This window comes from Oncorhynchus clarkii, chromosome 6 (assembly GCF_045791955.1).
Source record: "Oncorhynchus clarkii lewisi isolate Uvic-CL-2024 chromosome 6, UVic_Ocla_1.0, whole genome shotgun sequence".
Taxonomy (NCBI): Eukaryota; Metazoa; Chordata; class Actinopteri; order Salmoniformes; family Salmonidae; genus Oncorhynchus; species Oncorhynchus clarkii.
In genome coordinates this window covers 34,802,799-34,946,977 of record NC_092152.1, presented here as the reverse complement: position 1 = coordinate 34,946,977, position 144,179 = coordinate 34,802,799, and the positions used below count along the sequence as shown (strand labels likewise).

General features: G+C 40.8%; 1 protein-coding gene across 2 annotated transcripts; it reads left to right on the top strand.

The window, feature by feature from the left end:
- Window positions 1-36,552: 36,552 nt before the first annotated feature.
- On the top strand, window positions 36,553-125,543 carry LOC139412048 (polypeptide N-acetylgalactosaminyltransferase 9). Of its 2 annotated transcripts, none has more exons than XM_071158836.1 (11): window positions 36,553-37,598; window positions 49,058-49,241; window positions 55,766-55,932; window positions 60,139-60,313; window positions 68,761-68,958; window positions 73,090-73,207; window positions 102,516-102,701; window positions 104,395-104,532; window positions 111,829-111,924; window positions 123,970-124,137; window positions 124,527-125,543. In XM_071158836.1, exons 1-11 carry the CDS (start codon window positions 37,358-37,360, stop codon window positions 124,671-124,673), a joined length of 1,818 nt encoding a protein of 605 aa, XP_071014937.1. In that variant the 5' UTR covers window positions 36,553-37,357; the 3' UTR covers window positions 124,674-125,543. The 2 variants fall into 2 exon arrangements, with proteins under 2 accessions (XP_071014937.1, XP_071014938.1); XM_071158837.1 differs by lacking the exon at window positions 36,553-37,598 and adding an exon at window positions 48,398-48,903.
- The last annotated feature ends 18,636 nt before the right edge of the window (window positions 125,544-144,179 follow it).

Here is a 144,179-nt window from a genome sequence, read left to right as displayed (position 1 = left end):
CCTATATTTTGATTTAATTTATTTTTAATCCCAGCCCCCGTCCCCGTAGGAGGCCTTTTACCTTTTGGTAGGCCGTCATTGTAAATAACAATTTGTTTTTAACCGACTTGCCTAGTTAAATAAAGGTTAAAAAAAAAATCCTTTTTTTTTATTTTTTTAAACAATCGCTTCCCACACACAGCCTAGCATTCTTTATAAGAGTTGAATCTCATTATGTGCTCAATTGATCAGTGGATCCATTTTCTCTGAGTCTTCATCAGGTGCTAATTAAACGACACCTATAAAACGGGCCAGATTACTGGTCCTGGAGCACCCTGCCAAGAGCCCCCACTGACCAACACTCAGGGTTGGGGAGTAACGGATTACATGTAAATCAGTCACTGTAATCAGTTAAGTTACCAGCAAAAATATTATAATCAGATTACAGATACTTTTGAAAAACCTAGATGTTTATTTCGAGGATTACTTTTAAATTTAGAGAGGTTTGCGAAAATAAATCTTTGACACTTCTGTGTTTTCTCAATGACATTCAAATCGGCATTGAAAAAAGGTACACGTTTAAGTTTGTTCCACCTGAGCGAGTCTGACCAGAAATCAGAGACTACTATGATGATCGGGAAAAGAGCAGGAATAGACTTTTGTAGGCTACAGTCCAAGCTATGTCTTCCAATGGTACGACTGCTGTTGCCATCCAAAGATTATCCAACTTGAATAAACGCTTGGAGGTAGGAATGGCGGCAGTGGTGTAGTCCACGGCAATACGGATATAACAATACTTATTATTGTTATCTACATAGTGCATAGATGTGAATCGTGCTACTGCTCTCTCATTTAGCTATTTGTGCCTTACGGATTGTGGTTGTTATGGCTGGCTGTTCACAAATCTAAATGTGTTTTTGAAGCCAATAATGCCTGAATTCAAGAAGTTTAACCTGCCTATCAATCATTGTTTTTGAAACCAGTAGACAGTGAAAAATGCGCTCTTACAACAGATGCACAGTGTGGATCCCAGCCTATGGAATAAAAGTGGGCTAATTCATGCTGATATTTTTTCTATAATCCATAGTCCTAATGGACACATGTCCAAACTTTTGATAGACTTAGGGGCAATCTGTAGTTGCTACATCCATTTCTGGATTTATAAATTATATATCCATTGATTCTTAAAGAATGTAACTTTTATAAATGCCACATGATCTTTGTTCAGCTTTTTACCAAAACAGAGGCGGGGCATCCGTTTTGTTAGTGTTTCATCTGTGGATTTGCCCTTTAAACAGCTGCATATTATCAAGATATGAAAGTGTCACGAACAAACAATTAAATAATAGGCCTCCAGCAAATGCAGCATACGGCATTCATTTTTCACATGTAAATCACACTTTTCGGTATAAGCATGCCATTCCATGAGCGCATCATTAGTTTTTCAACTCTAATCAATGAGCCCAATCTCCATAACAACAAAATCATAAACAACAGAGTAGGGCTGGCTAATAAGTCCTTAGTTTTGCGGTTATGCTCAGATAAAACAATTTGGCTAATCTTTATCCATATTTCCAAGTCATATTCTTGAAGATCAAGGGGTATAACATTTATTGGAATGACTGGAATTCTGATAGACTGGTTTTTAATGTAAAGATATCATTTAATTGTTTTATTGTATTTAGTAGAAAGCAATGGGTTAGAAGAAGCCAATATAACCAACCCATAAAGAAACATGTAACATCCATATATAGCCAGCTATGTAAACTTTAACATTGATTTATCCTGCAATGGATGTGGTTCAATTGGTAACATACATGTGTGTCTTCTTCTTATGCCTCTTAAGGGGAGAGTAAACTAAAAGTAACTGAATGTAATCAGATTACATTACTGAGTTTGGGCAATCTAAAAGTTACTTTACTGATTACAATTCTAGACAGGTAACTAGTAACTGATTACATTTAGAAAGTAACCTACCCAACCCTGTCAACACCCACCCAGCTCCATACTGACACTGACATATCTCCCCATTAAGAGATTCACAGTCTCACAGACAAATAAATGGACAGGGGGTGGATTGTCTGTTTTCACCAGCCAGCTAGGAAACATGTGCCTGCCTGCCCATCTGTCTATGTGTAAGATAGGCTGTCTGCATGTCTGCCGGTCTCCCTGTCTGCCTGTTTGCCTCCATGTCTCCCTGCCTGCCTATCTATCTGCCTGCCTGTTTGGCTGTTTGTCTGCCTGCCTGCCTACCTGCTTCTCCCTGTTTTCCTGCCTGCCTCCCTCCCTCCCTGGCTGCCTGCCTGCCTGCCTGCGTGGCTGTATGGTGCTGCAGGCTATGGCGCTAGTTATCTCATGCTGGGACTCCGGTTAGATCACACTCAGTGGAGGAGAGGTTCATTCATCAGGCCCCTGCAGTGGCTGAAACATACTCTCCCACAATTCATCATGGCATCCTGCTCAGTTACTGAGAAAGAATGCTCTCTAGTCTCTTCCCCCACTGGCAGACCTTGCTTCTTTCTCCATGTGACACAGACTTGATACTGAGACTACCTTGTCATACAAAGAACTCAGGAACTCAGGGGTCGAGCGCAACAAGGCGCAGAGGGTTCGCACACCACATCTCCACTCATAATTGTCATTCACGGCTGGGTTGGGAGGCCAGTGTTTTGGCATTTGCTGGGCTGGAGATGGAGCTGTGTACTTGCTATAAAGAGAAAGGCTTGGCATCACCGCATCACACTGGAGCCTCTGTGTGTATGTGTGTGTTTGTGTGGAGGGGGGGGGGGGGGGGGGAATTCACAGATTGATCTGTGGGAAATGCCACGCCTTCAGTTGCTTTCTCTCTGTACGCCCACCTGAGTAGCTGGAGAGATGTAGTGGAGGGACGCTCGAGACCGGCGAGAGGACAACTGTCTTTATTACAGTGACCCGGGGCCTGTGACCCCGATCCCCGACTCCTCCCCACTCCAGGCGAGTTTCTAAATTCCACCGACTCAGACTGACCCCATAGGGTAACACCACACAGATCGTATTTCTAGAGGCCAGACCAGAGAAAAGGGCAGTGCTGTGGCAATCACATCATAGTCAGAGTGCTGGGAGGGAGAGACTTGAGGTCCAGCGGCGCGTTTGAATTGCCAGACAGACAGTGACAAGAGTAGATGAGGTGCTGCGACCCTGTTTTGATGAGGGGAGATATGGGGCTTCCGTCAGCCTTTGTTGTAATTGATGCCCTTGGCTCACAGTTTTGTTGTGGAGTCCAACGAAACCACCGCCATTGCCCATCCGTGGCGCATTGTGGACAGTTGCTCCACAAGCCAGAAGAGAAGTGGGGAGATGCACTCACTGCTCTGTGACAGGATTGACAGAATAATAAAATTGCATCATGGCTGTGATAGAGGTTTGAAGGTGAGCTGTAATGAAGGAGAGGCCAGTTAATGCTGCCTTAACGATGTCGGTACACTTTATTGACCTACAGGGACATTAAGGAAGTGCACCTTTAATTAAAAGTGTTTTACAAGGGAAATAGGCCTGCAGAAAAATAACACTGTAGTCGTGTTCCTTACCAACTAACTTTGTTGTAAACAAATGTATATGTAGAAAACCAAAAGAACAAATGTGGCACGAAAGGGTCACAGTATGACTGAAAGATGATTTCAGTTATTTTATCCAAAACAAGAGGTGTTCGGTTCAGCATGGAGAATTTTTATTCAACAATGTTGTGGCTGCTGTGAGCTGCTATAAAACTTGCAATGAAACTTCAGAAAATGTAGAAATTATCCCATCATTCACCGAGAGGCATCAAGAAAGAAATGCTTACAACTGAGAAAAACAGACTGCCTTTCTCTCTATTTCTCTTGCTTTTCTCTGCCAGACATTTTAAACAAGCTCTGTTTGTTGTTTTCTGCAATTGGATATTTAGAGCATTACTAGTTTCTCCCAACATTCCCATAGGCTTAACTTAAAAACACAGCTTGCCCAATCCTTTGCTGCAAAACGGCTTTGAACATGAATGCTTACAGTTGCAAATGCCTAATAGTCTGCAATCTCTCTCTCTCACTCTCCAGGGACCAGAATTCAATGGCTTCTCAGCTCAGCCTGCACACTTCATTTACTAATGTTATACACCAAGGCTGACCCACTAACATTTTCATCTTCATCTTCACAAAGCCGTGCGAACACATCACCCCTTCTCTGCACCACCCTTCACTTGCTCCCTGTCAAATTCTGCGATACTGTTCCTACAAGATGCTGCTCCTCACCTCACCTATTTCCTATTTAGTGTGCTACTTTTGACCAGACCTCTAAAGTACACTATATAGGGAATAGGGTGCCATTTTGGACGCAGCCTAGGCCTAGATGTAACAGATTACCTTCACCATGTGCTGTGCCGAGCTGTACTGTGCCATCCCCTGCCTGTCCCTGGCCACCTGGCCTACTTCCCAGCCCACTGTTACACGCAAATTAAAGGCAAATTCAAATACACGCTAGTCTTTTTTTTTTACGAGCCATGGTGCTATTTATAAATCCATGGTTTACATTTTTTAAGATATGATCATGCATTTTGTGACCTTTCGAAGAGAAAAGATGCTATGCAGTTGCTGGGGGAAATTAAACACTATAAAAATTGAACTATACAGTAGTGATGTACTGTACTAGCATGAACCCTGGGTTTGTTGAATGCAAGCCAAACATATCCTACATGACCGCTATGAAGTAATACCATATTTATATACAGCTGGCCTATATCAATATGTCAGTATCCCATACCACACTGGTTGCTATAGGTCACATTATAATGTACTTACATTTATATTTGTCTATCACCCAGAACCGCTGAATAGAATGCTATTTCACATTGGCACCTTGCAGTAAGGCACATTTATTGAAAAGCAAATGTTCCGTAGGACAGAACTGTGCTTCAAGAAGAGAATCACTTTGGTGAAATGAGACCTTGACTGACCTGTCACACTAGTTTTTTTTTAATGGGACCTGTCTTGCCAAATAGTGTCCCCCAGCCAAATAGTGTCCCCCTCTACGTCACAATGGGATTCGATGAGTTCTAGCTTCTGTTGCTAGGGCTGTTGCTAGAACTTGCAAAATACTTACGGATTACATAATGAACCAAAGCATCTGTTGCTATGCTGGTTGCTTGACTCTATTTCATCTCATAGCGGTGTCATAAGGAAGGAGGATGCGGGCAGTTCTAGTTCTATTTCACCGCATAAACGCTTGCTCAGTCCGTGCAAAATTATTACCTCAAATTTGCTCTCCAAGGACGATGTTTTTGAAGGTGACAACCTGCTGCTTCAAAGGACCGAAATGGCTGGAAAGAGAAAACTCTTTCTTTACTATATATTTGTCTTTATATAAGTAAATATTGTTAAATAGGAATAAATAATTTAAGCTGTTTTAGACTGAAGTTGCTAGCTACTGTACTTATTTACGTCAGCCTGCCTAGCAGTGGTGTAAAGTACCTAAGTAAAAATACTTAAGTACTACTTAAGTTGTTTTTTTGGGGTATCTTTACTTTACTATTTATTTTTTTGACTACTTTTGCTTTTACTTCACTACATTCCTAAAAAAAAGATTGTACTTTTTACTCCATGCATTTTCCCTGACAAACAAAAGTACAAGTTACACTTTTTTTTGAATTTTTTTTAAATATATTTTTTTATTTATAATACAAAAATCCACTTACATTGTTACATCAAACATGCCTAACAAACCAAACACAGGTATTAACACTACTCAAACATACAATGATGATGATAATGATTCATGAAGATGTTATTCTTGTTGTTATTCACTAGGGTTAATGTTTTAATAAGATAATTACATTCAATCAGAAAAATGTGTAATTTTGGTATGGAATTTTGAATTTTTGTTTGTGTATAAAGTATTTGGCAACAATAATAAAAAAATTAACAATAATTTCAGTGGTTTTGTTATCATTGAAATAGTAACATTTTATAACTTTCATGTCAAAAATATAGGTAAATAAGTTCCCTGCAAGGTTTTCCCAAAATTCTGTCACAAATTTACATTCAAAGAACAAGTGAGATAGATTCTCACCTTCTTTTTCACAGTACTCGTTACACTTTGAATGCTTAGCAGGACAGGAAAATGGTCAAATTAATGCACTTATCAAGAGAACACGTGGGCATCCCTACTGCTTCTGGCCTGGCGGACGCTCTAAACACAAATTCATCTTTTGAAAAGCCCTTAGCTATCCGTACATTTTTAAAACAAGTAAATGGTGCCGTCTTTGCTTAATATAAGGAATTTTAAGGGATTCATATTTTAGCAATTACATTTACTTTTGATACTTAAGTATATTTTAAACCAAATACTTTTAGACTTTTACTCAAGTAATGTTAGTATTTTACTGGCTGACTTTCACTTTTACTTGACTAACTTTCTATTAATAAGGTATCTATACTTTTACTCAAGTATAACAACTAAGGGATACCATTGAAGTGCAAGCAACATGCAAATAGAAAGCTACAATAACAGTTACAGTAGATAGAAGAAGAAGAACGTTAAGGTAGCTAGCTAACGTTAGCTAAATAAAACTGTCTGGCTAGCTAGTTGGGTAGCTGGCTAGAATCTGTCTCACTTGTTCCTCCACTGCTGCCTAGTCAGCTAGCCAGCTACCCAACTAGCTAGCCAGACAGTTTTATTTAGCTAACGTTAGCTAGCTACTGTAACTGTTATTGTAGCTTTCTGTTTGCATGTAGCTTGCACTTCAATGGTATCCCTCGAGGAAATTTTATTTTATCTTTCCAACCAGGCGAAGTACTATGAAGACACCACTGATCTCGACAAGAGGTGCAACATTCTGAGAAATTCACAATTCAGGGTAACTTTGAGCAGTTAACTTCTATTAGATAACTGGACGGATTTGGCTATGTCCAACCATTTTCCATATAGCTAGTTGCTAGCTATATATATAGTTCAGCTGCTGATGGCTCATAATAATTTCAGTAATGGAGTGGTTTCCATGTGGTTGATACCATTCAATTGACTCCATTCCAGACATAGTTATGAGCCGTCCTCCCCTCAGCAGCCTTCACTGATATAGTTCTATGTCTGTCATATTGATAAGTTAAACCTGATCAATCAAATGGATAGGTGTAAGCAATTATGGTCATTCCAAATGCCCTTAACTAGGTGCATTCACCTGGGGGGGGGGGGGGGGGGGGGGGGAGTGAGGTGGGAAGGGAGTTTTTCCTAGCCACTGTGCTTCTACACCTGCATTGCTTGTTATTTGGGGTTTTAGGTTGGGTTTCTGTACAGCACCTTGCGATATCAGCTGATGTTTATTTACCCCTAGGAACAGTGGGTTAAACAGCCTGTTCAGGGGCAGAATGACAGATTTGTACCTTGTCAGCTCGGGGGTTTGAACTTGCAACCTTCCGGGTTACTAGTCCAATGCTCTAACCACCAGGCTACCCTGCCGCCACAATGTAAGAAGGGCTATATAAATACATTTGATTTGAAGTGATACGCAAACCTCCCACCCACAAAGCACCCACCTCCTCTATATTCCACACACCAGAATTCAGTATTTTAGTCTATGATTGCCATGTGAGTGTACAAAATATCTGTGAAAATAAATGAATGACACAACTGTACCAAAAACTATCAACGTTGGTGTATTAAAATCTTAAATATTGACAGGTTGGTTTTCAAAGCTATTTCACAAGGTGTTCATTATTGTAAGTTGTACGGTATCCTTTGATGGTATTTATTTGTTCCACATTATTTGTTGTTATATCCTAGGACCTACAATAGATGCATATATATATTCAACCACAAGGGTGTACCGATGAGCTATGCGAGATAGAATAAAAGGAATCATAATCGAGGGGCCGGTTCAAATAAAAACATGGCAGCCAGACAAGCCAGTGTATGAATCAAATGGATTTGCATATGAATGGAGTGGAAATTAGCTGACTTTGTGACCTGTAAGATAAGTAACTTTGAAGTGTCAAGCAGATTAGACATATTCTTTGACATTTCCGAAACGCAAAGTTTAAGGCATGGATTTAATTTTGTACTGTTAATAACAAGGTACGCAAAAGTAGTTTGAATTGATGTTTTCATTTTATTAGCTAAACAAAATTAGTTTAAATAGCGAAACTGTCATAGAAATCATCCTTGTTTGCATAGAGATTATGAAAAGTACGTAATTTCGGCTGTAATGATCTCCAAAAACGTAATCATTAGTTAACTACACTGTTGATATAGCAACGTTCGCTAATAGTTTATGAAATGCCCATTGAGACCCAGTGGGGGACACTATTTGGCCGCGGGACATTATTTGGCATGACAGGCCTCATTGTATTTGTCAAGGGTGTCTCTACATGTCAGGCCTGTTGTCTTTCATTTGGAGGGGATGGAGAGATGTGTACGTGTGTACGTGTGTATACGTGTGTGTACGCGTGCGCTCATGCGAGTGGTCGTGTTACTGCATTCAAGTGTTTGCGTGCATTCACTGCCAGACCCCTCCCTATTGAGAATGAAATGATTGGTCATGTCCAAAGTGTCTCTGTCACCTTAGTCGCACATCAGATATGACTTACCAATTCACACCATCCATACGCCTCTGGTGTTAACATGGCCGTTACAAATATGGAGAATGTAGCATAATGTGTGAAATATATGTCTGTCATTGTTATGAGTTATGAGAGAGTCTTGTCAAAAATAACAAATTGTTTTCGAAAACAGACATACTGAAAAACCGTATAGGGCTTTTATACCAGCAATGGGAAATTATAGATCATAATGTGTGGGGTGGTAATTGAGTGAAAGGTGAAGATACTATGAACCAACATGAATTGTTTGCTTCAAAGGGAAATATTTGTGAAAAAAATAATGTTCTAGTGTACGTATTGATTGGATATGCCTCGATTTTCCATTTCCTGCACTTTCTATGATTATCTCTGTGATTTATGGTGATTTAGGTCAGTGCTACACTCCCCTAGTATTGCACTTGAGGGTCTGAGTATTTCATTCTGACAGGAATACAAAATAAAAAATAAGAGTCAAATAAGTGTCTGGCCTTGCTGGTGTTTCTCCCTCTCCATCTTTCTCAATTAAGTTCAATTCTAAGGACTTTATTGGCATGAGAAACATATGTTTACATTGCCAAGCAGGTGAAATAGGTTAAATAAACAATCATAGAAACTGAACATTACAATCACAAATGTTCCAAAAGAATAGAGACATTTTAAATGTTATATTGGATACCAATAAATATAGATTGCATTTAAAATGGTGTTTGTGCTTCACTGGTTGCCCTTTTCATGTGGGAATAGCTCACAAATCTTGCTGCTGTGTTTCACCTAATAGATATGAGAGTTTATCAAAATTTGATTTGTTTTCAAATTCGTTTTGGGTCATTGTAATCTGAGGAAATATGTGTCTCTAATATGGACATACATTTGTCAGGAGGTCAAGAAGTACAGCTCAGTTTCCACCTAATTTTGTGGGCAGTGTGCACATAGCATGTCTTCCCTCGAGAGCCAGGTCTACATATGGTTGCCTCTCTCAATTGCAAGGCTATGCTCACGGAGTCTATGCATAGTCAAAAGCTTTCCTTCATTTTGGGTCAGTCACAGTGGTCAGGTATTCTGCCACTGTATTATGTTTAGGGCCAAATAGCATTCCACTTTGCTCTGTTTTTTGGTTAATTCTTTCAAATGTGTCAAGTAATTATATATTTGTTTTCTCATGACTTGGTTGGGTCTAATTGTGTTGTTGTCCTGGGGCTCTGTGGGGTCTGTGTTTGTGAACAGAGCCCCAGGACCAGCTTGCTGAAGGGACTCTTCTCTTGACTAATCTCTCTGTAGGTGATGGCTTTGTTATGGAAGGTTTGGGAATCACTTCATTTTAGGTGGTGGTAGAATTTAACAGCTCTTTTCTGGATTTGGATAATTAGCGGTACTATCCTAATTCTGTTTTTGCAGAATTCTGAATGTAGAGTCCCGATTTGGTGTTTGTCCTAATTTGTGAATTCTTGGTTGGTGAGTGGACCCCTGGGAAATGGGTTCTATAACTGATTCAAAGTATTTTTAGCCAGATCCTAATGTCAAATTTGATGTTCCTTTTGAAGATGTAAAAGGCCCCTCTTGCCTCTCAGATTGTTCACAGCTTCGTGGAAGGTATCTGTAGTGCTGATGTTTAGGCCGAGGTAGGTATAGTTTTTTGTGTGCTCTAGGGCATCAGTGTCTAGATGGAATCTATATTTGTGGTCCTGGCAACTGGCCTCTTTTGGAACATCATTATTTTTGTCTTACTGAGATTCACTGTCACGGCCCAGGTCTGTGCAAAAGATATAGGTGCTTCTGTAGGCCCTCCCTGGTTGGAGACAGCACTAGATCATCAGCAAAGAGTAGACATTTGACTTCTGTTTCTAGTAGGGTGAAGCCTGGTGCTGTGGACTGTTCTAGTGCCCTTGCCAATTAATTTGTATATACATCCCATTCTCACCCCACGACTCTGCGGAAATAAATATGTGTGTTTTTTGCTAATTTTAACTACACAATTTAAGTTTGTGTACACGTATTTTATAATGGTGCATGCTCTCTCTCTCTCTCTCTGTTTCTCTTTCTCGCACTCATTCTCTATTTCTATCACTCTTGCTCTCTCTCTCTTATTCCCTCCCTCCTTTTTTCTCTCTCTTTCTCCATCTCTCTCCCAGTGGGGTGAGACAGGGCAGTGGAGGGCCAGGCTAGTGGAGGGTCAGAGGGTGGTCTTGCTGTGCATGAGTTATGATCACACTGAGGTCCAAACAACTCCAGAAGCTACTGAGGCAGAAATAAAAGTCACACGTGATGTCTGCTCACAGGGTCCCTCCCACCGCCCCCAGCCAAGCCACGTCAGGAAGTCTAGAACACTGCTCCTCACTCAAATCTAATATATCTGACTGGGAGAGGAGGGTGAGAGGGGGAATAGACAAAAGAGATAGTGAAAAAGGGACAAGTGATAAAATAGGGGGAGAAAGATAGAGATACTGTGAGAGTGAGCAGAAGAGAGGGGACAGAGCAAAAGGAAGGACAGAGAATAGAGAAAGGTGGACTGAGAGAGATAAAGACAGACAGGAGGGAGCCACACAAAGAAAGATGGATGTAGAAATGGCGAAAGAGAGAGAGAGCTCCAATAGAACTGTTGATGGGCTTAGTATGTTTAATCTGTGACGCCTCCTACTGTGAACTAACTGTGATACGAGGTGATGCGTTAAATAAATGATGATGCTTCTGTCTTTGTAGTGGAGGAGAGGAACCACTGGATACTTCAGATCCCCGTTTACTGTCTGATAGAGAAGTCCAATGAATTACATAATTGTAGTCATTGTGAGGGTGACACCCTGAAGAACACAATGGTCGTACTGTTTTTAAATGCTGTTGGTGTTTATGCTGCTACCTCTTGGTCAGAGAACAGGATTTTAAAATAGGTTAATATCTTAATGGAACTCAACTGGATAAATGAAGGATACATAAAAAGGTGTTTAGTAGCATGCCGCCATTGCATTATTGTGGAGGCTCAATGTCACCTTGAGGCCCAGAGACCAAATGGGCTCTCTTCCATAGTGACCATCCCTTTAAATGTCTGTGGGAAAATCATCAAAAATAATCCCTAATGCCACCGAACGATTGCATCTGTGGCAACGATTGTTGTTGTAGAAGGTATGCCTAACGTGTACCTTGTAAGACCCATTATTTTAGAAAAGGTGATGAATCTTTTACGATTACTATAAATTAATGCAGTAAAACTGTGGTTATAGCCTGCTGTAATGGTGCTATAAATTGTGAGTGAGTTAGAGAGAGTGAGAGAGAGCCACTGAGGAGAGATGAGATGAGAGAGGCTCCTGAGAAACACAGCTGTAAGGAAGCAGCACATCTATTCTGCAGGAAAGGGTCTCGTGCCAATGACTATAGTCATTATACAATGCATATTATCCCAGGGAAACAACCACAGTGGTGGCTGCTGTGAATGCCTGTGCCTTAGGGGACCACTCAGAGCCTAATTTATGTTGTTGTCGTTGTTGTTGGAAATCAATAGGCTTCCATGGATGTTGAGCGCATCCCAAATGGCACCCTATTCCCTATATTGTGCTCTACTTTTGACCAGAGCCCTTTGGGCCTTGTCACTATTTAGGGCATAGGGTGTCATTTGGGATGAAGTCGTTGTTGTTTTCCTGTACTGTAAAAAATATATATGATTCAATGTACAATTATATGTACAATTATGAGGTAACCAGCTGCAATAGGATTCTGAGTTTGCAAAAAATTTGGGCATATACCTGAATCAATCACATTTATTTCTAAAGCCCTTCTTACATCAGCTAATGTCATGAAGTGCTGTACAGAAACCTAGCCTAAAACCCCAAACAGCAAGCAATGCAGGTGTAGAAGCACGCTGGCTAGGAAAAACTCCCTAGAAAGGCCAAAACCTAGGAAGAAACCTAGAGAGGAACCAGGCTATGAGGGGAGACCAGTCCTCTTCTGGCTGTGCCGGGTGGAGGTTATAACAGAACATGGCCAAGATGTTCAAATGTTCATAGATGACCAGCAGCGTCAAATAATAATAATCACAGTGGTTGTAGAGGGTGTAACAGGTCAGCACCTCAGGAGTAAATGTCAGTTGGCTTTTCATAGCCGATCATTCAGAGTATCTCCACCGCTCCTGTTGTCTCTAGAGAGTTGAAAACAGCAGGTGTGGGTGAACAGGTCAGGGTTCCATAGCCGAAGGCTGAACAGTTGAAACTGGAGCAGCAGCACGACCAGGTGGACTGAGGACAGCAAGTAGTCATCAGGTCAGGTAGTCATACATTTTCATGTTAAATTGTATGTTCGCTCAACTTAGAATTTTAGGTTGAGTGAACGTATAGGTAACTGCCAAAATAAAGGAAACACCTTCATAAAGTGTCTTAATAAGGCGTTGGGCCACCACGAGCCAGAACTGCTTCAGTGCACCGTGGCATAGATTCTACAAATGTCTGGAATTATATTGGAGGGATGCGACACCATTCTTCAATGAGTAATTCCATAATTTGGTATTTTGTTGATAGCGGTGGAAAACACTGTCTCAGGTGCCGCTCCAGAATCTCCCATAAGTGTTCAATTGGGTTTAGCTCTGGTGACTGAGACTGCCATGGGATATGATTTACAATGTTTTCATGCTCATCAAACCATTCAGTGACCACTCGTGCCCTGTGGATGGGGGCATTGTTACCCTATGGGGGCATAGCCATGGTAGCCCCCCAAAAATGGCCTGCCCAGCATGTATACATGCATGATGGGATGTTAATTGCTTAAATAACTGTGGAAGCACCTGCTTTCAATATACTTTGTATCCTTCAATTACTCAAGCTCTTCCATTATTTTGGCAGTTACCTGAATAATTCAATTTAAGAATTTATTCTACCTTACTTGCATATTTCCCAGTGTAAAATGTAAAAACACTTTTTTAGGGCCTAGTTACATCTACATCACATTATTCTGGCTTACAAAGTGATGTGTCATGAGGATATCCAACAATTGGAACTTAGACTCACCTACAACCTGCATTGCGAATAACTGCCAAGGTATAGAAGACTGATATTGCTTTCTACCTAAATCATATAAACTGGAACAGCCATTTCAGTAACAGGATGCGGAAGTCCAACTACTGATAGATTGGATTAGTTTAGAAAAATATGTTATTTATGTTTGTGTAGCATAACATTAATCAACTAATCAATGTACATGCAAAAACACAGGTATTGAAACCAACAATTTTGAAAATCAACCTGCAATAGAGCATACTGGGAAATATGACAATGACGGGCGTGGTTTTGAGTGCTTTTAAGCAAACCTACAGCTCTCTGAGCAGAATTTGTTGATTTGTGCTCAACATTTCAATCAAATCAAATGTAATTTGTCACATGCTTCGTAAACAACAAGTGTAGACTAACTGTGAAATGCTTACTTATGGGCCCTTCCCAACAATGCAGAGAGAAAAATAGAAACATAATAGAAAGATAATAATGCAAGGAATAAATACACAGTGAGTAACGATAACTTGGCTTTATAAAGGGGTACCAGTACTGAGTCAATGTGCAAGTGTACGAGGTAATTGAGGTAGATTTGTACATAGGTAGGAATAAAGTGACTTGGCAACAGGATAGTTAATAAATCGTAGCAGCAGCGTATGTGGCGAGTCAAAAGAGTTGGTGCAAGGGAGGTCAATGCAGATAGTCTGTGTAGCTATTTAGTTAACTATTTAGCATTCTTATGGCTTGCGGGTAGAAGCTGTTCAGGGTCTTGTTGGTTCCAGACTTAGTGCATCGGTACCGCTTGTGTGCGGTAGCAGAGAGAACAGTCTATGACTTGGATGGCTGGAGCAAAATTAATGATGGTGTTGGAGTCTTGCATGGCCACACAGTCATGGTGAACAGGGAGTACAGGAGGGGACTAAGCACGCACCCCTGAGGGGCCCCTGTGTTGAGGGTCAGCATGGCAGATGTGTTGTTGCCTACCCTTACCACCTTGGGCATAGTATATAGCTGAACCAACATATAGTGTTATCTTCCAAAGGCAAACATTCATTTGTAATTTGACTCAACAAGTTTTTATACAGTGGGGGAAAAAAAGTATTTAGTCAGCCACCAATTGTGCAAGTTCTCCCACTTAAAAAGATGAGAGAGGCCTGTAATTTTCATCATAGGTACACTTCAACTATGACAGACAAAATGATCCAGAAAATCACATTGTAGGATTTTTTATGAATTTATTTGCAAATTATGGTGGAAAATAAGTATTTGGTCACCTACAAACAAGCAAGATTTCTGGCTCTCACAGACCTGTAACTTTTTCTTTAAGAGGCTCCTCTGTCCTCCACTCATTACCTGTATTAATGGCACCTGTTTGAAGTTGTTATCAGTATAAAAGACACCTGTCCACAACCTCAAACAGTCACACTCCAAACTCCACTATGGCCAAGACCAAAGAGCTGTGAAAGGACACCAGAAACAAAATTGTAGACCTGCACCAGGCTGGGAAGACTGAATCTGCAATAGGTAAGCAGCTTGGTTTGAAGAAATCAACTGTAGGAGCAATTATTAGGAAATGGAAGACATACAAGACCACTGATAATCTTCCTCGATCTGGGGCTCCACGCAAGATCTTGTCCTTCTGAAGTCCATCCAACTCACAGGATAACGCTGATTAAGCAATTGTTTAAGTTGGCTTTTTTTTACAGTGTGAGTGTTAGGCTGTTGTGCCGTGGGGGGATCCATTACTAGCTTACAGTTCCAGAACCACCAGTTCCAGAACCATCATCTCATCGTTCTGAGTCTGTAACAGCAGAGAAGTAGGGGCCATATAGTAACATTAAAAACACTGTTGATTTTGATTGAACGACTGCACTCTTAAGTAGTGTAAATCTCTAACTGATTAGTAGGCCTATGTGTGGCTTGCCAGGCCAGGCTTGATCATATGGAGAGCAGAACAGATCTTGCCAAGGTACCACTCACTCTCTGTCGTCAGAGAGTGTTTCTGTCCTGGAAAGGTAATCTCATTGCCAGGGGTGTACCCATCACCTTGTTCTAGCTAATACAGTCTCTGTAACTACGGATCACCAGGCGACGGTGTGGACAGCAGATAAACACTGTCAGAATGTTTTCATGTGATAACAGCAAATAGGAATGGCAGGGAACATGTTGTTTTTTGCCCGGGCTCCACTGCGAATACCCATTTGCATGAAATGAATATGTGAATGGGGAAGAAAATGGCTGAGCACTCAAGTTAAACTAATTAGCAAGCCCAGCAGGGGCATTTGTTTCACAGCTATCAAGGAATTCTGCGCTGAGCTTTTCATTATGCATTCAATTCCAACACTCCCAGTCTCTATTTGGTTGGATAAAAAGCATTTAAGTACTAGAGATGGGGAGAAAAAGCAATGCTTGGAGCAATATGTTAAAAGTGGTTGATACATTTTAGAGGAGCCTTGCTTGTTTGTTTTTTATTTTGTCTAAAAGGACACATAATTCAGATGTCACTGACTGGGTGTTAATGTTACTTTGTTGGGATTGTTGCTTGGATTTTTGTCAATGGTGCTTTAATTCTCTGTAATTCATTTTTAAATAGTGGAATACTCAAACTAGGGCTGCACAACATGGCAGGTTCTTAACTCCATTACACAGCCCTAACTTAAATTCAATTATTCCTCAGTTATGACTTGCAAACAGGAATGCTTTCCTTTATCATGTCTTTTGTAGCATGTAAAATGAGCACAACTTAAACTCCCTGAACCACCCCAGGACCTTACCGTTTTAGCATAGTACTGTGTAGATGCAGAAGGGAAATTCCATGGTAACGACATTAAGCTGAGACTCTGATTTTTTCACTTTAAATGTGCACCGTAAATGAATAAATACATTTGCTGGAAAAACTGCAGATGCAAAGATTTGGTAACAGAATTATGGTAAAACTCAGTTTTATTCTGTTACCAAACATTGCATGTGCACAGTTATTCCTGTAAATGTGTTTTTGTAAAATGTTCAGTGGAAATTGTTAAAGGTTGTCCTTGTGCATAGAGTTCTATGGTTTGTAAAACTTTGAAATCATTTGTTTTTGCATTTTAAAGTAAAAAAATGTCTCAACTAAATTACACTATCACGGAATTATCCAGAACTACCATTAGCTGAGTCAGTCCTTCGATTGGTTTCTCTTTCTCTTCTCTCTGTATCATTGAGACTTGTAAATGCACTTAAAATGGGAATTGTCTTCCGAGCAATTCTCTAACGCATCATTTCTAAGAACCCTTAGCTGTGTGTTATTCACAATATACCCATGGGCTCTCATGCCTTATTGCTTACTTAACTAACCACACATTTTCAGTGTTTTACTTCAGTGACAAACAATGTCATAGTGAAATGATCCAAATAGTTTAAAGACCAGGAGATACACAAGTTAATCCAAAATTGATGAGCGGTTGACTCAACTTTCCAATACTAATGTCTTCCAGACAGTCGCAGTGCTGATTACAATATTCAGTATGATTGATCCCAGACTGAGCCTTGCTGATAGTGATGTCTCTCCTCTGCAGAAGTGTCAACAGCTCAATATACTGGTCATGTCCCAAATGGCACCCTATTCCCTATGAAGTGCACTACTTTTTACAAGTTAAAAATGTTCACTCTACATGGGTGTCTGGTTACTTAAGTATTCCTGTAAGGTGAATGACTTTGAAGCAGTACATCCATTTTGTAGAAAATCTAGCAATGTTTATAGCACACAAAACATAAAGCTAACCTGCCACTGGAAATACCACAGTGGAATTTTAAGAACCACAGTCAGTTAAGAACAAATTCTTATTTACAATGACGGCCTACCAAAAGGCAAAAAGGCCTCCTGCGGGGATGGGGGATGGAATAAAAATGTAAAAATGCAAAATACAAATGTAGGACAAAACACACATTATGACAAGAGAGAAAAACACAACGCTACATAAAGAGAGACCTAAGACAACAACATAGCAAGGCAGCAGCACATAACAAAACAGCATGGTAGCAGCACAACATGATTGCAACACAACATGGCAGCAACACAACATAGTAGCAGCACAAAACATGGTACAAACATTATTGGGCACAGACAACAGCACAAAGGGCAAGAAGTTAGAGACAACAATACATCACGCAATGCAGCCACAACTGTCAGTAAGAGTGTCCATGATTAAGTCTTTGAATGAAGAGATTGAGATAAAACTGTCCAGTTTGAGTGTTTGTTGCAGCTCGTTCCAGTCGCTAGCTGCATTGAACTGAAAAGACGAGTGACCCAGGGATGTGTGTGCTTTGGGGACATTTAACAGAATGTGACTGGCAGAACTGGTGTTGTGTGTGGAGGATGAGGGCTGCAGTAGGTATCTCAGACAGGGGGGAGTGAGGCCTAATAGGATTTTATAAATAAGCATTAACCAGTGGGTCTTGCTACGGGTATACAGAGATGACTAGTTTACAGAGGGGTATAGAGTGCAGTGATGTGTTCTGTAAGGAGAATTGGTGGCAAATCTGACGGCCGAATGGGAAAGAGAACCTAGCCGCTCGAGAGCACCCTTACCTGTCGATCTATAAATTACGTCTCTCTAATCCAGCATGGGTAGGATGGTCATCTGAATCAGGGTTAGTTTGGCAGCTGGGGTGAAAGAGGAGCAATTATGATAGAGGAAACCAAGCCTAGATTGAACTTTGTGATGGTATACAATGCCCTTTGTCCAGTGAGAGAAAAGAAAACAACATTGCAGGTTCTATATTTGTGATAAGGTCTAATTCTCCCTGCTTTTGTATTTACATTATGTAATCAGTTAATCAATGTTGCTCCAGCCACCAAGACATAACAGATTCCATGAAAAAAAGTTAATCTGCTTAAAAGAGACTCAAGGTTGTCACAGTGATAAAAAGCTGGTTAAATTCAATTGGATGAAATGAGTTGAGACAGTTAATACGAGAGCTGCTTGGCTGATGAAATGGATTCATTGTGACGGCTGCAGATAATAAGCTTTACTCAATCAGCTTGAGAGTGCATCCAACTGCCATTTCAATTGCTGCTACCTTGCAATACTGATTGAATAGAGCCCTTTGTGTCTATTGGGGACACATACTGTCAGGGAGAACAGCACTGTATTGTAGTGTTATCAAAAGAGACCGCCATAGAGCTGGGTGAGAACATTTGAATCTGTTACAATGAGAAAAATGAACAATTTAATGTGAAAGAAATCCTTCAACATCGGGGTTTCAAATACAAATGATTGTTATTATTGCGCAATACACAACCAATCCATTGAAAAGTTCCATTGTAATTTTCAATGAAAATGAATGGCTTGATAAACATATGGTAAACATCCTTGACAATATAGTAAGCACGTCCTCATTTCCCCATGTGAGACATGGTCCATGATCATCAATATCAACAATCCTTCAACAAATCACTTAACTGGCCCTAGATCGTTATTTTTTTGTGTTGATCTTGATCACCCTTTAGCTGTGTTGACGCTGAAATCTTTTTGGGGATCGTCATTTATAGGTCATTTTAACAGGAGGATTTCAGAAAACTGGCTTTTCTCACAAATTACAATTTTATGCTCCACTCTATGAAATCAGGATGTGCATATGGTAGCCTGCTTAATAGTAGTTATCTTTTATCTTGTACACAAGCCACTACAGATAATCTTTTTATGACCACATATGGTAATTGATTGGTTGGCACTGTCACAAGGTTATTACTTACCGTGATCACATTTTTTTTATCATGTTCATGTTACTAGAAAAGTTTTCTGCAATTCTCATTTCAATTCATATCCATTCACTTTATTGGAGAAAAAAAAATCAAATCAAACTCTCCAATGACTGTCAATGCAAAATCTTTCTGCCCCAAGCTCTAGTCTAGTAGTCACTAAAATGTAAATGAGGAATTCCTCAAACATAGCATTTGAGAAATGTTCATTTCAGAGACAGAGATTTCTTTTGGGGAAACATATAATGCGACTTCCACACAGTGAGACATTTTGCTCACATGGCCAACTGGAAAAAGTCTGTACATCAAAGAATACATATCTTAACATCATGCTTTTAAAATGTTCTATTTGCCTCAGGCAGAAGGAATTTTTCTACAATCATCTTCCAAATGCTTTGGGAGTCATGAAAACATCCTTTTACACAGTCAACAAATCCTTGACTGTGATGTCCTTCTGTTGTCTCATCTCAGGAGCTTTTAGGTTATTTGGGGATGTTATATGACAGCCTGGGTATGAGGTCTTATGAAGACTGGAATCCTTGTCATGTCATTATTGATCATGCAGCAATGAAAAAGAACATGGACAACTAATGCAATATCTGCTGTCCATCCAAAAGCAGCCAACTATTCCACTGACAAACCAGCAGCTAAACGGTTACCATACATAATTATTGTGAAATGCTACACCCAATGATATTGGGCAGTAAATGATTTAACTCCAAACATACAGTATTGGTATAGCCTATAGTGTCCTTACCATCCACCATCAGTGCTGGTTGTTGTAAAAAAAAGCCTTGAATCAAGTCAAGTCGCAGCAGAGGGGCGACATGTGAAACACAAACATTTACTCTGGGGGAGATCTCTGAATAATTACCTGTGTGTGTGTGTGTGTGTGTGTGTGTGTGTGTGTGTGTGTGTGTGTGTGTGTGTGTGTGTGTGTGTGTGTGTGTGTGTGTGTGTGTGTGTGTGTGTGTGTGGTTTCAAATGAAACAATTGAATAGTGGACAGATTAAAGGAATCCGTCCTCCAGCAACCATTAATCAAAGACATTCGAATTAACTTTCAATTGACTTTCTTACCTTTGGGGCTAAAATAGATGTCACACTGAAAAATGGGGTAAGCAAGCAATCTGTAATTCAAACTTGGTTAGTTTCTGTGCTCAGTCTGCTGGTAGGCCATTCAAAAATAACTTCTGAAAAATGCATTATCTAAAAGCCTGATGTCTATTAAATATGCCAAGTAGTTAGCATAATAGGCCATAAGCACAATTTACTTGTCACGCCTTGACCTTAGTTCCTTTTTTATGTCTCTATTTTGGTTTGGTCGGAGCGTGAGTTGGGGTGGGCATTCTATGTGGTTTTTCTATGTTTTCTTTTCTATGTGTTTGGCCTGGTATGGTTCCCAATCAGAGGCAGCTGTCTATCGTTGTCTCTGAGTACCATACTTAGGTAGCCGTTTCCCACCTGTTTGTGGGTAGTTGTTTCCTGTTTTGACCTTTCAGGACTGTTTCGATTTTAATTTCTTACATTCACTTTGTTAGTTTGTATTTTCATGTTCTAGTATAAATAATAATCATGGACACTCACCACGCTGCGTTTTGGTCCGATCCTCCCTACTCCTCATCCGATGAAGACGAAGATCGTTACATTACTATGTTTTTCTTGCCAATATTTGTATTTCTGCAGGCAATGGCAACACTTTACATCACATTGCTCCTATGTACCTGTATAGAAACACTATGCTTTACTTACTGTACTATAGTAAAAGCATTATGCATGTAAAGTGTTACTTATGTATTGACCATTGCTATCTACATCATATGGGCCCTTATATTGTATAGTATATTCTGCTTCCACACTTCTTAATTCCATTACCACATTTCTATTATACCACCTTTCTATTACCATCTTCCAGACACGACAGTGTCCTCCCAGGGGGTGAGGTGGTAAAACGGGGTGCAGAGAGAGAGTTCCAGTGGGAGAGGAGTAGTATTGAGCCCCTGTAGTCCCCCCATATGTCACCCCTCCTCTCAGTCGTCTGCCCACCGGCACCCTGCCTGTAGCCTTTTGCAGTCAACTTCTCTCTTTCTCCATCGCCACACAATCATTTTCTCTGGAATAACTTCCCACGTCTCTGTCTTTAATTACAATCACACAGACGAGGGCTTTAGCAAGGGGAGAAAGAGAGACGCACGCAGGTTTGATGTCGGCTGGCTCCTGTGCTGTGTCTCCATTTTTTTTTAAATGGCATTAATGCTGTCTGACTAATTCCCACAGTATATGTTTGTTCTCTGTTAAGTAAATAAGAACACATTCTTGCTGTTGTTGAAAGTATGTTACAAAGGCTTTTGATAGGAGAAATGCGGATGTGATTTGGCCTGACACAGTGGCTCCCCAATGCAATGTTCCAAATGTGGATTTTAGTCTGGCCATCTGGGCTGCTCTGACCTGTGGTGCCAATTCCCACTTTTGGTGGATTGATCTGGATGCATGCACTAGGTTATTCATAAATACACTCAGTAGCCTTGTTATTAGGTACACCCATCTAGTACTGGGTCGGACCCCCCTTTGCCCCCAGAACAGCCTGAATTCTTCGGGGAATGGAAACATTGCTCAATTGGTATCAAGGGACCTAACCGCCACAAGGCTGTACCGATGACACCAGGCAGGATGGGGTAATTGATTCATGCTGCTTACGCCAAATCCTGTCTCTGCCATAAGCATGATGCAACAGGAACTGGAATTTGTCGGACCAGGCAATGTTTCTCTACTCCTCAATTGTCGAGTGTTGGTGATCGCGTGCAATCTGGAGCAGCTTCTTGTTTTTAGCTGATAGGAGTGGAACCCGGTGTGGTATTCTGCTGCAATAGTCCTTCTGCGACAAGGACCAGCTAGCTGTTTGTTCCGAGATGCCATTTTGCACACCACGGTTGTACTGTGCTGTTACTTGCCTGTTTGTGACCCATCTGTTAGCATGCACAATTCTTGCCATTCTCCTTTGACCTCTCGTTGACGAGCTGTTTTCTCCAACAGGACGGTGACTGGATGTTTTTTGTTTGTCACACCATTCTTGGGAAAACCTGAGACACTGTCATGTGTGAAAAGCCCAGGATGCCAGCCGTTTCTGAGATACTGGAACCGGCGCACCTGGCACCGATGATCATGTCACGCTCAAAGTTACTTAGGCCACTCGTTGTGCCCATTCTTACGTTCAATCAAACAGTAACTGAATGCCTCGATGCCTGTCTGCCTGCTTTATTTAGCAAGCTACGGCCATAGAGTAAGACCTTTCTTCACACAGGAAGTGGCAAAGGACCTAATCTGGGCACTTGCCATCTGACGTCTGGACTAATGAAACTCTCTGTTGGCTGGGCTCCCCGCTTGTGCCATCAAACCCCTGCAACTTACCCAGATGCTGCAACCACACCTGGTGTTCAACCTTCCCAAGTTCTCCCATGTCACTCTGCTCCTCTGCACACTCCACTGGCTTCCAGTCAAAAGCTCTCATCCACAACAAGGCCATGGTGCTTGCCTATGGAGTAGCAAGAGGGAAATTCTCCTCCCTACTTTCAGGCTATGCTCAAACCCTACACCCCAACCTGAGCACTCCGTTCTGCCACTGCTGATCTCTTGGCCGTCTCACCCCTACGGTGGGTAGGCTCCCGCTCAGCCCAGTCAAAGCTATTCTCGGTCCCTGGACCCCAAAGGTGGGCCGAGCTTCTCCCTGACGCTAGGACAGCAGAGTCTCTGCCCATATTCTGAACATGTTTGTCTTTTCCTACGGGCACTGACTTTGCTGGAAAAATGTACTTACTACAACTGTGATATGTGTTTGTCGCACCTATCCATCTTACCAAGCTACATGACTCAAATGTAGAGACCTTAGCCACAAATACACACGCACCCTCACACCAACACACACACACACACACACACACACACACACTGCACAGTAGACCCACATGTGGAATGCACACAGTACATGTGGATGTTCATTCCAGCAGCCTGGCCAGGACGACTACAGTAAATTGTTAACCATAAGAAATAATGATCTTTCTATTTTAGCATTCAGACAGTAAATCATAAACCATAAGCTTTGGGAACGTTCACTGTCTCCAGCGACAAACCTACAGAGACCCAATCAATCTGCATACTTACAGGAACAGAGCTGGATCGTCAGTATAGAATAATGATTAGTGTGCACACAGGGATTTAAAACAACAATCTGTCTGGAATAATGATGAGGTAGTATGGATAGTCCATTTATCTTTGATTAGATTTTTGATGCAGTGATTCATTCCCTTGGCCAGCTGTTTCATTATTATTTCTAATTACCTGGACCGATCTCCTATCAACGCTCGCTACACTGGCGAAACGTAATTGCTTCTGCCATAAATCAAGAAACATTTCAGAGGAGTCTGGAGCGTTCCCACCCTAGTCAAATGGAAAAAGTCAGGTTTATGATTGTATTGAATTGTATTGATAAACCCCATAATTTCAGTTTGACATCATGTCCATACCTTTGAGCAGCTGTCCGAACAACCATCTCAGCTCAAGGCCAATGTGTTGTGTTGTTGTCAAACAGACAACCTCCCTCAAGAGTGTATGTTTGGTCGAACTTATAAAAAAAACAACTTGCATCTGAGACCAGAGTGGTTAAGAATGATGAATTATGGGTAGCGATAGACTAGTGTATGAAGCTCAGCGAGCACATTGTCTCTTAATGAGGCTTGTTGCTAATAAACACTCCGTCCCGTCGGCCGGCTCAGCTGCCTCCTTTCAGTGAGACTGCATTAGTCTGGGAAAAACAAAAGCACCATCAACCCATTTCAAACTTAACAGTCCACAGGGTTATTAATATTGTAATTGACGTTAAAGCATTAGGCAAATCAAAGTGGCTTGGGCGGGTCAAAATCAGCCAAGTTAAGGCAGATAGATCTGGGTTAGCCTGAGGTCAAAGTGATAATGTATGAACTTAGTACTGGCACACTCTCAGGGCAGGCACCACTGTACAGGAAGGTATGTTTAAACAAGACACAGTTTTTGCCTGTATACGTGTACATCTGAGAAAAGCACAGTAATTAACTCTGCATCCACTACCAGTTATTGTAATCCCAGACGCACATTGTTTTTTTTTTCTTCTGTATTGTGTTTGTTGCGTTCATATTCTGTACTCTGAAATGTAAACCTGTTGTGTTGGCACTTTTATTTTGCAGTTCAGAAATGATCATGCATTGACATGATGAACATGATGAAATGGTAATTACACAGTAATAACCCATGAATTCTTTGGTAGCAAAAAACATTAACCATATGCTAAAAGCAACAGTAGCCACAACTTTGTCTAATAGGTAAGGAAAAGTTGCATCAAAACCTCCATTACAAGTGGACAAAAGGCTGAACAGTGAAACCTCCTTTAACACCTTCTACCTGCTAAAGTAGTGCAATAAACTCTACATTTGGCCCTTGTCATCTGTTTCCTGAGAGTGGGTGTCTATTTGCACTCTGTCTGCTGTTTCCTTTGGTCTGGACATTTCTACAGTAGACTCACAGCGTGGATGTCCATGGTCGGTCTGACCTCTGGGTATTCTTGCATAATAGCATCTCTTCTGACCGCAGTACATCTCTAAAGGATTCAGCAGACTATGTATGTGTCCCAAATGACACCATTTCCCCTATATAGTGCACTACTTTTGATCAAGGCCCATGGGGCTCTGGTCAAAGGTAGTGCACTATGTAAGTAATAGGGGGCCATTTGGGATGTAAACAATGGCTGACTCCTGTGAACCACATGCGGACGGAGAGAGGCTACAGAGGATGAGAACGTTCTGCGCACTCATCTAAAAGCATCCGTTCAAGGTTGGGGAAACAAGTTGTGTAGACTAAATGGCTCACAGGAGTTTTCCTGACTAGGTGACTGACTAGTTACATGAAAAACTGCAGGCCCGTATTGAACATTTCTACTTAGGATATTGTATATATGCGGGACATTTCTTTAGCATACTAATACAAGGCACACATGCTCAATTACAGCGTATTAAAACATTCCAAATTGAGGCATTTCTTGTCAAATGTCAATTTGATTTGGGGCTCAACATAGAATATGAGGCTCCGTAGCCTCTCCTCTCCATCATGTCACTTTCATAGGTTTGATAGAGACGTGCAGAGACACTGTGAGGTGGATGAGTAAGGTGTGTCTGACAGCCTCCAAGGCTAATACGGCTAAAAGGCCTCAGAGCTAGTTTATGTCTGGCTAAGCTGTCTTGGGCTGCGTGCTGAATACACAAAACAGGAACCGGTCACATAGAAAGTTTAGGAGAGGAGGGGAAAGAAGGGGGAAGAATGAAGGTTGCACAATAATATACTATATTTATGTAAATTAGGTATTTCTGTTTTTCTATTTTTAATACATTTGGTAAAATTGTGTGTAGATTGCAGCAGCAGCAGTGATATTGGTATCATAATCGTAGTCATAATAGTAGTAGTAGTAATACTAATATTAATAGTATGAACAGCAGGGGACCAGTGGGCTACTGAATGAATTCCTCTGTTTCAGCAGCAGACTTCACTCTCCACAAACCAAATCAGCGTATTTTGTAATGTGATTCATATTCAGCAGGAAACCTCATTAAGTTCTGCAGATAAAGCCAATTATTCCAAATCTACTTGTCATGCAGAGCATAATATCTAAAGGGATAGATACATGTGTATGAATAACAGCCGAGGAGCCAACATGTTACCTAATGTGTTACCTCTTCTGAGCCTAGCAGGATAGACCATGGCCTATCATCATACAGTTGTGAAGTTCAATAGAGCAATGTCTTTCATTAACATTGAATGTCAAACAGTCCATATGTCCTGTTTTATCTCATAAGTTGAAAATGCACTATTCAGATTGGTTTCAACTAGAATGTCTTCAATTAAGTAAAACATATGCTGGGTTTAGGGGGAAAGGCTGTATGTACAAAGGATGTTGTCATTCTTCATTTGGAGATTGAAGAAAGTAATGGTGGGGCTAATGAGCACCCATATCAGTTTGATGTATTTTGGGGGCATTAAAATGCCATTAGCAATGTGGGAAAGTTTGAAATGAGAAAGATCTCCCTGATAAGTCTAACGCTGGCAACCAAGTTGTCCTGATAAAGCACAAGAACCACAGTTGTAAAATGAAGAATGCTAGTTCTTGAAGGCCTTGGTATCAGACTAGTTTCCTGAAGAAAAACATGGATTGGTAAAAAGAAAAGGTCTGCAGGGACTATCAACCTCTATCTGTAAAACGTTTATCTTAAAATGTCTCAAGAAATTTACTCTAGTGCGAGAAAACATTTATAAGCCTTGAGCTCTCCGTACCCCTACCATTCAATAAGCGTTTTACAGTTATAGCCCAATTCTAATTGTATTGGAAAGTCAAACAAATCAAAGAGCATAAATCTGCACTTGGCTCCTCTGAGGAGAAAGGCCAGGGAAGAAAATGTTTTGGAAGGCCCTTTTCTGGGTTACTCTAATCAAGAGAAAGTACACAGGGACTGGCTCTGTTGACTGTAATTTACTAGAATCGTGATTTATTTGGAACCACTGATCAGGCAGCAGTTGGTCTCTGGCAGGCAGGGTACACAGTGGTGAGCATAGATAAGAGCTTCAACTGGCAATTGGGTAGATGGAACCTCCATTCCGAGGACTGGGGGACTGATTTCTTGGAGGATTGTGTTCTTGAAATAGGAAACCTTTTAGCCATTGAAGTCAGAGGCTTGAAATCAAGGAATTTGTCTGGAAATGTTGTAAAAAAAATAATAAGTAAGGAAAGAAAATAGAACACCCTTTTTATAGGCTATTATCAAGGGTATTAAAACCTTACAGTATTTACAGTGCCTTATGAAAGTATGCATACCTCTTGACTTATTCCACATGGTGTTGTGTTACAGCCTGAATTCAGAATGGATTTTCTAACCCATCTACACACAATAGATACCCCATAATGAGTTTAAAAAAAATAATACAAATAGAATTCATTGCAAATTTATTGAAAATCAAATACAGAAATATCTCATTTACATAAGTATTCACAACTCTGTTTCATTACATGTTAGAATCACCTTTGGCAGCGATTACAGCTGTGAGTCTTTCTGGGTAAGTCTCTAAGAGCTTTGCACACCGGGATTGTACAACATTTGCCCATAATATATTTTTTTATTATTCAAGCTCAGTCAAATTGGTTGTTGATCATAGGTAGACAACCCTTTTCAAGTGCTGACAAATATTTTCAAGCAGATTTAAGTCAAAACTGTAACTCAACCACTCAGAAACGTACACTGTCTTCTTTGTAAGCAACTCCAGTGTAGATTTGGCCTAGTGTTATAGGTTATTGTCCTGCTGGAAGGTGAATTCATCTCCCATTGTCTGGTGGAAAGCAGACTGAACCTGGTTTTCCTTTAGGATATTGCCTGTGCTTAGCGCCATTCCTTTTATTTTTATCCCCAAAAACTTCAGAGTCCTTGCCAATGACAAGCATACCCATAACACGATGCAGCCACCACCATGCACTCTTACAAAAAATGGTTCCAAAAGGCTTCATTGGCTCTCCCTATAGGAAAAACTATTTTGGCTTTCATATAGAACACTTTGTGTAAAATGTTCTACATGGAACTCAAAAGGCTTATACAGTTTAAGTCTGAAGTTTATATACACTTAGGTTGGAGTCATTAAAACTCGTTTTTGAACCACTCCACAAATTTCTTGTTAACAAACTATCGTTTTGGCAAGTCGGTTAGGACATCTACTTAAGTAATTTTTCCAACAATTGTTTACAGACAGATTATTTCACTTATAATTCACTGTATCACAATTCCAGTGGGTCAGAAGTTAACACACACTAAGTTGAAAGTGCCTTTAAACAGCTTGGAAAATTCCAGAAAATGATGTCATGGCTTTAGAAGCTTCTGATAGGCTAATTGACATCATTTGAGTCAATTGGAGGTGTACCTGTAAATGTATTTCAAGGCCTACCTTCAAACTCAGTGCCTCTTTGCATCACATCATGGGAAAATCAAAAGAAATTAGCCAAGACCTCAGAACAAAAATGTAGACATCCACAAGTCTGGTTCATCCTTTGGAGCAATTTCCAAACGCCTGAAGGTACCACGTTCATCTATACAAACAATAGTACACAATAGTACATATAAACACCATGGGACCACGCAGCTGTCATACTGCTCGGGAAGGAGACGCGTTCTGTCCCCTAGAGATGAGCGTACTTTGGTGTAGAAAGTGCAAATCGATCCGAGAACAACAGCAAAGGACCTTATGAAGATGCTGGAGGTAACAGGTACAAAAGTATCTATATCCACAGTAAAATGAGTCCTATATCGACATAACCTGAAAGGCCGCTCAGCAAGGAAGAAGCCACTGCTCCAAAACCACCATAAAAAGTCAGACTATGGTTTGCAACTGTACACGGGGACAAAGACTGTACTTTTTGGAGAAATGTCCTCTGGTCTGATCAAACCTACAAACCTGACTCAGGTACACCAGCTCTGTCAGGAGGAATGGGCCAAAATTCACCCAAGTTATTGTGGGAAGCTTGTGGAAGGCTACCCGAAACGTTTGACTCAAGTGAAACAATTTAAAGGCAATGCTACCACATACTAATTGAGTGTACGTAAACTTCTGACCCACTGGGAATGTGATGACTTTAATTCTTAAATTAAAGTGGTGATCCTAACTGACCCAAGACAGGGAATTTTTACTTGGATTAAATGTCAGGAATTGTGAAAAACTGAGTTTAAATGTATTTGGCTAAGATGTATGTAAACTTCCGACTTCACCTGTCCCTGGAACCAAAAAGGGTTCTTCAAAGGGTTCTCCTATGGGGACACCCAAAGAACCCTTTTAGTTATAGATGGCACCTTTCTTTCTGAGAGTGTGTTAGAAAATATGAAGAGTGGTACTCAGTGATGTGTTGTATTTGCCCCAATTATAACACTTTGTATTCAGGACTAACATGACACAGGATAAGACCCAGATGCAGTCAGTTCAAGTCTCAGAAAACCGGGGGCAGGTAAACGGCACGTCCAGGGCAGGCAGAGGTCAGTTATCCAAGACAGCGTCAATAAGGGACAGAACGGCAGGCAGGTTCAGGGCAGGCAGAATGGTCAGAATCAGGAGGACTAGATAACATAAACTAGACATACTGGACAACAGGATAACTTGCTGGTAAGACTTGACAAGACAAACTGGCAACAGACCAACAGAAAATGCAGGTGTAAGTACACAGGAGATAATGGGGGAAAATGGGAGACACCTGGTGGGGGGTGGAGACAAGCACAAGACAGGTGAAACAGATCAGGGTGTGACAAGGACAAAAAGTAAATGTATTTTCCAGATTTTTTGCAGTATTACTTTAGTGCAATGGTCACCAACCTTTTCTGAGTCAAGATCACTTTCTGAGTCAAAATGCAAGCTGAGATCAACCACTCAGATTTTTTTTAAAACGTGACTTAAAAAAAACGTAAGCCTATGTAATATCAACCAATTAAAACAGCTCTATAGCAATGACGTTTGTGCAGTAGGCTATAGGCCCAATACATTACCACTGCATACTATTTTTTAATGGACAGGTGGCCTGCATCGGATGGTCAGTCTGAGGGGAGGGAGGGAGCAACCATGAGGCTGTCTTTGACCCGACTAACCGTCCCTCCGCTCTCCCTCCCTCCACTGAGTAAAGGGGACACAGTCTTCTAGCTGATGGTGAAACTCAAGTCACACTGCATTATTTCTGCTTCAAGTACCAATTCATGTTGTTACTCCTATGACCAGAGAAAGTGAAATATTCCTTGATATTATAAGACACAAAATGCTAAAAATAACAACAGAAGATTATCGGAACACTTTGCTATACTCATTCATTGCAGCTGGTTGTAGTGTGATTGGATTTAGGGAGAATGCACATTTTTTGGCTTCCAAAAGTATTGACAGTGCTGAATAACAACTTAAACATGAACTTACTAAAAAAAACAGCAGGTCTTTGCTGTATTCGTTGAGTCTCTCTAGTCATGGTTTTAAAAGTTTTGTAATCTCACATTATCAATTTTGCTGCACGTTCAAGGCTTCTTCTGGGCCTGCCGTGTAGGTAGAGTTCTACCTTCAAACACATGAAATGGTTCAAAATGGGAACACTTATGCCTTCCCAGCGCCAGGGCTGCTTAATCAAGTGCACCTACCGCCAACAACGCGAAACAAATAAAATCATTTGGAACGCAAGGCTTTGTTGTTGTTTTTTTTTACAGAGATGCTTGGTGATTAACTAGGAATGACTTGGAGATCGCTATCGACCGGTTGGTGACCACTGCTTTAGTGCCTTATTTCAAAGAGGATACATGTTTTGGAATATTTTTATTCTTTACAGGCTTCTTTCTTTTCACTCTGTCATTTAGGTTAATGTTGTGGAGTAACCTCAATGTTGTTGATCCATCCTCAGTTTTCTTCTATCACAGCCATTTAATAACTCTGTAACTGGTTTAAAATCACATTTGGCCTCATGGTGAAATCCATGAGCGGTTTCCTTCCTCTCCGTCAACTGAGTTAGGAGGAAGGTGTATTGATTCACCACCCAAAGTGTCATTAATAACTTCACCATGCTCAAAGGGATATTCAATGTCTGTTTTTTTTACCCATCTACAAATAGGTGCCCTTCTTTGTAAGGCATTAGAAAACTTCCTTGGTTTTGTCGTTGAATCTGTGCTTGAAATTCACTGCTTGACTAAGGGACCGTACAAATAATTGTTATGTGTAGGGTATAGAGATGAGGTAGTCATTTGAAAATCATGTTAAACACTTATTGCACACAGAGTTATTCCATGCAACTTATTATCTGACTTGTTACACAAAAGTTTACTCCTGAAATTATGTAGGCTTGCAATAGCAAAGGGCTTGAATACTTATTGAGACATTTCAGCTTTTAATTTTATATTACTTTGTAAAGCTTTCAAAAAACATAATTCCAATTTTGACATTATGGGGTATTATGTGTAGATCAGCAACACAACATCTACATTTAATCCATTTTAAATTCAGGCTGTAACACAACAAAATGTGGAAAAGTCAAGGCACTGTACATTATATTTTGCATTGGTAGGTGATGTCAAGCCCTGATCTGTTTCACCTGTCCTTGTGCTTGTCTCCACCCCCTCCGGGTGTCGCCTATCTTCCCCACTAATCCCGTGCCGGTTCGTCTTGTTTGTTTAAGTCAACCAGTGGTTTCTCAGCTCCTGTTTTCCTCTTTTTCTCATCCTCCTGGTTTTGACCCTTGCCTGTTCTGACTCTGAGCCCGCCTGCATGACCACTCTGGCTGACCCTGAGCCTGCCTACCATCCTGTACCTTTGCCCCTACTCTGGATTATCGACCACTGCCTGACCTGACCCTGGGCCTGCCTACTTCAACACAGTCTGCACTTGGGTCTGATAGGTGAAGTTGATAGACGTTTTTACGTCATAGGCTACTTACACCTGTGATACCTGTTTGCATTTTGTGTAGCCTAACTAAATTAAGATATCTCTAAAGAGGTTGACTTGAAATCAATCAGCAATCAATTAAATCATATACCAACAATAATTGATAAATAATTTTCTGGCTGTTGTTCTGAAGGGGAGTTGAAAAATGTATAGGTTATGGTATCTCAATCAACCTGACTATTTTGTGTGTGATTTATTCTGTTGGTGTTAGGATAATACAATCAATCTCGAAGTCAATGCCAGGTCAAACGTGTTTAATTCATTTGATATTAATTTTACCCTCTAGTATTGTCCTTAAAGGTTGTTTTTTTTATAGCTGGCTGAGACCTAGCAAAAATACGTTTGGGAATTATATATTTTTTACATCACAGAAGTCTTTGGGGTGAAAACAATATGTTTCAAAGACACTGTAGTGGCCATTAGGACTTGGTTGATAGTAAATAGGAAACATTTTACAATACAGTAAATGGGTCAGTAATTAAAAAATATAGTTAAAATGTGTATGCAAAATGTATATGTAAAATGTATGCATATGTAGCAAAAAAGTAGTAACAAAAACTGAAAGATACTTGCCCTGGCCATAGAGAGGCTTTTATTCTCTATTTTGGTTAGGCTAGGGTGGGCATTCTAGTTTCTTTATTTCTATGTTTTCTATTTCTTTGTTTTTGGCCGAGTGTGGTTCCCAATCAGAGGCAGCTGTCTATCGTTGTCTTTGATTGGGAATCATACTTAGGTAGCCTTTTCCCCACCTTTGTTTTGTGGGTAGTTGTTTTCTATATAGTTGATTTGCCTTACAGAATTGTTAGTTTTTTCTCTGTTATTTTGTTCGAGTGTTTTGAGTAATAAATAATCATGAACACTTACCACGCTGCGATTTGGTCCGATCCTCATTATCGCATTGGCCGGGCAAGAATGGGCATCCAGCCAGGACGGATGGTGCCGGCTCAGCGCTCCTGGCCTCCAGTGTGTCTCTTTGTCCCAGGATATCCTGCGCTGGCTCTGCGCACTGTGTCTCCGGTACATCTACACAGCCCAGTGTATCCTGTGCTAGCGCCCTGCATTTGCCGGGCGAAAGTAACCATCCAGCCAGGACGGGTTGTGCCAGCTCTACCCTTTAGACATCCAGTGCGCCTCCACGGCCCAGTGTATCTGGTGCTTGCTCCACGCACCAGGCTTCCAGTGCATCTCCCCAGTCCGGTGAGACTTGTTCCCGGTTCCACGTACCAGGCCTCCAGTATATCTCCCCAGCCTGGTAAGCCCTGTGGCATCTCCATGCACCATGCTTCCAGGACGTCTGCTTCCTGTTCCGGCTCCACGTAGGAAGCCTCCAGTGATGATCCATGGCACGAAGCCTCCAGTGATGATCCATGGCATGAAGCCTCCATTGATGATCCATGGCACGACACCTCCATTGATGATCCATGGCACAAAAAGCCTCCAGTGATGATCCATGGCACAAAGCCTCCAGTGATGATCCATGGCACAAAGCCTCCAGTGATGATCCATGGCACGAAGCCTCCATTGATGATCCATGGCACGACGCCTCCATTGATGATCCATGGCACAAAGCCTCCAGTGATGATCCATGGCACAAAGCCTCCAGTGATGATCCATGGCACAAAGCCTCCAGTGATGATCCATGGCACGGAGCCTCCAGTGATGATCCATGGCACGAAGCCTCCAGTGATGATCCGTGGCATGAAGCCTGCAGCGAGGATCCATGGCACGAAGCCTCCAGCGACGGTCCCCTGTCCGGAGCCTGCGGCTACGGTCCCCTGTCCAGAGCCTGCGGCTACGGTCCCCTGTTCGGCGCCTGTGGCAACGGTCCCCTGTTCGGCGCCTGTGGCAACGGTCCCCTGTCCGGCGCCTGTGGCAACGGTCCCCTGTCCGGCGCCTGTGGCAACGGTCCCCAGTCCGGAGCCTGCAGCGATGATCAGTGGTCTGGTTCCGCCGGCGATGATCTGCGGCTCAGATCAAAGCGAAGGGATCTGCGGGCGGAGGGGGGTCTACGTCCCGCAACGGAGCCGCCGCCGTGAAGAGATGCCCACCCGGACCCTCCCCTGTAGAGGAGTCCGCACCTTTGGTGGGGGGGGGGACATTTTGGTTAGGACAGGGTGTGACTAGGGTGGGTATTCTAGTTTCTTTATTTCTATGTTTTCTATTTCTTTGTTTTTGGCCGAGTGTGGTTCCCAATCAGAGGCAGCTGTCTATGATTGGGAATCATACTTTTCCCCACCTGTGTTTTGTGGGTAGTTGTTTTCTGTATAGTTGATTTGCCTTACAGAACTGTTCGTTTTTTTCTCTTTGTTATTCTGTTCAGTGTTTTGAGTAATAAATAATCATGAACACTTACCACGCTGCGCTTTGTTCCGATCCTCATTCTGACGAGAGACATGACATATATATATATATATATATACATATATGTATATATACACACATGTATATACATATACAGTGCCTTGCGAAAGTATTCGGCCCCCTTGAACTTTGCGACCTTTTGCCACATTTCAAGCTTCAAACATAAAGATATAAAACTGTATTTTTTTTGTGAAGAATCAACAACAAGTGGGACACAATCATGAAGTGGAACGACATTTATTGGATATTTCAAACTTTTTTAACAAATCAAAAACTGAAAAATTGGGCGTTCAAAATTATTCAGCCCCCTTAAGTTAATACTTTGTAGCGCCACCTTTTGCTGCGATTACAGCTGTAAGTCGCTTGGGGTATGTCTCTATCAGTTTTGCACATCGAGAGACTGAAATTATTTCCCATTCCTCCTTGCAAAACAGCTCGAGCTCAGTGAGGTTGGATGGAGAGCATTTGTGAACAGCAGTTTTCAGTTCTTTCTGCAGATTCTCGATTTGATTCAGGTCTGGACTTTGACTTGGCCATTCTAACACCTGGATATGTTTATTTTTGAACCATTCCATTGTAGATTTTGCTTTATGTTTTGGATCATTGTCTTGTTGGAAGACAAATCTCCGTCCCAATCTCAGGTCTTTTGCAGACTCCATCAGGTTTTCTTCCAGAATGGTCCTGTATTTGGCTCCATCCATCTTCCCATCAATTTTAACCATCTTCCCTGTCCCTGCTGAAGAAAAGTAGGCCCAAACCATGATGCTGCCACCACCATGTTTGACAGTGGGGATGGTGTGTTCAGCTGTGTTGCTTTTACGCCAAACATAACGTTTTGCATTGTTGCCAAAAAGTTCAATTTTGGTTTCATCTGACCAGAGCACCTTCTTCCACATGTTTGGTGTGTCTCCCAGGTGGCTTGTGGCAAACTTTAAACGACACTTTTTATGGATATCTTTAAGAAATGGCTTTCTTCTTGCCACTCTTCCATAAAGGCCAGATTTGTGCAATATACGACTGATTGTTGTCCTATGGACAGAGTCTCCCACCTCAGCTGTAGATCTCTGCAGTTCATCCAGAGTGATCATGGGCCTCTTGGCTGCATCTCTGATCAGTCTTCTCCTTGTATGAGCTGAAAGTTTAGAGGGACGGCCAGGTCTTGGTAGATTTGCAGTGGTCTGATACTCCTTCCATTTCAATATTATCGCTTGCACAGTGCTCCTTGGGATGTTTAAAGCTTGGGAAATCTTTTTGCATCCAAATCCGGCTTTAAACTTCTTCACAACAGTATCTCGGACCTGCCTGGTGTGTTCCTTGTTCTTCATGATGCTCTCTGCGCTTTTAACGGACCTCTGAGACTATCACAGTGCAGGTGCATTTATACGGAGACTTGATTACACACAGGTGGATTGTATTTATCATCATTAGTCTTTTAGGTCAACATTGGATCATTCAGAGATCCTCACTGAACCTCTGGAGAGAGTTTGCTGCACTGAAAGTAAAGGGGCTGAATAATTTTGCACGCCCAATTTTTCAGTTTTTGATTTGTTAAAAAAGTTTGAAATATCCAATAAATGTCGTTCCACTTCATGATTGTGTCCCACTTGTTGTTGATTCTTCACAAAAAAAATCTGTTTTATATCTTTATGTTTGAAGCCTGAAATGTGGCAAAAGGTCGCAAAGTTCAAGGGGGCCGAGTACTTTCGCAAGGCACTGTATAGTTAACGCATCCTGGTGTACATTACAGATAACATGTATTAACAAGCTCTTATTTAGCTCTTATTTAATGTGAAACATTATTACACTACTCTGAAAACTCACCAAACTATTCCTGAGATATTTGCATATTAGAAACAAGTGTGGTGGTAGTTGTGATGCTAGCCATTTTGAAGAACCAGAAAAAAAAATGTATCAAGGTGATAAAAGCCTCTCAAAGGTACAACACAGTGCCATGTAAAGGCCTTAGAGATATGAACCCAAAACGAATGTCCATTAGAAATGACAAAAATTAGGAGCAGATGTCCTCTGGAATGTGTTGGCAGACTGGACATAACTACTAATGCTGCAATGGGAAAAACAGTAGCTATGATACTTACAAGCTCATCAACTCGAGGTACAATAGTCAATACACATAGTGGACATAGCCTAGGGTTGCATAATATATTTTCTAATGACATATTATTGTTATCATGTTATGTTATTGTTATTAAGTGGCCGGATACAGTGCACCGTAAGAATTCAAAGAAAATAGCTTTTTATATTCATGTGTATTTTATCCCTGAGACAGCTCGTGAATATTCATGACTGTGCCGCTAAACGTCACAACGCAGTAGCGCTTTCCCTGCGCTCTTCCTCTGAGAGACGTCTGAACAGAGTGAGGGTGGGATGCAATACAGCATGCGAGAGCTGGCAACAGAGAATGGTTGGCTCGCTCACCATGCAGAGAGGCAGTGCGAGCATCGGAACCGTTTGACAGCATTTGAGGACAAACCCGTTCTGAACTTCTGTCACCACCTCAACGTTCTATTGCGACCAATGGTGGATTGATGGAAGAAACTCACTGCATAATTGAGGGAGGCATGTGCACGTTTCGAGATACATCCGAATCTATTTCAGGATCAGGCCGAATGCTGTGACCACAACGCCTTTGAGAGAGGAAATGTCTAAGCAGTGATATCGAATGCAGCTTCGCAAATATGGTATTATGCACTGTTAAGGATGGACGAGCTGATGTTGTCCTTGTGACTGAGATTTGACGACTTTCCACATTACAGTGCACGTAGATATGTCTTGCTACAATACATATGATATCCTATTTAAGACTTTGGTTCGTGTCTGACGTAATGTATTTATAGTGGACACCACAGAAGACATTTCTCTCCACCAGCAGTGAGTCTGTAAAGGTATAGGGGTACTGCGTTGATCTAAAGAGAAAACATTGTTTTGTCCAGCATGCTTGTCAACCTTCAACTTCTCCAGTACAGCATCTGGATACACAGTCTGGGAGACCATAAGCTTGAACAGTAGTAGCTCCACACCAGCCCTAGAGAAGCTGCCGCCGGTATCTCAGTGGTGCTGAAAAGACAGCTCCTCGTTTCAGGACTCCCAAAGTTGACTTCCACTGAAAGCGTCTGCTTTTCACTGCTACAGAGCCGAGAGTTAGCTAAATACTCTAAATGGATTATTATTTGGCTTGAAGGAGTAAGCCCGACTGTTCTCTTAGGTTACATGGCTGTGGCACGCAAAATAAAAACTTTGCTCACGGTTAACATTTTTGTTTTTGTGGGGATCATATTGTTCTCAGTGTACTGCAGAATACAAGACCGTTCTGAGGAACTCATTCAGATCGGCAGGATATCAGACCAGAGACTGAGAACCAGGAATGGAAAAGTGTCCAACTTAGTGGACAGGCAGTCTATACTTCAGAGGCTGGAACGGCTCGAGGACGTTGTCTACAACCAATTAAACGGTATGGAGTATACTTACTTAACAACATTCAGTATAGTCTTTACTCAAGTATGAGATCTTTTTTTAATTGTCAGTATTCATTTTGGAGACATATCTCTATAGTTATGTACATCCTGAGTTACTGTCATTTTACTACGGAGCAACTATAAACAGCCTATGTATGTTACATTGGACTTGATCAGACAATGGTCAATAAGATATTATGCAACTGGTATATCAGCCAATCAGATGGTGTCAGTCAGTACGGTACAGTTATTTTGTGCAGCGTGAGTCATCCTGTATTGGATGGTGGCTCTTCATGGTGTTACAAACTATTGCCAACTAGTGAATATATTTTACTCAAGTAGAATCAATGCTACAGTTCCTAATATGTTCACTTAACTTGGTATGATCCCTATCAATAACTGAAATCAACGACCTTAGCCAATAGTTTTATATTATCCCCATAGGGGAAAACAACCCTGCCTCTGGCTACTGAGTTCTGCTTTTCTCATTCCCTTGGCCCCAATACAATCATCTTGATGGGCTGTCTGAAATCTAAAAGAAGTTCCAAAAGAATGGTTCTTTATCAAATGAAAAAACAGCTTTATTTTGTTATGTTGCCATTAGTCACTGAAACGTATTGTAGGAAATTTGGTCTGCCTGGCAAAACAGCATCCTTTAAATCGTGTTAAAAACATCTGTGTGTTCCATGGTCCTACTCGCTCATGAAACGTGAGAGCCATAGACTGAAAGTCCAACATTTAATTTGAGAGGTCATTTTAACCCTTGTAGAGAATATTGAGTATGCAGCATTTTATACAGTCAATTCCCCAAATGCAGTAAGAATCAGCCATATGTTATCAATAGTATATACAAATCCTATTATAAGCAGCCTGTGCCATTACTGATTTGTTTGAAGTAGCAAATAATTCCCTCAATCACCCTATTCAGTCGACGTCAACAAAACTCTGCTTCAAGGTGAAAATATTAACATAAAATAATTTCCATAGAGGCAGGTTCTTAAAAGATAAGTTGTGTACTCACTGTATCAAACCACCATAGTGAAATTGGGCCTTGGTGCCCAGAAAAAGGTCTATTAATGCCGGCACTATTGTATTTTGAACAGGATTTTGGTGAAAGTGTTTGTAGTCAGTTTATTCCCTTTCTCAAAAGTTGTCAAGGCCTTTGGAGCAAAGCCAGGAGGCACTGCCTCACCAAATATATGATGCATCCTCACATTCAGGGGGCTTTATCTAGTGTAAGGGGCCGGGGAGCCACCATGTCTTTATGTATGTAGGGCAGCAGGTAGCCTAGCAGATAGAGCACTGGGCCAGTAACCAAAAGGTTGCTGGTTCGAATACCCGAGCAGCCAAAGTGAAAACTCTGCCGATGTGCCCTTGAGCAAGGCACTTAACCTTAATTTGCTCCAAAGCCGCTGAACTACTATGGTTAACTGTAAAAAAAATAACATTTCACTGCACCTATCTGGTGTGTGACAATAAAAACATTGTTATTCCCAAACATTTTATGCATGTTCACTAAATATATCTTCCAGTAATGATAGTGTGGCAAAAAAATTATTTAGTCAGCCACCAATTGTGCAAGTTCTTCCACTTAAAAAGATGAGAGAGGCCTGTAATTTTCATCATCGGTACACTTCAACTATGACAGACAAAATGAGAAGAAAAAAATCCAGAAAATCACATTGTAGGATTTTTTATGAATTTATTTGCAAATTATGGTGGAAAATAAGTATTTGGTCACCTACAAACAAGCAAGATTTCTGGCTCTCACAGACCTGTAACTTCTTCTTTAAGCTCCTCTGTCCTCCACTCATTACCTGTATTAATGTCACCTGTTTGAACTTGTTATCAGTATAAAAGACACCTGTCCACAACATCAAACAGTCACACTCCAAACTCCACTATGGCCAAGACCAAAGATCTGTCAAAGGACACCAGAAACAAAATTGTAGACCTGCACCAGGCTGGGAAGACTGAATCTGCAATAGGTAAGCAGCTTGGTTTGAAGAAATCAACTGTGGTAGCAATTATTAGGAAATGGAAGACATACAAGACCACTGATAATCTCCCTCGATCTGGGGCTCCACGCAAGATCTCACCCCGTGGGGTCAAAATGATCACAAGAACGGTGAGCAAAAATCCCAGAACCACACGGGGGGACCTAGTGAATGACCTGCAGAGAGCTGGGACCAAAGTAACAAAGCCTACCATCAGTAACACACTACGCCGCCAGGGACTCAAATCCTGCAGTGCCAGACGTGTCCCCCTGCTTAAGCCAGTACATGTCCAGTCCCGTCTGAAGTTTGCTAGAAAGCATTTGGATAATCCAGAATAAGATTGGGAGAATGTCATATGGTCAGATGAAATCAAAATATAACTTTTTGGTAAAAACTCAACTCGTCGTGTTTGGAGGACAAAGAATGCTGAGTTGCATCCAAAGAACACCATACCTACTGTGAAGCATGGGGGTGGAAACATCATGCTTTGTGGCTGCTTTTCTGCAAAGGGACCAGGACGACTGATCCGTGTAAAGGAAAGAATGAATGGGGCCATGTATCGTGAGATTTGGAGTGAAAACCTCCTTCCATCAGCAAGGGCATTGAAGATGAAACGTGTCTGGGTCTTTCAGCATGACAATGATCCCAAACACACCGCCCGGGCAACGAAGGAGTGGCTTCATAAGAAGCATTTCAAGGTCCTGGAGTGGCCTAGCCAGTCTCCAGATCTCAACCTCCATAGAAATTCTTTGGAGGGAGTTGAAAGTCTGTGTTGCCCAGCAACAGCCCCAAAACATCACTGCTCTAGAGGAGATCTGCATGGAGGAATGGGCCAAAATACCAGCAACAGTATGTGAAAACCTTGTGAAGACTTACAGAAAACGTTTGACCTCTGTGAAACTTTTGTTATTGACCAAATATTTATTTTCCACCATAATTTGCAAATAAATTCATAAAAAATCCTACAATGTGATTTTCTGGATTTTTTTGGTGGCTGACTAAATACTTTTTTGCCCCACTGTATGTAGATAAGGAATCATCTACCAAACATTTTCATGAACAGATTATAATCATTTCATCAGGTCCTGTCTTTAGGAATTTGAATCTCTAATGAATTCACCGCCTCTTCTGACAATCTGCATTCTATCTACAGGATAATGACACTTTAGGAAGAGCGAGAGATTTCATACGGTGGTTATTTTGAAACTTGAATTTGATTCCCTACAAAGCCCTGATATGAATATGTCCTTGCCCTCCTAAATGAGAGGTTAGATCCTGCACCCATCTGGACATTTCACTGAACCTATCTGGTGTGTGACAATAAAAACATTGTTATTTAAAACATTTTTTAAATGTATTTGCCCTGAAGTGTACAGAGTCAGACAGAGTCTGGAGGAATCCTCCCCCCCCTGTCACCAACCCCTCCATGTTTAGCATCCAACTATTTATTGACACATTTAATCATACATTTATATCCCGATTTATTACCCAATATGTAAATGGGGCACAGACCACTAATTGTATTCTATTGCAATTGGGATTGGCTGTACAGAGTGAGAAACTTGCGTGCCAATAACTATTACCATGTCCAGCAGCGATTTGAGGTAATTGCCCATTTTTCAGTTGTTTATTGTCCAACAGTGACATGCCAATGGATTAAGACAAGGCCCAATTAGATTTAGAGGACATTTAAAATGCCCAATCTTCTATTACATGGCTTTGCAAAGTGATGCAGCTCCTGTGCATCGTGCAAGCATTTGTTCCAGTACTGCTCAGTCAGTGATTTGGACAATGTGCCCTCATTTTGTATTTGACTCTGTGATATTGGTTAATGTGTGGGTTTAAATATTCCATAGATTTGTGAACCAGTCAATTTGGTTGCAAAGGCCGCTTCACTGGCATCAAAAATGGCACTCTACTTCCTATAGTTAGCACCCTACTTCCTATAGTGCACTACTTTTGACAAGGACCCATAGGGCAAGTAGTAGTGCACTATACATGATAGGGCATAGAGTGACATTTGGGATGCAACCACTATCTAATATTATCTAATATCATCTAACACTATCTAATATTTCAATGAGGTCATTGCTCACAAAAACAACAGTGAAGTGTGTTATCAGCAACTCTTTCAGTACTGAAATAACTGACAAGAGGGTTATCAGCATCTCTCCTCTGCTGAAGAGGCACTATCCTCTGCTGGATAAGCATCTATCTGGGTTTAAGCTTCTGGTTAACAGGCTTATAGGACAGTGTTGTGACCTAAACAGTATATACAAAATGCCAGATCTCTACTTACTATCAGTGCAACTTTAGATTCACAGATAGATCCTCTCTGATCGGTGTATTCATGTTATGGGCCAGAAGTGTATTTGTTTATCAATAATCATCAATAAATACAGTGCCTTTGGAAAGTATTCAGACCCTTTGACCTTTTCCACATTTTGTTATGTTACAGCCTTATTCTAAAATTGATTAAATCGTTTTTCTCCCTCATCAATCTACACACAATATCCCATAATGACAGAGCAAATAACAGGTTTTTATAAAAAAACATACTGCAAGTATTCCGACCCTTTATTCAGTATTTTGTTGAAGGACCTTTGGCAGCGATTACAGCCTCAAGTCTTCTTGGGAAGGACGCTACAAGCTTAGCACACCTGTATTTGTGGAGTTTCACCCATTGCTCTCTGCAGATCCTCCCAAGCTCTGTCAGGTTGGATGGTCAGTGTTGCTGCACAGCTATTTTAGTTCCAACATCAGTTGCATTCAGATGTCACAGCCTCCAACCCAATGCTGTCCTAAAACAGACAGGCTGAGCTGAGCAGGGCTGAGTGTTTGTCATCAGTGATGCATGTCACTCCTGGTTTCATCCTGTGTTAGTGGAGGTGATGAGATGGCATGGACATTCCATCTGCAGCACTAGATATGACTCATATCTATAATGCCCAATTGAAGAGTTTAATTTCAAAACGCTATATATATACATTTTCTGAAACATTGGTAACTTAGCTTTAGGTTTTACACAGTCACATGTATCAAATAACTACACTTCTAATTAAGACATTTACATTTACAAATGATACATTTATGACGTCAATATTAAAAAACTTCAATACAGTAAAATGAGATCTGTATGTAAAACATTTACATTTGACATTTTAGTCATTTAGCAGATGCTCTTATCCAGAGCGACTTACAATAAGTGCATTCATTTTAAGAAAGCTAGGTGAGACAGTCAAATATACAGGATACGAACATTCCATTTCAACTGAACAATGGATATATAGTGTTTTGCAAAAAAATGGATTAATAAAAATCGGAGAACGGTAATATTAACACTATAACACAATATTAACACCCATGAAGGTACCAATATGCAATCATTTCTAATGAGAAAAAAAAACAAATGTGAAAAATTGGTGGGTAAAGCATTTGGGAGATAAACTCTTCGATTATGCTGCAGTGAGCAATGTTGTTAATAAAGCCTGGGGAGAGAGAAATCCTGACAAGGAATTAGAAATGTAATTTTGTCTCATCTCCCATACCCCATACCTTAATAGTACTCATCAGTAATTCTACAGTATATTGGAGAGCCCACAGACAACTCCCCAGCAGATTGGAGTGGGGGAATGGAGCCTGTGAAAGAATTCAATATATTTTCCAGTAATGATATGTCGATAAGGAATCATCTACCAAACATTTTCAGGAACAGATGATAATCATTTCATCAGTTCCAGTCTTTAGGAATCTGAATCTCTGTAATGAATTCACCGCCTCTTCTGACAATCTGCATTCTATCGACAGGATAATGACACTTTGGGAAGAGCGAGAGATTTCATATGGTGGTTATTTTGAAACTTGAATTTGATGATTCCCTACAAAGCCCTGATATGAATATGTCCTTGGCCTCCTAAATGAGAGGTTAGATTCGTGTGAAAATATTTCCTTTTCATTAGGAAACTGGCGTATTACATGATTTATAGACAGATATACAGTACTGTACTAGATTAATACAGTATTTTTGCCTTATAACTGCTAAATGGTGCTATTGTGCACTTCTTCTTTTGAAACAGTTCTTTCCACTCTCAGACCTTTGCATGTGTTGCCATGCAAGCTTAGATTGTTGTGATGGCACATTGGGTCTCGAGATATCATTCTGATCATTTCCAGATACGAGTCACCCCTATGACTCATTGGTTTGTGTTTTTTGAAAAGAGCAGAAAATTAGGACTTTATGCGTAATGCCTTTCCCGTGTTGCCAATGTTTTATGGATCGCCCACATTGTAGCTTTTAAAACCAACCACAGGGAGTTCTTTTCCTCTTCTTGAACAACAGATCACTCGACCACATCCAAGACATCAATATTTATAACATCTCAGCTTCACTTTTGACACGCATAACTCCACTTTTCCTTTAAATCATTCACAAAATTGGGATGTCTTTTAGTTTGACATCTATCGAAAAAGCCCAAGTTAGACCCTTTTTTAAGGTTCTTGCATAATTTATCACTGTAATGCCTTTAATGTATCATGTTGCGGGCGCCTCTGTAAAAATGGATTCTGAGGTGAGCGACTGAACATCAAGATAGATATGCACTTGGACATAGTGCACCTAGTTTGAAGGTAGTCAGTCTTTCTCGTTCTCATATCTGCACAGACACATCTGTCCATCTGAGTGCATAGGAACAGTACATCATCCTCCTCTGAGTCCCAAATGGCACCCTATTCCCTATAGAGTGCATTACTTTTGAACAGGGCCCATAAAGCTTTGGTCAAAAGTAGTGCACTACGTAGTGAACTAGGGTGTCATTTTGAATGCAAACCTTTATCTCCCAATAGCGTGCTGCAAATCTCGTAATACAGGGAATAGCACCTGTGTGTTTACGGTGGAACAACCAGATGTTTCCCTGTAATTACCTCATTGTGGGATAATTAAGGTGTTTTGCTAATGTGTAGTTTGAAGAATGAAACTAGAGGAAGTTGGGTTGAGGATGTGTCAGTGATACAACATGAATCATCACAATAGGATAGGATTACACACGTCTGTAGATATGCTTGTGTTTACGCTAAAAAGCTTGATGCTCTTTTTGGTGGCTTTGCCATAGTGAATAAGCAATGTACAGTTTTACCCCAGACAGAAAAGTCATTTAAAAGTGCCCTATAAGTCAGTCTAATAAACCTGTTGTCAGTGTCCTGGACAAATCTTGTATACTTGATTCCCCTACCCTTCCTTCCCAGATTTATTCTGCTTCATAGTCACAGAACGACATCATGGTAGGCATATTGTCTGCCTTGACTGAACAAATGAATGTTTCTGCACATTGTATACAGGTCCAACCCAATGGAGCAAGCACAGTGCTCAAACACAGTGCTCAAACACAGTGCTCAAACACAGTGCTCAAACACAGTGCTCAAGCACAATGCTCAAACACTGTGGTCAACTGTACAGTTACACGATTAGTCATAGAGGTGCACTGACATTCAGAGTTCTGGCCAAACACTGGTAGCTGGAGCAAATGCCATTGTTGTTTCCCCAGTAGTTTGCCCAACCTGAGTCACAATAATCTTTACTCTGAATGAGAGTCCAATATATTTCAATGATGAGTCGCACAAGCATATTACTGTTGTATTTTGTTGCCTTGTCTGAGACGTCTCTCATTGTTGTAGATAATGAGTCAACCTACTCATGGGTTTTAGTGAATGCAATCATTCAATGTTTGATTCGGTCTGGAATATGAATTATATTGAATGGCTTGAGGCTTGTCTAATTTAATATCTCAAGTAGCTTTACACACTTAGCAATATCTACTGTACCAATTCAGAGTGGTTTGTAATAAAACCCAATTTAATTTATACATCCTTGTAGCGGACTTGTCGTTTTTCATCCAAAGCTTAACCCCTCTATTTACACTAATAAGTTGTGGCATTGTAAGGATTCCTTGCTTTGCTCCAATCAACAGAATATTCAACCTCAAGCGAAGAAAAAAAAAACATGAACAGATGAATCAGCAGCAGAGTGAGAAATTGTAACTACAACAAATGATTCTCTGAGGTGTTATCAAAGCCCAATTGTTTTGGCAGCAGCACAGCAAAGGCAGCTCCAAACCAATCACCACCAAATCCCGAGTCGGTTCTGTTTGCTGTTGCTGCTCAATAATGCGTAAAAACAACACAGGATAAAACCAGTACTCTGGACCACACTCACATGATGAGCAGTGATGTAGTGGTAAAAAAATAGGAAGGTAAACTCTGATCCTCAGTCAATAAACTCTGATCCTAGACTCACAATGGATTTTTCTGCACGGTGGGTTAACTGTCACGCAAAATAGAAAAGGGTGGGTAAACTGTATTTACCCTCCACTACACCACTGATGATGAGTAACATTGCTTTAGACGTTTAGAGTTGCATTGGCTTCCTGGACCACTGACTAAGATTCAGCTTAGCGGGCTAATGTGCTCTTCTGACGTGTAAGAGACCAGGGTTCGAACCATGTCAGTCGCACGAGGCCTATGTTAAAATACCTCTTCTCCACTCCGTCAGGCAGCAGCAAATGGCAGACAGACTTCCTGGCTCAATGTGCATCCGCTCTTCCTCTAATGGAATTTTCTTCATCCAGCCAGAAGAAGCGGAGAGTGAGGGGAGCAAAATAACAAGGACTGCGGAAAACAAAACCGCGGGGATGTTAGGCTGTTTCCGAGTCTCACGCAGAGGCACTCCAGATTTTACTTTCAGTTGCTTCTTAGATTGCCTCAGTGTTATGAGAGCGGCGATTGGGATTTAGACTGGGTTCATAACGCTACTGAACCCCACCCAGGGTGTCAGATGACACCACTGCGTGTCCCCTGATGTGATCCCTCTCGTGACAGGTGACAGCTTGCAACCGCCAACCGTTCAGCTCCAATGGCAAATCTCCCAGAACCTCAAAGCCCTCATCCCCAAAATGTTTTCTTTGCAATGGCTTGGGGAGAAGATCTTCATTAGTATGGCCTGTTTACTTGCTGTTTCTCTTCATCCGTTGAGAAGAGGCAACATGGTTTGGTCTGGAAGTATGACACACAGATACAATTAAGCCCCTACAATGTCACTGTGCAGCATGGTTTAAAATATCCAAACCAGAAACGCTATGAGACTTCATACCTATAGTAGACAAGATGCAGCAGAGTCTCCATACTTAAACAGACAAGGTGAAAGGTAGAAAAAGAAAGAGCCATGAGTATAAATACAAACCAAAACTATCATTAAGAGCCAGACTTTGAAGTCGTTCTGGAAAGTTTAACAGCAAAATATCACTGTCTGTGATTAAAGACTGAAAACTTCCAAGAGCATTCACTTGATGAGTTAAATAAAGGTTCAATGAAAAAAATATTTTAAAAATTAGACTGCTGAGATCTCGGAAAATCTAATTTCTGATAACCCATTCTACCCTTAATTTCTGATAACCCTTTCCCCTTTATAAATGTCACAGACAGGGGAACTGTGTTATAGTCTGCTAAATGCATTGTACTGTGTCATTTTAATAAGGGCATCAATGTCTGATACATTCAATCGGATGTCAAGTCACAATCAGTGCTGTAAAGTACTTAAGTCAAAATACTTTAAAGTACTACTTAAGTAGTTTTCTTTAGGTATCTGTACTTTACTATTTATATTTTTGACGACTTTACGTTTACTCAATTACATTCCTAAAGAAAATAATGTACATTTTCCCTGACACGCAAAAATACTTACCAGGACACGAAAATGGTCCAATTCACTCACTTCACTCATCAAGAGAACATCCCTGGTTATCTCTACTACCTCTTATCTGGGAGACTCACTAAACACAAATGCTTTGTTTGTAAATTATGTCTGTGTGTTGTAGTGTGCCCCTGGCTATCCGTAAAAAGAAATCTGTCTGATGTGCTTATTATAAGCAATTTGAAATGCTTTATACTATTAAGGAAGGTGTCTATACTTTTACTCAAGTATGATAAGTGGGTACTTTTTCCACAACTGGTTACAATAGTGGGAGACTTAACTGACAAATGTATTTCTGATGTGTGATCCACTGTGCACAGTAGATGTCAATTCAACATCTATTCCACGTTGGTTCCACGTAATTTCATGAAAATGACATGGAAACGACGTTGATTCAACCTGTGTGCCCAGTGGGAAGACTTAAAATCACTTAGTGAACGGCCATCAATGTGTAGTTGAAAAGCTGTATTTGTTTGTTGATAGATTTTGTATTTACAGAGTTGACCCCTTCCTCTGCAGGGAATTATAACAGTCTAGAGAACTGCAATAGTGACCAATAGTATCTGTAAACCTGTCAGTCCCAAACAGTTTCAGTCTAATTCTAATTAGGTTATAAGGAAAGCGTATCTAATGTGCTTCTCCAAATGAGGATAATTCCAACAGTGATTTTAGACCTGATATCCTGGAAAATGATCAGTACCAGGGAAATGTAGACTGAGTGTACAAAACATTAAGAACACCTGCTCTTTAGATGTCATAGACTGACCAGGTGAATCCAGGTGAATGCTATTATTCCTTATTGATGTCACTTGTTAAATCCACTTCAATCAGTGTAGATAAAAGGGAAGAGACATTGCCCATTTACCCTCAACATGGATTGTGTATGTGTGCCATAGATTGTGTATGTGTGACATTGAGGGTTAATGGGCAAGACAATATATTTAAGTGCTTTTGAACAGGGTGGTAGGTAGTAAGTGCCAGAACTCCTGGGTTTTTCACATTCAATATTTTACCTTTTATTTAACTAGGCAAGTCAGTTAAGAACAAATTCTTATTTTCTAAGAATTTAGGAACAGTGGGTTAACTGCCTTTTTCAGGGGCAGAACGACAGATTTTTACCATGTCAGCTTGGGGATTCGATCTTGCAACCTTTCAGTTACTAGTCCAACGCTCTAACCACTAGGCTACCTGCCGCCCCAATAGTTTCCTGTGTGTATCAAGAACGGTTCACCACCCAAAGAACATCCAGCCAACTTGAAACAACTGTGGGAAGCATTGGAGTCAACATGGGCCAACATGGACCAGCATCCCTGTGGAATGCTTTCGCCCCCTTTTTGATTCCTTGCCAACTCAATATTAGGAAGGTGTTCTTAATGTTTTGTACACTCAGTGTTCATATCTCCAATGCAATGCTTGTGCCATAGTAGTAGAATGCAGATGTTATACTTTATATGTCTCTCTATGTCTTGCACCACTGTTTTTTCTCTGCTGCTCGCTCTACTCTGTCATCTCGAGAAATCCACGCCCAGGCTGGTATTTTCAGCACCTTTAAAGACAGATAGGGTAATGATGCACTCCCCATGATTCTCACAGCCCATGAATGTCAATCACCTGCCCCTCTGTATGGCCTCTCCTCTCACCTACCACTCTCTGTCTCTTTTTTTGTCTGTCCGTCTCACTCTCTGTGTGTGTGTGTGTGTGTGTGTGTGTCCTCTAGGGCTGGCGAAGCCCATGGGGCTGGTGGAGGGGCCTGGGGGTCTGGGCCAGGGAGGAGCAGCTGCCACTCTGGGGGACGACAGCCATGTTGACGGGGAGGGAAAGTACGAGGAGTATGGCTACAACGCCCAGCTCAGTGACCGCATATCCCTGGACCGTAGCATCCCGGACTACAGACCCAAAAAGTAGGTTTGACTTTATTTATTTATTCATTTAGTATTTTGTATTATATTTATTTGTGCAAAAGAAAATAACATTGTCTGTAGGTAATAGAAGAGCCAACTGAATTGAGGTAAAACAGTGAGAACCCCAAAATGGGTTTTTAGATTTGTCTTGTCTCCGTACAGTAGCTAGACCAGGGCAGCTGCATTAGACATGAGTATCCCTTACATGGAAAGACATTGTCCCAGACAGCCAGAGAAGATGTTGATAGTGGGGCGGCAGGCTAGTTAATAATGCAATAAAAGAGAGAGTCCAGCAGTATTTCTTATGAAAGAGACCGTGGAGACCCCAGTAGGAATATTAATGGCCTTTTTAAAATGAATCTTATATTTAGAATGTGGGACTACATCTGTGATACAATGACTGTGAGTGAATAATAAGGCATGCCACTGGTGTTCAGACCAGCCCGTGTCAGAGAACAAAAACAGACAGATAGAGAGAGAGACGTCCAGAGACTTCTTTGGGCTTTGCTGGGGATAACAATTCATTTCATCCACATCCGCTTTGTAATCCCCTTTCTTTCGTGCTGGAAAATCAACGAGAGGAGAGAGCGAGCAAGGGAAAGAGTGAAAAGACGGGTTACTAATTAATAACCAGCTGAAAATTGCTTGGTGGAAAAGAGGATTTGAGGAAATGATTCTTTATGAGGAGGATAATGTCTACAGGAAGTCAGTGTTAACGGTTTGATAATGTCTACAGGAAGTCAGTGTTGACGGTTTGATCATGTCTAAAGGAAGTCAGTGTTAACGGTTTGATCATGTGTACAGGAAGTCAGTGTTGACAGTTTGATCAAGCGTACAGGAAGTCAGTGTTGACGGTTTGATCAAGCGTACAGGAAGTCAGTTTTGACGGTTTGGCTAGACCATTTATTTCCATATATTGTTTACTCCCTCGTGATGGATAATCATACCCCCAGTCCTGTGTTTGACATATAATGCAAGGGGCAGCTGTATGTTATGTATACCCTGTGGAAATAATAATGATTCATGCAGTTCTATGCTGTGTGTGTGTGTGTGTGTGTGTGTGTGAGACGTGTGTCTCTATTTCAACACAATTGGTCACGCCATTAACAAACATGTGCAGCAAGATATGCTCTTTCTTTAGATGTCATTCCAGAGGGTGAAACCCTTCCCCAAAGCCAAGCAGTTCATAACAACCATATAGACACACTGTTTGATGAAGATACAGTGGGCTCCCTATGCATAAAGGAAATCAATATGTTTAAGCTTAACATATTCATGTCTCACTGTTCTGCGTATTATTGCACCATGGCTGGAATGATATAAAACAAACAATGTCCCTGCACTTTGAACGACCTTGTTGGGGTAATTAATTAGACGTAGGTAGCAAGATGTCTACTGATTGGAACAAGACAAGGACTGTGATTGTAATCAAAACATGGGTCCTTGGTGCAGGAACGGGATAGGGCTATTTTCATACCATGTGGGTGCATTGCATTGCGTATTGGACTGAATTGGGCTGTGCAGAAACACACAAGACACACCTTCAATATACTGACAACATTTCCACACTACTGAGCCGAGCCAAGCCGATCTGTACCGCATTGCCCTGCTTATGCGGCCGCCTTGATTTCTGAAACATTGCCTGAAAGGACAATGTGAAAAGAAAATACCTTAGCCAGCAAAGTATAGGATTGTGGTCTGTAGGATAGTGTGGAAAGGGTAACACAAGACACCTCTGGTCAAATGCCATAATTGCACGGGAGTCATGGAGCGGAGAAGGGGGGAGATTATTGAATGATCTCTACATCCAGACTCCTCATCCCCTCTGTCTCTGTATTACACTGTCTTTCTCCTTTTGTAGGGTTTTAAGACCTACCTCCGATCTATTCATTCTAATTACAGCCCACTATCATCATGGTCAGATCAGGACTTGTCAAGACGGACCATTTTCCTAAACCCTTTTATCCCCATTCACTGTCCAGTGGTCTGAGCTTTATGTTGCCAATCGTTCCAGCGGTGACATTTTCTAACATTGATCCAGAGGAAGTTAACATGAGGCTTTATTATCCCATCCAGGAACTGATTTCACACCACATGTTGCCCATCCTTGGGTGGCCTGTAGCACAATGCTGCAATACTATGTCTTAGAGAAGGGATGGGCCAATAAGAATGATGCACTAGCTAGCACCTGAGGTTCACAGAGGGCAGAAGAGAATAGCATCTGAATGAGAGAGAAAATGAAAGACACGTCTAGCCTATACCTCACAGTCAATGTGAAAATGTAATTTCCATGCTGTTAGCTCTCTGTTGCTCTCTAGTTTGGCTCTTTTAGCCCCTGATGAGAAGTTGTACAATATTTTCTATTTCAATTCATCTATATCATCTGTAATCATTTGTAGCAAGACATGTCACAATTTTGCTCCTATATTCATTGAGATCAAGCAATGCAACAGATGTTGAGGTTGGTTCCCCATAGACTTCCCCATAGACGTATCTGGGACTTGGAGAACTAGACTATAAAGCAGGAAGGTCACGCGGCTGGGCGCTACCTAATTTCTTAAGCCTCTGATACCCTGGAATGGGATCGCAAGGTCACCGCAGCGGCCATTTGTAAGTAAAAGGCTTCAGCTCTAATGTTTCTCCCACAAAAGCTGAGTTTATCTCCTCAACAAGGCAGCGAAATGACAAGGCAAACTAATGTCTTTTTGAGAACAATCTTTTCTATGGGGGTAGAGTTGCTTTCATTTCCTGTGCAGCACAGGTTATCTCAGGTTAATGTGAAATTTCAAAGCGAATAACATGGCTGTGAAAAGCAGGCGGGCCGGCCAGCCAGCGTCGCAGGCCGAAAAGGGAGTGTGATGGGAATATGTCTTAATCTGGCGCTCTGTTTCTGTCACAGATCGTTCTAGGTTGAATTATGAGAGCTTGCCAGTGCGCTTAGTTCCATTACAAACAGATGAGTCGATCGCTCATACTGTTATGGACCTACAAACCTCCCCGTTCCAGCAGACAGGCACAAATTTAAGGTTGAGCAATGTCCTAAATTGAATTCAGTAACTAGGGCATTGGAACTACAATATCACTTAACAACCTCAATACTGAATTTGCCCATAGACACAACTCAGCTGAAGTGATCTGGTGCCTTTCTCCAGTCCTTTCTGGCTTTTATTCTTATGGTAACCATATTCATACACATACTAGCCATGACAAATTAAACTTAGCCCAAATAAAACATACATCATTCGATTTGGCATGGTTGTCAGCTTGTGGCTGTCCCCCCACTAAAGGAAAACTATTGCACAAAGATTCACTTGTATTCACTGCCAGACATGGCTTCGTGTTTACGTATAAATGCATGTATGGCTGATTGAAAGAGGCAGTGGAACAGCTATGAAAGAGAACAAAATAAACTTGCTGAGAGAAAGGGACTCCTTTCGGAAGGATTTCAGGAATACACTGAAAAGTTTATCAATCAAAATAGTCCTGTTTGCTATTATTGAGAGGAAACATGGAACTTTCTGTATAGAATCAAAAAAAACTAGGAAACCTACAGTATATAAACTGATATGTAAACCAATTCTGATTTTCAATCAAATCTTTTCCTGACAGAATAAAATAGAAATTGACTGTGACTGAAATAATCGTGTAGAACTTCACTTTGAACTTGAATAGGGTAATATACTGCAAATGATACATTAACAGTATGACCCATTTAGGCAAAATAATGTACAGGACAGCGTCAGTTTTTTGTAGCTCGGCCTTGGAGCGTTGTAGGAGAGAGGGATTGTTTCCCCCTTTCAGTCCTGAGAGCGGAGGCTGTAGGATTGCGATTTTTGTTGTTAGTGAGGAGCAAAGATATGAGTGATCTTGCATAAGTTATGAGCCTAAGTGCTCCATGATACACTGTGGCCAGCACCCTGAAAGGTACTGGCGGAAGCTTGCATGTAAATAGTGTCACCATAGTCCAACACAAATAAAAATGTCCCTTCCACAAGTTCCTTTCTAACTGACATAGAAAAACCTGATTTTGTTTTTCAAATAAAAACCTATTTTCAGTTTCTATGCCAAGTTTTTAATGTGCTGTTTTTAAAATTGAGCTTTTCATTTAACCAGATGCCACTTAACCATTTATACAAGAGGCACAGGTGTAAACAATTGTGTTGTCAGCATACAGGTGGTGTTTTAAACATTCCTGCCAACATCATTTGTGTACATTTTACAAAGGACAGGCCCTAAAATGGACCATGTATAACACCCTTACAGTATCCTCCTCTCCATATCACTGTACATTTCTCTCCTGTCATTTCCCATTGCTGTGAGGTGAGAAACAGTTAGTGCAGGCCAAACAGACACACGCACACACACATCATTGGTTTATGCAGAACTGACTGACTGCACTATTCTCAAGTTTAGGTGGGTAGACAGGACGCAGAGCAACGCTGGGTTCCATCTGATGCACACGCACACGCGCACACACACACACACACAGGGTCAAATATTATACCCCCAAGACATGCTAACATCCTCTGTTGTTGGTAATGGTGTGAGGTTAGCATGTCTTAGGGGTATGATCTTTCACCTTCTAACTTTCTCACTCATCATTATCCACGGTTCATTCACGATTATCCTTAATCATGGTAGCATCCACATTAACGTAGAAGTGTTTAGAAACATATTATATTCTTATTTACAAAAGAAGTGACTCCAAGTCACACAATATATTATTTACCATTAATTTCTATTGGGCACAAAATAATATGAAACACAACCGAAACGAACTGCAAATGCATCCAACAAGTTTGTCACAAGCTTGATGTAGTCATTGTGTAGTAGGAATATGGGACGAAATACTAAACTTTTTGTGGGTAAGATTATGGAAACAGTAGGGAAAACAGCGCCACTGTCTGCCCCACGGCTGTTGTTTTTGTTTTGTTCATGAAGCAGAGCTGGGGATCCTCGTGCTTCGTGGTAAAAAATAATTGCAGCACACATGCTGCTGTTCTATTATGCATGATGTCTAAGGGGGAAAAAAACTGTGGTCGTTTGTAGTAAAAGTCTTTGTTGTTGTAATTTCGCAAACGGACTGTGGCAATTTCACCATTAAGGATTCCAGCTTTAAATGACTAATTGTGTTTGTGACCTCTGCTCTCATCTACTCAGAGCCAAGCCGATTTAAGTTTTGAATTAATTTGTTGTGTTGACGTTTTGCCACCACCGCCTCATAAACCATTCATTTCAACCATAAGTGAGAACATTGTTGAAAACATAAACACATCTTATTGTGACTAGTACTTCTTTAACACCTAATTGTGGTGCAATATGATTACAACCAAAAAATTAAAGATTAAATAACACTCCACGTCAATTGAACGCCTAGTCCACGTCGGCTCAACGTAATTTCACAGAAATGATGTGGAAACAAAGTTGATTCAACCAGTGTGTGCCCAGTGGGACAGCAGTTGAAATATAATTAAGGTGCTGGTGGGGGATGGTTTACTAAATGTGGTTGTTGCCATAGGAATCCGTTTCAGTATGACCAGCTTTACCTTTAGATGCCTGCAAAGCCTTATGCTACTGTGAAAGCCCTAGGGAAACGCAATGGGAGGAGTCAAAAAGACTATGATGAACTGCATATAAAAATATACAAAATCTAAACGCTACTGTATGGTGCCTGTTTACGTGCTTGTGTACAGCAGCAAGCACTACTGTGGGCGTGTGCAATTCATTCCATTAACTGGGTCATTGAAAACGACAACATGAAATTGGATTGCAATCACAAGAATCACTGCTCCACAGCTCCAGTTACCATGCGTTGGTGTGAGAGGCCTAATCAGTGGCTGCAAGAGCGTTTTCTCTAGTTGAGATCCTGGGCTGTAGAGAGAGAGTTGTGGGAGATGGAGGGAGGAGGGATAGGGAGAGACACAGAGAGAGAGACTGTTGGCTCTGGAGACTGGAGAGGGAAGCCAGAGAGAGAGAGAAAAAGAGAGAGAGGGAGGAAAGCCCTAGCCCATCAGTGTTGGTGTCATTCCCAGCCCTGTTCTCTACACCTCATCTGCCTCTCACCTCCAGCTTATAGATCTAGCTAGCCAGGAAGGGGCTGCATCTTTCATTTGCAGATAGGCTGCAGCTATCCCTTGCCACAACCCTCACATTAAAGAGTGCTCCTATTTCCCCTACTTTGCTTTGTCAGAAAACGTTTCGGGACCGTGGTATGCTTTAAGGGGAATCGACTTAAAACACTATTAATTCACTGAGCATACATACACAAGTCTTCCTATATTAAATGTATGAAGACTTGTGTATGTATGCTCAGTGAATGAACAGTGTTTTATGTTTGAATGTTCTGAATATATGCAAAAAAAAAATTGCATTTCAATATCTTCCTTTTACAATGAAAGTTCAGAACTTTCAAACAAGACTTGGTTTATTCAAATGAAAGAGGGCAGCTCACTTTTACCGGTTCACTGGCCAAATCCTGAATTGTGTTCCATAATTATAAAACCGTAGGATTTGTTTCCATACAGGTGCAAGCAGTTGACCTACCCAGAGGACCTCCCTCAGATCTCAGTGGTTTTCATCTTTGTGAACGAGGCCTTGTCCGTCATCTTGCGGTCCGTCCACAGCGTGGTCAACCACACCCCGGCACACCTTCTCAGGGAGATCATCCTGGTGGACGACAACAGCGACAGTGGTAAAATGTCTAGTTCAGATGCTTCTTTAGCATAACCATCTAACTGTTCATTCCCTGTGACTGTGCTCAATCAAATGATCAATCAAGTGAATTTATAAAGCCCTTGTTACATTTGTCACAGTGCTGCTACTGTTACCTGACCTAGTGTTTTGCTTCCCATATCTCATTTGAATAACCACAATCCCCCGTATTACTGCATTGTTTTTTGTGGCTAATTGCTCCACAAACATTACCTCTCCAATTCATTTTTGTCTCTTTAAAAGTGTAGGGTGGAGTCACAAATTTAGGATTGCATCTGTTTGTGTGTGGGAAAAGTGCCAAAGGAGTCAATTCCCTTATCAAATAAATAAACAGCCGTGATCGAATAAGTCAAGTTAAACAAAATACATTACTAACTTAAGTGTTATTCTCTCCCTCTCTTTCTCTCTCTCTCCCTCTCTCTCTGTGTGTGTTGGTTGTGCATATGTTCAGAGAAGAGAATGAACGAGGGCAAAGTAGAGAGGAATGGAGAACCCTTGGGGGTGTGCTCTTAAACACTGTTAGTGAGTTTAAAAATATCCAGAAAAAAAGAGAGGCCTCTATCCTCTGTTGAACTGATGTGCAGTGCACAGCCTTCATTGTGATTTGGTCGACATGGGGCTTTGGTTGCTTCCACACACCTGCATGGCCCGTGGCAGCCAGCCCCGCTCAGCCACGTCTCCCAAAATGCTGCCTGTTTCAGAGAGGGACAATGAACTAGATTCCAAACGACACTTGGCCCTCCCTTACTTGGCATGGAGCTGGATTTAAGTCCCAGTTTCCCCCCGGTAGGCGAAGAGATGAGGCACAAATAACGTACTGAAAGAGGACCAAGTAAGAGTCAACAATGGCACCTGCCCACTCTCCATGTAGAGGCTCTTAAATAGGCATCCATTTAAACCAAACAAAGTAGGCACAAATGGCAGCCGCGGCAAAATACCAAACCAAGTACTCCCCCTATCCGTCTACCCCAATATTTACTGGTTGTGATTGGTGATGATAATTTGTGCAGATGTTTAAGCTGTTCTCTCCAGTGACAGACTATTAATATGCAGGCTAGGCTACTTGACCTTTTCTTGCTGGCTATGCCTGTCACCTCTCATTTGACCACGGCTCTGAGAAATGACTAGAGGTAAGGCACAGAGGCTCACTTGGTGCATAATGAATCACACACAGAGAACATCTCACTGGGCACAAACTGGTTGAATCAACGTTGTTTCCACGTCATTTTAATGACATTGGGTTGAACCAACTTGGAATAGACGTTGAATTGTCTGTGCCCAATGGGATGTTTGCCTTGTCTTTGTGACATATCCTTTAGCTGGGACAGAGTGACATTTATTGGGCTGCTACTTTGCCTTAGTGAGTGCCGGGCGCGCGGGGAAACTAAATGCTTGTTCTACTTGATGAAGTTTAGCTAGCTGTGTATATCATACAGTAACAGTCACAAACACTCATTCATTGTTGCAGCTTAAATATTATCAGAAGGACAATGTTTAATTAATAGGCCTTCTGGAATTTCAACTCCAAATATGCTCCAAATTAATAACTTAATGGTTCATATAATGAAAATAGCATCCCAGCTGGCACATTTGGTTCCATGGAAGTTGATGGAACGTACGTTTTTGGTTTCCCATTGGTTCTGGGAACGAAGCATTAAGTTTCCTGAATGGTAAAACGTAATGTTTTTTTAATGTACTGAGAACAGAACATTTCACCTGTTCTGGGAACGTTTATTTTTAGGTTGCAGGGAGGTTCTGAGAACGTTTTACTATGGTTCCCTGAAAGTTTTCCTGGGAGATTCTATTAATGTTCTTAGAACTGAAATTATTAATGTTCTGAGAACGTTTCAATAACACTTTTAATAACACTGTTAGCTTAGTTTGGGTTAACTGTTTTGAACTCCAAGCACAGATAGGACACATGGAAAATAATTTGCTTAGTCATTAATCATGCAAAATTGGTGAGATTCTGTTCTCTATCCATGGAATTAGTCAACACAGGATGGAGCTACAATGCCATGTTTTTTAAAACTCCTATTAAGGTCTTGATTTTAGTCTATTCAAACAGACCCCATTTTAAAGGAAACAGGCACTCATTAAAATGAGTTGTGGCCAGTTAGTGCGCACGGCCAACACTCCTGAACACACTTAACAAGATAGAAGATCGAGAAAGTTTGGTTGACGCTGAGAACAGAGTGTGTATGTTTCTAAATAACTTTTTTTTGCTAGCTGGGCATCCTGCACCATTCCCAGAATCTTGTGTTTTGTTTGTATGCAAAATAACTGTAGGACAACCACACTCTCACCAAGCTCTAGGAAACATATGGTTCTCAGAACGTTATGTGCTAGCTGGGATCTGTTGAACTGAAGCGAAATTGAGTGCAGCTCATAATGTGACATGAGAGCTGAATCCAAATACAAGGGGATTGCAGTTGATCATCAAGACAAGAAATATGACCAATCTCTCCTCTCTCTTTCTCTCTCTCTCTGTCAGTGGTATAGGCTATATAAGTTATGTAATATATGATGTAACCCGCTGCCAATTGGCCTTAATCAACATGGCTACACACTGGCCTTTGATCTCTGGTGACCACACGGGACATATTTGGCAATAGGCATAGTCTAGAAGTCATTCATCAAAATAAACCACTTGATATAAATGTATGCAGATGAAAATGTGTAAGCCTTTAGACTGATCAAATAAAACCAATGCATGTGAGAAAAATCTATCAGACACAGCAGAAGGCCTCTCACAATCTGACCATTTCACCCTGAAATCCTTTGGCTCCCTGTATGGTGAAATATGTATTCATTCCATATTCACAGTATGATGGATAGTTATTTATTCTTTGCTGTTTTGCATCGTCGATCCCTTTAAAACATAGTCCATGGTCCATAATTCTCCAGTGCCACGGATGCAATCCACATTTCCATTTGTTTGCTGGGCACCAGAGGGGATCCTATAACGTTTCTCCCACCAGCAGAACAGCCATGCAATTATTGTGCTTTTTGTTGGGTTTCATAATCTTTTAGCTGCATCAGTGGTGCTGCAGTTTTCACACAGCTCACAAGCCATTCTAGTAAACTTAAACATAGACAAACACAAAAAAAGCCCAGGAGAAACTTCAACTAGGGTGTACAGGTCAGGTCACAGTCGTCTATCGCTATGGCCCAGAGTTTTTCGTGGTCAGATCACATGACCGGGAAAAACATTTGGCTCTAGTCATTGGTTGTCTGTTAGTGTCGCATTGTAGTCAAAGGTTGCTTAAAGGCGCAATCAGCAGTTGCTACATACATGTCTGGACTTATAAATGAATGATATGTACCCCTTCTTGAAGAATATAACTTATAATATAAATGACACATGAGCTTTGTTCAACTCTCGTACCCCATCAGAACCCAAATATAAACTTGTTTTACCCCAATGTTTGTGAATGCTTACCACCAAACATGTCACTTTCTACTGATGATTTCCACTTTAATGTTATAGGCAGACCAGCTTTACCCATTCTGACAAAAAGTACTGAACACACCTCCAATGACAGCACCTCCTCTATCCAACTGAGACCTACAGATTAGACCAGGTGTTCTTTCAGAGGTTGATTTATGTATAGAGCAGGCGTCAGCTCCGGGCGTCAGCTCCGGCTGACGGGCGTCAGCTCCGGGCGTCAGCTCCGGGCGTCAGCTCCATTATGAAGCTTTGCTCGCCCTTATTATTCTCTCTCTCCCATAGAAGGTAGAGCACTCAGCAACCTGGGGGGAGAACCTCAAACACTCACCAATCCTCCAAAAACATTACGTGGGCTCAGTCAGTCGGGCCATTTGTGGAACTGCTTGTTTACCTCACAGACTTTATTTACGGGTAAGATGGCGACACGGAAAGAAAGCCAGGCTCATCCCTTGGAGTAGAGGGAAGGGAGAGGGAGAGAATGTTTTTACAGTACAGAAAGTCATCTGTGTGCTGGGTCGCTCTAGTTCTACTTCTACGTAACTCATGATGCTGAGCTCTGTTGTGTTCTTCTTGGGGCAATTCATTACCCCATTTTTATTCAGACAAACAATGCTAATTGATTGTTGTATACCAGATTCAAACAACACTTTCTGCAAACTATGCATTTGCGGTGAAGCCAATACTATTTTTTGTTGTTTTCCAACAGAACTGATTCTCTTTTTCTTGTCTCTCCAGTGGAGCTGAAGTTCAACTTGGACCAGTATGTGAACAAGCGTTACCCAGGCCTGGTAAAGATCGTCCGCAACAGTAAGAGGGAGGGCCTGATTCGAGCCAGGATACACGGCTGGAACGCTGCAACAGCCCCGGTCGTAGGCTTCTTTGATGCCCATGTAGAGTTCAACACTGCCTGGTAAGAACTGTGCTTCATCTTCATACACTCTTCATTCTCCTTTTCCCTCTTGGGGTTCATGTTAGAGTGCAACGGTTGTAGTCCTACATAATCATCAATGAAATATGCGGGTCGCTCCTTAAGCATTTTGATTAAGCGTCAGCTAAACAGTGCTTACGCTACGAGGAATTCTTACTGAGGCAGCACATTCAGGGAATATGACCTTCATTTTGAAAGAGTTCGAACAGTTAATAAGCTTTTCCTCATCACTCCTGAACTGTGACTAATGGCCAATAGAAAATACACGTTGGGTTTCAACTATGGTACGGTACTGTACTGTGCTGTCCTGTAAGTCGCTGATGTTTTAATAGAGAACAGCTCAAATGTTGTGTTTGCCACACTGTTCCCACCCTCCTCAGGCCTTAGACTTTAGTCTTATAAGCATGATGGGGGTCTCATGCTTACCACCAAACATGTCACTCAAGCGCATTGTAATTGGCACCTAATTTGAGCCTGTCATCCTGTCAGGCTTTTTAAGACTGAGTGTGTGGTGTGTTCCTGGGGAAGCTAGGGGGAAGCTGTGGGGAAGCTAGGTGAGGGCTGGAACCGAAGGTTTGGGTAAGAAATTGTTTCTCTGCCTCCCTGGTTGTAGCTCAGGTACTTCACCTAACAAGATACTGCCATTGCTTCATAACTCAAACATCAGACATAACAGGAAGAGAAAACAGATGACAAATATTTGCCAAATATATTTACTTATCACTTCAATAAAATTGTGGTTAAATATCTTGTTCAAGAGTATTGAATGGCATCATTTGTAATGAATAGGGCCTAGAGTTGCCCTGGACCAGGAAAATCTAGGGCCTGGAGTAAGGTCACAAGTGAGATCACATGGTCATAAAAACTCCTTGTCCCCTCCTCCCTAGTTATGAGTAAACGACTATGTGATTCCTACACACATTTGACTATAACAAATCAACATACAGCATTAAAGGTAAAAAGGCTCAAGGCCCTCTGAGTTTAGTCTAGTCCTCTGGAGGAGAATCTCATGTACCTTGATCCTGGACCAGGAGGGCTTTTAGTCGACTGTGATCTGATCCGCTATACATTCATCACCGCTGACCTTTCAACTTCTGGGCGGAGGAGAATCTCATGTACCTTTATCCTGGACCAGGAGGGCTTTTAGTCTACTGTGATCTGATCCGCTATACATTCATCACCACCGACCTTTCAACTTCTGGGCGGAGGAGAATCTCATGTACCTTTATCCTGGACCAGGAGGGCTTTTAGTGGGAACTTAATGGCCACACCAAACCCAGCTGTCTCTGCCAGCCAGCCAGCTACATGGGGGAGTCGGCTGGTTGGTTTCATCAGGACTTGGAGTGAGTGATGATAATTGATTCCCTGGTGGTTCCCTCATCTGTTTCCCCATCTGCTCCTGAAAAAAATGGATGTGCTTTTCCATCCCCTCACCACCCTTTCACCTCCACAGGAACCACCCTCCTTGTTTCTGATGTTCACTCTCTTGTTTTACATGCAGGGATCAGTCTGAATTTCTTTTGATTTAGTTCACCTGCTGCCTTCGCGACTCACACACACACACACTCTACGTTTCACTTTTTTTATAGTGTGGCTTCTTTGTTTGGTACAGCAGCCGTTCATTTGTTTTACTACATGAGTCTACATTATATTTGTACATCAGCTTATGAAATGTACAACTGTGCCCTTGGATTCGACTTATTCTCTCAAAGAAGCCATAGAATGTAGAAAAAAAGAATGATATAGACGAGATGAAAAACATCAGGCACTACATCACTCTAGGAAATATGTTTTGGTTAATCCTTGGCATCCGACCGCAAGGAGCTGAAGAGGATACGGCGTACGGGCCAGTACATCACTGGGGCCGAGCTCCTTGCCATCCAGGAACTCTATACCAGGCGGTGTCAGAGGAAGGACCTAAACATTGTCAAAGACTTCAGGCATAAACTGTTCTCTCTGCTACCGCAATGCAAGCCATACCGATGCACTAATTCTGGAACCAACAGGACCCTGAACAGCTTCTACCCCCAAGCCATAACACTGCTAAATAGTTAGTTAAATAGTTAACCAAATAGCCACCCGGACTATCTGCATTAACCTTTTGCACTAACTACTGTTTATCATCTATCCTGTTGCCTAGCCACTTTATTCCTACCTATATGTACATATCTACTTCAATTACCTCATACCCCCAGCACATCGACTCGGTATTGATACCCCGTGTATATAGCCAAGTTATCGTTACTCATTGTGTATTCATTATTACTTTTATTATTACATGTCAATACTTTTCTATTATTTCTCTATTTTCTTTCTCTCTACATTGTTGGGAAAGGTCCGTAAGTAAGCAAATCACTTTTAGTCTATACCTGTTTACGAAGCATGTGACAAATAGAATTTGATTGAAATTGATTTGTGTTGCATACAGCACATTTTTGGCCCTTCAACTGTGAGTGTGCTTCTGTGTTTGCACAGAGCCGAGTATATAGATGTCAGTGTGAATAGCAAAAAATATGACACGTGTTGAATGTACAGTATGTGGCGTATTGTGCTGCAAGCCCTTATTCAAATACTAGAAGAAACCTTAGATGTGTCCATTCGCTGCAATCACAAGCCCCTCTATTCATCATCATATGAATATGCATTATGGCACATACATAAGTGATAAGTGAGATGGATTGTTCCCCTGCTTTTTGTCATGAGGCATAGTGAATAACCTTGTTAGAGCTAGTAATGCATGTAGGCATCCAGTTTTCTGAGCCAAGTGAATGTGCTGGCACTCTGAAGCCAAGAAACTGTCCAGTTGATATTGTTTACCCTTAGCATAGAATTGATTATACACATACGGAAATCTAGGACAGTTTGATATAATTGCATCTTAAAATGTACTTTGACACTTTCAATTTCCTTGAACCCATGTTGGTTTATTAAGTATGAATAGTTTGCGTTTGAATAGTTTTCATTGTTGGCATGGATGGAACAATTTTACATTCAGTTTGACATTTTCCTCGATGGGTAGATGTTATATCATTGCATTGCATTATTGCTGTTATCCAAAGCCATAACATTACAACTATACATCCAATGCTGAGAAACTAGGGTCATCCATTCCGAGGCTAACCTCCATTTTTCTGTAAATACAATTAATGTGGTGGAAATACGACAGGGTTGTAATGAGCATCCGTGCCTCTTGAACTCTGAACTCCCACAGGGGGAGCAGCCTCAGATACATTTATATTTATTTGTTTTTTGAATTCTGCACTGTTTCAATCAGGTTATTAATGATTCATTATTAGTCCATGCGAGCGGTGTATGTGTGTGGGGGAAGATTAAAGGCTGTGGGTGTTGGATGTAGGCTGCATGGCTGTAATGAAATGCACAGGTCACAACCCCACGCTTTGATGGTGCTGTGATGCTGCTACACCTTGTGATCCCACCATATCCCAGGATTCAGATTGAGGTCAGAGAATGGAGAATAGGAAAAATAAGAGACCGTTCCTTCCAAGGACCTCTCAATTGGTTTGGATTGTGTGCTTTGCATTTGTTGTTCAGAAAATTGAAATATATTTTAACAGGATTCAATGAGGTGCTTTTCTTGGATACATTTGTGAACTAAACACTTGATTTCCAAAAAAGCTTAAAAAAAAAAAGAAAAGGGTAGATAAGATCTCATAGACCTTATACTGAGTAGTTCATCTTTTCATTGTGCAAAACAGTTTAAAAATCGGACATATTTTGACACTTGTGGTCTCTTCTCAAAGCTTGTATCTCTTTTAGTGGATATAATGAGCTCAGTCCGCTTGCTGTGCAAGTGTGCTAAAAGTATTATTTTTCATTTAACAGTACTGAGCTCTAGAAACCCTGTGGCCTTTTTTTCACAGCTAAATTGAAACATGTCTTACCTTTCTTCTTGCTCTGACTGACTGGTCTTGGTTCAGTGTTTATCCGTCTTGAAAGGAGGAAGATGGCGTAACGCTTACACAGTGAGTGCTTCACAAACCACACACTAGGCGGGCATCCAAAAATACAGAATAGACAGAGATTTATGCTGCTAATACTACAGTATTATCAGCTTTTATCCCCAAGCATATATACCTACCAGGTCAACTGAAAATGATCAAAGTAATATCAAGACATAAAAGCTAAAGGTAGATAGTATTGCAAGCTCCTAACCTCTATAATGATATTGCCAAAACCTTATTCAGTGGACCTGACACTAACTTTAAATTCAGTGTGAATGATCCCTACAGATGTAGAATCTTAATTTGAGACAGTTTGCTACAGAAGGAAAATACTGTAGTGCTGCAGCAATAGGAAATGTGAATTATTATGTGTATTATAATTCATGCACATTTTTATAGGGGCTGATACATTTTTTCGTAACGGAAAATCAAGTCTGAAATTTCAAAGTGGAAATTACAAACTTCAAAAGCATTTTTAAACCTCAAATACATGAAAGGTTTTTAATTCCCTGCATTGTAGGAAAGTTCTCCTGCAACAGGGTGATCAATTTAAGATCCTACATCTGTACATTTCATTCAGCCATTTTTACAGGAGTAGTATTGCCTAATATGAATATTTTTGCTACAGATTCATGCATTATCTATCCAAAACAGCCCTGAAGACAACTGTGTGACTGGGTAGTCCAATATCTGTGCACAGTGTGCAGTCTTAATGTGCTAGAACATGGCTGGAGGCGATGAAAGGCTTCTCACATGCAAACACCACACACACACACACACACACACACACACACACACACACACACACACACACACACACACACACACACACACACACACACACACACACACACACACACACACATAACACACACATAACACACACACACACACTCTCTCTCTCTCACACTCACACACACACACACGCTCGCACACACAAACAAATGTGCATGCACACACACATTCTCTCTCTCACACGCAAACGAATGTGCATGCACACACACGCTCACACACATTCTCTCTCTCACACACATGCAAACAAATGTGCATGCACACACATGCTCACATCTACTGCGCTCATAAAAGCTACAGTAGGTCACAATGAAATCCCCTCGACTTTCTACATGGGCAACTCACGTGTTCTGGTGCATTAACCTGTAAACGAATGAAACAGATCCTGTTTTAGGCACTTAGCGCCTGCAGTTCTGTGGCTGCATGGTTGTGAATGAAGCTAGATTCCATTATGTGATAAATCTGTGTTTGAGAAACTTTCCAATATTCAAGATGTGTCACACAGGAATTCCATTAATCTGGAAGAATGGAGTCGTAATCTCAGCGGCCTGCGTTCTGGGCTCTGTGCAGAGGACAAAGGTAGGACAGATAGCGAGAGAAGCCATCCTCAGAAGATGGCATGTAGACTTAAGTACACACAGATTGAAATCAGGGCATTTCTATCCTGCCATATGATGCTGCTCAACCCCAGGCAGGCGTGTTTGCTTAGGTCAGGAAAATAAGTGTTGATTGCAATATTAGACATCTTCCGTTGGTTTTGAGTGGGTTAAAAACACGCAGGGCTGTTTATTTTTTTTGAATGTAGACATCAAGTAAACAACTCATAAAATGTTCCTTTTGTCCAAAACGTCTGTACATGTGTACATTTTCAACATATGTTGAAAAAGGCTTGAGACCAGACCAGGTAGTAATAAAATGAGAGAAGCTCCAGAAAAACAATGAGACCTATTGCGACAATGTATTTGAACAAGATTACATGAGTCATCACTGTTGGGAAAAAACACTACTTGAATATGAAACCAAATTGAATCTGGACCGATGTGGGTGAATAACCGTCACGGAGATGGTGCAAATGAAATGATAGGAGAAGAAGAGGGGTGGAAATGAAAAACCTCATCAGTCAAACCTGATCCCTCATTGTTTCTGAGGTACCTGGTGAGGTAGCTAGTGTTGAGCTCGCTGCTAGCTAGCGCTGGGCTGCTACTGTACTGTCGAGGGACAGGTGAAGATGAATGACTGATGGAGTGTACTGGATGGGGGTTCTGACTTCTCAAGGTTAGAGAATGCATACAGGATCCACCAAAAGCAAGATCTCAGCATGTGGTAGATATACTCTATTCATCCTTGCCTATCCATGTTAGGCACTTGGCAATATGACGCTTACAGTAGGTTGTTGAGGGAAGTAAAACTTAGCCTACTCATTCTAAGTAGAATTAACTCCATACAATATTTATTTGCTGGCTGAGAAATAACATATTGGCAATAGATATCTCAAAACTAACCTGGGGATTAGGGCTACACAAACATCCTAGCGTTTAATGAATCTAAATGCTGTCGTTTTCAATTCAGGTGTTCAGTGACAATAAGTTAGCGTTGCAATATTTTTTTATCACCTTTCAATTATTACGTTTTATTACTTCATCGTTCAAGTTTGACTGTTCAAAGCACAGTCGGGTGAATTATGTTTGTCAGAAAATGTAGCTCATCAACACATTTCTTTACCTGGACACTGACCAACTTTCCAACAGCAGATGGGGAAGTCAACCCCTCTCCCACGCATACTTTTATCCTTTCCATTACACCTTAAAGTAAGTAGAGGCCCAGGTCTCTCATATGCCAATCTTTCCGAATGAGATGGGAAGGTTTTTACAATCATGCCGCTCTTATTAAATGATTGCTTTTACTTAGTAGTGCATCTGTCAGTCATTTTTACCGGAAACCCACTTATAGCTCCATTTGGATCCATTCCCCTGCACTCTTTCCACTACCCTGGTGTGATAAAGAATACTTCTGCTTTTGGAAGATAAATGGGTTTGGTTTTTAAAGAAATAGAGTGAAAGGGGAGAGAGAGAGAGAAGGGGATAGAGAGAGAGAGTTTAAGAAAATATGGTGAGAGCGATAGAGGATGAGAATGGAGGGAGATGAGGGAGAGGGTTTTCTAAAGAGTTACGGTAATTATGGATCATAATTGCAGCCTGTCAGATTGAACATTGTGCGAAATGCAGCTTCTAGGTATGAGTAGTTGCTCTATAGCTGTACTGAAGCAGAACTAACATTAGACAGATGATCAAAGTACATGTATAGCCAGGGCTAACAGTATGGCAAATGAAGAGACCCTTGGCAGAGACCTTTATTCCCCTTCCATCTACCCAAAGGTATCAGCATGCATGCCATAGGCCAAGTGAGTAGGAAATGAAGGGAACAAACACACACACTCTGTAGCCACCCACTTCAATGACTAGGGGACAACAACACCAAGGGTGCTGCACACAGTTTGATGTACACTGACACCGAACGTGGCAAGCAAAACACCCTAGAGTAAGCCACTGTTGAAGACTTTGGCAGGCTTTTGGAAAAAGGCTTTTATTGAGAATCCCTGGCAACCCTGTAGATGAGAAATAAAGATGTTGAGGGAGCCAACACTGCTTTTTTTTATTGCTGGCCATATATATTACATGTATTTCTCTGCAGTGTTTTAAAGGGATGTTGATGGATGATTTTTATTTATTTATTTATTTCACCTTTATTTAACCAGGTAGGCTAGTTGAGAACAAGTTCTCATTTACAACTGCGACCTGGCCAAGATCAAGCATAGCAGTGTGAACAGACAACAACACAGAGTTACACATGGAGTAAACAATAAACAAGTCAATAACACATTAGAAAAAAGAAAAAAAAGAGTCTATATACATTGTGTGCAAAAGGCATGAGGAGGTAGGCGAATAATTACAATTTTGCAGATTAACACTGGAGTGATAAATGATCAGATGGTCATGTGCAGGTAGAGATACTGGTGTGCAAAAGAGCAGAAAAGTAAATAAATAAAAACAGTATGGGGATGAGGTAGGTAAATTGGGTGGGCTATTTACCGATGAACTATGTACAGCTGCATCGATCAGTTAGCTGCTCAGATAGCAGATGTTTAAAGTTGGTGAGGGAGATAAAAGTCTCCAACTTCAGCGATTTTTGCAATTCTTTCCAGTCACAGGCAGCAGAGAACTGGAAGGAAAGGCGGCCAAATGAGGTGTTGGCTTTAGGGATGATCAGTGAGATACACCTGCTGGAGCGCGTGCTACGGGTTGGTGTTGCCATCGTGACCAGTGAACTGAGATAAGGCAGAGCTTTACCTAGCATGGACTTGTAGATGACCTGGAGCCAGTGGGTCTGGCGACGAATATGTAGCGAGGGCCAGCTGACTAGAGCATACAGGTCGCGGTGGTGGGTGGTATAAGGTGCTTTAGTAACAAAACGGATGGCACTGTGATAAACTGCATCCAGTTTGCTGAGTAGAGTATTGAAAGCTATCTTGTAGATGACATCGCCGAAGTCGAGGATCGGTAGGATAGTCAGTATTACTAGGGTAAGTTTGGCGGCGTGAGTGAGTGATTGTTTGATGGTTGTGACAGTGTCACAGTACAATAGCTCAACCCTGATGTCTCTCTTCTCTTATCAAAGGGCGGAGCCTATCCTGACCAGAGTGAAGGAGGACCATACCCGGATCATCCTCCCGGCCATCGACAACATCAAGTTCAACACGTTCGAGGTGCAGCAGTACGCCAACGCGGCCCACGGCTACAACTGGGGCCTGTGGTGCATGTACATTATCCCCCCTCAGGAGTGGCTGGACAAGGGCGACGAGACAGCCCCCATCAGGTAACACACCTCACCATAGTTGAGCACCCCCTCCATTTTGATGAGGAAACCTTGATATTGGGTCATTAGTGTAATTTCATACAGTGAGCGCTGTATATGACTTTAGTCTACAATGTTCATTGGTGCTGTATTGTATGGAATAAATGTTGTCACTGTAATCATAGAGTTGGTGATTATTACAGTAAATATTCACCTAGGAGCCTCAGGTAAATCATGTTTTATGTATTTTTTATATGTTCAGCATTATTATTATTATGTCATATTTCTTAAATTACACAGAAATAGTCTCATTTCTCCGGACATGTGTTTGGCTGGGGCAAGGTCATGGCAATACACACAAATCAGGTCATAAAATAGTTGTAATTAATTATTCATATAGCCCCTAATGCTGTGTCTGAAGACTGGAGGTGACTGCTGAGCCATGTGCTATGGGCCATTTGTCTTCTGGTTGAGACATTAAAGCATAATTTAGCTTATGATTCTAATTTAACACAATGTCAGAAGCCAACCAACAGAGACAGAAGAGACAATATGAGACTTCTCCTCTGAGAAAAATTTCAATCAGACTGTTCTGACATCATGGCTATGCTACTTTGCTGATCACTGTTTGAATTACAACCGAACCATGCTTTGCCAGTTAGAGACAGAAATGTTAAGCACTGGAAATAATGTCAAGCAGGGCTCTGTTAAGTGGTGTTGCTGTTGCCCCTGAGACAGATTAAACGGACATACAGGAGAACAAGCATGAAAAACTAAACTTTATTCCTTTTCATATGGACTACAGTAACCCAATCGTTTCTGTTGTAAGATATCAGTTGTAAGATAACAGCAGTGGAATGACTGCAAACATTGCAGGTGCTATTTGCAGTCCTGTTATTTACACTCCACACCTCAAGAGGCAGGTGGAGTGTGTTGGCTGTGTTGATCCCTATTGGAGATCATTCCTGTGCTTGTTTCCTACATCTCTCTGCCCATCAACAATAATGTATTGTAGGCCTATGGCTATTCAGAGCTGAGGTGTTTGGGCATCCAAAATATATATCCACAACAGTGCCTTCAGAAAGTATTCACACCCATTGACTTATTCCACATGTTGTTGTGTTAGAGCCTGAATTCAAAATTAATTAAATTGTTTTTTCTTCTCAGCCATTTACTCACAATACCCCATAATGACAAAGTGAAAACATGTTTTTATAAATGTTTGCAAATGTATCAAATGAAATACAGAAATATAATTTACATGCAGTAAGTATTCACACCCCTGAGTCATTACAGCTGTGAGTTTTTCTGGGTACGTCTCTAAGAGCTTTGTGTACAGCTGGATTGTGCAATATTTGCACATGATTTTTTTTTAAGCTCTGTCAAGTTGGTTTTGATCATTGCTAGACAGACCATTTTAAGTGTTGCCATGGATTTTTCAATCCAATTTAGGTCAAAACTGTAACAAGGCCAAACAAAATATTTAAAGTCACCTTGGAAAGCAACTCCAGTGTATATTTGGCCTTGTGTTTTAAGTTATTGTCCTGCTGAAAGGTGAATTTGTCTCCTAGTGTCTGTTGGAAAGCAGACTGAACCAGTTTTTCCTCTAGGAGTTTGCCTGTGCTCAACTCTATTCCACATCTTTTTATAAAAAAAAAAACTCCTTAGTCCTTGCCGATGACAAGCATACCCATAACATGATGCTGCCACCACCCATGCATGAAAATATGAAGATTGGTACTCAGTGATGTGGTGTTTAGGATTTGCCCCAAACATAATGCTTTGTATTCAGGACATAAGGTTAATTTCTTTGCCACATTCTTTGCAGTTTTACTTTAGTGCCTTATTGCAAACAGGATACATGTTTTGGAATATTTGTATTCTGTACTGGCATTTCACTATGTAATTTAGGTTAGTATTGTGGAGTTACTACATTGTTGTTGATCAATCCTCAGTTTTCTCCTATCAAGGTCAACTTCTTCAGGATCGGTGTCCCGTCCACGGGATGGTTGAGCTAACGTTGGCTAACGAGGTTGTACGTAACAAGAACATTTCTCAAGTCTAGCTGTTTTAAAGTCACCATTGGTGAAATTCCTGAGCGAATTCCTTCCTCTCTGTCAACTGAGTTAGGAAGGACGCCTGTATCTTTGTAGTGACTGGGTATATTGATACCCCATCCAAAGTGTAATGAATAACTTTATCATGCTCAAAGGGATATTAAATGTCTGCTTTGTATTTATTTTTTACCCATGTACCAATAGGTGCCCTTATTTGTGAGGCATTGGAAAACCTCCCTGGACTTTGTGGTTGAATCTGTGTTTGACATTCACTGCTTGACTGAGAGACCTTACAGATAATTGCATGTGTGGGGTACAGAGATGAGGTAGTCATTCAAAAAATCATGATAAACACTACTATTGGACACAGAGTGAGTCCGTGCAACTTATTATGTGACCATGGATATTTTTTACTCCAGAAATGATTTATGCTTGCCATAGCGAAGGGGTTGAATACTTACTAACTCAAGACATTTCAGCTTTTCATGTTTTATTAATTAGTTACACGTTCTTAAACCATAATCCCTCTTTGACATTGGGGTATTGTGTGTAGGCCAGTAACAATACATCTCAATGTAATCCATTTTAAATTCAGGCTGTAACACAACAAAATGTGGAAAAAGTCAAGGGGTGTGAATACTTTCTGAAGGCACTGTAATAGAAAAAAACGTTGTTTTTATAAACTTTGACTGACTGAAAAACATCATAAAATAAGAAAAGGAGGTGAAAAACCAGACCGAGGATGAGTGTGTAAGCAGTTTGCCCACTGGAAAAGGGAGATTTTTGCAAGATATCTATAGAGCAGTGATTGCGCAGATGTTGGTTTGTGTGTGTGTGTGTGTGTGTGTGTGTGTGTGTGTGTGTGTGTGTGTACGTGTGTGTGTGTTTGTGTCTTCCTTGCCCCACATAATAATTTCATAAAGCACACTCCATGCAGATTATTTTGGGAAGACAAAACTACTGCAATTATCGTCTAAACACGACTATATGCAAACAAATATAAACATGCACAGCATCCTTGATATCCCTAAACAACCTCCTTTTGAATATTAACACAGTGTCAATTAATCATTATAGCGTTCCCTCTTCATCCTCCCTCTCTAATAACCTCCTCCCGATAACATACAGTAGGGCCAGCCGTACAGAACTGCACTCTCCACTGTGCATGTTAATGTATGGTGTACTAGGCTCCATGCTGCAGTAGACTACAGCTACCCACTGATCAGATTGAAAATAAGCTTTTTGACTCCGTTTGTCATCGCACATCATGGACTGCTATATTTTTATATTACATTTTTATGAAGTCTGTCATCGAGCACTAAATGCATTGGCTAAAGCCAGTAAAAGCAAGCCTAGGGTGACAGTGGCCCGGAAATAAAAACAACTTTAGAGACCTAGAGAGAGCAGGCTGGAGTGGAGAGGACAGTGGCCCATCCATCAGGCCAGCACAGGTGGCTCTCTCATGGAGGTTTGTGTGTGTGTCTGACCGTCTATATTTACTAGAGGACCTTGTCCCCATCATAGCTTCCCTCTCATACATCCCTAAAGCAATGTTCCTTGTTTTTTCCCGCTGACCACTAGGCTACCTGCCACCCCTCTTCCTTGAAGAGCTTTATAGACCCAGTTCTATTGTATTATGGAGATGTCTCTGGAAGCTGGTCCTCTTGATGTTTTAACACAGACACTTATGGAAAAATGCATATCGAAAGATATACCAAACGCTGAGCCTGTGGTATTTTCACAGAAGGTCTGGGTGCACTTGTACCCCACATGTAGATGTACAATTAAGAGAGGAGAATGGTGTTCTCCGATTTGTAAAATGCATTGTTACTCAGGGGTTTTCCCAGGTTAATCATGCATAGATTTTTGTGTTAAATGAAATGAAATCAAGTAAATAGTGTATCGGCCTGCAGTGTAGCCCAGGGTTCAAACAGCCTGGTGTGCAGTGATTATTAACATTACTATGAATCCTGTTTTATTTGAGTAAAGTGTCTACTCAACAGAGTGCACTGTGGGTGTCACTGAGGCTGATCAAGACAGACAGGGGAATGAACACTGTTTTTAAAAGCCTCTCTCCATCTGTCTTTTCATCTAGGACACCAGCTATGATCGGCTGCTCCTTTGTGGTGGACAGAGAATACTTTGGCCAGATCGGCCTCCTCGATCCTGGCATGGAAGTCTATGGAGGCGAGAACATTGAGCTTGGCATGCGCGTGAGTACAACACTGATTTATTCTGCCGATTGAATACATCCACATTCTTTTGATAGACTCAAATGGACACATTTATTTTTGAGAAGTTACAACATGAAGGTACAAAATCATAATCACACAAAAAAGGAGTTAGAAGTGTCATTGGAAGTTGAGGTTGTTAATAAGCCTATTCAGCTAAAGCGAGTGGGATTGGAAAGGAAAGACTAGTGTGCTGGAACATAATACCAGTAATTACAAATCCAGTATTAGGTACAGCGCTGGCTCACTTGGAAAGTCCTATTGAAATGATTTATTGTGTTTATATTCCCTTCTTTGGAATGGCTCACAATTAAGTTTCCTTATGTTTTGTAGAATACGGGTAGTAGCTTAAGATACAATACCCAAAGGCGTCAACTGAGAGATGTTAGAAATATGTTTCTCAGATGGGAGGGAAAATCCTTAATGCAAATATTTCAGTCAACCCTATGGCTTTAAAGCCCTATACTGAAAATGTAAATCTCTTTGCAGCTGCTTTGAGTTGAATTTAACGCTTCATGTGAGCAGAGGCTTGGTTGAAGAATTGGTCGCGTTTAAATTCAGAAAATGTTTCTCCTCAGCCAAGTGGAACCACTCTGAATCTAAACTCACTCTGGGCTTATTGGAATGAGACGTGCTTGAAAAAGTATCCTTCATTAATGTCATCACATCCAGTTTAAAATCTTCAGATTGCTTGAACGGTGCTTCAGAAGGGTTTCTGCAGTCTTTGAAAATTCACTTCAGATGCGAGGGGATAGATCTTGGTTAGTTTATTGATAACTCAACCCCTCTGAGGAACCTGGACGGAATATTATAGCAGCTGATGACCGTCTCAAAGTCCTCATCATTCTAAATGGACTAGCGCGACATATCCTCATTAATAGAAAGGTTTTCCCGCTGAATAGTAAGAGACATTCAGACAACAAGTAAATGTTTGTTTCAGGTTTGTTACCAGTGAACAGTCACATTCTTCATTGAGCCTAATAGTAACTTCAATGTTCAGTATGCCACCCCCGAATTTCAGTCTTCAAGGTTAAACTCTGCTTTGTTATTCACCGGACCTGCCTTTATGCAGCAAACCATGCCACTGAGTGGTCGGTTCATAAGGTAGGAGATTGATTCAGATACGGCCACTAAATAGAGTGTTATAAGAAACTCACTGGAGTGTGTTTTTTTTATACTGATGTACTCCACTTTGTCATTCTGCTCCATTGAATGACTTGCATCAGGTCTGACATGTGCACAATGCTTACATAAAGTGATTGCACTCTCCTTGATTCCATGCAATAACACCAATGTCACAAATGTCGTAACATAAGTCTCTCTTTGTCTTTGACCATAATGCCTATGCAAATACTAGTACCTTTTCTTCTCTAGTTCTGTCTTTGTGAGGAAAATGAAACAAATATACCTGTATAAGAATGGTTGAATAACAAATCAACTTTGATTCACCACCATAAATACTGTATTGTACAGCCTCTAATGGAATGGAGATTGGCTTCTCTGTTGCATGGAGCAATTATGTCTCTGAGGCCATCTCATTGATTGATAGCGAGCGAGAGAAGATGCTGGGTTCACAGGCCCCAGTGGTCTTCTGTGTGGTAGAGGAGATCTTGGGGTAAGCAGTAGCTGAATAAAACAGTCATTGGAGGGAATCAAGATCAGAAGTGTATGATCTTATTGCATTTTTTCAATGTACGGTATCAGTGGCGGTCAGTGATGTGTAAGATGAGGGAGGACCATTTTGATGAGCTTGGCCTTATTTCTATTACAGCATATTGGATGACTGTCATTCATATTCCATTCACCCAGTTCAATGTAACATCGATAGGTTTAGGCTACTACATGATACAATAATTTTCCCTATTACCCATCATGAGGTTGCTACAACCTAGCCTATGAATGAAAGTTTACAATGTATACCGAACAAAAATATATACAGTACCAGTCAAAAGTTTGGAAAGAGGAGTGGGACAACATTCCACAATCAACAGCCTGATCAACTCTCTGCGAAGGAGATGTGTCTTGCTGCATGAGGTCCAGATACTGACAGATACTTTTTTTTTTATCCATCTGTGACCAACAGAGGCATATCTGTATTCTCAGTCATGTGAAATCAATAGATTATGGCCTAATGAATTTATTTTAATTGACTGAGTTCCTTATATGAACTGTAACTCAGTAAAATCTTTGAAATTATTGCATGTTGCGTTATATTTTTGTTCAGTATAGATGCACAGGTCAAGAGAAATGTGAGTAAATCAAGGGGTAACATTCATTTAATAACACGACGGGTTATGACGGGTGTCAGTAAATTGTTGCCAGCCGCAGTTACAGTCAACGTACTAGATAACATGAAAGCAGCCTAACCAGCTCTGCTAGGGCGAATAAAATGGTCAGAGTGAGGTATTCTCTCATTTGTGTTCTCTCATTAGCAAGCTAGCCAACTTCAGTCAGTTAGCTTGGGTGCTGCTGTTGTGAGGTCAGAACGCTAGCTCGGATCAAACCTACTCTTTGGCCAGAGCGTCCAGTGTGTGTTTTAAACGCCCTGGGAGCAAAACGCTCTGAATTTTACGAACGGACAATCTGACAACGCTCTGAATTTACGAACACCCAAGAGCGCACTGAGCAGACTCTGGCATTCCAGAGTGAATTTACAAACACAGCCAAGGCGACAGACAGTGACACATTCAATACCGCCTTGCACACTCTAGCCTGCCTGTGGGGGGAGTAGCCCATACAGGAGTGGAGGATGGGACTGACTGATGGACTGGCGAGCACAGGTGTAGAGGACAGAGGCCCAGGTGGTGGAGTATCACGTACAAGAGTGGAAGCCAGGGGACTGACTGATGCAGCTGTGGACTGGATGCTGGTAGAGGGGGTGGGAATAGGACGAAAGGTGCCAAGAGGCAGGGCTGTCTCCAGCACTGGAACTGTCAGGTCCTGAAATTCCACAAAGCCCTCATCCTCCCCTTGGACATCAGTGTATTTGCCTGGAACAGTGTAAGGAACCATCATCTTTCCAAGCATATCCTCCCTGAAGGTGTTGGCAGTGTGACGAAGGATGACACTGTAGGTGTGTGGCTCCTTCCTGTCACTTGTAGCAGCAACAGCATGGTCCTGATTCCACCGTGCCAATCCATCAACCAGGTACGTCTGATAGAAGGTATCACTGGCTAGTGTACCTGAAATATAAATTCACAAGGTTGGTACATTCGAATACAACCACCAGTTCAAACAGAGACAACAGTAATTGTACATTAAAAGTGAATTGTTTTGATTGTGTTTTTCCCTGGGAGGAATCGGTTCAGGTGAAGATGGAAGCATTCTAGTGATGTGGAACTTCTGGCACATCTGTATGTGGGCAGGGGAAGTCCTCCCTTGATGATGATGCCAGTCTGGATATATAACTGGGCACCCTCTGGGTCTTGCAGGCAGGCCACATGCTTGATCTGTGTCCTCCAGATGTCTTCCATCCTGCAGGAGTTGATCAGAGGCACACCCATGGAGTCACGCCCCTTCTCACCATCAGCCATTGATGAGCTCAGTGATCAGAGCCTGGGTTTCCTCTGTGCCACGTGTGGTTCTTCGGCAGTGCAGGGCCAGCTCACTCCGAGTGATGTTACGCATGACATCAGCATCCAATGGACCCATGAGCTTTGCCTCCAGCTTTTTTCGTTTTGCATCCTTCAGTGCTTTTAGGTCATCCTGGTCGTACTGGAAAATGCACTGGCTGAGACAGAGTTAGTGTTGCAACCAACTGCAATGCGCCTCATGCAGTGCCACATGTCCAGCTTTATCTTCAGCTGTGGCCAGGCAGCGAACATCTTCTAAATGTGGCTTGCTCCGCAACAGTCCCTGTTCACATACAGGATGGAAGGTGTTGGAAGGTGTACTTTTTGATGAGGCCATCGACCATAGGGCCCAGTCCTTTTGCCCTCACTGGCTGTGAGCACGGACATGAGGACTTGTCCATGCTCATTTTCCACGTTAGTGGCCCACACAGCAGTTTTGGCACTGTGGCTTGCCAACTTCTTTACTACCTTCTTGGTTGAGTCGATCTTGAGGACCGTGGGAGGTAATGCTGGCCTTGACCTCATCCAGTTGGTGCAGGACATCCTGGGTGTATACCTGCATTAGCCAGCGGTACTTGGGCACAGATGTCATGTTGGGGGGGGGGGGGGGGGGGGGGCTCTTGAATGCTACTAGTGTCACCAGTCCAACACTGACTGCACTGGAGTAGAGCTTGCAGTCAGTCAGATAAGGGATAGTCCTCTGCAGCCAGGACTGCATTGTTCCTCCACCTTCTTTTGTATATGGCTGCTGCTGTTCCCTAGACCTCGCTGTCTCATCAGATGAACTACCTTGATGTCACAGACGGGTTTAGCTGTCAAAATGCAGGGAAACTGGATGCTGTGGCCTATGTCCAGCTGGGAAAGGATGCTGTGGTTCCAACTGATTACCTTCCTACTGCACTTGGGACATTGAAGGTATTCTGCTGCCAGATAGTAAGATATGGGCAATACAGCTTCACCTGCCAGAGCTTCCTGGGCATCCAGAGCAGCAGAGGATGGACAAAGTACCTCTCCATCACTGGTGCTGAGCTGCAGATGAGGGGTGGTGGAGGGGCGTCCCACCACATTTTGTCAACCCTGGCAAAGTCCATCTCTGGAATCCTATTCCCCGACCACCAGAAAAATGCCTTGGACACCCACTTATGGTCCACATCAGGCAAAGTGCGTTGCCAATCCTTGGGAAGGCATACTACGTCGCTCTCTGAAATCAAAAGACAACATCTCAACACAATAAATAATGTATTGATGATAAATTCCCCAAGGACAGGTCCTCATATCACATGAGACATACTGTGTAGGCCTGATACATTTTAAATGATGTAAGTCATCACTATAAATACACCACACAAACACGTAGAATGAGACTTCATCAGGCTCAGAGGCTGGAAGGGCTGAAAAGTAGAACTATTCAATAAATTAGATCAACAGATTAAACATTGTTTTACTTATCTATTATCTCCATACACTAAAATATAACATTATGAAATAATTTATATTAACATAATATAGAGCTTACTAGGCTGAACCTTCCGAGGAGACATGAGCTTCCTTATTGTGCTGTCGAGATTCTGGGAGGGGCGTAATTGTACAACCAGCAATGACCTGAGTGAGGATGTTGAGGACCTCTGGGAACCAGTGGGCATCTGGTCTTTGAATGGCTGGGTGGTGGACTTAATCCTGATAGCCTCCCGGCCCTCGTGGAAGAGCTCCATGTATTCCTTGAAAGCCATCTTATTAGCAGCATGGCTTTTGAAATCACTCCTCGCTGGCTGAGAGGCAGATTCTTTCTGCATCGATGCCACCAAATACCCAGCCCAGCACATTTTCAACCACCCACTTGAAAGACTGCTCCTTATAAAGGCCAAACTGTATCTCATGCTGACCCAGCAAATGTGCCCTGCTTGTTGGGTTGCCACCTCTGAGCAGTACAGCCCTCCTGGCTGATTCCACCACATTGCCTGGAGACACAGCCTGGCTCCACACTCTTTTAGTAGTTTATGTCCTGTAAATCCTAGAATCATTACTGTCCGTTAAGACAAGGCTTCCATTTGGCAGTTTTCTGAACCCGGGCTCCATGTCTGCTGTGAAAATAAAGGGGAAAGTTTGTATTTAATAAGCATAAATTATATACATTTTAATCACAGTGAGCAGACTGGGTTAATAGATGGAACAATAAAATGAAGTATATAAACTCTAGCTACTTATGCTATCTTTAGCTACTAGAGTCATCGGACGTTAAGCTAGCTAACGTTACTTTACGTCGATAACCTGTGTCAGTGTCAATACACCAGTTTACTAACGCGTTAAAACGCGTTACTGTAGCTACACTGTAAATCTTGTTAACTGTGCTAACATATTACTGTGGCCAAATACACTGATCTTACCTGCTAGATATTCCGATCGATGATGATGATGATGATTAATAAAAACAGCAGACAACAATAAAATTGTAGCTATCGTTACTTCAGAAAAGAAAGATAACTCGCCAAAATGACCTGAGAGGAAATATATTTTTCCATGGTCCTCTTCTAGCGTTTAAATATCCCGTCATAGCTAACGTTACTTCAGAAAAGAAATAACTCCCGAACAAAATTTCCTGAGAAGAAACGTATTGTGACGACCCTGGGGTTACAGTATTTTTTCCATTGTCCTCTTCTAGAGTTTAAAGGTCCCGCCATAGCTATAACCTCATCGGTTAATTATTGGTTACCACTTGGTTGCACTGGTGTCTCGGATTGGTTGGCGAGTGCAATTCTTGGTTGCAGACGGAGATATGATTGGTTGTCGCAACCAGAAATGTCCTTGACTCACGGTTGTGTGCTAAGCGTATCTAGAGTGTACTCCCTTAGTCCAACAATTGCGAACGTGAGTTTCTTTGGGACAAATTCCGGTATGTTTATCCCCGTTTCGTTTGCTACCATTTAAAGAAATTCTTTTAAACAGAATTCGCGGAATGAATTCAACCCTGATCCCACTAAAACAATTCACTTTCATAGCAGTCACCTACAAAAAGCGGGAAAAATGTGTTTGTTGAGTAATTCCTTCTCCTCCTTTCACTGTTTCCCTCCCCTTGTGGATTTCAGTTCACAACACATCAGCTGTCTGTGACTGAGAAGAAAAAAAACCAACAGCTACACGGTTGTCACCATATAAGCTAATGACATTAGTAACGTCATGGTCAACATAGCTACTAGAACTAATGCGTTAGTAACCCAGTTACAGTACAGTTAAGCAAGCAGTTACACCGGTGGGCCTCGGTGGCAATATATTAATAAAACCAAAAATTGACATTGACTTGAAAGATTTCCAGTGTTGGATAGCCATAGCCAGCAGGGTTGGGGAGTAATGGCTTACATGTAATTCATTTAAAAAAAAACGTAATCCCTAACATGTAACTAACTTGTTACCAGCAAAATATTGTAATCAGATTACAGATACTTTTGAAAAAGTAGATGATTACTTCGAGGATAACTTTTTTTAATTCAGAAAGTTTGTTGTTTCAACTATGGATTTAAACAGCTGCATATTATCAAGACATCAAAGTGTTACCAACAAAAAGGTAAACAATAGGCCTATAGCAATTGCGGCATATGGCAATAATTTTTCACTAGTGCTCAGTGCATGTCATTCCATGAGCACAGCATTTATTTTTCAACTTGATCAATGAGCCCAATCAGTCCTCCATGACCACAAAATCATCAACAAGAGAGTAGGGCTGGCTAATAAATCTTTAGTTTTGGGGTAATGCTCAGGTAAAACCATTTGGCTAATCTATACTTCCATATTTCCAAGTCATATTCTTGATCAAAGGGTATAATATTTGTTGGAATGACTGAAGTTCTGAGACTTTGGTTATTAAATGTAAAGATATCATTTAATCATGTTATTATATTTAGTAGAAAGCGATAGGTGTCACGTTCGTTGGAATGAATGTCGGAACAAGACGCAGCGTATGTTGAGTTCCACATAATTTATTAAAGAAGTGAAACTATAGCAAATACAAAACAATAAACTAACAAACAACAAACTGTGACAACAACATTAACTCAAAACAAACAATATCCCATAACCCACAGGTTAAGTATGATCCCCAATTAGAGACAACGATAGCCAGCTGCCTCTAATTGGGAATCATACCAAAACCCCAACATAGAAAAAACAACCTAGAACCCCACATAGAAACTAGACTAACCCCCCTAGTCACGCCCTGACCTACTCTACCATAGAAAATAGAGGCTTTCTATGGTCAGGATGTGACAAAGCCTACATAACCAACCCATAAAGTAAAATGTAACATCCCATATATGGCCAGCTATGTAATCTTTAACACTGATTTATCCTGCAATAGATGTGGTTCAATTGGTAACATACATTTTTGTCTTCTTCCAATGAGTCATAAGGGGAAAGTCATCTAAAAGTAACCGAATGTAATCGTATTACGTTACTGAGTTTTGGTAATCCAAAAGTTACGTTACTGATTAAATTTTTTGGACAAGTAACAAGTAACTAATATATTACATTTAGAAAGTAACCTACCCAACCCTGATAGCCAGCTGGTGCAACCCTACAGACTGCTGTAGAGGCTACTGTAGACCTTTATTCCAAAGTGTGTGTTTAATCAATTATTTGGTGACGTGAATATATTGGTCCTCCCCTTCCTCCCCTGAGGAGCCTCCACTGAACAGTTTAGAAATGTATTTACACTACAGGGAATAGGAGGGGTTTTCATGTACATGTGGGAGAAATCATAAAGAGAGGAAGATATAGACTATAGATTTTAAAGTAAATGTTTCTGCTGTATCTTGATATCACAGTTTTACCATTTATCCCAGTACTGTATGTGTACAAAATAGTTAATTTAGTCATGATATTTAATGATGTTGATTATCGATGCCATTGCTCTTCCAAAATATTAGTATTAAAGTAGTTTATTTTTTCTGCAGTTCACTGTGACTTATAAATAAGTCTAATTTGATACCCATACCCTGGTATCAGAGATGAAAACATTGCTTACCATGAGGCTGAGTTTGCAAAAATAAAAAAATATCAAGAAGGAATAGAAATGAATTCTGCCAGAGGTGTCAATACACATTTATTGCCTCATGCATTTTCCATCTCTCACTTATTGTTTGCTGATACAGCATCTCATGAGACCAACACACTGTCCTTCATTTTCAAGTCCCCTCAGGAATATGTAGCTACTATATATATATATATACAATATATATACACATACATACACACACACACACACTGTGTGTATTATATATATATATACAGTTGAAGTCGGAAGTTTACATACACTTAGGTTGGTGTCATTAAAACTTGTTTTTCAACCACTCCACAAATTTGTTCTTAACAAACTATAGTTTTGGCAAATCGGTTAGGACATCTACTTTGTGCATGACACAAGTAATTTTTCCAACAATTTTTTTACAGACAGATTATTTCACTGTATCACAATTCCAGTGGGTCAGAAGTTTACATACACTAAGTTGACTTTGCCTTCAAACAGATTGGACAATTCCAGAAAATTATATCATGGCTTTAGAAGCTTCTGATAGGCAAATTGACATAATTTGAGTCAATTGGAGTTCTACCTGTGGATGTATTTCAAGGCCTACCTTCAAACTCAATGCCTCTTTGCTTGACATCATGGGAAAATCAAAATAAATCAGCCAAGACCTCAGAATAAAAATGATATACCTCCACAAGTTTGGTTCATCCTTGGGAGCAATTTCCAAATGCCTGATGGTTCCACGTTCATCTGTACAAACAATAGTATAAGTATAAACTCCATGGGACCAAGCAGCCGTCATACCGCTCAGGAAGGAGACGCGTTCTGTCTCCTAGAGATAAACGTACTTTGGTGCGAAAAGTGCAAATCAATTCCAGAACAGCAGCAAAGGACCTTGTGAAGATGCTGGAGGAAACAAGTACAAAAGTATCTATATCCACAGTAAAACAAGTCCTATATTGACACATCCTGAAAGGCCGCTCAGCAAGGAAGAAGCCACTGCTCCAAAACCACCATAAAAAGCCAGACTACGCTTTGCAACTGCACATGGGGACAAATATCATACTTTTTGGAGAAATGTCCTCTGGTCTGATGAAACAAAAATATAACTGTTTGGTCATAATGACCATCGTAAGGTTTGGAGGAAAAAGGGAGAGGCTAGCCAGCAGAAGAACACCATCCCAACTGTGAAGCACAGGGGTGGCAGCATCATGTTGTGGGGGTGCTTTGCTGCAGGAGGGAATGGTGCACTTCACAAAATAGATGGCATCATGAGGAAGGAGCATTTTGTGGATATATTTAAGGAACATCTCAAGACATCAGTCAGGAAGTTAAAGCTTGGTCGCAAATGGGTCTTCCAAATGGTCAATGACCCCAAGCATACTTCCAAAGTTGTGGCAAAATGGCTTAAGGACAACAAAGTCAAGGTATTGGAGTGGCCATCGCAAAGCCCTGACATCAATCCCATAGAATATTTGTGGGCAGAGCTGAAAAAGCATGTGCGAGCAAGGAAGCCTAGTTACACCAGCTCTGTCAGGAGGAATGGGCCAACATTTACCCAACTTATATTGGGAAGCTTGTGGAAGGCTACCCAAAACGTTTGACTCAAACTGAAACAATTTAAAGGCAATGCTACCAAATACGAATTGAGTGTATGTAAACTTTCTGACCCATTGGGAATGTGCTGAAATAAATCACTCTACTATTATTCTGACATTTCACATTCTTAAAATAAAGTGGTGATCCTAACTGACCTAAGACAGGGAATTTTTACTCTGATTAAATGTCAGGAATTGTGAAACTGAGTTTAAATGTATTTGGCTAAGGTGTATGTAAACCTTCGACTTCAACTGTATATATACGTATCTAGGGGTCAGGGTGTCAATGCACTTGATGGTGTCTCCTTGAAAGTATTTGTAAAGTGTTTTTATCTCAACTCATCTGTGAGTGATTGCACCACGGCACTTTTCCTGGGATATTCAAATGAACTCAACCAACCCAAGATTATTTTTATTTTACATTTATTTAACAAAATAAAGTTGTAATAATTAGTTTTCTGAAAGCCCATCAACTGTATCCACACAGGCTCTCGTTCATCCCTGGCATATGGTCATAATCTTGCTTCTGTTTGATGTGGAATTAACTTAATTAAAACTCCAGCGACATCAACACAAAGTAGAAGAAAGGGAGAGGGTGATTGATCGCTCAACTCAGTTGGGTCCTCTCCTGCTCAAAAGATGAGATACACTCCTGCCTCGTCACTTTCCGGGTTTAATGTTTGGCCAGATAGTTTCAGGTACTTAAGTTTAGATAAATGAACCCACACAGGACAGGGGCATCATTTCAGCTAAACCTAGAGTATGGCAAAGTTATATAATTTCTACACTTTTTTAAACTCTAAAATCCAATTTGGAGAACAGCAAAAACAAGCAAATTTGACTCCAGCCATTATCACCTTGTTGCTGTAGCTTCATTCACCTCAGTCAATAAGGGACTTAACAATCTATAAACACACCCAGTCAGCACTCGGGAGGCCGGCGTCCCTCCAGAGTGGTCGAGTGCCACGCAACATCTGTTTTGCCCATTGCTTCATTCATGGGGCACCCGCAATAGGTCGCTTTGTCAAGTGGCAGCCGCGCTCCTGTCGTTTTCCTACACAGCCTACCCACCCCTCACCTGTCATTCTCCCAGCCGGCGACACTACAGCTACAAGTCGGAGGCAAGATGATTTTTCAGGGTCAAGCCAGTGGCGTGCCTACTCCCTTTCAACACTTATTTTTATACATTGTTAGGGCGGAGCCAGCCAGCCATATACACAGCCATACTTGTCAGGATGTGTATGAAGTCGAAGTCAGGTGCAGGAGAGCAGAGTATGATTAAATAAAGCGCACTTTATTATAGTTCCAAACTGGGAGCACAACAAAACAAACGCGCTCAGAAAACGGAACAATAAAGTAAAGCGCTTAACGAACATCACTTGACATGAAAACAATTACACACAAAACATGATGGGAAACAGAGGGTTAAATACAAATAGATTGATTGGGGAAATGAAAACCAGGTGTGTATGAAAACAAGACAAATGGATATATGAAAAATGGAGCGACGATGGCTAGAAAGTCGGTGACGTCGATCGCCGAACGCCGCCCGAACAAGGAGAGGAGCCCGACCTCGACGGAAGTCGTGACAATACTTGAGTAAAAGTAACGATACATAGAATGTAGTTAAGTATAAAAGTAAATGTAATTTCTAAAATATACTTAAGTATCAAAAGTAAATAATTTCACATTCCTTGAAATAAGCAAACCAGACAGCACGATTTTCTTGTTTTTTAATATACTTAAAACTTCACTAGTTCTAGTTTCACCTCCGGATGAAAAGCGTGCCCAAAATATACTACCTGCTACTCAGGTGAGTTGGGTGGGCAGTCTATGTTTGTTTTTCTATGTTTTGGGGCATTTCTATGTTTCGGCCTAGTATGGTTCTCAATCAGAGGCAGGTGTCATTAGTTGTCTCTGATTGAGAATCATACTTAGGTAGCCTGGGTTGCACTGTTTCTTTGTGGGTGATTGTCTATGTCAGAGGCTTGTGTCAGCACAGGTCTAATTTGTAGCTTCACGGTCGTCATTTGTTTATTGTTTTGTATGCAGTGTCAGTACTTTCTTTATTAAAGATTTACCATGGACACTTACCACGCCGCATTTTGGTCTTCCGATCCATCTCGCCTCTCCTCTTCAGATGAAGAGGAGGACGACCGTGACAGCTAGCGTCCCACGTACCCTAGTGAGGGTATCAAAAGTAAATAATTTCACATTCCTTAGATTAAGCTAACCAGACAGCACAATTTTGTTGTTTTATTATTTTACAGATATCCAGGGACACACTCCAACACTCAGACATAATTTACAAATGAAGCATCTATGTTCAGTGAGTCTGCCAGATCAGAGGCAGTAAGGATGACCAGGGATGTTTCCTTGATAAGCGTATGAATTGGAAACATTTTCTGTCCTGCTAAGCATTCGAAATGTAACGAGTACTTTTGTAGTAAAAAGTACATTATTTACTTTAGGAATGTGGTGGAAAAGTAAAAGTTGTCAAAAAATATCACTAGTAAAGTAAAGTACAGATACCCCAGAAAACTACTTAAGAGGTACTTTAAAGTATTTTACCTTACGTACTTTACACCATTGCCTCTTCCAGGTGTCTGCATAATCCTAAAGTTAGCCCTTTAATCCCACTAAACTTGAATCCCTTTAATGGGATTGGAATGATTTTAGCCTATTTAAAATTGTTGGTGTTGAGCTAGGGTATGGGTACTGCCATACCCTGGGATACCCAATTGACACTGCTGCCCTTAACTAAGACTACCTTATTTTCTACAGGTGAAGATATTGGAGTGAGGTTGTGTCTTTTCTGTAATTAAAAAACAACAGACACAGATCAGTACATTACTGAACCTGGGTAATGCCAGAGCTTTTAAGTAAAACACTCACTGCTTTGAAGTGGTGTGTTTAGATGCTGTGGCTAGTTTGTGGCCACCGTACCTCAAACAACAATTGTTTGTTCCTCTTGCAACTAAATGCTTGTTTTATGCCTGGGAGACCAACTCTCTCCCAAATAAAGAAGCATGCTCACAAGGTTCTAAATGGGACCTGTATGGTGCTATAGATGGGTTGGTTGTTTAGCAAGAAAACGTATGCTTGCGCAACTATGGGACAAAACAGATGGGGTGGGCTTAGATTGTTGACCACATCTAAACTATATTTCGTCTCCAATGTTTATTGAAAACATAAATACATTTGCTCAATGAGTACTTGTTGTCTCTCAAATACATAATTACAGATATTGGTTACCCAGCTAGCAATTTATTTTGCCACATTGAAATGGACATGAAATCAGTCAAAAAACCTCAAAACAAGACATGGTATCAAGAACAAGATGAAACTAGCTGAAACGAGTCACTTACAATTCCCTACATGGCAGTTTATTGACATTGTTGGTAGCTACAGTATCTGGCCATCCAGAATCACAACAACTTACAGACAGACGCCCCATTGAAGCGTGCACATCGTTTTTGTGATCTTGTCAGCTAACCAATCTATAAAGAACTCTTTCCTAAGGTTTTATAAATAACCATTAAAAAGTATTCTATATAGCACCAAAACAGGGTTCTGCTCTGGTTGGAACCTTTTGGGGGGCTATAGAGTACCCTTTTTATGGTTCTTTATAGAACCTTCACATCTGAAATGTTCTTTGTAGATCCTTTTGAAGAACCATACAGGGTTTTTCATTCCGGTCAGCCATTTGATATGGTTGATTATTGCGTCAGTGAACAATTATCGCAAGGCCAGTCTTTCACAAAACACAATCATTAGCCATAGCCACAAATAATATGTAATGTCATAACACAAAACATTAGATAAACTGGAAAGACACTCTCACTCACGGTTGCACAAAAAAAAGCTGTGTGCAAACCACGCCCCCACATTTTCAAATGAGCCACCTCCCCTAAATTTGAAATGCCACTAAAAAAAGCAAAGAACTCTTTTGTGAACTGTAAAGAACCATTGAAGAACCATTGGTTCCACATAGAACCATCACCCTTCCCAAAGAAACCTTGATGAGCCATCACTTTTTTAGTGTGTAACTACAGTTCATGCTGACCACATAATTAACTTGTTATATCTCTATGATGTTGACAGAGCCATCACCATGCAGTAGATACTGGGAAGTATGTTCAAAATCATTATATCCGAAGAGGAAAGGGGATCTCTCTCTAGTGGTGTTTGCTTTACTTTGCTTTCCTGCATATCCTCACATCTATAGCATCATCTATAGCAAAGAGAGTCACCTTGAAAAGGTCAGCCCTGTCTTTATGAGCCCACATTAAGCCTCAGCCATCTGTGGTCACCAGCCATTCCAGTTCCATCCGCGGCTAGCTAAAATCACCCTCATGCCCACGTCCACCAGGCAGCAAATGACAAAGCGGCTGACCATATGTGGGCCCACTGAAACAAATAGACCATTAAAAAAAAAGGGACTGATTTGAGCCATTACATGAGGGAATTTGCCCATTAGGCTACTCGTCACAGTCTGAAGGCAGACATGAAGAGTCATGGGAGAAGATGGAGATAGATGATGAGAAATATCTACATTTGTGTGAGAGATCAGTACAACAGGAGACCTGGGCTGTGTCGTATATCGACACCACTATACTGTATCTCTCATGAGGATTTCTTCCTCTCCTTTCCGTTCCTCCACTGGCTCATCTCCCCGTCACATGAATGATTAATTCTCAGAGAATACAGTCCTTTAACTGAGAAGACGTGGGAGGAAAGATCTGTTTTTCATCAATAGGAACAGTGCAAAGGTAACAATGGGTAGACCATTTCATATTGATCAATTATTTGTCTTTTTCAAGACCTACATTATTTAGAGGGCCTGAATCAATCTGCTGGGACTTAATGGACTGAGAGGTATTTACTCTAGGCTTCATTACAGTAGGTTTTATCTCACTACCTCACCACTAGTCATAGGAGGGAAGACACAGAGGAGGGAGGAAACAGAGGAGAATGGGATATAGACCTTTCTTAAAATACCACATAGGAATTATTTTTATGCTCCATTCATTCAATGGTTTGAGTTTACAATGTGGCTATCCTAGTTGTATAAGTTAATATTGAAGTAAATAAGTATAAATAAATCAAGAGTTTATTTTTATAATGTTATATCCACAAATGTTTTGTGTTTTCTCATCAGAAATGATTGCTTATGGGTACCTTCATTTGTATTTAAAATATTACTGTTCTCAGATCTTGAATTCGTATATTTTAGATACGTATGAAAACATGTTTTTTTTGCTAAACGATATACAGGCCAATCCATTGTTTAGCTAGAAAGGAATGTTTGTATCCTGTATATTTGACTGTGCTATATGGTTGTCTTACCTAGCTGTCTTAAGATTAATACATTTACTGTAAGTTGCTCTAGATAAGAGCATCAGATAAGTGATTAAACTACTAAAATGCCAAATGTAAATGTTTTACATATAGATCTCATATTACTGTATTTCATTATTTAAAAAAACAAACATTTTGTGTCTGTGCGCACAGAAATTGGACTGGGTTTATATTGTTTTGTAAGGTATAGTGCTGACCCAGAAATCTGCCGCTAAATGCTTAAACAGGTCACGTTTTGAAAAGCAAAATGATTCCCTAACAACAGCCCATCCAGCTTATTTTCAAGTATTTGAAATCCCCGAATGCCTTTTGGAGTTTGACAAGGTTATGTGGGTTTCAATACATATTGTAGCGCTCGACAGCCAGACAGAGAGTTTTCCTATTCAGGGCCACAGGGAGTAGCAATTAGGCAGAACTTGTCAGCGCACTTATTATCTACATGAGTCATAAACTTCATTATAGGTCTCTTTCAAGTGTGACTGCTCTTGCACCTATCTTTAAACACACATTGACGAGGCAATTAAGATGCTTTAAGACGTATTGTTCATTTCATAACCCTCTGTTTTCAGAGCCTGTTATGCAAAAATAAAAAGTGAAGCTAATTAACCATCCAACTCTGTCTGAAGTCACCATACTTACTTAAATAAACTTTGAAATCCTCATACTTGAAATTGGATCATCCTTCTCATTATAAAAAACATGTTTTTAATTTGTTAGTTTAATTGGAGGGTGTTTGATGGTGTTAGATGTGTTTGACAAGATGGAAATGATTTTGACAGCTAATCTACTGTAACAAAAAAAAGCACTTAAGTAGTGAGGAAAGCACTGGTATGTCAGACAAACTCACTACAATTAAGGGGACTGCCGATGAGAAAGCAGGGGATTCAATTGCTTTGCGCGGTTTGACAGTAGAGTTGAAAGCGCTGCATCACATCACTGAGACATCCTGATTTGAACTATACATTTTGGGTATGAGAGAGCGAGAGCGATACCTTCAGTTCATTCTGCTTGAAGCATCACTCATCTCATTGGACACCCCATTGGGAGGGGCGGGATAGACTTTGCATTGCAACACATTATGATGCTGCTGCCTGGTATTCTAGTCATTCTTAACAGCTTAGAGACAATGGTCTGACTAGTTCTGAATGTGTTAACTATGGTTTTGCACGCATGTAACATGGACGCTGACAAAAACATCAGTTGAGGGGTGTAGGCCCAATGAATTGTGCTCAAACCAAGGTTTACCACTCATTATTTATTAGTATGGCCTGTTATAGAGGACATGTTAAGTATTCTACTATTCAAGCTAAAGCTTTGAGGGAAAGATGTTATGCTATCTTGCCTTATTTGTTCTTCATATCCACATACTGAATCAATTGATGTATTTGGGATTTTCATGGAGGAGTGATTACATCAGTGGTTTGAATGCTATAGATGTACACACTTCACGGTGGGGGTTCTCAAATTGAATTAATCTTTAAAGTCACACTGTACATCACAAAAACTTACAAGAAACAGATGTGAGGAGTATTTATTTAATTTTATAAAGCCAAACAGCTTCATAGGAGAATATATCACTTTGTGGTCAGGATTTCCTGCTATGTCTTTGAAATGGGCAAATCAGATATTACATTAAAAGGAAGAGAGCTCTCCTGGGTACAGAGACTCTAGAAGCCAGTGAGAAACATTTCAATTAAGAACAGAGACACAAATTCCTAAGACACAACTAAGCACACACACACACACACACACACACACACACACACACACACACACACACACACACACACACACACACACACACACACACACACACACACACACACACACACACAGCTCAAGTGGTAAAACAAGCCCACAAATGCAAGTATGTCTTTCTTATTTTTCATTGTGAATATTTCCATTCTGTGTTGTAGTGTTAATCTCTGTAAGAGCTCTGGCGGTAAAACTGTTAAAGGAATTCACCTGGCTTTGTTTAAAAGGGATAAGATATCCCAATCCCTTTAATCCTCTCTCATCCATTGGTTGCTTCGCTCTGACTTGACACAAAATTGATCCCAGAATTGCAGCTCAGTGGCAGAAATGGAAATGAGGACCTTTAGGGCAGTCAGTGTGTCTCCCTCCCAACTATGGGTCAGGAGACACTGGTGGCTGGTCCCCTTGTGTCATGTGATAGAGCATGGAGTTTGTAATGCCAGGGTTATTGCGTTTAATCCCAGGACCACCCATACGTAAAAATGTATGCTTGCATAAGTCGCTTTGGATAAAAGCATGTGCTAAATGGCATATACTATTATATTATTATTAGTATATAGAAGGAAAACTGAGTCAAAGCTAATTTATTTGACAGGTCACAAGAATATTCAAAAGATTGTAGGCATTGTACCTGGGACTGTATATCTCAATACAAAAACGGGTTAAGAGCCGCTGTCTTTGAGAAGCTTGACTATTTACCAGAACTTTGATTATGCTAATTGGATACATTTACAGTATGTAAGAGTGGGGAGAGGTGAATACATTTTTGAATGTATCAAGTGCTATGTGATTTGTGTGATTGTCAATGGGAGAAGACCATTCATTAGCTAACCTAACGTGTAGATTTTCATAACCGTGTGGCTGATGGCAAACCTCCCTGTATGTACACATACAGTGCCTTCGGAAAGTATTCAGACCCCTTCTTTTTCCACATTTTGTTACGTTACAGCCTTATTCTAAAATTGATCAGTGTTTTTTCCCCCTAATCAATCCACACACAATACCCCATAATGACAATTTATATAAAAAAAAGTTTTTTTTGAAATATCACATATACATACAGTGCCTTGCGAAAGTATTCGGCCCCCTTGAACTTTGCGACCTTTTGCCACATTTCAGGCTTCAAACATAAAGATATAAAACTGTATTTTTTTGTGAAGAATCAACAACAAGTGGGACACGATCATGAAGTGGAACGACATTTATTGGATATTTCAAACTTTTTTAACAAATCAAAAACTGAAATTGGGCATGCAAAATTATTCAGCCCCCTTAAGTTAATACTTTGTAGCACCACCTTTTGCTGCGATTACAGCTGTAAGTCGCTTGGGGTATGTCTCTATCAGTTTTGCACATCGAGAGACTGAATTTTTTTCCCATTACTCCTTGCAAAACAGCTCGAGCTCAGTGAGGTTGGATGGAGAGCATTTGTGAACAGCAGTTTTCAGTTCTTTCCACAGATTCTCGATTGGATTCAGGTCTGGACTTTGACTTGGCCATTCTAACACCTGGATATGTTTATTTTTGAACCATTCCATTGTAGATTTTGCTTTATGTTTTGGATCATTGTCTTGTTGGAAGTCAAATCTCCGTCCCAGTCTCAGGTCTTTTGCAGACTCCATCAGGTTTTCTTCCAGAATGGTCCTGTATTTGGCTCCAAACCATCTTCCCATCAATTTTAACCATCTTCCCTGTCCCTGCTGAAGAAAAGTAGGCCCAAACCATGATGCTGCCACCACCATGTTTGACAGTGGGGATGGTGTGTTCAGCTGTGTTGCTTTTACGCCAAACATAACGTTTTGCATTGTTGCCAAAAAGTTCAATTTTGGTTTCATCTGACCAGAGCACCTTCTTCCACATGTTTGGTGTGTCTCCCAGGTGGCTTGTGGCAAACTTTAAACAACACTTTTTATGGATATCTTTAAGAAATGGCTTTCTTCTTGCCACTCTTCCATAAAGGCCAGATTTGTGCAATATACGACTGATTGTTGTCCTATGGACAGAGTCTCCCACCTCAGCTGTAGATCTCTGCAGTTCATCCAGAGTGATCATGGGCCTCTTGGCTGCATCTCTGATCAGTCTTCTCCTTGTATGAGCTGAAAGTTTAGAGGGACGGCCAGGTCTTGGTAGATTTGCAGTGGTCTGATACTCCTTCCATTTCAATATTATCGCTTGCACAGTGCTCCTTGGGATGTTTAAAGCTTGGGAAATCTTTTTGTATCCAAATCCGGCTTTAAACTTCTTCACAACAGTATCTCGGACCTGCCTGGTGTGTTCCTTGTTCTTCATGATGCTCTCTGCGCTTTTAACGGACCTCTGAGACTATCACAGTGCAGGTGCATTTATACGGAGACTTGATTACACACAGGTGGATTGTATTTATCATCATTAGTCATTTAGGTCAACATTGGATCATTCAGAGATCCTCACTGAACTTCTGGAGAGAGTTTGCTGCACTGAAAGTAAAGGGGCTGAATAATTTTGCACGCCCAATTTTTCAGTTTTTGATTTGTTAAAAAAGTTTGAAATATCCAATAAATGTCGTTCCACTTCATGATTGTGTCCCACTTGTTGTTGATTCTTCACAAAAAAATACAGTTTTATATCTTTATGTTTGAAGCCTGAAATGTGGCAAAAGGTCGCAAAGTTCAAGGGGGCCGAATACTTTCGTAAGGCACTATAAGTATTTAGACCCTTTACTCAGTACTTTGTTGAAGCACCTTTTGCAGCGATTACAGCATAGAGTCTTCTTGGGTATGGCCTGTATTTGGGGAGTTTCTCCAATTCTTCTCTGTAGATCCTCCCACGCTCTGTCAGGTTGGATGGGGAGCGTTGCTGCACAGCTATTTTCAAGTCTCTCCGGAGATGTTCGATCGGGTTCAAGTCTGGGCTCTGGCTGGTCCAGTCAAGGACATTCAAAGACTTGTCACGAAGCCACTCCTAAGTTGTCTTGGCTGTGTGTTTAGGGTCGTTGTCCTATTGGAAGGTGAACGTTCGCCCCAGTCCGAGGTCCTGAGCGCTCTGTAGCAGGTTTTCATCAAGGATCTCTCTGTAATTTGCTCCTTTCGTCTTTCACTCGATCCTGACTAGTAACCCAGTCCCTGCAGTTGAAAAACATCCCAACAGCATGATGCTGCCACCACCATGCTTCACCGTAGGGATGGTGCCAGATTTCCTCCAGGCATGACGCTTTGCATTCAGGCCAAAGAGTTCAATCTTGGTTTCATCAGACCAGAGAATCTTGTTTCTAATGGTCTGAGTGTCTTTAGGTGCCTTTTGGCAAACTTCAAGTGGGCTGTCATGTGCCCTTTACTGAGAAGTGGCTTCCATCTGGCCACTCTACCATAAAGGCTTGATTGGTTGAGCGCTGCATAGATGGTTGTCCTTCTGGAGGATTCTCCCATCTCCACAGAGGAACACTAGAGCTCTGTCAGAGTGACCATCGGGTGGACTCCAACCCAGTTGTAAAAACATCTCAAGGATGATCAATGAAAACAGGATGCATCTGTCAAGGGTTCGGATACTTATGTAATTAAGGTATTTTTTAATTTATATTACATTTAAAAAAACAAAAATACCTGTTTTCACTTTGTCATTATGGGGTATTGTGTGTAAATTGCTGACGATAAAAAAAAAATAGTTACGTAACAAAATGTGGAAAAAAATCAAGGGATCTGAATACTTTTCGAAGGCACTGTACATGTATATATGATTACCAATCTCAAAAGGTGTGCAATTTGCAGAACAAGGGCATTTTACAATACATTTAGAGTTGACTGTCTGTGAAATAGTTATGAAAAATGTATGTTCTTCATTTGGCAAATGCCCTCCAGTCCCCACAGTTTTCTGAATAACAGACTTTCACAACATGAGGGTCCGCTGGGGTCATGAGGTCCGCTGGGGTCATGCCAGGGTCCATTGTCCTTAGCTTGGTCAACCATGCTTACAATATGACCAATAAATATTGGCACTTAACTCCGTGAACCTCCAGGAAGCTCCTATAGTCACTGAAAAGGACCAACTCGGCACAGAAGTCACATGACAAACCCCATTGCATTTTTTACACAAATACTTCTTGTAAGTTGAACTCAAAACTCAAAACTGTTTCTCTCAAAACTCAAAAAGTCATTATTACTTATGGTCGTGGTACTGACTCAATTAAATGTCACATCAACAAAAGAAATTCAACACAACTTTGCAAGCGAAATCAAATTTATTTATATAGCTGTACAGAAACTCAGCCAAAAACCCCAAACAGCAAGCAATGCAGGTGTAGAAGCACGGTAGCTAGGAAAAACTCCCTAGAAAGGCCAAAACCTAGAATGGAACCAGGCTATGAGGGGTGGCCAGTCCTCTTCTCGCTGTGCCGGGTGGAGATTATAACAGAGCATGGCCAAGATGTTTAAATGCTCATAAATGACCAGCATGGTCAAATAATAATAATCACAGTAGTTGTCGAGGGTGCAGCAAGTTAGCACCTCAGGAGTAAATGTCAGTTGGCTTTTCATAGCCAATCATTAAAAGTATCTCTACCACTCCTGCTGTCTCTAGAGAGTTGAAAACAGCAGGGACAGGTAGCACGTCCGGTGAACAGGTCAGGATTCCATAGCCGCAGGCAGAACAGTTGAAACTGGAGCAGCAGGACGGCCAGGTGAACTGAGGACAGCAAGGAGTCATCATGCCATGTAGTCCTGAGGCATGGTCCTAGGGCTCAGGTCCTCTGAGAGAGAGAAAGAAAGAGAGAAAGAGAGAATTAGAGAGAGCATACTTAAATTCACACAGGACACCGGATAAGACAGGAGAAGTACTCCAGATATAACAAACTGACCCATAAAACCACATAAACTACTGCAGCATAAATACTGGAGGCTGAGACAGGAGGGGTCAGGAGACACTGTGGCCCCATCCGATGATACCCCCGGACAGGGCCAAACAGGAAGGATATAACCCCATCCACTTTGCCAAAGCACAGCCCCCACACCACTAGAGGGATATCTTCAACCACCAACTTACCATCCTGAGACAAGGCCGAGTATAGCCCACAAAGATCTCCGCCACGGCACAACCCAAGGGGGGGCGCCAACCCAGACAGGAAGATCACATCAGTGACTCAACCCACTCAAGTGACGTACCCCTCCTAGGGACGGCATGAAAGAGCACCAGTAAGCCAGTGACTCAGCCGCTGTAATAGGGTTAGAGGCAGAGAATCCCAGTGGAAAGAAGGGGAACCGGCCAGGCAGAGACAGCAAGGGCGGTTCGTTGCTCCAGAGCCGTTCCATTCACCTTCACACTCCTGGGCCAGACTACACTCAAATCATATGACCCACTGAAGAGATGAGTCTTCAGTAAAGACTTAAAGGTTGAGACCGAGTTTGCGTCTCTCACATGGGTAGGCAGACCATTCCATAAAAATGGAGCTCTATAATAGGAGAAAGCTCTGCCTCCAGCTGTTTGCTTAGATTCTAAGGACAATTAGGAGGCCTGCGTCTTGTGACCGTAGCGTACGTGTAGGTATGTACGGCAGGACCAAATCAGAGAGATAGGTAGGAGCAAGCCCATGTAATGCTTTGTAGGTTAGCAGTAAAACCTTGAAATCAGCCCTTGCCTTGACAGGAAGCCAGTGTAGGGAGGCTAGCACTGCAGTAATATGATCACATTTTTTGGTTCTAGTCAGGATTCTAGCAGCCGTATTTACCACTAACTGAAGTGTATTTAGTGCTTTATCCGGGTAGCCGGAAAGTAAAGCATTGCAGTAGTCTAACCTAGAAGTAACAAAAGCATAGATTCATTTTTCTGCATCATTTTTGGACAGAAGGTTTCTGATTTTTGAAATGTTACGTAGATGAAAAAAAGCTGTCTTTGAAACAGTCTTGATTTGTTTGTCAAAAGAGAGATCAGGGCCCAGACCCTACCTGTGACTTGCAAGTAGGGTTACAAAATTCCGGAACGTTTTCCAGGTTTTCCAGAAATCCCAGTTGAAAGATTCCTGGAAATCGGGGAATTTTGGATAAAGTTACCTAAATTTTGCAACCCAACTTACAGGCCTGTTGTGGTCTTTAAACCATGAGTTTCAGGCCACTGAATGAGGGTAATGTAATGAACATGAGGCGAGACAGAGAGCTGGTTTCAAGCGCAGGGCGCAGGAGGTGTTTATTGCAAAGGACCACAGGAGGAGGCAGGTAACTTAGTCCAGGGGCAGGCAGAAGGTCATACACAGTACAGTACAGGCAGGGAAAAGGCTAGTAACATAGTCCGGGAGATCAGGCAATAGGTAGATAACAGGAAATCCAATAGGCTAAAGTACAGGCAGGGAATAGGCAAAAGGCATCATTCGTGAGGCAGGCAAAAACTATCATACACAGGAGGAGTGTGATGGAGTGCAAAGAACTGAACTAAATAATGTGTGATAATGACATGCAGGTGTGTGAACAGGTGACTAGAATTCAAGTGATTGAGATCTGGAGAGTGAGCTGCGTTCAGGGAATCGAGGTGTTTGAGAGTGTGAGCTGGAAAGTGGGCTAGAAAGTGGGCTGGAAAGTGAGTTGCGTTCAGGGGATCTACATGTTTGAGGGTGTGAGCTGGAAGCAGATGTTACAGGTAAAGCTATGCCTCAAAATAAGGCATTATGTTTTGTCATAAAGAGTTTAATTAGAATTATATTATTTGTGTTACTGAACAATTTTCCAAGCTGTCTGTCAAATCAGACAGCGACCAAGCAAGATGAAGCAGAAAATGAAGTCAGCAGGACTTCAGGAAACCTTCTGATGATCTCCGACTAAGTCCCATTGCTGGGTGTTCCAACCTTGTCTCCTCTCCTTGTCTCCTTTTCTTTCCTTGTCTCCTTACTTCATGACTTCTGGTAGATTAGAGGGATTAAATGCAGACTCTGCGTAGCAGTGTTCATGAAAGAAAGTACATGGGAAAAGAAAGTTTGAAGAACACTAATGTAAGAGATCCTCTGAGTAACAGAACCTTACATAGACCTTAGATTATCCAATATGTTGGGTTAGTAGTGATACTGTGTAATGGTGCTGTTTCCAATTCTGTTTACTGCTGTTAATAGTTTTTATGGTTTTTACAGTTGATGTTTCCTATATCCCTCTAGGGCTTAGCTCACCCAAATGGTCCTGTGCCAATTAAATAACGCCACACAGCGGCAATTATATTAGCAATTAAATAACCTCTACATCAAAGTAAACAGTCTCCTATGTTAAATGATGCCTCTTAATGATCTCTATCCTGTGTTTAAATAGGAATTTATGCAAATCAGACTTCACTATATATTCCTATGAAACCATAGTAAGATACTTAAAGATGTTTTTTTCCTAATCTATTTAGAGGTGTAAAGGTAATGTGTGTATGATACTTCTGTGTTGGTCACCAACTTGCCCTGATGCGTTGCTGTTGACTCCTATGATGCCATATGAATTAACAACCATATATCAGGGCAAGACTCCAATTTAACTTAATATATTTGAGATAATTGTTGTTTTACTGTGGTAGTGAGAAGTTTGATTACTGCTTATAGAAAACACTTTTTAACGTGACTTGACAGGCCAGATGATTCACATACAGATCAATTATTGTCTATTTGAGGAGATCAGGCGCAAGCTGTGCTGGCGAGGCTCTCTCAGCATGGCATAAATGTGTTTTCCGCGCAGCCCTGGTGCAATCATCATATCATCATTATGCCTTTTGTGTCCAGGGACAAAGAGGCATTTGGTCTGATTTGTTTAGCTAATGCCCTGGCTGAGACCTCCAAAGTTTCTAGAGAGTGGCAGCAGCGTCATAAGACATCCTGGAACAGACGTGACGTTGCTCTGCCTGGTCCTCGCCTGCTGCACGCCACCTGTTCTCTCTCTGATTGGCTAAAACTCTCTCTCTCTTATGCTGCAAAGGTCACATTATCACGGATGATTTTGTGTGTTTTAAAAAAGGAACTGACCTGACTCTCCTCAGACTCCCATGTTCTGTGATGTCTGTTAGCTATTTATTTCCCAAACCTACCCTGTCATAGAGGATTTGTCTGGTCTGATCTGATTAGGCTTTTTCAATGTCATTCGGGCTGATTACCAGAATAGACAGAAAGGACACAAAGGACAATCTTAGATAAACGCACACTGTTAAAACCATACGTCCCAAAGGGACGCATACCGACACGACACAAACACAAACGCACACTCACAGACACACTTTTACACTGATCCTTTGCTGCTGCTACTCTGTTCCTTATTTTACTCTTATTATTATCTATCCTGATGCCTAGTCACTTTACCCTGCCTTCATGTACAGTACATATCTACCTCATATCTCGTACCTCTGCACATTGATCTGGTACTTGTCCTCCCTGCATAGGCTATAGCTACATGCTTGTGTATTTAATTGTATTCCTCTTGTGTTACCATTTTATTTTTAAACTCTGCATCGTTGGGAAGGGCTTGTAAGCAAACATTTCACAGTAAAGTCTACACCATTTATAATAGGTACATGTGACAAATAGAACTGGATATGATTTGATACACCCACTCTGACACACTTGATTCTCCCATAAGTAAACCAGCATTACCTGTGCAGATCCATCTCTGCAATCACCCAATGCTACCCTACACAGTTTTAAAAAGAACACATTGAAAATGTCCTGACTGTAACAGAGGCCAAGCTAGGAGTTTCTTGTTGAAGCTGATAAACACCACAGAGGGTTATGATTTATTTACAGACTAAAGCTACAGCGTTTATCTGGCAAATCCCTGTTTACGATCCAGCTATTACTCTGGTGTGCACATTGACTGAGAATGGAGGTGATTGAAGTGATTGTGTTAGCTGCGTTGTTGGCTAGCTCCCGACGAGTGAGCACATGTTCTATGCCAGGCAAAATTGCAACTCATTAGCTCATTGTTATGGATGTATCCAAATAAATGTCACTAGAAAACAGCTTAAACAAATGCAAATGCTGCTACTTTGCTGTTATTCTGGCTGCACTTTTTGACGTGACTGTAAGTTAGCCGTAGTTGGCTAGCTAGCAAGCAAGAGATACGAACGTTGCCAGCCAGTTTGGCAATGAAACATTTAAAACAAACGACTGGGTCACGTCCATAGATACAGAGCAAAAATAATGAACTACTGGGTAGCATCTCTGGCAACCGAACCGATAGAACGAACAACCAGCCGGCTTGGGTAGCAACCCTAGATTTGTGTCGGGACTATATCTTGTGGAAGGATGAAATAGTATAAATAAATTCATCAAAATAAAGTTTTTAATTAAAATGTCAATCATCATTTGAATATGTTGATAATAGTGTATTACCACTGCTTGTTCATCAGTTAAGTGTTTGTGCTTTAGTAGAGGCAGGGTTGAAGATGAGTCTGTGTTTGTTTGATTAGGTCTTTGTTATTTGAAACCTAACCATTGATCAGTAAAATAATAAGTAATCTATTAGTGAATGCAATGTCATCCACAGACACACAATGAATGCAAGTAGTTTGTTTCTTTGTCGTAGCCATGAAGGAGCATATTGGTCATGTAATGGTAATAGCGCTGATTGATTTATTAGTCCAGGGTCACTCCACACTTCACTGCTGTTTAATCTAAGAGAGGGTTTACAACCAATCTGGGTCATTATGGAGGTTGATTGAGTCAAATGCAACCATTGAGGGTGTGAGATGGAGGAGGGCAAAGGCCTTCACAGCTAGGGAATGGATCAGAAAACACATGTATTAATGCTATGCCTTTATTAACATTCAATGAAACACTCACCCACATAAACACACTTGAGTGGTACTGTACAGTACATGCAAATTATGGTAACAGTGACTTGATTAATATTTGCTGTATTTAATTTCCATGAACATGGCACACAGTACCATATGGCATGGGGGCTTAGCGGCTCCAACATCTTTCCTCAATGAATTTCACAGACCAGCAAGAATGTATTTGGTTTATTTGAATACTTGATTTGACTTCTCCTTTTGTTAGCACTCAGCACATTATACTCTATTTGAATAGTGCTTGTAATACAATCGCTCAAATACCTCTGTGTTATGTGCGGTGAAGTACAAGAAGTTCCAACGTAAGCTGCCACAAACTGCTAGGGAAAAGATGGAGGAGTATATGCTCTGCATAGCAGCAGTCTTTTTGGGGTCATACACTTAACAAAGGGATTTTTTCCAATGTTTTTAGTGTCAGTGGAAGGCCCAAGTAAATGCAATGGGTTTAATTTATGCAGCCCTGTCCAGCAAAAAGGGCGGAGAACAAACTTTTGTCGCAATGTATCCTTACTAGGGATCCATCAATCAATGGAATCTGAGCAATGACATTTCTCCTACTGACTCAATTCCCTCTGCGCTGCCTCATGCACACACTCACTCAGTCGACCAACATGCGTCATTGCATGCAGTTTGGTATGAAACCCTTTTATGTTTGACGTAAAGTAGGAGCACAGTGGAATCCATGCTAACACAAAATATGAAAAATTAGTTATACACCTACAGTAAGTCACTATCATGTCAAGTATTCCTTACTACCCCCTCCAAAACAATGGTGATGTCACTGCTAGTCTAAATGTTTTTTTTTTTACTTTAGGGGGGTGACTCATCAGTATGTAATTAAAAAACGTATTAGTATTTCGGTACTATAAATTCGACTGGTGGATGTCCTGGTTTCTTCAGGGTATTTTTCTGCGGCATGCAGGCAGTTATCTGTGTCCTCTTATGCTGAGCATGAGGTAAATGTTGGGTTCAGTGGAATGTTAATGGTTTGGAACATCTGTTCTGCATTGTGAAGATTGTCATTAAGAGACTCTCGGAGTGCTGGTGGCGCTGCAGTTCAAAAGACAGGAGGACTACATTACCATATGCTGTCCTCTCTATCTTTCCTGCTCTGGTGTTGGAAATGTTCTCGTTTAAGTTCTCTCTCCCTCTCTACTTTTGATTTTCCTTTATATGCTATAATTTTGTGTCTGGGCAAGTGCTATCCTTATAACAGGTATGAAGGTAAGACCCAGATGCAGACAACATCTAATTAAAAATGGTTTAATAATCCAACAGGGGCAGGCAAAAGACAGGTCAAGGCTGGGAGGGGTCTGTAAACCAGAGGTGGAGCAACGGTACCGGACAGCAGGCAGGCTCAGGGTAGGCAGAGGTCAGTAATCCAGAGGTGGGGCAAAGGTACAGGTCGGCAGGCAGGCTCAGTGTCAGGCACAGTGGTCAGGCAAACAGGCGGGCTCATTTTCAGGACAGGCAAGGGGAGGGCGAGAAAAAGAGAGACTGGGAAAAGCAGGAGCTGGGGCAAAAACGCTGGTTGACTTGCCAGTTCGTCTTGTTTGTCAACAGAAGAACAGAGAACACGGGTATAAATACACAGGGGATAATGGGGAAGATTGGCGTCACCTGGAGTGGGGTGGAGACAATCACAAAGACGGGTGAAACAGATCAGGGTGTGACACCTTAGGTTGGAATTGTTTTCCAATATCCTGGAAGAATTCATTCTGGTAGTCGTTGCTGATGATGCAGCCACTATTTTCCTTCCTTGAGTATTGAGTCAGTCACAGTTGAGTGTCACTGCATTTTTCAGGCCCGTAGTCAGTCAATACTTTTTGCAGTGATGGACGTTTTTCTCCAGGGTTACATGCTTTTACCACCTATTTTTATGTATTACCACTTTTTCACAGACAGACACTATTCAACCACAATCCAGTGCCAGTGTTACTGTGTGTCACAGGAAACTCTCTAGGGACACTCATATTTATGGGCCATTCCCATACAGACACATTTATCAGGCCTGTTTTCACCTACTTCAGCAGAAAATAATGGCCTGTGGAACCTAATTGCTGCATCAAGCAAACACCCTCCTCCGTAAAAAGATAAACAAGGAGGCAGCTATAACAGCTAGCAGGAAATCTTGCAGATACAGATGTTTTCTCTGTCTGAACTACTAAACAATCCTCTAGACTAGGCTTGACTCTGTCCTCTCTCTGCTGTCTCCTCTCTAGGTGTGGCAGTGCGGTGGAAGCATGGAGGTGCTGCCCTGCGCCAGAGTGGCACACATCGAGCGGACAAAGAAGCCGTACAACAATGACATTGACTACTACGCCAAGAGGAACGCCCTGCGGGCCGCCGAGGTCTGGATGGACGAGTACAAGTCCCACGTCTACATGGCCTGGAACATCCCTATGAATGTGAGCGTAGCCATAGTCTGACAGCGCCGGACCTATGGAGAAACATACGGCCAAGGTCAAGGCTATCATCTATTGATGATATAAATAGAATGACATTCTATGACAAAACAGGGCTTATTTCTATTGAGTGTAATGGAGGTGGTTCTATGAACCAAGCTCATGAGAAACCTTGCCTAAGACCTGAAGACTTGTGTTAGCTTATACCAAAGCTTTAGCTCAGCAGGGTAACACAGTATTATGGCGCACAGGAGACCGAGTTCGAACACAGATGGTCACATGAGTCTGTCTGCTCTTTTACTCATCCATCCATCCATCCATCCTCACCACTTGTTCATTCAGACCAGCATCCTGTTCTGTGCCGGGCAGGGCCCCTCTAGAGAGACTATGCCTCAATAGAAATTCAGAATTCAGATTTCATCCCACTCAACCTTCAGAGCTGCTCAGTGAGATCTGAACGACGACGTCTGGCTCTGGGTGGTGGAGCTGAGAGCTGAAACCAAATGAATGAGGGGGCCTTTCATTTAATCAGAGTCCGCTTTCATACACATCAGTTTAGACGTAATTGCTTTCAAGAGCCATTGAGATTGGAAAATAATCATTTTCAATAATAAAAAAAAAAAAAGAGCTTAATGCAGAACACTAATTTCTGTACTGCAAATTATCTGTGTGTCACAGGGGGCGGGTGACAATGCTTTATTAAAATACAGCCTGGTAGAAATGGTATGTTTTTCAAAACATTATTGTCAGTAGAAACAATCTTTGGATTGTGTTTCACTCAAACAAGGCCTCCTGCACAGGAGCACATTAAGGGAACAATCCTAGGGAGGCCAATGCCTCTGTAAATGTGGCAGAAAGCTAAGAAGGGAGAGGTACAATGGATGCATGCAGGAGGAGCAGCCTACTGATTGAAGGCCTCCGACAGTAACTAAGACAGCACCCTATAGACAAACTAGCTCATTGCATAACATTCTTTATGTAATTACAATCCCAGTGGCATGGTGCTTTTGCCTCTATGTCCCATGGCACAGAAGTGATTTTATGTACTGTACAAAACATATAATGTTATAACTAATCCATCTCCCATTCCCTCCACCACACACACAGAATAATTGGTTATTGGTTACTCTGCTAGGAGGGCAGGGTCTATGATTCAGTATCTGGTAGTCCAAATAACGTCTCCCAAATGGAATGCATCTGTTAGCCTAATGTTACAGCTAGTTAGAAAGACAGAGGACAATGCCATTATTCTCAGATATTAAAATATGGTTGATGCCTGTGGAAAGGGGAGATTTTTGAAGTCAGTGTGCCTCTTAACGAGACAGTGTATGTCTGCTGCAGAGGCCAGGGCACAGTGCAGAGCAGTTATTAAGCAGCCACCTCCATGCACAACACCGGCCGGCACGGCGGGGCCGTGAGGACTCATAATTAAGCAGCTGATTAGAATTTGCACAGCATACATGTCTAATGACAGGCCACCATCCATCCATCTCTAAACCAAATCCACTATTCCTCTCTCAGCTTCTCTTTTCTTTTCCTTTTTTCTACCCTTCCTCCCTCCAGCAGTCTTTCCAGGCCTCCATTTTTCTATTCAAACTACAAACAAGTGTAGTCACATGTTGCTTAGCTAAGTAGATAATAAGTAATAGCCTCCTGGATAAATGTTAAATGTGATTTATTTTCCTGTTGCTACCAGAACCCTGGGGTTGACTATGGGGACGTGTCTGAGCGGGTAGCCCTGAGGAAGAGGCTGCAGTGTCGGAGCTTCCGCTGGTACCTGGAAAATGTCTACCCAGAGATGCGCATCTACAACAACACAATCACATATGGGGAGGTGAGACATTCACTGTTCACTATTCACTATCAACGATAGCGATACAAAAACAAAAGCATGTTTTGAGTGGAATACCTATACTATATGTAGTGGAATACCTGATTACATTTTCACTATCAATGACACAATAAAAAACTAATATTTGAGTGGAATAGCTGCAGCCTACTGTGTGTTTGAAGACACGTTCTACAAAAAAAAACACATTTCAGAGTTAATTTGCAAACCCACAAATTCTTGAAATCTTCCCTTCAGTCTTTTGCTGAATTATTTGGCACGCACTTGTCTCTTGCAGTGATTGCAGGGTGTGCTTTGTTTTTTGTCTCTGTATTTGCATATAAGAGCTTCCATATAAGAAGCAGTGTTTTCTTTAATGTCACATACAGTACTAAACAAGCTATGTTTACATAATGTACACTCAATCAATCTACCATTGACATTATATTTCACCGCTTCTGCACTTCTGCAAAGATTAAATGTTGAAGGAAATACATTCATTTACAGGGAGTCATCGAAAGGTAAAGGTATCATGTTTCCACAGAAACGCTGCGCAGCTACAAAATTTGATGCAATTTCGCCCGTAATGAGTTTTAATTACACACTTATTAGCTTTCGATGCCGACTTGATTGTTTGGGCTCGGCTGCACAACCCTGCACAGCGGAAAAGATTATGACAGGATGAGAAATTGAGCGCAAGAAGTCAGACAGCCAATTCAGAATCATTGTAAAATAAAAAGACTTTTACTTATTGATTTCGACATCAGAGTCGGGGGAGAAAATCAATAAGCTTTTCAAGTTTATGGTCGGCATATATCAGAATTAAAATAGGCCGTAACTTCATCAAGCAGCACAATGTTGGCGGCCCTGGCCCCATGAATGCTGCTAGCCCTGCTTCTTGCAAATGGATTCAAGTCTTGGAACAGTTACCTTGTGTTGCCACACCGCAGCAGCTGAACCACAGCTGCACCCCCTGCACTGACCAGACCAGTGGCCCAGTACATCACTGGGACCATGCTCCCATCCATCCAGGACATCTACTCGAAAACGGTGCCTGAGGAAGGCCCGCAGCATCATCAAGGACCCCACACACCCCATCCACGAGCTATTCACTCCCTTACTGTCGAGCAGACGTTATCGGACCATGAGGTCGGATACCAACAGGCTCAGAGACAGTTTCTATCTACAAGCCATCAGACTGCTGAACACTTGAACTGGATTGACCACCAGCTCAGACACACACACATCCACACACACAACACACAAACACATTCATGCTGCACACACATCACAGCTGCTACTACCAGCTTCTTACTATGATTTGTCAATACTGCACAATTTAAACATTTGCCCCCCCCCCCCCCCGATCCCCCCTTCCCCAAAACACGTGTCAACACATGACTATAAATTCTGCCTTCCTGTCTTATACTTATGCTAAAATGTTTATTCTGTTCTACTGAGCCATTTACTTTATAGTTGTATTTATTCTTGTGTTTTATTACTTCTTATTGTTGTTGCATTGTCGAGAAGGAAACTGCAAGTAAGCATTTGGTTGGACAGTGTATGCCATGTGTATCAAATACATACGACTAATAAAACTTGAAACTTTAACCAGACAGCACAACACAACATGATAGATATCTTCATGTAACAGTATTGTTTCTGTCCCTCTCCTCACCACAACCTGAGCTTGAATCAAGGATCCTCTGAATACATCAGCAACTGCTGCCTACAAAGCAGTGTTAGCTATCGCTTCACAAAAGCTGCAGCAGGGAAACAACTACTTTCAAGGTCTCAGAGAGAGTGGTCCCTGATTAAAACGCTATTAGCACGCACTGCAAACGAGCTCGCCATTTCACACCAGTTACATTCACAAGGTGGAAATAAAGTGATACACATTCAATCACATAGTCTTAAAAGCACATTAATCCACACTACCATCTGGACTAGGAGGAGTCTAAGAGATTAGAGAGGGTTATTTTGCTTACATGATCTTAGATTAAGCCAATTAGTCCCGAGACCCCAGCAAAAATTGGCTTTTCATATATCTGACATTAATTGAGTTGCATGTTCAGCCCTTATATTTAGCCTCACTATGAAGGGAGGCTAAATATAATTAGAACACAAAACAACACAAAACATGTATTTATTTATTTTATATTTAACCATTATTTCACTTCTTTGTGAACAGGGGTAGTATTGAGTGGCTTGGATGAATAAGGTGCCCAGAGTAAACTGCCTGCTACTCAGGCCCAGAAGCTAAGATATGCATATTATTAGTAGATTTGGATAGAAAATACTCTGAAACTTCTAAAACTGTATGAATGATGTCTGTGAATATAACATAACTCATATGGCAGGCGAAAACCTGAGAAAAATCCAACCTGGAAGTGGGAAACCTGAGGTTTGTAGTTTCTCAAGTGATTGCCTATCCAATATACAGTGTCTATGGGGTGATATTGCACTTCCTAAGGCTTCCACTAGATGTCAAGTCTTTAGAACATTGTTTCAGGCTTCTACTATGAAAGGGGAGAGAATAAAAGCTGTTTGAATGAGGGGTCTTGCTGAAAGCCATGAGCAAAGTCTCGCCTGCGGCCGTGAGCGCGAGCTCCGTTCCTTTTAATTTCTAAAGAGAAAGGAATTGTCTGGTTGGAATATTATTGAAGATTTATGATAAAAACATCCTAAAGATTGATTCTTTACATTATTTGACATGTTTCTACGAACTGCAATAGAAAGTTTTGACTTTTCATCTGGTCTTAGTGCCCGCGTCTGCTTTTTGGATTACTGGACTAAACGCGCAAACAAAAGGAGGTATTTGGACATAAATGTGAACTTTATCGAACAAAACAAACATTTATTGTCTAACATGGAGACCTGGGAGTGTCATAAGATGAAGATCAAAGGTAAGTGAATAATTTTAACGCTATTTCTGTCTTTTGTGACACCTCTCCTTCTTTGGAATATGGCTGTATGGTTTTCTGTGGCTTGGCACTGACCTAACATAATCGCAAGGTGTGCTTTAGCCGTAAAACCTTTTTGAAATCAGACACTGTGGCTGGATTAACAAGAAGTTTATCTTTAAAACGGTGGATAATACTTGTATGTTTGAGGAATTTTAATTATGAGATTTCTGTTCTTTTGAATTTGGCGCCCTGCAATCTCACTGGCTGTTGTTGACGCTTGCGTCCCACATATCCCAGAGAAGTTTTAACTAGGCAAGTCAGTTAAGAACAATTCTTATTTACAATGACGGCCTACCCCGTGCCAAAGTTGGACGACGCTGGGCCAATTGTGCTCCACCCTATGAGACTCCCAATCATGGCCGGATGTGATACTGCGCAACTTGGGAGCATTCATGAATTTTATTGACAGATGTCAATAAAAAAAATAAGGTCTGCCAAAGCAAAAACCTGATAAAAATTGATTTGTTTGCTCACTGGGAAATGAATATACAACTATTCAGTGACAACTGTGTGGAGTTTGGAGTTTGTGACAGCAACTATGTGGGCTTATTAGAGTATTATTGACACTATGTCCTGGGATTTCCAATGATCTTCTATGTAGAAGAACTCCTTACCTTCTAATGCTTGTCAGTGTCATAGACATGTCACGTGCGTATTCATGAGAGTCTCAGCTTTTTATAGATAGCTTTTTCTAGCTCAAACTATTAAGACTCTACATATGTTTTTGTAAAAAGACCCGACTCCAGGTTCCCTCTGGTTCCGCCCTTGTCTCACAAACACAGAATAATGGTTGGTACAGTATATACGGATGCAGAAGAAATAGACAAATACAATGGTCCAGAACAAATCCCAGAAGTCTTTAGCTGTTTTAAAGGGGTCCAAAACATCCCGGTGTTACGGTGGGACTCATTGGGTTCAAATGGTATCTTTCATCACTGTAGTGTGTACATTCTTACTTTATGAGATGTGAGATGATAAACTGCCGTTTCTTGTTACTAATATTTACAAAAATATATATTTTTACAGTATATTCTGGACAAGAGGTTCTAAAAATGATAGAAAATAGGTTCGATAAGACTGTTATAACAACAGTTTTGTGTGTATACCATTAATTCCCTTCTGAAAATAATAAATGCTAACTTTGCACAGACACGTGCACTTAGTACATCTTTCCCTGAATCTAAGCATAGCCTGATTTCCATCTTCATGTGTGTATATCTGTGTTGTATGGTGTGTTGCAGTTCAGGAACAGTAAAGTATCTGTCATGTTTGTATTGCAGATCAGGAACAGTAAAGTGTATGCATTGTTTGGTGTGTTGCTGGCCAGGAACAATAAAGTGTCTATGTTGTTTCGTGTTTTGCAGGTCAGGAACAGTAAAGTGTCTATGTTGTTTTGTGTATTGCAGATCAGGAACAGTAAAGTGTCTATGTTGTTTCGTGTTTTGCAGGTCAGGAACAGTAAAGTGTCTATGTTGTTTCGTGTTTTGCAGGTCAGGAACAGTAAAGTGTCTATGTTGTTTCGTGTATTGCAGATCAGGAACAGTAAAGTGTGTATGTTGTTTTGTGTGTTGCCTGCCAGGAACAGTAAAGTATCTGTTCTTTGGTGTGTTGCAGGTCAGGAACAGTAAAGTGTCTATGTTGTTTCGTGTATTGCAGATCAGGAACAGTAAAGTGTCTGTTTTTTGGTGTGATGCCGGTCAGGACCAGAAAAGTATCTGTGTTGTTTGGTGTGTTGCAGGTCAGGAACAGTAAAGTATCTGTAGTTTGGTGTGCTGCAGGTCAGGAACAGTAAAGTGTCTGTTTTTTGGTGTGATGCCGGTCAGGACCAGAAAAGTATCTGTGTTGTTTGTTATGTTGCAGGTCAGGAACAGTAAAGTATCTGTAGTTTGGTGTGCTGCAGGTCAGGAACAATAATGTGTATGTGTTGTTTGGTGTTTTACAGGTCAGGAACAGTAAAGTGTCTATTGTTTGGTTTGTTGCAGTTTAGGAGCAGGAAATAGTCTGTTGTTTGGTGTGTTGCAGGTCAGGATCAGTAAAGTGTCTGTGTTGTTTGGTGTGTTGCAGGTCAGGAACAGTAACGTGTCTGTGTTTGGTGTGTTGCAGGTCAGGAACACTAAAGTGTCTGTTTGGTGTGATCCAGGTACAGTACATTTTAGGTGCTGTTTTTGTGCTGCAGGTTAGGAACTGTAAAGTGTCGGGGTTTGTTGTGTTACAGGTCAGGAAGAGTAAAGTATATGTGGTGTTTGGTGTGTTACAGGTCAGGAACAGTGAAGTGTCTGTTGTTTTTTGTGCTGCAGGTCAGGAACAATAATGTGTATGTGTTGTTTGGTATTTACAGGTCAGGAACAGGAAAGTGTCTATTGTTTGGTGTGTTGCAGGTTAGGAGCAGGAAATAGTCTGTTGTTTGGTGTGTTGCAGGTCAGGATCAGTAAAGTGTCTGTGTTTGGTGTGTTGCAGGTCAGGAACACTAAAGTGTCTGTTGTTTGGTGTGATGAATATCATGAAGAGTACATTTTAGGTGCTGTTTTTTGTGTTGCAGTTTAGGAACTGTAAATTGTCTATGTTGTTTTGTGTGTTGCAGGTCAGGAACAGTAGAGTGCCTGCTGTTTTGTGTGCTGCAGTTCAGGAAGAGTAAAGTACAGTGGGGCAAAAAAGTATTTAGTCAGCCACCAATTGTGCAAGTTCTCCCACTTAAAAAGATGAGAGAGGCCTGTAATTTTCATCATAGGTACACTTCAACTATGACAGACAAAATGAGAAGAAAAAAATCCAGAAAAGCACATTGTAGGATTTTTAATGAATTTATTTGCAAATTATGGTGGAAAATAAGTATTTGGTCAATAACAAAAGTTTATCTCAATACTTTGTTATATACCCTTTGTTGGCAATGACAGAGGTCAAACGTTTTCTGTAAGTCTTCACAAGGTTTTCACACACTGTTGCTGGTATTTTGGCCCATTCCTCCATGCAGATCTCCTCTAGAGCAGTGATGTTTTGGGGCTGTTGCTGGGCAACACAGACTTTCAACTCCCTCCAAAGATTTTCTATGGGGTTGAGATCTGAAGACTGGCTAGGCCACTCCAGGACCTTGAAATGCTTCTTACGAAGCCACTCCTTCATTGCCTGGGCGGTGTGTTTGGGATCATTGTCATGCTGAAAGACCCAGCCACGTTTCATCTTCAATGCCCTTGCTGATGGAAGGAGGTTTTCACTCAAAATCTTGCGATATATGGCCCCATTCATTCTTTCCTTTACACGGATCAGTCATCCTGGTCCCTTTGCAGAAAAACAGCCCCAAAGCATGATGTTTCCACCCCCATGCTTCACAGTAGGTATGGTGTTCTTTGGGTGCAACTCAGCATTCTTTGTCCTCCAAACACGACGAGTTGAGTTTTTACCAAAAAGTTATATTTTGGTTTCATCTGACCATATGACATTCTCCCAATCTTATTCTGGATCATCCAAATGCTCTCTAGCAAACTTCAGATGGGCCTGGACATGTACTGGCTTAAGCAGGGGGACACGTCTGGCACTGCAGGATTTGAGTCCCTGGCGGGGTGAGATCTTGCGTGGAGCCCCAGATCGAGGGAGATTATCAGTGGTCTTGTATGTCTTCCATTTCCTACTAATTGCTCCCACAGTTGATTTCTTCAAACCAAGCTGCTTACCTATTGCAGATTCTACAATTTTGTTTCTGGTGTCCTTTGACAGCTCTTTGGTCTTGGCCATAGTGGAGTTTGGAGTGTGACAGTTTGAGGTTGTGGACAGGTGTCTTTTATACTGATAACAAGTGCCATTAATACAGGTAACGAGCCTTTTAAAGAACAAGTTACAGGTCTGTGAGAGCCAGAAATCTTGCTTGTTTGTAGGTGACCAAATATTTATTTTCCACCATAATTTGCAAATAAATTCATAAAAAATCCTACAATGTGATTTTCTGGATTTTTTTTTTCTCATCTTGTCTGTCATAGTGGAAGTGTACCTATGATGAAAATTACAGGCCTCTCATCTTTTTAAATGGGAGAACTTGCACAATTGGTGGCTGACTAAATACTTTTTTGCCTCACTGTATATGTTGTGTTTGGTATGTTACAGGAACAGTAAAGTGTCTGTGTTGTTTGGTGTGTTGCAGGTCAGGAACAGTAAAGTGTCTATTGTTAGGTGTGTTGCAGGTCAGGAACAGTAAAGTGTCTATTGTTAGGTGTGTTGCAGGTCAGGAACAGTAAAGTGTCTATGCTTTTTGGTGTGTTGCAGGTCAGGAACAGTAAAGTGTCTATTGTTAGGTGTGTTGCAGGTCAGGAACAGTAAAGTGTCTATGCTTTTTGGTGTGTTGCAGGTCAGGAACAGTAAGGCCAGTGGCTACTGTCTGGACCAGGGATCAGAGGACGATGACAAAGCCATTCTCTACCCCTGCCACGGGATGTCCTCACAGGTTAGCAGATTTCACTCTCTTTTGTATATTTACAAATAATATAAAGACTGTTTACATTTTCGGTTGGTTGAACATGAAGGTACCTTCTTTCTTCACCAAATAATTTAAGCATTATTCTTGCAGTAAGCAGTGTATTGCCTTGGTATAACACTTATCTCAATATTGAAAGCCAAGCAAAATCTACATATCACTTTTCATTTTGGGGAAATAAGCTCAGAATTGTGAATATATTTAGAATATAATGAACAAAAATAGAAACGCAACATGTAAAATGTTGATCCCATGTTTCATGAGCTGAAATAAAAGATCCCAGAAATGTTCCATATGCACAATAAGCTTATTTCTGTGGACAAAATTGTTTACATCCTTGTTAGTGAGCATTTTTCCTTGGCCAAGATAATCCATCCACCTGACAGGTGTGGCATATCAAGAAGCTGATTAAAAAGCATGATCATTACACTGGGGACAATATAAGGCCCGTTCTGTCACACAACACAATGCCACAGATGTCTCAAGTTTTGAGGGAGAGTGCAATTGGCATGCTGACTGCAGCAATGCCCACCAGAGCAGTTGCCAGAGAATGTAATGTTAATTGCTTTACCATAAGCTGCTTCCAATGTGGTTTTAGAGTATTTGGCAGTATGTCCAAATGGCCTCACAACTGCAAACCACTTGTAACCATGCCAGCACAGGACCTCTACATCCAGGTTCTTCACCTGCAGGATCATCTGAGACCAACCACCTGGACAGCTGATGATACTTAGAAGTATTTCTGTCTGTAATAAAGCCCTTTTGTGGGGATAAAATAATTCTGATTGGCGGGGCCTGGATGGGCCTGGCTCCCAAGTGAGTGGGCCTATGCCCTCCCAGGACCACCCATGGCTGCGCCCTTGCCAGGTTCTTCACCTGCAGGCTCATCTGAGACCAGCCACCTGGACAGCTGATGAAACTGAGGAGTATTTCTGTCTGTAATAAATCCCTTTTTTTTTTGGATGAACTCATTCTGATTGGCTGGGCCTGGGTGGGCCCGGCTCCCAAGTGGGAGGGGCCTATGCTCTCCTGGGAACACCCATTTGCTGCACCCCTGCCCAGTCATGTGAAATCGATAGATTAAGGCCTAATAAATTAAAAAAAAACATATATTGACTTTGTTCCTTATATGAACTGTAACTGTAAAATCGTTGAAATTGTTGAATGTTGGGTTTATAATTTTGTTCAGTAAAATTCATAATTCGATTGATTTTTTTCTTTCCCATTTGTTTATTGTAATATTTTAATCAATGTCCTCCCTGGTAGTTCCATTATAGAATATTCACTAGGTGCTGACCTGTGAGTGTGAGGGCAAAAGGGTCTTTGCAACTATTTGTGTGTGCCTGCAATCATGCAAATATTATTCATGGCTGATTTTTTTCCCCTCTGGATGCGGAGTGACATGTTTATTATCAGTCGCATGCTGAATATAAAATAGTTGCAGTATTGGCTGGCTCTTTTCCCCTTCCCTCCTCCGGAGAGAGCTCAGTGCGGTCCAGTAAAGCTACACTGAGTCTTTAATCCGACCCTCAGGGGAAATAAACAAATGGAAATGAATGTTATGTCATTGTATCATTAGATTACAAAGCTACTACACAGGATCCAATTCCATTTTTAGAGTCGTTTTGATTTTACTGAACTTTTCCTATTATGTATAAAAAATGTAATTGTGCGGAATAAATCTTTATTAGTCTCTCTGTTTCCCTCATGCCTCTTGTAAGGAGGTTTAAAACCAAGATGACAATGGCTCACCTTGTCCATTTGGGCTAATCCTGATATAGGGCATGGCAGAGGATGGGGATTCCAGGGCCAGGGTCGCCCCACTCAACCCACCTGGCTCATCCCAGCAGGAATACCTGATTTGTGTGGTGTACATGGAGCAGTGGATGATGTTTGTTGCGCTCTGTTTGAACCATTTATGCTAAGAGGCTTTTTAAGACCCCAGCATAGGGATCTGTAGTAGTCAGGGGCTGCGTCCAAATGGCATAGGATGTCATTCTCATACAGAATAGGGTGCCATTGTGGACGCAAGCAGGGTGTTTCACATCACACGCTGGTCTCCTGCTGTTGCTCAACCCCCATGTGTTCTGTCCAATGATTCTGTACTGTATGGTCGGCTTGCCTAGGAGAATATAACACAATAGAGATGGTAGGAGAAAACCCAAAGAAAAACCAACCGGATTTCTTTTTTTGAGAGCCCATGCTCTTAAAATGGAAAGTATAGGGGCATACTGAATTCTAACTCCCAGGATGCAATTCCTATGGCTTCCACAGGGTGTCAGAAGTCTATGTTCAAGGCTTCAGGCTTGTAACTTCCAAAACGAATAAGAAATATCAGTTTTAGTACAGGGACACAGTCTTGGAAATTCATGTATTTGCTCGCAATGAAGACAGAAACGCAACAGCTAAAATCGGTTTCCTATTGAACATACTTCTTTTCGTAAGAAATATTATAGTTTGATTACATTTTAGGCTATCTGAGGAGTGAATAGAAATGTATTTTGACTTGTTGAAACAAAGTTTAGAGGTAGATTTTTGGATTCCTTTCTCTGTATGTTGAACGAGTGGATTACTCAAATCGATGGCACCAACTAAACAGACTTTTTGGGATGTAATGAAGGATTTTATCTAACAAAACGACACTACAATTTATAGCTGTGACCATTTGGATGACAAATCAGAGGAAGATTTTCAAAAAGTAAGTGAATATTTAATAGTTATTTGTGAATTTATGAAACCTGTGCCAGTGGAAAAATATGTATGGCACCGTCCTCAAACAATCTCATGGTATGCTTTCGATGTAATGGCTACTGTAAATCAGAAAGTGCAGTTAGGTTTAAGAAGAATTTCAGCTTTCAACTGATATAAGAAACTTATGTACCTAAATGTTTAATATCCATCATTTTTATGATTATTTATTTGAATTGCGTGCCCTCCAGTTTCACTGGAAGTTGTCCCACTAGCGGGACCCCTAGCACTGAGGGGATTTATTAAGGGAAATTTCAACACTTTTCAACCTCATTGTAACGGTTTTCTTCTATCTCCTCCTCTGACGAGGAGGTGTAGCAAGGATCGGACCAAAATGCGGCGTAGTTGGTGTTCATGTTCTTTAATAAAGGAAAAACTCAAACATGAACATAATACAAAACAATAAACGTGTGAAAACCTAAACAGCCTATCTGGTGACAACAAACACAAAGACAGGAACAATCACCCACGAAACACTCAAAGAATATGGCTGCCTAAATATGGTTCCCAATCAGAGTCAACGATAAACACCTGCCTCTGATTGAGAACCACTCCAGACAGCCATAGACTTACCTAGAAAACCCTACTAAGCCACAAACCTAATACCTAACAAAAGCCCCAAGACAAAACACACCACATAAATAAACCCATGTCACACCCTGGCCTGACCAAAATAATAAAGAAAACACAAAATACTAAGACCAGGGCGTGACACTCATTTCATTATCTCCAGCACAATACCAGTGTCAACATATGTGAAAACAGCACATTTCTAAATTTTGTAGAAAAAAATATTTAAAGTTGAAAGTTCTACTCAATGTAGTGCTGAGCGATTAACTAAAATGTCAGTTACAGTTGAAGTCAGAAGTTTACATAAACCTTAGCCAAATGCATTTAAACTCAGTTTTTCACAATTCTTGACATTTAATCCTAATAAAAATTCCCTGTCTTAGGTCAGTTAGGATCACCACTTTATTTTAAGAATGTGAAATGTCAGAATAATAGTAGAGTGATTTATTTCAGCTTTTATTTCTTTCATCACATTCCCAGTGGGTCAGAAGTTTACATACACTCAATTAGTATTTGTTAGCATTGCCTTTAAATTGTCTAACTTGGGTCAAATGTTTCAGGTAGCCTTCCACAAGCTTCCAACAAGAAGTTGGGTGAATTTAGACCCATTCCTCCTGACAGACATGGTGTAACTGAGTCAGGTTTGTAGTCCTCCTTGCTCGCACATGCTTTTTCAGTTCTGCCCACAAAGTGTCTATAGGATTGAGGTCTGGGCTTTGTGATGGCCCCTCCAATACCTTGACTTTGTTGTCCTTAAGCGATTTTTCCACAACTTTGGAAGTATGCTTGGGGTCATTGTCCATTTAGAAGACTCATTTGCGACCAAGCTTTAACCTGATTGATGTCTTGAGAAGTTGCTTCAATATTATCCACATACTTTCCCTATCTCATGATGCCATCTATTTTGTTAAGTGCACCAGACCCTCCTGCAGCAAGCACCCCTACAACATGATGCTGCCACCCCCGTGCTTCACAGTTGGGATGTGCTTTGGCTTACAAGCCTCCCCCTTTTTCCTCCAAACATAACGATGGTCATTATAGCCAAACGGTTACATTTTTGTTTCATCAGAACTGAGGACATTTCTCCAAAACGTATGTGCAGTTGCAAACCGTAGTCTGGCTTTTTTATGGCGGTTTTGGAGCAGTGGCTCCTTCCTAGCTGAGTGGCCTTTCACAGGTTATGTCGATATAGGACTTGTTTTACTATGGATATACTGTAGATACTTTTGTACCTGTTTCTTCCAGCATCTTCACAAGGTCCTTTGCTGTTGTTCTGGGATTGATTTGCACTTTTCACACCAAAGTACGTTCATCTCTAGGAGACAGAATGCGTCTCCTTCCTGAGCGGTATGACAGCTGTGTGGTCTCATGGTGTTTATACTTGCGTACTATTGTTTGTACAGATGAACGTGGTACCTTCAGGCGGTTGGAAATTGCTCCCAAGGATGAACCAGACTTGCGTAGGTCAACAATTTTTTTCTCTGGGGTCTTGGCTGATTTCTTTTGATTTTCCCATGATGTCAAGCAAAGAGGCACCAAGTTTGAAGGTAGGCCTTGAAATACATCCACAGATACACCTCCAATTGACTCAAATGATGTCAATTAGCCTATCAGAAGCTTCTAAAGCCATGACATAATTTTCCAAGCTGTTTAAAGGCACAGTCAACTTAGCGTATGCAAACTTCTGACCCACTGGAGTTGTGATACAGTGAATTATAAGTGAAATAACTTGTCTGTAAACAATTGTTGGAAAAATGACTTGTGTCATGCACAAAGTAGATGTCCTAACCGACTTGCCAAAACTATAGTTTGTTAACAATACATTTTTGGAGTGGTTGAAAACAAGTTTTAATGACTCCAACTAATGACTCCAAGTGTATGTAAACTAACGACTTTAACTGTATTTTTTGTTTATTAAACAACTCATTTACCAACGTCAGTTCAGTTTAATTGAATTCCATTTGGTTAAGTTTTCTTCTGTGAGCGCAATGTGCAGTTTCTCTAGAGATGAATTTAGATCAAGCCCAAACTGTGCGATGTAGTAGGGAGTTGAGAGAAGAGACAGAAGAACGCACGATCTAGAGGGATATAGAGTAGTTGTTTCGGGAGCTATCTATCTGAAAGTACATGATCTAAGTGATTGATAGTTGGTATTCAGCAGTCATAAAAATATATACTATTTACATTGAAAAGCTACTAATGCAGTATGATTGTTCGGAGAGCATAGTCAGCAGCTTTATAGGAATGGGATGATAGGCCTCAAACTAATGTAATTGTACAGTGAAGTACAGTACAGCAATCTCAGAGTGGCACATTACATAGCTGTCGCTCCGTGGTAGACCGAGGTGCGGAGGGGGGGATTTCCATAGCAATAAGTCTCACTCTGAAATACTTCCTGCTATACAATAACACACATACATCATATTTACTATACTGTACCACAGCCTAGTGTTAATGAGCCAATTAGGAAACTCATGATTAGCCTGACCCAAAGAGACTCCCACCCAAACTTTACTGCGCCAAGTAATTGAGCATCAGGCTCTAATTTTTTGAGAACAGGTTGATTGGCTTGGCATAATACTTTCCTTATGGTGGCAAATTATTTGTTATAGTCAGATTTTAATTGCGTTAGGAAATAAAGGCATCCACTCCTTAACGCTGTAAACACATTTTAACAGGGATTATATTGCTGGACTGTCTACAGTTCTCATTTCCACTACTGATGAATCAGTTTATCACGCCAGTTGCTACACATTTACACAACCCCTAAACACCAGGATGGAAAGTCAGTTGGAGGACATTTGAAAGAAGAAAAAAGAAGAGTGAAATGAATGAATGACAAATTAAATCACATAATCATTTCAGATGTATTCGTCTTGCTGCCAGGAAGGAATCCATGTTCAAACAGGGTTATAGTGATTAAAACAGTATGGAAAACGGCTACCACTTTGTGATACAGATAGAGCTGTGTCGGTCATGATGATTTTGTCAGACGGTAACTGTCAAGCAAATAACTGCCGGTCTCGTGGTAATTGACCATAAATTAACATAAATACGTTTAGCGAATTGCATACAAGCCAGTGATGCAGACCTTTGAAACATCTACATTTGAAAAAGTTGAGTAAATAAATGTAATATAGCCTACACCATCACAATAAATCCATTATTATAGGCAGGTCTAAAGAAACATAATGATATGAAGAAAATGTGGATTATTTCAGAAGAACAGAATAGCATATTCTGAGTTGTCCTTATGTCAGACCCAGATCTGGCTATGCCATATGGCTGTGGGCTACACTAGTTCATTTAGAAGATAAGATTTGCTTATAATTCCTGGGGCATTATTTTATATTATTATATGGTAAGAAGTAAACAATTGAATGTAGCTGAATAAAATAGAAAGGATATTTTCCCCAAATGATTTCTGAGGGAGTGTGCACATGCAGCTGTTCTTTAACAGTGATAATTTGAAACAGGTCCTCCTACATTGCCTTCAGAACGTATTCATACCCCTTGAATTATTCCACATTTTGTTGAGTTACAGCCTGAATTCCAAATGGATTAAATATATTATTTTCTCACCATCTACACACAACACCTATTATGGCGAAGTGTGTTTAGAAATGTTTGCAAATTTATTGAAAATGAAATACCAAAATATCTCATTTACATAAGTATTCACACCCTGTGGCAATACATGATAGAATCACCTTTGGCGGCAATTACAGCTGTGAGTCTTTTCTGAATAAATCTCGAAAAGCTTTGCACACTTGGGTTGTGTCGTGGAAATTTATACTGAGAGAGACTTTGTCATTTCTTCAAACAATCATCTTTATTTAATAGCGATGAATTATTGCAATAACGAAGCTGGTCAACAGCACACTCTGAAGTGCATGTTGCAGAGAGCTTAACCGATAATGAAAAAACAGAGATCTTATATAGGAGACCTAAAAATGCTTAGTGAGGGCTGGTTCCACCCCTCCTGTGCTGACTTGGGAAAACCACAAGCCACCTTGGGTTCATCTCCTGGTTATCTGCATAGATGTTGTTTTACCCCCAACCTGGCTTAGTTTCCCAGATGCCAGGATGAAGATGAGACAATGAGGGATTGTTCTAAACTCTTCCAGGCTATCTCTGTCTCGGGTCACACACACCACATCTTGTCTATGGAATGCCAGCTGTAGATATTTATCACCAAGTCATTGTCAGCTCAAGCTATTTCTAGCAAAAACCCATTCCCTTGACCATACGCCCAGACTAACTGCAGGAAGCTAGAGTGGAAACCATCCCTTTACAGAAACACACCATTAATAGAACAGAAATGTCTTACTATTTGTTAACTATTAATTGTTAGTTGTTAATATCAAACAAATCAGGTAAATGCGTTATTTTTCTCTCACAGTTGTAAAATATTTGCACATTATACAACACATGGGTCTAATCCTGGATGATGATTGGTTAAAACCACATTCCAGCCGGTATCTATTCCACAATTTACAACCGGCTAAAACTATGATGTTGAAATGCCTATTTACTCTGTTCCATCTCACTGACCAATCCACTGTCTCATCAGCCCATGCAGACAATTTATAATCTTGATCTCCACTATAAAAGCATCTAGACATTATCTCCTATTTTTTTTAGACTAGCATTTGGTTGTCAACAGCGGGGATTTGTATAAACCTTACTGTCTGTCTTTCTGACATTTGTACATTGTTTCAGTACTGAAATTCGATCATCAGCTGTCCCATAGTAATGCACATGTCGGGAATTGGGTTGAGACAGACGGGCAGACCGCTTTTCTCAGCCAGTCGAAATCAAGAATCAGCTGGCATAATTTTTATGGATATATACAAACAAATGCCAATAGAAAACATGTCAAATGAAATTAATTGTAGATAATTATCAGTCATTCCAGCTTTAGTTTGATGTGATTGTGATAGCTGTGTTGTTGGCTAACTTAGCTTCTCTGAACAGTGTCCTGACGAGCACATTTTCTATGTCAGGTGAAATCGCGCATCATTAGCTCATTGTTATGGATGTATCCAAAACAGCTTAAACAAATGCAAATGCAGCTACTTTGCTGTTATTCTGGCTGCGCCGTTTGATGTGACTGTAAGTTAGCCGTAGCAAGCAAGGGATCAGAATGTTTCAAACCAATATGGCAATAACACATTTAGAACAAACAACTGGGTCATGTCCATAGATACATAGCAATAACACTTAGTCTCGGGCCTAACAACACCCGTGGCAATATATCCACCAATCACCAACTTCTCTGGGATAATCTCCTAATTATTATTTTTAATTTCTTCAATCTCTAACAAGTTGGTTGTTGATCATTTCTAGACAGCCACTTTTAAGCCATAGATTTTCAAGACGTTTTAAGTCAAAACTGTAACTAGGCCGCACAGGAATATTCAATGTCATCTTGGTAAGCAATTCCAGTGTATATTTGGCCTGTGTTTTAGGTTATTGTCCTACTGAAAGGTGAATTTGTCTCCCAGTGTCTGTTGGAAAGCAGACTGAACCATGTTTTCCTCTAGGATTTTGCCTGTGCTTAGCTCTGTTCTGTTTCCTTTTATCCTAAAAAACCTTTGTCCTTGCTGATGACAAGGATACCCATAACATTATGCAGTCATCAACCATAATTGAAAAATATGAAGAGTGGTACTCAGTGATGTGTTGTGTTGGATTTGCCCCAAACATAACACTTTATATTCAGGGCATACTGTAAAGTTATTTTCTTTGCCACATTTTTTGCAGTTTTACTTTAGTGCCTTATTGCAAACAGGAATGCATTTTTTTTGAATATTTGTATTCTGTGCAGGCTTCCTTCTTTTCACTGTCATTTAGGTTAGTATTGTGGAGTAACTACAATGTTGTTGATCCATCCTCAGTTTTCTCCTATCACAGCCATGAAACTCTGTAACTGTTTTAAAGTCACCATTGGCCTCATGGTGAAATCCCTGAGCGGTTTCCTTCCTCTGTGGCAACTGAGTTGAGAATGACACCTGTATCTTTGTAGTAACTGGGTGTATTGATACACCATCCAATGTGTAATTAATAACTTTACCATGCTCAAAGGAATCTTCATTGTATGCTTTTTAAAAATTTGTTGACCCATGTACTGTACCAATAGGTGCCCTTCTTTGCTAGCCATTGGAAAACCTCCCTGGCCTTTGTATTTGAAATTCACTGCTCGACTGAGGGACCTTACAGATAATTGTTTGTGTGGTACAGAAATGAGGTAGTCATTTTATTTAGGCTGACAATAACAAATGGGTTAAATTTTTCATGTTTTATTAATTTGTAAATATGTCTAAAAACATAATTTCACTTTGACGTTATGGGGTGTGTAGGCCAGTGACACAAAATCTTAATTTAATCCATTTTAAATTCAGCATGTGAAAAAAGTCCAAGGGTGTTCAAACTTTCTGAAGGCACTGTATGCTTAATTTATAACTGTATGAGGGATTTATGCAACTTTAGGATATATTAGAAATCAAAACATGTCGGCTAAGGTTTGTAATCATAACTAAAGCTGCATGATGCGAGTCTGATGATGATTTGAAAAAAGTTGCATGAAACTTATCTGCTCTAGTCTACTAATTAGCCTACTAATATAAGTGTGGGAATTTGTTTTATTGAAAATGGCCCACAAAAAAAAACATAGCATGCACTCGAATAGTGAATGGAGGAAGAGCTTCCGGTGTTTACAGTTTTTAATATGCCGGGTAGGTTACACCCGTTGTAAAGCGTATTCGTGTGCTTACTTTTAAGAATTGAACAATAAATATACGGTATCACAAGAAAACTGGGATCCTCTTTTTAATAGTTGCAAAAGTCAAAACTGTTTTCACACGTGATTGCACATTGACTGGGTTTATAAAAATACATATTTCTGCACCAGCTGAGCATCATTCACAAGTGATAATGTTCTCACCCATCAGAACATTCTCAATGTAATCTTGTCTTTACATGTACTTAATAATAAATGTGTGAAATTAGTTTGGATTTACTGTAGAATGGGCAATTATTATGCAACTGTCAGAACGGGAGCAGGGGGAAAATAGACATGCACTTCAATAACTAATGGAGGACACTTTTCCCGCTGTTCTTTTTCATGCCAGCCAGGTAGGCTACTCCGGTTGTAAAGTGAAGCAATATGCTTAATAGGCTATTAGTAGGCCTAGTTGATAGAAAGCTGATGGGATCCTCCTCTTTTTAATAGAGGCCATCAAAACTCTGTTTTCTCACGCAATTGCATAGCATAGGCAGTATACGTTGGGCTCATATGGACACATTTCATTCCATGCATCAACCAGCTATGAGGAGCAGGCTCTCGCTGCTCAACAGGTGATCCTATTCCGCTCAGACTCTTAATGCCAGGGCTCTGATTAAGTTTTTGATTTGATTTTCAACCCATTTGCATTGATGTCAGAGTGATTAGAGGGACAATAGAGTACCAATAGAGTACCAGGCCATTAGCGACTAGCCATTGGCAAGTTTGGTATGCTACTAATGACCATCAGCGGCATCAGAGCGCACTTTTGGAGAAGCCTAGGGGGTCTCAACTGTCAGGTGGAGTTTGACTGGTCATGATTCGTGACTGCCGGTGTGTTGGCAATATGGTCACTTTAACATCCCAAGACACAGAAAAATATGGATAGAGTTTAACTTCAAGGATCGACTTTACTCCTCCAGGATATACATTGTACACTTGTTTTCAGCATGAAAAAGATTTTAAAATATGGTATTTGAAGTACATTCCCTTGGTATTTCAATAGAAATAGTGAAAAGGCAATCAGCCACAGGACCTTCACCAGACCCAAGGTAGTAAAAGTCTGGACAAGTAAGTGATGAACCTATTCCACATTTTTCATGTGTTCCAAATTGGTGTCTCTTTATGTGCAGCACTCTGCACAAAGAGCACTTTGTCACCTTCAGCCAGAGCTCCAGGACGGCCACTGTCCCCACATGAGCTGGCTTGTATATTGTTTATCCAGCTCTGAGTATATGGTTTAAGGGAGTGGTAACAGAAAGTATCAGCCTGCAGCAGCAGCCATTCATTCAGCTGAAAGGCTCACATAATGTCCATCTAAGCCGGGTCGTCAACAATATGGGTGCAAAAGCATTCCGTTATATTGATCGACCCTCCTCTTGTTCTGGTTCATACAGTTACCTCCTTTACAACACCCCCTTTTACCTGGATGACTGTGGAACAATGGGGAAGAGCAGAATATTGCGATGTTGGGCTGTATTGAAGACCCACCTATCTTTATTTACTAATTTCTGTGAGAGGATCAGTGTAATGAATAATGGATGCTATTTCTACTGTATCCTTAAGTAACAGATATGACACACAGACACACACACTTTCTAGTACTGGATTGAATGACCAGGGATTATGTCTGGTTGAAAAGATATTTAGCATTAATAAACTGTGCCTCTGTTCTGTATTATCATGTCCTAAGACAGTAACATAGATAATAGACTTAGCAGCTCCATAAATATCTTAAGTCTGCATACAGCTAATGAATTGGCTCACTGAATTAGATGGATGGTGAAAATACTTCCTGGTGCACTACTTACCAATTGTATTTGTAGCATTTACTCAAATGTACAGCATTTTGGATCCATGTTTCTTTTTGTTATAATCAAATTAACTGCCTGATGTTCATCTCTGTTTTTCAGCTTGCCCGTTACTCAACAGAGGGCCTGCTGCAGTTAGGACCCCTAGGGTCAACCACCTTCCTGCCCAATACAAAATGTCTCATTGACGACGGAAGAGGGCGCACGCCCAGCTTGAAAAAATGTGACTCTGTTTCGCGGGTTTCGCAGAGGCTGTGGGATTTTACACAGGTAAAATCAAAACACAAATGGATTCAAATACAATAATTTATCCATGTTTCTGGAAGAGCCTCTAGCTTCTTCAAATTAACTGAGTCATGTATTGCATACATAGAGGAAAATAAATTGTTCTCTATAATAGTATGAGCAATGTGTTAAATGTTGTTGCTGCTGATAAAGGTCCCTCCATCGTAGAAGAGTATGCCAAATCCCACGTCAATTCAGTGCATTTGCATTCACAACTGTCACATGACCGAGTGTGCCTATATGGAGTGGGTAATAGTAACACTATTGGAACATAATACCTACCATCAGGAATATAGAGAGTGATTTGAGGATACAATGTGTTCTATTTCAATATCAGTGTTTTTGATAGGATCCTTTCGTGTCTTGTTTTGCAGAATGGTCCAATCATCAGCAGGGACACTGGACGGTGCCTGGAGGTGGAGATGTCCAAAGATGCCAACTTTGGCCTTCGACTGGTGGTGCAGAGGTGTTCTGGTCAAAAGTGGGTGATACGGAACTGGATAAAGCATCCGAGGCATTGAGGCAAGACATTACCCCTGAGAAAATTATGTAATTTCAGTCTTGGAAGACAAACCCATGGACAGACAGTCAGAGAGCATTTCATATGAGATAGCTATAGGCCCTGGGACTGATGAGATGAGTTCACAGTGTGTGGATTATTCTATGGACTGTGTGCACTGAGCCCTCCCCTTAGAGCAAAAAGCTTTCAACTACTGAATCTTCAGAAGAATATGATCAATATACAGTATGTGTTCAGCTGAGCTGGGGGTCAAATGTGGAGACCATACCATAGGCTTACAGCGAGCTATATAGTACTGTTTGAAATACTCTACGTTTCTTACAGAACATACATGTACAAAATAATAATAAGACACTTGAATGAAACTCCCAATGTGGTTCAACACTGACAATGACAAGAATTGTGATTTTGATATAAAGCCAATCCCAGGAATCTTTGCAGATGAGGTTGGAGCGAGTCATTTTGTTGATTCGACTGTGCAGATCAAAATATGAAATTGCTTATCAGTCGCCATATCAATCTGTTATTACTTCAGGCTGTCATTTGGATAATTGCTTTGGACATTTCACAATCCTGATAAGAGACTTTTTTATATGACTCAAAAAGCTGTTCATCTTCCTGATGAACTTATAAGAATGCAAAGCAACTACTGTTCTCACAAATACAAAAGGATATTATTTTGTATTTTTCTTTTGACTGTATTGCTTGCCACTAATTATCAGAGCAATAGCGTGCCTTTTTACATCCTTATGCTTCATTTGACCAGGGAATGTCAATTCCACAAGCATGTACAAATTATGTTAAAGTAATTAATATATAAACCAATGTAAAGATGTCTAAATAATAGTAATATATTGTAAAATAGAAATTGGTATCAGTCCTCCAAGAAAAGTTAGGATAATAAAACTGCATTAATAAAAAAAAAAGCTATATTTTAAACCATTGTGTACAGAGCCAGGCAGTGTACATATTGGAACATTTCAGGATTTCTAAAGATTTTCCTTACCCACAATGATGTTCACTGCATGTTACATGGAGGCCAGGGCCTATTTTTTACAGATGTAAAGCCAGATGCGGGTGGTTGTTTGACTTTGACAGTGTAAGCCCACTTACCTGCCTTTGTTGTGTTTCCACTTACAGCCTCCTACTGGATAATGGCCTCGCAACTCTCTAATCGTTAAAACCCACCCACAGAATAACAGGTCTTCACAAAGTACTGAAAGCGTTCCAATTTATTACGCTCAGCAAGAAACTCTTTTCCCACTGTATTTTCTGATGCCCGGCCAAAAAGTGAACAACTTTGAAGATAAATAACTCTCTCTAAACCTTTTTTGGTGCCTCTCATATTTTGTCTCTCATTTATTTATACTGAATGGTCAAAATGTAGGTGCAAAGGGGATTGTGATTGCTGTGACTCATGTGCCCATAACATTTTCTTTACAAAGGGATGATATTTTGAAAGCTGATGAATGTGACTTGCAAGAAATGTCATTGAATGTCATCTAGTGGATTAGCATTAAGCGGTTGAATATGAGACAATAGCTATTGTGCACCTCCTAGTGGAGACCAAAGCGGTTCGTCGGACAGGGTATGCATTACACGTTTCATTCTCGCTCACGTGCCGTACAGACAGATAGTGTGACAGTGAGTGATGAGCTGGGTGGCAGAGGGGTGGAAGAAAGGGGAGCGGTGTGGGGGCGAGAGGTGCAGGTGGACAAGGACACATAGCTGGCATGGGAAGGAGACCTGGTAGTTTCTCATTGTCATGCTGACAATAGTATTTTTATGCCTGGATCCCAGCCAACAGGGAGAGGTGACTTCATTATTCAGACAGACGAAGGAAGCACTCGCTGACAAATGAAGGGAGAAGGGTGAGTCACACAGAATCTCATAGGACCCATTGCGAAATACAGTCAGTCACACTGCTGTGAGATTCTGTCAGACTTGGTTTGGGAACATTGCAAACTATTGGCCTATAAACTGTGTTGCTTTGTCTGATCACATATATATATATATGTAGGCAGCTTGTTACTGCAATCAGATAATTATTCTACAGAAACATTGATGGCAATTACTGGGACGTACAAGAAAGAGGAGAGCACTGAAGCATATAGTTTAATGAGGTTTCAAAATAAACATAAACCCACTGTAGGCTGTAGATATAGGATACTTTGAAGATATGTAAAATAAAATATCCCATTGGTCTACAATTGAAAGCCCCAAAACATTCATTATAATCCATCTATTATCTATTCTGTTGAATCTTAACTTGTAATTAATTGAGAATAATAGTTCAGTTCAAGAAACACCCTGTGTAATTCCTGACTATTTGTCAGAGGTAACTTTATGTTGAATTTGAATAAGTCGCGTCTAATGTATTAATGTTAATGTTTATGAGCTCCCTGAAATAAAATTATAATTTCCCCATCCAATATTTATTTTACTGTCTCATTCTGGCCTAACCAAAATGCACATAATTCTGGGCACCAAATCACTAAAAGTAAATACATTAATAAATGGGCAGCACATTAAAACATTTTAGATTTTTGAAATTAATTGAATCCTACCCCTGAAATTTGTGTAATTGGTGAAACAAATCTGCATAGCTACAGTATTTACAGTTGAAGTCGGAAGTTTACATATACTTAGGTTGGAGTCATTAAAACTTGTTTTTCAACCACTCCACAAATTTCTTGTTAACAAACAATAGTTTTGGCAAGTTGGTTAGAACATCTACTTTGTGCATGACTTAAGTAATTTTTCCAACAATTGTTTACAGGCAGATTATTTCATTTATAATTCACTGTAACACAATTCCAGTGGGTCGGAAGTTTAAATACACTAAGTTGACTGTGCCTTTAAACAGCTTGGAAAATTCCAGAAAATTATGTCATGGCTTTAGAAGCTTCTGATAGGCTAATGACATCATTTTAGAGTACCTGCAGATGTATTTCAAGGCTTACCTTCAAACTCAGTGCCTCTTTGCTTGACATCATGGGAAAATCAAAATAAATCAACCAAGACCTCAGAAAAAAAATTGTAGACCTCCACAAGTCTGTTTCATCCTTGGGAGCAATATCCAAACGCCTGAAGGTACCACGTTCATCTGTACAAACAATAGTACGCAAGTATAAACACCATAGGCCCACACAGCCGTCATACCGCTCAGGGGGGAGACGCGTTCTGTCTCCTAGAGATGAACATACTTTGGTGCGAAAAGTGTAAATCAATCCCAGAACAACAGCAAAGGACCTTGTGAAGATGCTGGAGGAAACAGGTGCAAAGTATCTATATCCACAGTAAAACTAGTCCTATATCGACATAACCTGAAAGGCCGCTCAGCAAGGAAAAAGCCACTGCTCCAAAAAAATGCCAGACTACGGTTTGCAACTGCACATGGGGACAAAGATCGTACTTTTTGGAGAAATGTCCTCTGGTCTGATGAAACAAAAATAGAACTGTTTGGCCATAATGACCATCGTTATGTTTGGAGGAAAAAGGGGGAGGCTTGCAAGCCGAAGAACATCATCAAGTTTCCGCCAATATCCAGTCACTTTGCACAGCCATTGAAGAGGAGTGGGACAACATTCCACAGGCCATAATCAACAGCCTGATCAACTCTATGCGAAGGAGAGGAGTCGCGTTGCATGAGGCAAATGGTGATCACACCAGATATCGACTGGTTTTCTGATCCTACATTTTTTTTAAGGTATCTCTGACCAAGAGATGCATATCTGTATTCCCAGTAATTTGAAATCCATAGATTAGGGCCTAATGAATTTATATCAATTGACTGATTTCCTTGTCTGAACTGTAACTCAGTAAAATCTTAGAAATTGTTGCATGTTGACTTTCGATTTTTGTTCAGAACAGATGGTGATTTTAGGCACTGATAAACAGCATGTACATTGTGCTGTATTTATGATAGTTTAACATCTTGTTGAAGTTGGTAACATGTTCTCAGAAATCAGTCTGGAATGCAGCAACAGATGACTCGATACTGTCTGCACTGCAGTGCACTACTTGTTTTAATGCATTTTTTTACTGGAGAAATATTGCACCAAACACCTTAGCTAGATGTAAAATTGTACAACTAAGACTTCCTTGACCAAAAAAATCTAAATTAATTACAGATTTCTTGATTTATCTAATTCGGACCATTTAGAGGGGGAAATGTTGCCTCCGTGACTCAAGAGGGACAAACAACTATAACTGCCAAGGTACGATATAGCGAACATGACACACCCACATTAAACCATACCCCCAAGACCAAAATCTGTTTTTTTCTGAACAATCAGCAGAAAAACACGTTTGGAAGTGGTGCATTCGGCCCCCGTATTATGCTGAGTGCCAAGCAGAGACACAATCAGGTCCCATTTTTGCAGTCTTTGGTATGACTCGACCAAGGATCAAACTCGCAACCTTTCAAACTCAGGCTGGACACTCCAACCACAAGGCCACTGAGTTGGGCAGGTCAACTGGCAATGGCATAAAGATGGAGCCATGTAATTGAATTGTCACAGACAACCCCTGTACTGCCTGTCCATTGGCTCTCCTCCAATTCTCTAATAATACAGCTGAATGAAATCAATCTCCCCTAGCACTGATGTGGTAATGCGACATGCATTATTTTATGTGTGCAGAGGGCTAAGTAGAATAAAGTACTGCAGTAGAGTGGACACAGTTGAACAGGTGATCTGTGCTGATCTGTTCAGTGTCTCTTAAACCTTAGCGATGCACTGGACATTTGTGTTTGTTTGTGAGTGCGTGTGTGTGTGCGTGCTTGCATGAATGATTGATTGTCTATTTATTTCCGTCAATGGGAGATACGTTTGCTATTTCAAGTCTAACAAAGTTAATTACATTAGTTTGCAGCACTTTGGTTCACAACGCTCTTCAACTAAAAGTACTCAACAGTCTTACTTTGAGCCAAACGTCCCTTGATTTTTCCTGAAAGTCACTAAAGAATCGTGCTGAAAATACAATATGCCTCTGCAGCCTCTGATAAAGTACCAGCACTTATCATTGACGGAGGCTGGGCCCTTCAGTGTTCACTTAAAACCAAAGGAAGTGACTTTCGCAACAAAACAAAAAATAATTGACTTTCCCTACACAAAGAAAAGTGGTGTTACTTTATTTGAAGGGTACCTACAGTATATGAGTACTTCATAACACATTCATAACAGTGGGTAAGTGTTTTATAATTGCTAATGTCAACTGTCAGTTGATGTCCACTCGGATCCACAGAAAATAGTATTGTTGATTGTAAACAACTACAGAAAAGTCAGTTGTTTTCAATAAACAAACAGAACTGCAGATTCCATTCTCACTCAGACCACAGTCTTCAGTGAGCAGTATGTGCTGAAGTTTCCAGAATATGCTTTCGCTGTGGGACCACACTCCCTTATAAACATTTTAATGTGTCACTCTTACCTCAATTAAGAGTTACATTAGCATTGGTGCTGCACTTACTACAACTTGTAGTTTAACCTCCAATATCCATACCAGCCAGAGTCACATACAAAGTAAAGGTCGTCATAATGGCACCGACAGTTCATATGTAATTTGTAATATGTTCTCAGCACAAAATGTCAAAGCAGATGACTATGGTCATTTTTTTATTTAACTCGGCAAGTCAGTTTAGAACAAATTCTTATTTACAATGACGGCCTAGACCAGCCAAACCCGGACGACGCTGGGCCAATTGCGCGCTGCCCGATGGGACTCCCAATCACAGCCAGTTGTAATACAGCCTGGATTCAAACCAGGGTGAGATGCAGTGCCTTAGACCGCTGCCCCACTCAGGAACAAGGTACACTGAAGGTACACTGAACAAAATATAGACACAATATGTAAAGTGCTGGTCCCATGTAAAGAGCTGAAATAAAAGATAAGAGACATTTTCCAGACGCACAAAAACCTTATTTCTCTCTACTTTTGTGCACAAATTGGTTTACATCCCTGTTAGTGAGCATTTATCATTTGCCAAGATAATGCATCCACCTGACAGGTGTGGCATATCAAGAAGCTGATTAAACAGCATGATCATTACACAGTAGTGGAGACAATAAAAGGACACTAAAATGTGCAGTTTTGTCACACAACACAATGCCACAGATGTCTTAAGTTTAGAGGGAGCGTGCAGTTAGCATGCTGCCCCATGGTGGCAGTGGAGTTATGGTATGGGCAGGCATACCTTCACAGCAAGAACTGGCAAATCTGGCGCAGTCCATGAGGAGGAGATGCACTGCCTTTGGACTTTGTGTTTGGTGGATGCCAGGAGAACGCTGCCTGCCCGAATGCATAGTGCCAACTGTAAAGTTTGGTGGAGGAGGAATAATGGTTGTGGTTCGGGCTAGGCCTCTTCGTTCCAGTGAAGGGAAATCTTAACGCTACATTATACAATGACATTCTAGACGACTCTGTGCTTCCAACTTTGTGGCAACAGTTTGGGAAAGGCCCTTTCCTGTTTCAGCATGACAGTGCCCCTGTGCCCAAAACAAGGTCCATACAGAAATGGTTTATTGAGATCGGTGTGGAAAAACTTGACTGGCCTGCACAGAGCCCTGACCTCAACCCCATTGAACATCTTTGGGATGAATTGGAATGCCGACTGCGTGCCAGGCCTAATCGCCCAACATCAGTGCCCGACCTCACTAATGCTCTTGTGGCTGAATGGAAGCAAGTCCCCGCAGCAATGTTCCAACATCTAGTGGAAAGCCTTCCCAGAATAGTGGAGGCTGTTATAGCAGCAAAGGGGGGACCAACTCCATGTTAATGGCAATGCTTTTGGAAGGAGATGTTAGATGAGCAGGTGTCCACATACTTTTGGTTATGTGGTGTATGATTTTACAGGGATAGATACAGAAAGCAGAGCAGACAAAGCTCCTTGTCTTAAGAGCAAATGTCAATCCACTCCAGGACACTCAAAGCTTTGTTTAAATGTCAGTCAGAGATTAGGCTGGCATGGTTCCCTAACCAAATTAGGGAACCAGTTTCAACAGATGTGGCTCATATTAGGATGAGGAGGGAGCAGACTTTGATTTGTATAGTTTTTCTGAAAATGAACCATTTCTTGTTTTCTCAAAACATTTCTGAACAACTATTGTTTGAATGTCTTTGTAAAAAAACTTGACTGCTTCTTGGCTCTACTAAATATATATTCGCTACCTGGATTTGGGCATAATCTAAGAATATATCCCCGAACACAAGCCTTTATTCTATTGTACAGTGGCTTTCAAACTGGTATCATGCTGCCAATGAATATTAGCTATAAAACCAAGGACATGAATTTTAAGTCAGTGACTCATTTCTTTTCCTATATTATTGTTATTGTCATAGTGTCAATTTGACCAAGGGTGCCACTTATAGTCTATTTTCATCTGCAATACTGATACCCGCCTTGACTTGAGGCCACAATGTACTCTCCACGGCCATGTGAATGAATATTATTCTCGCTATATCTCATTCAATAATCAACCATGTCTGTTCAAATCTATGCATAACCCCTCACCCTTGATTTCGTTTGTAGAAGGGAAATTTGCACAGCACACATAAGTGACAAGGTCAGCAATTATACATACTCCTGTCTCTGTAATGACATGAGTCCACAGACATTTTCAAAGAGAACAAGGAGTTCCACTTTAGTGTGGAAGGAATTATAGCTTTCTACTACTACCAGGAGACAGAGAAGAGGTCCTCAAGGTCTTTCCTGGGGAGAGGGAGGGAGGGAGTTTTTCTTGCTCTTAGATTACCTCTGTAATCGGCCCTATGAGAAGTGTGATGTGATAAAATGCATTACCCGCAGCTTCTCTCGGATGGAAAATCAACATTTAATCACCATTTCTGTGCTGCACCAGGAAGATGATTATCATTAGGGGAAAGTAGCCCATTGTTTAAAAAGGGACTATGTGGACTAATGCATACCGATGTATTATACTCAGGAAACCAATGTATTTTACTCAGGAAGCACACAGGTAATTGGGAAGATGTAATAACACAAAGCACTGTCTGTCCCTATAATCAAAACAGATTTTTCAGGTGTAACATTACCCATGTAAAAAAAAAAAATTCTGAACAGTGTCTACAAAAAGGTAAGAAATGATTAGCCCAATCAAATCATCAGCAAGCCATATGTGATGATGTGGAAATAACTTGTCATCTATCATTGACATGTAGATGTTGTTGTGCTGAATGTCTCACTCATGGAACTCATCATTTCAGTTACAGTTATTTTCAAATGTGCCTTATGTTGGAGCCTATGAACAGCATGCTATCCCTTCGCTATAAGCTGTCCCATAATTGAAAAATGGCACTGTTTATCATTGTTCACCTTGTGCCCACTCTAGCAGCCATGTCATATCGCTGTAATCTGAAATGACACATGCCGTATTTTGCTTTTACATAATAACAATGCATTATTATTGGAAGGAGCCTGCTTCCTGCAGTACATTTCCTTGTCTCCTCATTTGAAAAGGGCAAATCTAAGTTTGGAGGAGAAATAATGCAATATTAATAATATTGTGGCATGCCACTGTCCTGGTTTACATTTAATGAAAATTTCACCAACCTCAGACAATATTGCACAACCTTTCTTTGTTCTCTCATTCTTAGATTAAGAGGCAATGGGTGTGTACCAAATGGCAAGCTATTACCTATTTAGTCCATTACTTTTGACCAGAACCCTATGAACCTATGGGCCCTGGTCAAAAGTATTGCACTATACAGCATAGGCAATAATAGGGTGCCATTTGGGATGCAATCAATGTATTCCAGTTCCACTCAGAGTGTAAAACGGCACATCGATTCAGATCAGAGTATATTTTACAGGTTGGTCTGTGATTCCTCTGCCTTCCTCTCTTTTCCAAATTGCCAAATACCTCTCAATAACATGCGAGCTGCTGTGTCTATATTGTGAGATGGGACGTAATTTATTTAGGCATTTCCCAAACTAAACTTTAAGTCTCCTTGACTTAAAGGCCCAGTGCATTCAAAAATTTAATTTTTCTAGGTTTTATATATATTTCCACACCATGAGGTTGGAATAATACTGTGAAATTGTGATAATTGTAATAAATGCCCTTTTAGCTGTAAGAACTGTTTGAAAAGACCGCCTGAGATTTCAGCCTGTTTTAGTGGGATGGAATTTTGGCCTGCATGGTCACATCACCAAGAGGTACATTAGGTAATAGACCAATAAGAAATAGAGTTCCAATCCTCTGCCATTAACTGCTAATTTTCAGTTTTCCCCTTCTCCACTCAGACCACTCCCAGACAGTCTTAGCAAAATTCTTGCTTGAGAAATTGCTCTTTGCTATTTTTGTTTCTATTTGACCATTTTCAATGAAAACAATCACTTTAAGGTACTTAATTGTTACCCAGAAAGGATTTGATATTGCGATCAGACCATCTGCACTGGACCCAATTTTCTTATAGTTGTTTTCTGTTTATAGTTTCTACTGTTAGGTGCTGGTACTGTTTTCCCCCTGCCTGAATGATTACAATCACCATGCATTTCCCTTCATTAATAGAAGGTTGTAGCAGGGCTTATTCTGACTTCACATCAGGGCTAGGAGTCTAACTAGTCCCCAAGAACAATTCATCAAAACTATGCCATTTTGCCAATGTAGTAAATCCAATATTTTTAAAACTAATTGTATGCACTGGGGCTGGTAATTAATTGTGTTTTGCCAGAGGAGTGTGTACAACAACAGTGTTTTAATTTGGGATACTCAGGAACGGTCATTAATCTTTCCAGCGTATTGTATATCTAGAGTACCTTGTTGTTGTTTATTCACTCCCCCCTGTATATGCCACATACAGGTTTTTAAGGGAAAATAAACAGGCCATCTTATCCCCAGTGCATCATTCAGAACATCGGAGCTTGTGAATTATGAAAGGGGTGGTATAGCTGCAGTCAATTTAACCCTACAGTATGCGTGGTGAGTAACTAGGACAGTGCAATGATTCTGAAACATAAGTACTATGAAATAATATGGTAACCAACAACCAGATTCAACTTGAGTACAAGTAAATAAGGTCCGGTTATTCTCCATGTCATACTGATAAACATTACTCAGAGTCAGTCCTTTTAAGTTACAAAGAGACAATAGCAGTCTTAGCAGCTCTGTTTCACAGTGTTTGATCCACAGTCGTTCTGAGACAGTTGGGGACCCCCAGGGTCTGAAAGGAGTAAGTGTTGTTGTGATGCCTGGGAGATAGAACATCAGCCACGGTCTCTCAGATCAGATCTGAGGGATCCCTCCTGTGTGCCTTGCCAGGCAGTCAAACAGCCAGAAAGCACAATGTGTGCAGGGTGTTAGAAAATACAGGGGAATTTCACTGCTACTTCTCACAAGGGGAGCTCTTTGCTCCAATGACCAATAATGACGAGACCAAGACACTTTGCTCTTTGGAGGGTATGTGTGACTTTGTTGTTTACACCTGATTGGGAGATTGAATAGCCATTATCAGACTTATTCATGTGATTGAACTTCACCGACAGTACACCCACAATACAAATGCCCAAACAATACAAAAAGGGAACAAAACAAAAACAATATTACATTTGAATCCATTTCCGTATTCTAAAAATACGAAATCTAAAGCAGGTTAAGCATCCCTCCAATGTCAAGGTTGTGCAATAATTCTCACAAGATTGCTTCTACCGTCTGATAACACATTGGAAATATCTTTCATTACATGGCAAGGAAAATAAATCGGCCATAAAAAGCATGTAAGCCACTGTGTTATGACATAGAAACGTATTTGCCTCTGTGTTACTATCATAACAAGTAAACGTTTGTTCGGCATCAAAACGAAAACCAGATTCCCTGTCTCGATTGACATTTATTGTACAGTATGTGTGTGTATCCTCTCTACCACACCTCATTTCTATGTCTCTTACAGGTACCGTAGGAATGAATAGGGCCAGTATATGGATGTGTATATATAACGTCATTACATTATCTTGACAGTAGAAACATTTGCAAACCTTGGGCTACTCTTCACTCTCAATTTCAAGGAACATGGAGGATGCATTTAGTCTGGTGCAGGAAATGAAGAGGAGGAGGAGGAGGAGAGGATGAATGGATGAAGATAAGCTGACACCGCTGCAGGGCTCCTATCCCTGGCTGTCAGGGTAGATTCCACTCTATTCTCCCAGTCTCAATGCAAAAGAAAAGCACAAGAGGTCAAACTTAGCTCTGGCAATCAACTGGAAACCCTCTCTGTATTGACACAATATAAGACAAATCCTCAGTTACCGTATATAATATTACATATTACTGACAACAGAACAAATTGATAATTCTTAAAGTTTTTGGTTACATTACGTTTCAATCTGGGGAATCTTGCATAAAACATAGAAAGATTTGTTGATGAAGTTCAGAGAACACTGTTCAATTTTCCATTTCCTGCCTGATATTTTTTTCAAAGTTGCAACTTTTGATGTCTAAATGAATCTAAAAATTATGTGAATAAAAACATTAAGAATGTAATGCATCTATAGATGATTGTGTGATATTTATAATGAAGATATGGCTTCCATGTGCTAGCGGAGTAAATAGATCCCTTTATTAAAAACCATACAGTTGATGGCCAAGGTGCACTCCACTCAAAAGGAGCACGAGTAGCATTCACAGGCTGACAGCTAAGAGCTGCTGGAGAAGTGAGCAGTTGTGATGTGAAGGCAGTTTGGGTTTAGTTAGGCAGTATAGGGTTTTGAATAATTCCTACACCCTATACTGTAATACTTCAAGACCTTTTATTCATACATAAGCCTTCAACATGTTATACATCCAAGTAAGAGTGTGAGAAAACAACCCACTGGGCACACACTGGTTGAACCAATGTGGAATCGACGTTGATTTGACGTCTGTGCCTAGAAGGAAATGCATTTATGAGCACACAGTACTATTTCATCCTTCAACTTTTTCCATGAGGAATTGAATAGGGTGACCTTTTCAAACAATTACTGTACTGTACTGTTTGTAAATTGGATCAGGAAGCATAGGTGACAAGTTGATTTAAAGGCGTACTGTCCTCATGTAGTGTTGGCATTGGAAGGCTGTGTGGACTGGACTGGGCTGAGGGAGGAGAAGATGTGGTTGCTACATGCTGGCTGCTTTGGTTGTATATCAACACTCTGCAATGTCCTTCACAAGCCTATAGGCTCCGCTATTATAGAGTTGCACACTTTTTTTTATGGAGGATGATATAAAACTTAGCCTTCTTTTAATCATTCATCTCCTTCAGGATTTCTAACTAATCTGCATATCATAGGCTACTTTGATGAATACACAGACTAAAATATATACAAACAGATAAAGTACACAGGAAACATCCCAAAGTCAAATGCCAGTTGAACCACCAATTTACTTGGCCACACTTGATCTAACTGAACCCATTCCTATACATACCCCAGAAAAATTATTTATGGTACAGGTGGACCACTGGGGAGAGTTTTCTTACTTCGAGGAGATCTGAGGAGTCAAACATTTCTCTGAAAAAACACTATAGAAGAGAGATCCATACCTGGTGGAAGGAGCAAAGGGCCTTGCTGGCACTGCCTGCTTAAGCAGAGGGAGAAAAAGGAGCTAATTGAGCTGCCCGCTGTTGTGCCACAGGACACATGATACACTGATGGACCTGATAGACTGGTGAGAGCACCAGAGTGGTTTGGGCGAGTGAAAGACAAGAGCTGACAGAGCTCTCACTCTGGGCGGGGTGAGGGATATAAATCCAGCCGGAACACAGTCTGTATAAGGTATGACATATTTCTCAGAAAGGGCTTATGAGAGGATACTCAGTGGAGAGGGGGATATTGGTTTTAAGGACAAGCCCATGGTGTGTGGCCACAATAAGGTTTGTGTCAGCAGTAACCAGTAAGGTTACTACTGCTCAAACATAATGTGGTCTTGACTGATATTGTTTGGTGTAATTGTTGTGTATTACTAAATTGTACATTTATACATTTTTCAATGCTTTCTTTGTAATCTTTCAATTTCAATGTAAATATATCCCCATTCATACTTCCCTCAGCACAGTATTTTAAAAACGTAAATTGAAACCATATCTCACACAAAAGCTTTAAGATCAGGCATTGATTTTCCTTGGTGTCAGTAATAAAAACATTTCAATAATTCCCTGATGCGTCAGAACCAACCAGGAGAAGCTCAAAGAACACAAAGATTACTGCCATTAAAGTGCAACTGAAGGCAATAAACAACTTCTCTGACAGAAAATGGCCTTTTAGTCAGAAACACTTATTCTAGTGTCGAAATTGACAACAAAGTGTAAATAGGATCATTTTTGTCATAAATTCTTGTCCAAAACGGAGTTTTGTGAGTATGTCATGACTTTGAGGGTTGGGATTTGATTTCGACAATGCCCAATTGCCCACTAACATGGGATACACAGCTGCAGTGATTGCGTCTATCCAATCCTATCGCAGAACACACAGCCAGTGAGACAGACTGCCCAGCAGCACATAAGGCAACACGTCACACATTTTTTTAATTGAGAAACACAGCACCAACCACCTTAGATAGACATAAACTTGTATGACTAAAACCTCATCAGCAGAGCTAATTACAGATGTCTATTTTGTGGAAGTGATACTGGCTTTGTTCCTATAGTGTCTCATGGGGGACAAACATCAGTAACTGCCTAATTGAACCACACCCCCAAGATCAAAATTTTTTCTTAAGGGGCTAGGGGTCCCACTAGCGGGACAACTTCCGGTGAAACTGGAGGGTGTGCAATTCAAATAAATAATCATAAATAATATGGATTTTAAACCTTTATGCACATATAAGTGTCTTATATCGGCTGAAATCTTAAATTCTTGTTAATCTAACTGCACTGTCCGACATACAGTAGCTATTACAGCGAAAACATGCCATGCGATTGTTTGAGGACGGCGCCCCACATCAAAATATTTTTCCACAGGCACAGGTTTCATACATTTACAAATAACGATTAAATATTCACTTACTTTTTGAAAATATTCCTCTGATTTGTCATCCAAAGGGTCCCAGCTATAACGTGTAGTGTCGTTTTGTTAGATATAATCCTTCTTTATATCCCAAAAAGTCAATTTAATTGGCGCCATGGATTTGAGTAATACACTCGTTCAACATACAGAGAAAGGAATCCGAAAATCTACCTCTAAACTTTGTTTCAACAAGTTACGATTTCGATTTACTATTCTATTGTGTTATATTCTCCTACATTATTTTAACATTTCTCCAAACTTCAAAGTGTTTTCTTTCCAATGGTACCAGTTATATGCATATCCTGGCTTCGGGGCCTGAGCAACAGGCAGTTTACTTTGGGCACGTCATTCAGACAGAAAGTGGAGAAAAAAGGGGCCTAGCCCTAAGAAGTTTAATGAGCAACAGAGAAACACATACGGAATCGGTGCATTCATTTGCTCTTTACAGGGGTTCTGATCCAAAATAAAAAGGGAGTAATGTTATTTGGCAGCAGTTTTAATCAGCCAAAGTAAATGTTTTCTGTGGAATCCTCAGGGGAATCGAGGCAGTGACAGGGAGTTGCCGCCTTCTATGAGCCGGTGTTGTGCTGTGTGTGAGGGACACAAAGCCCTTTACATGATGGAATCTCTTCTAGAGAACAGATAGGCCTCTACTTTAGGCCATCCCATCATCTGTCTCTCCAAATGAAAAATAATGGAGAAAATGGCCATTGGGTGATGGAGATTGATTCAAAAGGAACATGAGTGGTAATCAATAAGGTTCGCTGCAAGTCATCCCACCTTCTGGTTATAGGCTACTTTCCGCAAAGTTGGGCGACACCAAGCCGTCTGCTGCCGTGTAATTTATGATGAAGGTGTCACTCTTAGACTGATACTCTATGGATGAGAGGTTCTACACCATAATGAAAATAACAGCTTTTTGTCCTCAGAAAAAGTTGCTAGCTCTATGCAATAACGTCTCACTCCAAGATGATAGATTGATCCAACATATCGCATGAAAAGTTGGTTTCAAGTGAAGAATAGTAAGTGATTTTGAAGGGCAGATGAGACTGAACTATGGTGCTTTAATTCGTATGTAGATCCTACAGATCTTTGCCTCATAAACAATGCAGTGAAATTAAACTATACCATATAACTATAGTTTTAAAAAAATATTTAAATGAGTTCTACATTATTTGAATCTACTTTCATGGTACATATTTAACCGGTCACGATAAGAGAAGTGAGATCATTTGTGAGTTCAAACTCCATGGGAAACTGAGGCTTTGTATCAAAGGCTTTTATTCACTTTTAAATACAGCACGGAACAGAAGGGGACATTTCGGTCAACATGGATTTCTTAAATAGGTAACCAAGGCAACTGAAATCTCCGCACTCAGCATCCCCAGAATATGATAGTCAATAATAAATATGTGACAGGTCATAGCTCAAGTGGAGGGCAGTGATGGGTAAACACATATTTCTATATGACTCTCATTGCATGCATACAAATACTGTACCTATGGTAATCAATAAACATTCAAAGTAATCTTAAAATTCTCCATGCGTGTACACAACACAAACACAAACCCCCTGGCCTGGACTACACTCGTGAAAAAGAAAAATACCACAAAAAGGTGAAAAAAACAAGCTTTTATGGGAACACACAAAATCACTTCCTTCCCTTTCAAAAAGCATTGATATGCGATATGTGGGCCACTGTGATAGAGAGAGAGAGAGAGAGAGAGAGAGAGAGAGAATCATGCAGGGTAAAAACAGATGAATGCTCCTCCAACCATCGGGATGTTATTTGCTGACATGGGCTTGTGCTGCCAGCCACTGTCACTGACAGTCTTCACTTTAGCTGACTGCGTTACACAGTCAGCTCCACTTAATCTGCACACTGAATGCATTCCCTTTATTTATTAATTCATTTCCAAGTGGCGACAACTGTCACTTTGATGAATGGGAACTTGAACTGGCCAATTGTTTTCACTTCGCAGACAAGTCTTCCATGCTTTGAACTTAAACGTTCTTTCTTGTAGGAGAGGGGGGATCGCTGTGCTCCCCTTCACCCCCCCCCACTCCCCCCCCCCACTCCCACCGACTTCCTCAGAGCCCCCTGAGGAATCAGCATTGTACGGTTCTATCCAGGCTCAGTGACCTGAAATGCGTCATGCCAGGTAGTTATTATTGAGTCAGCTCTGGCTCATCTGGTGAGGGTTTACAATGTAACAATGGTGGATGTTTAGAGCGACTGGTGGTGTGGAGTCCTTGGGATGTTGAGACCACAACACGGCACTATACAACACAGCACAGTATGGTACAACATACTGTACAATTGGTACACACATAGAACATCTATGGGCATTGTATGCTTCACAGAAACACTTCGCGAAACACTACATTAACCAGGACATTCTGGCATAGGCTCGTGCTTTCCTGTTGGGGTTTGTTTGGTTAGTGGGAGGTTACTGGCTTGGACATAAGGTCATGTGCAGTAGGGCATAAAAAACAAGGCAAGCAGAGGTCAAGTCAATACATGCTAAAGACCTACAGTACAGCCATCAATGGCTGTAGTGTATAAATAGAGTTCATGGGCCGACGATAGAAGTTGATTAATGTCACATTTAATCAGAGTGTAAATCTGTTTCACCTCTATATGCTGTAAATCTGTCCACAGTCACCTCTGGTCATGTCTTTGTCAGTTATTGGTATGCAGACACACTGTGAGACATCATAATAGATAGGATTATTAGCTGTTTATGATTAGCGACGACCTAGAATTAGCTTGATTTAATCAGAGGTTATTGTTACTGGTGATTTTAATACAGACATGCTCAAAAGAAAAATGCTTATTTTAAAGCTTTTTTGTAATCTGCTTACTTTACACCAGCTGATTAATGGGCACACCAGGGTCTGTCCTTCTACCTAAATCATCATTGACCTCATGTTGGTGTCAGAGAGATCAAGGATATCAAAGAGTGGGGTTGTAAACTATGGGCTCAGTGATCGTTCCATCATTTTCTGTAATAGGAACGTTCAGAAAACGGTTTTATTTGTCATAACTCAATAAAAAGTTGGTATATAAAGAACTATAGTGCTGATGTTTTTGTTAATTGTTTGAGCAAATTGGACTGGTCACTGTATTGAAATGCAATAAAGTGGAAAATGCCTGGGGCAATTTTAAATAATTGTTTTTAGATGCTGTTGACAAGCTGGCTTCAGAATTTTGGGGGGGAATTAAGCAAAGAACAGAACCATGGATAAACGATAACATTTAAAAAGCAATTAAGCTAAGAAATTAACACTTTCTGGAGTTCAGGATATCCAGGGCACATTATGTTTTTATAAACTACAAGAAACTAAGAAACGAGGCTAACTGGATGATAGAGAAGGCCAATAAAGAGTATTTTAATAACAAAATGTTTGAGAACAGGAACAATCCAAATAAACTAGTGTCTGAAGCTGTTAGGTTACAGTAACAGATCAAAGACTAAAGATCGAAATCTTAGCCTGGACATAGGAGGAAAGGTTACATCAGGCAAGACCATGGTTGCAGACACTCTGAATAGCTACTTTACAACTATAGCTAATACGTTAGTTACATGGTCAATCAGGTTGTTATGGGAACAGTCAAGTCCAGCAGTTTGACTCACGGCGAGGGATTCAAGTAGATAGGTTTTTCGCTTGAAAAAGTGTCAACTGTAAAAAGAAGCTGAGAAACTTGACCATTCCAAGGCAACTGGCCTTCACAATATTCCTGGCAGATTTCTAAGGGCTGCTGTGGTAATTATCACCCCCTGCGTAACTCACATTGTAAAGATTATGTAGATTTACAGTTATATTTCCTTACATAACCTACTATATGAGCTCCACACTGGCTTTAAGAAATCCGATTCTACCAACACTTGCCTACTATATCTAACTGACCACATCAGGAAGGAAGTAGATGGAGGGAAAATTTGTGGTATGGTTATGTTATATTTCCAAAAGGCGTTTGATATAGAGCATCATGAAATTCTGTTAATCAAACTAAGAGCCATGGGCTTTAACAACTTAGCCATAAAGTGGGTTATCTCTTATCTGCAAGGAAGATAACAGATGGTAGATGTGGGCGGGACCCTGTCTAAACCCCAAACCTTGAACTGCAGGTACCCCAAGGGAGTGGGCTGTGTCCACTTTTCTTTCTGTTGTACATAAATGATCTGAAATCTTTCTGTACATTACCTTTTCCTCTATGCAGATGATTCTGCACTGTTGGTTTCCCACAAGACAAAAAATGTGGTTGAGAAAGCCGTCAGTGCTTGTAAGGGTCCAAAGTGAAACTGAGGAAATCCCATGACTTTAAGATGGAAGTAGGTGTTATAGTGATCATAGCAAAAGACTTAGTTAATTATCTTGGATGTGTGCTAGATAACCATCTGACAGGGGAGAGCATGGCACAAAAAGTTATCTCCAAAGTGAACCATAAAATTAGGTTTCTGGCAAGATCCCCTTCAAATTTCTAGATAAGATTGCAATGGTGGCATTGGCGGAGGCTCTGTTCAGTGCCACTTCCACTATGCGTGCTCTTCCTGGTACAGTAGTGCCCCTAAGATAATTAAAAACAAACTGCAGACATCTCAGAACAAATTAGTCAGGATTATTATTAAACTTCCAGCACGAACCCATCTTGACCAGTCCCACTTTGAAAGCCTCAGATGGCTCAGTAGAGGAGAGAGTCTCAGATTAAATTGTGTCTTGTGCATAATATTATCCACATTATGGTCCCCAATATAACTACTTTAACTTGGTCCGAGATGACAATAACTATTCCACTATTCCACTTTTAGATCTAATAGTGGTATGGGGAAAGAAACCATTTTGTACTCAGTCTTCCAAAGAATTTGAAAATGATAACCTCCATAGGCAGTTTCAAGTTCTAACTGAAAACACTGATAAAAAAGTAGCATGCCTCAAAAGTGAGTGAAAAGAGAATGCCTATTGTGTATCCTATTGGGATTGTCTTGTGTGTATATATATATAAGACATTGTTGTATACTGTGCATTCGGAAAGTATTCAGACCCCTTCACTTTTTCCACATTTTGTTACGTTAAAGTAAACTGGATTAAATTGTTTTTTTCCTCATCAATCTACACACAATACCCCATATTGACAAAGCAAAAAACAGGTTTTTAGAAATGTTTGCAAATGTATTAAAAATGAAATTTAGGTTGTTATGACCACTCTGACATGTTTGATATGGTAGCCCCATTACCACCAGACAAAATGCTGATAGACATAGGATCTGTATCGGCTGGGAATGACAATGAAAGGTCCACATTGTTATATTAGCAGAACACTGCTTCTATGGTATTGTGTAAAGTGTTGCTGATTCTACATAGACCTGTTAATACATTTGAAAGTTATCAAAACACCGATTAGAATATCCACATAAATTCAGCAATTGCATATTTCTCATATTACTCTGTAGGCTATTTACCTATTCAAAGCTTCTTCCAGCATCTCACCATACATCTGCATGTAGT

Bases quoted from the DNA above. Each gene is read 5' to 3' on its own strand.
- LOC139412048 (XM_071158836.1), top strand. From the start codon at position 37,358: ATGGCTGTGGCACGCAAAATAAAAACTTTGCTCACGGTTAACATTTTT. The intron at 73,208-102,515 runs GTGAGTACAACA...TCTCCTCTCTAG, and splicing joins ACATTGAGCTTGGCATGCGC to GTGTGGCAGTGCGGTGGAAG. The intron at 124,138-124,526 runs GTAAAATCAAAA...CTTGTTTTGCAG, and splicing joins GGCTGTGGGATTTTACACAG to AATGGTCCAATCATCAGCAG.